We start from the raw sequence: 144,179 nt of genomic DNA on the forward strand, positions 1-144,179 counted from the left end.
GTCGTCATTATAGCTCCTAAAACTCTAATCTTATTTTGCAGACTTATCTTCCTATTCTTCCAAACAATTTTTTAACTGTGAAAAAACACCCTGAGCCGTGGCTATTCTACTTTTAACATCTTCACTGCTCCCACCATCTTTACTAATAATGCTACCAAGGTAAATGAAGCTGCCCACCCGATCAATCTTTTCATTACCCAACGTCGCCTTTTCATCTTCACTTATTCCTAGCCTTAGTGACTTTTAACAATAATTTTCAAACCTATTCTAGCACCCTGAACTCGCAAAACTTCTAAAACTTCATTCATTTTGCTCACATTTTCATCTAGGATGCTTAAATCATCAGCATAATCTAAGTCCAAGAGACTTTTTCCTCTCCATCTGATTCCGTGGTCTCCCATTGCCTTTTTTGTGCTCATTAAGACAAATTCCATCAAATAATTCATATAAAGGCGGATAGAACACAACCCTGCTTAACTCCTGGTTTAATACAAAACCAGCTGCTAACCCATTTCCTACCTTAACCGCAGCAGTGTTATTCTCGTACATAGCACTAATCATTTTAATGTATTTGTCTGGTATACTATGCAAGGATAAAATATTTACTAAAGCTCTTCTATCAACAGAATCGAACGCTTGCTCATAATCTATAAAACTGAGGACCAAAGGTGTTCGACAACTCAGGCACTTCTCAATTATTAGCCTAAGAGTGAAAATTTGGTCGACAAATTCTCTACCTTTTCTAAAACCGCGCTGTTATTCTCTTAAAACTTTGTCTACGGCATCTCTCAGTCTAAAAAGTATCATATTGCTAAGTAATTTACTACCTACAGATACCAGACTAATGCCTCGATAATTACCACACTCACTTTCGTCACCTTTCTTATAAAGTGGCTTAATTAAGGTTTTCCTAAAATTGTTAGGTACTTCCCCTTTTTCAAAAATCATATTCATAATTTTCAGTAACTTATTTCTAACCACAGAGCCAGCGTATTTAATAAACTCATTTACCACCCTATCAGCACATGGAGCCTTATTAATTTTAATCAAATCTTCCTTCACATCCAAGGTATAACAAACTTTTTCATTTTCCTCTATATCTTTTCCTGCAACTATCTCGGTTAAGTAAATTCTCAAAATGTTCGGCCCATCTCTCTTTAGTTCTTTCCTTTAGCTAGTTGTGGCCCCATTCCAATCTTTAACTGGGCCAAGTCAGGATTGACTACTCCCTCTCAATTTATTAATATGCCAGTACAATATTTTACTATTATGCCGTCTAGCTGCATCTTCCAGATCCTCGGCAATTTTATCCATGGCCTGCACTTCACACCTCCTTAGTTCATATTCTAATGCTTTCTCCACTTCCCTTACATTCCTTTTGTTTTCATATGACCTATCACTCAGATAACTCTTATACAAGTCCTATCTCCTTTTTATTAAACACAAAGCTTTTTCACTTATCTTCTTAGCTGCAGTTCTAGCTTTCTTCCCTAAGACACCTTCAGCAACTTCACAAATTAATTTTCTAAAATTATTCTCACCATCTTCCACATTACCAAATTTTAAACTCTTAAGTTTAGTATTCAACTGTTCCTGGAAACATGTGTCTTTAAACGGGAAATAATTCTCCATATACTGGTTTAGTTCTAATCTGACGAATTTTTCTGGGTTGTACATGTTGGGACCACCGTTTTTACAAACTCTTATTTCCCATATGAGGACCATTCTGTTGTGGTCTACTAGAAATTCCTATGAGTGCGCTTATCAAAAATACATGACATTTAATAATTTTGGGTGATGTTAGTAGTAATTCTAATCAATCGTCAGTGTGACGTTGATTGCTGTTGGTGTGTCTCTCATTGTTTCAAGCTGAGCTAAAAAGATTCACATTTTTCCTTTTTTTATCAGTCTGGAAGCATTATAGATACTAAATATGTAATTAGCTTGTCTGACATTATTTCCTTTTCTGCAGTGTTCATCATAACTTTCAAGATTTGACTAAGTTCCTTTTCATCATCACTTATATTAGGCTAAAATTTCTCGTGAAAATTCGAACTATCGTGAAAAAAACATAACTAGAAGAAAGCAAATGTATTACTATACACTTTCAATCTCACTGCACTTCTTACCACTGTAACTGTTCTGTGACGTCTTCTTCAGCGTTGGATACCAACGAATATCGGATCTGATATTGTATATCATAATAAACAAAAGATTATACGTTTGAAAGTGGTAAAATAAGCTGTTGCACTTCAATCAATGCATGCGTTTGAAAACCCAAACTTTTGCTTGGTCTACGCACCCTTATTTAAAGATGAAAAAAAAAATAAATATAGAAACTGTGGCTTAAAATTTGAAGTGAGTATGATTGGGCAGTTTTTGGACATGTGGCTAATCTTACCTGTAAAACTAAGAATACTTATAAGCATTAGCTTAAAGAGGAGCTAGGGAGAGGTGCTTTATCCCCTACCATTTCCAAGATTTGCAGTTATAATCTTTTGGGTGTTATCTCGGTTACTTACTTATCTGTTTGCGCTGTTGTCACTTACCTTGCACAAGCAGACAATAACCCGTTCAAAAAAGTTCTCTGCCAAATAGTTTAACATTTTGACATTTTTTTCTTATTCTGTCCTTTCACTTAACGTAGATAAATGTGAGTCTCTACCGTATAATTGTGCTACTGTTGCTCACCTTCATTAATATAATTTCACCATGCCTCCTATAAATTGCATATGGTGGCTTGATGTCTCTAATACTGACATCCTTCCGAGTTTGTGTCGGCGGACTGTCGCTAATATTAGTGAAAAAAAAAACAACAACCGAGTCTGATATGCAAAGATTACACTAAAGTCAGTAAAATACAATAGAGGCACTCTAACTAAACTTATCTCCACTTTTTGCGACTGCACTTGCAAACTCAATACTTCAGGGCTTTTCCCTATTCTTAAGAACAGTGACTTAAAGAGAGACTTCCTGGATAAGTTATTTCAAATTATGGTAAGTATTTCCTTTTTAGTCAACCATGGATAAAATATTGTTTTTGTGAGTAGTTCCGACGTTTCTGGTATAACTTCATATTAGAGATAAGCCTCGTCTTGATTGGTTTCATTCACCCTGTCAGCAGTAGGGCTAGGTTTGATCACACATCCAATCATGGCCTTCGAAAGTCTCAAATTCTGTCCAAACATAGCCGGCTATCCAAAAATAATCCATGTCTAAGAAATACAGCTGACAGGGTGAGTGCTTTCAATCAAGTATTATCTCACAATCGTATTATTCGATGTTTTTGTTGATCATGTGTTTTTCTACAACATTTTCTTATTCCTGCTCCTCTTTTATAATCCTTTGTATATGGCTTTCAAATAAATGAGCTGATTAATTTAAATGAATCCCTCCTCCTCCCAAAGTTTTTAGTATTTTCGTCGAGAAAAAAAATGTGGCATGAGCTACTAAACACTTAAACAGAATTCACGTGAAACAGTAAAACTCTCAGTAGTGCTTTGATTTCTTCTTATTTTTGAATTTGACTGAATCCTCAGCTTTTAGTGAACTTAAGTTGAGATGCTATTTATTCTCTCTTTTCTTTGTCTATTATTATTGTAATTCATTTTTAACCCGTTTTCTGTTTCCAATTGTTTCCATTTCTTACACCCAACCTGCAATCCACTGAAAATCTTTTTGTATGTATATTTTTCTGTTTTTTTTTTATTGCTACTATACCTGTGTACTCATTTACACATGGAGTTTTGAATAAATACCTTAATTAATATAACAAATACATCCCTGCCCCAAGTCTTTCCAATTGGCGTCCATAATAAAGCAGGTGTAAGCTGCTAAATGCTTGAATAGAAATGAACTGAAATATAAATAATCCCATTGGCACTTTGATTTTTGTTCTGTTTTTCAACTTTGACCGAATCCTCAACCTCTAAAATACTTAAATTGAGATTCTGTATTTTCTTTATGTATTATTCTTATAACTTGTTTTTAGCCCGTTTTCAGTTTCCAATTGATTTCAAATTTTATACACAAACTGACAGTGGTGTCAATTCCCAAAAATTAGAGGGGAAGGGAAGAGTAAATTTCTTTTACTTCACAATCTTGGGAGGGTGGGGGGGGGGTGGCAATCTTGTTGTTGTTTCTTCAATTTTCAGCGAAAGTATCAAAAAAGGAATATCCCAAATCTGGCGTGGCACATGCCCCCTGCCTCATTACAACTGACACCACTGAAAACTGTATCCGTTGAAAATACCAATTAATAAAAAAAAGAAGAAAAAACGCAGAGAAATAGACGTCCAATCTAAATAGGAATTTAATTTAAACCAAAAGCTTCATAGATTTTGTAAGTACTTAAGGAAAAAGTTCTATGTCTAAAATTTCATAAAATGAAAGTCAGAGGCAACGCTGTAGCGTTGCCTATAGTAAAGGCCATACGGCTCCAATGTTTTATTATTTATTTAATATTTTTTTCCCCAGAGGCACTTCATATGGAAGGGGTCGTCGTAGAAACTTCAAAGGGGGCTCATTCGATTGGAAATCGAGAGTTCTAGTGCCCTTTTAATAGTTGAAAGTGATTGTAGGGCAACTAGCCCCCCCCCACGCCCATCATTCCCCCAAACACATCCAATCACAATTCTGAGATAGCCATTTTGTTCAGCGTAGTTGATTTCCAAATAGAAAATATATTTTTGAGGAGGACACTCCCCCAAAACCCTCAGGGCAGGGTTTTAAGTTTTGCCCTGGGGTATATAAGGTTTGTATAGAAGGCGTTGACGTAGAAACTTCAAAACAGGCTCATTCGATTGTAAATTCAAAGGGCTAGTGCCCTTTTCAATAGTAGAAAGTGATTAGAGGGCGACTAGCCCCCCCCCCCCCCCCCACGCCCATCATTCCCCCAAACACATCCAATCAAAATTTGGAGATAGCCATTTTGTTCAGCGTAGTTGATTTTCAGATAGAAAATATGTTTTTGAGGAGGACACTCCCCCACAACCCTCAAGGCAAGGGTTTTAAGTTATACCCTTGGGTTATATGAGGCTTTTATAGAAGGCGGTGTCGTAGAAACTTCAAAAAGGCTCATTTGATTGGAAATTCAAAGGGCTAATGCCCTTTTTAATAGGCGAAAGTGATTTGAGTGCAACTAACCTCCCTCTCACACCCACCTTTTCCCCAAACACAACCAATCAAAATTTTGAGACAGCCATTTTATTAAACGTAGTGAAGTTCTGTAAATTGGGTCTTTGAGGATGACAACTCCCCCACAGCCCTCAGGGCAAGGGTTGTAAGTTATGCCCTGGGGGCATATAAGGTTTTGTATAGACAACATTGTCGTATAAACTTCAGAGGGCTCATTTGATTGGAAATTGAAAGTTCTAGTTCCCCTTTTAAGCGTCAAAAGATATTAGAAGGTCGCCAGCTTCCTCCCCCCTAAACCCTATTTTCCCAAATGCATCCAATAAAATTTTAAGATAGCTATTTTGTTAAAAATAGTTCAAAGATCATATAACAAAAACTCTAGTGGCGACACAACCCACCAGGCCCGGGAGCAGGCGTTGTCAGTTATGCCCTGGGGGTATATATGGTTCTTATGGAAGGGATGCTCATACTAACTTCAAAGAGGGATCATTTGATTGGACATTGAAAGTTCTAGTTCACTTTTTAAGAGTCAAAAGAGACTGGAGGGCACCTAGCCCCTCCCCTCCATACCCTTTTTCCTCAAACCCATCTGATAAGAACTTTGAGATAGCTTTTTTTTTTTAAATAGTTCAAAGACCATATAATGAAAACTCAGGGGTCAACACAGCCCCCCAGGGCCTGAGGGCAGGTTTTGTAAGTTATGCCCTGGGGGCATATATTGTTCGTATGAAAGGGATGCTTGTATACACTTCAGAGAGGTCTCATTTGATTGGATATTGAAAATTCGAGCTCACTTTTTAATAGTCAAAAGAGATCCGAGGGCAGCTATCCCCCAACCCATGTGATGAAAATTTTGAGATAGACATCTTGTTAAAAATAGTTCAAAGGTCGGGTGAGAAAAAATCCGGTGTCAATTGAACCCCCCAGGGCACAGGGGAAGGCGTTCTAAGTTATTTTCAAAGGGCATGTATGGTTCTTATGAAAGGGATGCTCGTATAAACTTCATAGAGGGCTCATTTGATTGGAAATTGAAAATTCTAGTTCACTTTTTAAGAGTCAAGAGAGTTAAACCAGCCCCACCCCACGCTCTTTTTTCCCAGACCCGTCCCCTACAAATTTTGAGATAGCCAGTGTTTTGGAAATTGTTCAAAAATTAGATAACAAAACACCCCCCATAGCCCGCGAGATAGGCGTTGTAAGTGTTGTTCTAAGGGCGTATATGGTTCTTATGAAAGGGATGCTCGTATAAACTTCAGAGGGGGCTCATTTGATTGGAAATTTAAAGTTCTAGTTCAATTTTTAAAAGTCAGATATGCGAGGGCAACTAGCCCCCCCCCCACACACACTTTTTCCCCAAGCCTATCGGATAAAATTTGTATAATAGCCATTTCATTAAAAATAGTTCAAAGGTCAGATAAGAGAAATTCCTATGTCGATAGAACCGGCCAGGACCCGGAGGCCGGCGTTATGAGTACTGCTCTAGGGATATATATAGTTATTATGGAAGGGATGCTCGTATAAACTTCGGAGAGGGCTCATTTGATTGAAATTTAAAGTTCTTAATTACTTTTTTACTTTTCTTTGAAAAACTTATTTTTCCGAAGGTTTTTTTTTATTAATCTCATAAAAATAATTGAAAAAACAAGGGTGACATTTAATTTTTAAAGTTTCTTTCTATTTAATATTGGACAACGAACGGTCAAATTTCAAAAAATCTAACAACATGAAAAGCCAAGACTACCACAGAGATTCCCTCTGTTTCAAGCACATTTATGCAAATGTTTAATAAGCTACAGGGTGTGTTTTGTACGGTACGTAACAATTTAGCAATGGTAAAAATTCAAAAGTTTAAATAAAAATCAGGATCCAAGACTATCCCTCTTTTTTGGGCAGATCTATACAAGTGTGTCTCGGGTCTCAAACCTGCTTCTTCGAAATAGAAATACCCGTATACCTATTCAGTCGCGAGAAAAGTGATTATTTTCACTGCTTTTCAAAATAGAATGAAAATTTGTGCAAACTAAAACCGTTGGAAGAAAATAAAAATATTCCCGTTGTAGATAGTAACAAGATTATAATACTATAATCTATCCTAGCTCTTCGTCCTAAGATTCTGTGGATTTCATTAAATTCTGCTTTTCTTCGCAAAACGTTTGAAAAATTCAGCTACCCTGTTTTACCTTTTTGGGCTGTCAGGTGTTCCTAGAATTCTCTCAAACTTCTTCTAGTTGTGTAGATCATTTGACAGATATGCAAATACAAAATCAATAGTTTTTGTGTTTTTTACTTTGAAAAAACTACGTTTCTCAGTATTTTCAAATTTTGAAAATTTTTCGAGCAAAAATGACAACCTAAAAAAAATTAGTTTGTATTATCGATGTAGAAAATGATTTCAAATGTTTCAGAAAATCAGAATTTTATACGCAAATGAATGTTTTAGTGTAGGCTGGCCGTAAACAAACGATAAACAATCTACAGCTTTTCAATACAACTTCAATACAACTCAGTACAACTTTAATACACTTTCTAAAACGGTAGGGATGAGTCACCATCTCATAGTGTAGAATATAGGTGAGACCATGAGCGCCCATAGACTGAATTTTAGGGTCGGGGGGCTTACCTGGTCTAATCGGCACTTCTAGCACTGTATAATTGAAATCTCAAGACAAAATATCATAGGCAGCGCTGTAAAATGCCTAAGTAAAGAGCGATGTAGGCACAATATATTTTTTTTTTTTAGAACAGTGCACTTCTTATTGAAAAAATGCCATAGGAACTTCAAAAGAGCTCATGGAGGGCAACCAGTTCCCACTCCCCCACGTCTACCCCAAACACAACCAATCAAAATTCCGTCATAGCCATTTTGTTCAGTGTAGTTTTAAGGTCCAGAAATTATGACTTTGAGAATGACAATCCCCCCCCCGCAACCCTCAGAGCAAGTATTGTAAGCTATGCCCTGTAGGGATATAAGGTTTTTTATAGAAAGGGTGCTCGTATAAACCTCAGAGAGGGGTATCTTTTTGTCTTTTTTAATTCCAGAGTTTGATGACACAGCAGGTTTTTCTAGTTTTTCTCACCTAAACTTGGCATTTATGCATTTAGTTATACATATGAACTTATCAATGAAGTATCTATGAATATCTTTTTGCCCTTTCTAAGTCCAGAATTGATGACAGTGAAGATAAAGGTAAACCTTGATAAAACTTGCGTTTTCAATAAAAACATATACGATAACAAAATCTAATTAAGCATCCCCCCCATACACCAATCATTTCCCCAAACACATTCAATCATAATTTTTGAGATAGCCATTTTGTTCAGTGTAATTGAAAGGTTCAGAAATTATGTCTTTGAGGATACCCCCCCCCCCATATAGCCCTTAGCTCAAGAGTTGTAAGTTGCGCCCTGGGGGCATATAAGGTTTTTATAGAAATGGTGGTCGTATAAACTCCACAGAGGGCTGATTGGATTGTTAATCTGAAGTTAGAATTTTCTTTATAAGATTCATAGTGATCCGAAGACAAATAGGCCCCCCCCCACGCAAACACATCATATTTTCCAGAAACGCATCTAATAGATATTTTAAGATGACCATTTGTTGTCGTAGAAACTTCGAAAAGGGCACAGTCGGTTGGTAATTGAAAGGTAGGGGGTTCATTGGATTGGAAATCGGAAGTTGAAGAGCCATTTTTAAGAATAAAATTTATCGGAGGGCAGCTATACACCCCCCCCCCTCTCCCACATCGTATTTTCCCCCACTGCATCCGATGGAAATTCTAAGATAGCCAATTGTTGAAAAATAGTCCAAAGATCTCACAACACAACATGTGGGGTTGACACAACCCCCCAAAGTATCGGGATAAGGGTTTTAAGCTATGCTCCAGGGGGATATGAGGTTTTTATGAAGAATGGGTCTTGTGAACTTTAGAGGAGGATCATTTAACCGGGAATGCATACTTCTAGTTTCATTTTAAGAATCAAGCGTGATGAGAGAAAATAGCCCCCCCCCCTCTCCCTGATATCCTCTTTTCCCCAAACACATTCGATCGAAATTGTGAGACAGCCATTTTGTAGCCAATAGTCCAAAGAGAATATAACAATGTATTCAGTAATCAAATATAAGACACATTTAACAACGTTGATTATAAACAAAACAGAGTGTGAGTATATGGTTTTTAAAATGGTGAGACTGTGATACTTAAAGAATGACTTACGTATTTAAGTTCGAATATTATGCGCAAGCTGTGGGGGATCTTTAACAATTCAGAAGGCACTGCGTTTATACTTTTAGTACTACAGCTACAGCTATTGTAACTATTGATACTTAGAGTATTAAGCTGAAACTTCTAGATAGTGTTTAGGGGGCGTTCCAATTAAACGAAAGATCTGTATACATGCAAGTTTTCAAAAACGCATATAATCAATATCATACGCAGCACCACTCTATGATAGCTAGACATTTTTATTGAAACATTTAAAGAAGCTAATTCGATTCATACTTAAAAGTTCTAGGATAATTTCTAAGAGTAAAAAGATATTGGAGGGCAATCAACCCGTCTCTCAAGCTGATTTATTTCCCAAACACATCTAGTCAAAATTTTTAGACAACTATTTTGTTCAGCATATGAGAACAGTCCAGCAACTATGGCTTTAGGGATATTGGGCAAGGCAAACACCCAAAATTATGCTAAACCATGGATTCTTATAGAAAAAAAACCCAAATAGATATAAAATATTTTTTTTTTCATGAAAGTGACTGTCAATAAAAACCGAGCAGAAATTCATCTAAAAAAATTTTCCCACAAAACAAACTTTTCAAAGACAGGTAAAGAGCTCCATTAAGCCAAAAATGGGCAGAAATGAAGTCAAGTGATCATCCAAGCGTAAAACTACCACAAATCACTATCGATAAATAAATAAAACTCAAAATGAACAGAAATTAGAATAAAAAGCTGAGTCAAACACGAAATGAGCACACATTAACATTAGTAGGGCTGATAAACCCCATGCCTTCTCAAGACCAGAGCATAATTTGCGCTTTACTGAAAACAAAATATTATTAAAATGTTTCTATCTTTTTACTTGAATAAGTAAAAAACTTTATTTACTCACTTTTTTTTACCCATTTTTATTTTAAGGAATAAATATCAGTAAAGGTAAATTAAACTGACAATCTACGGTCTTTTTTTTCAGTAAAGCCTAATTTATATTCTGGTCTTCAGAAGGCATGGGAGTTGTTAGCCCTAGTAATGTTGATTTTCGCTCGTTTTGAGTTTGACTTATCTATTTATTATAATTTCTGTTCGTTTTGAGTTTCATTTAGTTGTTGATAGTGATTTATGGTAGTTTTACGCTTGGAAGATTATTTGACTTTATTTCTGCCCATTTTTGACTTAATAGAGCTCTTTACTTTTCTTTGAAAACTTACTCTGTGGAAAGTTTTTTAAATTAATGCGAACATATGACACCGTCATTCAGCTAGAGGAGGGTGAGGCCCATGGGTGAGACACCTACATTGTCCCACCAAAATTGGCATTTATGCATTTAGTTATACATATAAACTTATCAATGAAGTATCTATGAATATCTTTTTGCCCTTTCTAAGTCCAGAGTTTAATGACAGTGCAGAAAAAGGTAAGCCTTGATAAAACTTGTGTTTTCAATCAAAACAAATACGATAACAAAATCTAATTAAGCATTGCGTAAAATCAAAATGGCGTAATTATAGTGTGAATGTTCAATACCTTGTAAAAAATAAACATAAAGACTTGGCTAATGCTCAGCTATTTTAGTAAGAACACAGGCTATAAAACACAGTTTTTTGTAAAATATTATTTATTATACTTTGAAATACACAAATAAATACAGATAATTTCTACAAAGGAGCTATATTTACATCAGCAACTCTTAAATAAGTGAAATGAGATTTCAGGTTATTATATAATATTTCCAAACTTAAACTAAAAAATTATATAGGGAACTACTTTTTGACTCCCCTCCTAAATTTTGAAAAATCGATATTTTTGTTTCTTCATTAAAAAAAAATCTTTACCCCTCCCTGCATTTTCATAAATTGCCGCTCCTGTTTTTAGATAGGCTACACCTCTATTTGGACAACAATAGTCTGGCACATCATTATCTTTTGAAAATAAGCTACCTTGTTTTCGATTTTCTTTTGATATCATTAACAGAACAGCAGCCCTTTTTTAAGAAAAAGTCCAAAAACTAGCTGTTAAAAAATATCTTTATTAGTTTGATGATTGATAAAACAAATCTTGTTTTCTCCAGAGCCTAAGATTAAATTATATGAACTCACTTATTTTATTTATAATGGTTGGATTATCCTTAAAATAAGCATCAAGCTAAACTCATGCCTTGAGTGAATCTAAAACTAAAACTAGAAGTCTTTAACAATGGAATTTGGCAAAAACACTTTCTGGGTGGCAGCCCTGATCATTACATACGGGTAAACCAAATAAATTGAATCACTGTACACTCAAACACAAGGATTGTTTTGTTTCCTTTTCATCTGGAATGGCTTATAAGCTACTGCTCAATTTGAGGCTTGAATTCTGCTCTTCATTTTCGCATGAAGTCTGACAAACTCCGGATTACAAACTGTAGTCGCTTCACAGTTTCGCTCATTCGATTTTTCCAGCTAAAATAAAGATTTGAAGTAAGCCTTGTGACAGTATACTTAAGAAAATATACTACCATTTGAAAAGATAAGGAATATACCTAGGCAGGGACGCACGCAAGAAGAAGGTTTTTAGGACAACGTCTCATCAATACCTGGATATCTTTTTGATTGCCCCATAGGGTCCAGTATTTTTCAGATAATTCCCTTGTTTTGTTTTGGGTTTCTTCTGAACTTTGACCCCCTTACCCCAAAAGAAATCCAGCGGATATACTGTTGTTTACTGGGTATTACATGTTCACTGATGTTTTTTGAACTCTTTATTGCGAGATAGCATGAAGAAATCTTATTTTATGCATGCTCACTAAAGGCATTTTGGGTCTCTTTATAGTGGCAAGTTATGTAGCCTCGTCTTGATTAACATCATTCATTCTGCCAGCAGCAGGGCTGGCTTTGATTGGACAGCCAATCATACCCTTTGAAATTTTAGAAGGCTGTCCAATCATGGCGGGCTGTCTAAGAATGGTCCAACTCCAAAAAGTACTGCTGACTGGATGAATGATATCAATCAAGACGAGGCTTAAGCAGTGAAAGTTGCTTCCTGACATATAGTTGAAGCTTCTCCTTATGCTTTTAATTAGATGCCACTATGCCTGCATTCTGCCAATTTAAAAAAAAAAATGTCAGTAGAATATTTTTTTTTCGTAGAGTCACAAAGGGCTTATTTATTTGTATTGCAATATTGTGCGCTATCTACTACATGTGCAGATTCACATGTAACAAAATTATTGGAGAGAAAAGGTAACTATCAACTTAGGGGAATAAAGCATTTCGTTTTTAATTAAGATTCATTAAGGTTAAAATCATGCCTATTATTACCATTCTAATCGTTAGGCCACCAGTATTACCGTTCTATGTGTTAGGGTGGCGGTAGGTAGCCCATACTTCTTAGGAGAACCAAGAATGGCTCTAGGCCAATGTTATATTCTAGCACCTATAGTCTATAACTGTCCGGAATATCTGGAAATCATAAAAACCCAATATTCCGGTGTTCCCTGTGCCTAGGAATATTGCTTCCAACCATGAAAATTATACACCTAGTCTAAACTAACCGAGTAAAGCATTAGGGAACGAATTATATTAAAAATATTTTCTTTTATATTTACAACATTGAAAAATAAAAATAAAAAATTCAGTGAAATAAAAACTTAAATACTCAGTTTATTTTTATTAGTTCATTCCAAGGTCTGTTCAAGACACATATAGTTTTCAATAAACTGCAAATGAAATTTTTATTTCGATTTTTCAATGTTGTAAATATAAAAGAAAATATTTGTAATATAATCCGTTTTCAACAGAACACAAATGACGCAATAGGCCTTTTGCTTTTACAGTTAAGTGAGAGGGAAGGGAGAAGTAGCCAAACTCTTGTTTTATTTGTTTTAAGTTTGGCTTGAATATTTAATTTAAGTTGTACTCGTATTAAGATTTATTTGTTCATTCAACATCAAAGTTTCAAAACATCAATGTGAAATATTTTCAACATCAAATTTTAAAGTTCAACATCCCCCTCAACAATCCCTGAGAGTAGTCACAAGCAGATGTGGTAGCAGTTGCAAGAGGTCACAGTCGCCGTTGCAAGTTGTCGCAGTCAGAAGTAGTCACAGTTACAGTCCCATTTGCAGCCGCAATAGTAGTAGAAGTAGTAGCCCAGAAAGTTTCAAGTTAAACCCTTCACCGTTCTTAAGATATCGCAGATACGCATTTTTGATAACTTGGATGCAGATTTTCTTTTGATTTAGCTCAACATACCCCTCAACATTTCCCAAAGTTTCGCCTCAGTATCCTTAGCCTTTTCGGGCACATCCAGGATCAACCATTCCCCCCTTTCCCTATAATAAATCCTGCATGTAAAAAATGGACAAATTGTATAATTTACATTCCTTGCCCCGAGGGCTGTGGGAGCACGGTATCCTAAGAGGCATTAGACCTTGTGAGTATTTTGAATACAAAGTTTTTTTTTAAGATTTCTATGAGTATTAAGGGGGTATCTGAAAGGGCAAGAGGGGGGGGGTTTAGTTTCCCTATGTTCCTTTTTAACATCCCTCTCAACATACCTTTTATACTTAGCCGTTCCTTAGATGCTACTGCTGAGCTATTTTTACAAACCTCCTGCTTTAAGTATGTCTTGATTTTGTTTGACATCCCTCTCAACATTTTCTAAAAGTTTTGCTTTAGTAACCTTAGCCGTTCTGGAGAAGAGAACGGCTTAAATTCCTTAGCCTGGGGGCTGTGGGGTCATTGCATCCTCGGAGGCATAGTTACTAGACCTTTTGATTGTTTTAAACAAAATAAATTGTTCAAAATTTTGATCAGTAATGAGGGAAGGGAGCATCTAGAAAGGGAAGAGGGACTGGCTGCCCTCCGATAGGTCTTCAACATCCTCTGAAATTTTCAACTTCCCTCAGATGTTCCTTAGATATTGCTGATGAGCCCCTCTGACAATCAGCACGCACAGTGTGCGAAGTTATTGGGTTCGACATCCCTCTAAAAACCTGTGGGGATACACCCAGAATCAAGCATTTCCCCTATTCTTAATAATAAATCTTGCATGTCAACAATGGGAAAATTGCATGATTTACAATCCCTGCCCCAGGGCTGTGGGGGCATGGCATCCGTGGAAGCACAGGTATTAGATCTTTTGACTAGTTCGAGCAAAATGACAATTTCAAAATTTTGGAGCAGATAGAACGCTTAAAAGGGCAAGGAGGGGGAGGGGGCACTGGTTTTCCTACAATCTCTCTTAAACATCTCCTTAACATACCTCAAAATTTTCAACTTATTGCTCTCAGCCGTTCCTTATATATTGCTGATATTCGTTTTTCACAACGAGTAAACACATAGTGTGTTTTGATTCTGTTCGGTATGCCTCTCAATATTTCCTTAAAGTTTAACCTTAATTCCCTAAGGCTTTATAGGGACCCATGATCAACCATGCACTCTTTTCCAATAAATAACCTTATATGTTAACAATGGGCAACTTGCATAACTTACAGCCCTTTCCTGGGGAGCTTGAGGGGTTGTTGTCGACCCCCTGAGTTATTAGTTATTTGTCCTTAGGTTATTTTGAACAAAATGGCAATCTCAAAATTTTGATTGGATGCATTTGGGGAGGAAAAGGGCAGGGGAGAGGCTGGTTGCCTTCTGATCACTTTTGACTGTTAAAACGAGCACTAGAACTTCGATTTCCAATCGAATGAGCCATTAAATACCCGAACACTTAAGTTTTTTTATACAAAGTACATTGAGATACACTGCGATACCTATATTACCTTACATTATATTGTATATCTTCTTAGCAATTATTAAAATATTAAATTCACTTTACTTAAAAAATTGTTCCCTTCCTTTTTTGTTTTATTGATTAATATTTTTTGCGACCTTAAGAAAAAGAAAAAGGGTTTCAGAGCAGATACTTCCAAACATCATGAACGAATGAGCACAAACATGAAATATTTCGTACGGTAGCTGCGTTTCTTATAAAATAAACAGAAGCAATAGCAACAAAAAAGGAATTCTTAAAATTTTAGCTTTATTTGAAAGATTAACAGCAATTCGAAAGAAGATATGTTTGCTGTTTCGGTTTTTTATGCACCCACGGCTTACCAAATAAAATTGGTAAGCCTATATCGTGATAGCACATTACTAGTGACCTAGTTATGTTGAGAGGACAAGCTTATCAACACCATGAAGTAAACATCGAATTTTATTTTGAAAAATTAGAGATTTCATTTATTCCTGCAGACATAATTCATTCATTTAGATTTATCTATTTTATACAAACAAAAGGCCATTCTCTAGAAACAAGTATACAAACCAAACAATTCAAGAGATTTTTTTCCATCAATCATTAATTAATTTTTGTAAGTCAATTGAGTAATTGAGTATTTACATCGAGCCAATTTGAGTAAGTCAATTCTAATGTACACTTAAGGCTAATCATAATAATTTTTATTCCATGCAAGGAAATGTAAAAAAAAATTACACAGAAAATAGATAGATTACACAAGGATGCTAGGAACTTATTTTACTTGAGAGATAGTTTCCAGAAACCTCCAATTTTTTTTTTTTTTAATCTCAAAGCTCCTAAAAATTGTATTTTTGGCCATCTTAGGAAAATTATGTTTAAAATTTTGGGGAGGCTGCTTCGTCCATTTATCCGACTTTTCTGATGAAAATACCAAAAAAGTATTTCTAGGAAGTCTAGGAGGTGCAAAAATAAATTGTTATTTACCCATCTACTATGTCTATTCATCTATGTCAAAAATTGCAAGAAACGTTTGTGATTCAACTGATGTTAAACTGAATTTTTTTTCTGATAATTTCTGAATGAAAACGAAAAAAAATATCAATTTTTCATTTTTTTTTAACATTTTCTTTATTCGTGTTCGAAAATAAAGCCATCTGAGCTTCTTGAATATTATACGTAGTACATAGGAAATGAAACAGAAATATTTTTGTTGGTCCAACCAGTGTTTTAAAGACAATTGTTGACCCTTAAGGAAATTTATGTTTCGTAAGGAAAAGGCAAAAAAAAAAATTGTATAAGTTTTAATAAAGTTCCAATGATATACAACTTAACATCTGGAAGCCTTTATCAATTGGAAAAAAGAGAGAGAGAAAAAATAGAATAAAAACGTGGCTTTACACAAAACACATTTTTTCCTCTTTTTTTTGTCCACTTTCACATTCAAAATCAAAACATTCGGACTTATTGCTATTGTTACAAGAGTTTTTTGTCTAATCATTATAAATTCACATTCTTATTAGTTATTTTACCTGTTTTCAAATATTCTCATTTCATTTTACCATGTTCAGCTGACTCTTTCTGCGTATTTTTTCCCTTCAGTGCTATTGCATTTATAAACCAAGCAAAGATTGGGCTCTTGATTAACAGTTTGAAACTTAGCGTAGATTTTAATTTTTTATTTAAATCATTTGATTAGTTGATGTGGCGAAGAAGAAGTCAGGCAGTTTTCCCAGGCTAAATAAAACCTTCTAGAAATACAAATTCTTCAAGAATGAGCATCTAGAGGGGGTCCAAGAGTATTGGACCCCCTCCCAACCAATTATTATCAAAGACAAAATTTCTAACAGCAGACATAGGAGATGCCCATTCTGTTTCTAATTTATCAATGGCTATTGTAAGATAACACCATATACAGGAGGTCCATTTTCTTTGGGGGGGGGGGACTCACCGTATTTTGGAAATTACCACTTTATTTTTGTATTTTCACCGAAAAAATCGAAAAAACCGTAAAATTGCAATACCCCACCCTTGACTTTGAAAAATATTTTTTTGTTTGTTTTTAGTGAGAAAGTCCTTGGCTCCCTTCTACATTTTCATGAATTACAGTCCCTGACCATATTTCCCATGATTCCTCAACTGAATCCAATTGTCATAATAGAAATACTAGAAAAATTAATGTGGGATAAAATATTCGGGTTTATTTTAGATTACTTGAATTTGTCTCAGTTAATTAGCAGATAAACACTAAGAACGAAACAATTAGAGCATCAATGTTGCAATTAGCATGACTATTGAGGTACCACATACACCATATGCCTACTTTTAAGAGAAAGCTTTTCGTTCTTTAAGAAAAATAACCTTTGGGATAGTCAAACCGTGCATTATGCGTGGATTAAAATAACTTCTCGTAAATTAAGGTTTATGTAAAATATATTAATTTTGTGACAAGCTTACACTTGTAATCTGCCTTAAAAGGACAAGATACTCACATTATTAGATTATTTAATTTCAGATGCATTCATCAGCCAAGCCAGAATTATGGTATTACTTATACTTTTTCTTATACAATAGTCTAAGCTTGCTTAGAAATAAGGAACGATTTCCATTTTCGATTAAAACTCTCAGAGTTTTTAATTAAAACTCTGAAAGTGACAGCTGAATCCAATAACTTCAGGCTGTATAAAATGTGTGTATTTTTGTAATTGTTTGTGGTTTTGTAATTGTTTTTATTTTAAGAATAATTTTGTATAAGAAATAATTGGTTATGGGTTATAAGATTATTGAAGTGAACATGGAGGTCAGAGATAACTTCGTCCTGGTACAATTCCTGGTAGTACAAGTACATTTACTGTTTTCAAACTTCCGTTTTTCATTATTTTACTGAATTTCGACGATTTTTTATTTCAGAAAGTTATCAACTTAAACGCTCCATTGGTTGTTAACCCAAGGGTACGAGAGTCTTTTTTGGAAGAATATATTGGTTCCCTTTAATTTTGGTTTTTTTTTTTTTTAAAGTTGACTTCATTGCTAATATCACAAGTTTATCCCTTATGAATTTTAGCACAATTATATTTCTTAAATCTTTGAAACTAAACTCGATAATGTTTTTGGCATAGCAACTGATAATACTGTCATGACAAAGCTGAATTTAAATAAAACATAAAATAAATATAAAATCGTCTCTAACGAATATTTTTTTCAACATAATGTACGCATAGGCTATGCAAAAAAATAAGAAGAGAGTTGTCATACAAAGCTCCTGTTAAAACCTAACAATACATTTCACAACGATGATTATATTTTGAATTATTTTCATAATCTCATTGGAAACTAAGATTAAGCTCTGCCCAGCTTGGACACGCACGAAAGAGATGGGGTCCCTTGCTGGATACCTAGATTTTATTTTTTAGTGCGTAGCTGGGTTGGCCTCAGCTAGATTGGCGCTGCAGTGACTTGCTAGTAGTAGCATACAATTTATTATACTTTACATTTTATTTACCTATTTTTGGAGCTCTTTTCGAGGTACCCCACCCCATCTACTATCCAGAAATAAAAAAAAATTGTTTATACCAACTGAAGCTATTCAGGATAGAAGTTGTGTTTGCATGTATGAGTTAGTTTTTTTGCACTTAGGACTAGTACATCCAATTTTGATTGATCGACTTCGAGCTTACTATAGTATTTCTCATAACGTTTTCCAGTTTTCTGTACTTTTTTCACAGTAGCCCCCCTCCACTCTCCTGAAAAAAGGTCACCCGTATGCGTCTAGCATAACTATTCGTGATATATATGTTGGTTTCATTATGATACCAGTGTATATAATTTTGAGGAGTAGCCTTCAACATCGAGGCACTTAAACATTTTTGTGCCATTTACAGCCATTCTTTTCTAACCTTCAAGGAATAAACTTTGCTTTTATGCGCGTGTCCAATCTATAATCAGCGACTGGGAACCTTTTTGGAGCAGTTTTCAAAATAGCGCATGCTCCAAGTAAACGTTATTGAGGTAATTTTAAAATAGCTTATTGAAAGCAAGATTTCTGAAACCATCCAAAGTTTAGCTCGGTCTTTAAATTGAATGAATTAAGAAAAAGAAAAAAACTTTAACGCCTTTATATTATTTTTTTAAATGACTTGCAATTTCGTTCAAAGAATTAAATACGTTCTGAATACACTAAAATATTTAAAAATAATTTCAGTGATTATTTTTTTAAAATTAAAGATAATTGAAAAAAAGGCATAAAAAGTACTTTTTCCTATTTTGGCCCCATCACACCCATTCGAAGAAAAATCAGATAATACGGAACACAGCAACAACCACTTTTATATCTACATTTTTTCAGAAGATAGGTGGGAGGGTCCTTTGGGCTGGCACTAGGTGAAAGATTGCTGAATCTCCTTGAACTTACCTCTTCCAATTTCTTTGCTCTCTCCTCCAACGCCCTTTCAATTTCTGATCTAGATGAGATTTTTTCTTCTTCGACCATTTTTCTTGTTTGATTTACTTTATGCTTTTCCAAGGCTCTGGAGAGTTCAGACTTTTCGGAGACAAGGCTTTTTCCTCTATAATAGAAAAAACAATCAATCAACAAGTTTGGTGATAGTTCCCTGCAGGATTGACAGAGGGACACTTATAGTGTTTTTCGCCTTTGCTGACATCGGAACACTCTGGGATATAAAAAGGCTTATTTTTGAAAATATGGGAACTTTTGTATTGTTTGTTGTTTTTGTTGTTTTTCACATCAACACCTTGTTCTTCTCGATTTTATGTTCTTTTTGGCGCAAAACTGTTCTTACATTTTCCTGGTTCGCATTTTTCCTATTGCTTTTTCAGAAATGGCAACCTTCTCTTTGCCTTCTTTCCTTTACTTTCTGTAAAATAGCAACCCTGCCCAAAAATTTAAATTTGAAGAAGCACGTGACTAGATCGCTATAAAACGAAAATAAGCAGCTAGCACCAGAGCCGAAAAATTTGATTTCGAGTCAAGTCAATCCACTGGTTTTCTGAAAGGACGTTAAAGTGTCATTTTTCCGCTCATTTTGAAACTTTGGTCCTAAAAGCTCTGGCAAGACTTATCCCTTTGAAAGTGCAATAAGTAAATTGTAATAACAGTACGCTAAACGCAAATGCCATACAATAAAACTTTTTTTTATTCATGTGTAGGCTATATGGTGGATTCAGTGATAAAAAGTACCAAACAGGGACAGTATTATAACAGCAGTAAAACATTTCTCGTCTGCAAAAGACTGATTTCTCATGAACATGAAATTTTTTATAGGATCCAAGGGAAGTTTTTCAAGGTCTACATCAAGCTTTCCCTTAAATTTATGATTTTTTTTTTTTTTTTTTTTACAAAATTCAGAAGATTTTCTGAAATTGGAGTGTTATAACATTTGTTCTGTGCCTAGGGGGGGGGGGGTGGAGGGTAATTTTGAAAAACACAAATGCACTTCCAAAAAAAGTTGTGACAAATATTTTGAAAGTTGTGACAATCTCCATTCACTTTCATGTTCTGGTCTACTCAACAACTTCAGATTCTACCCTATTTTTAAGAAGACAGACAGGAAACAAGAAGACTGCATTTCGTAGTGGAGACAGGCTGGTCAACACCGAGCTAGGAGTATTATAGGATAGCATAAAAACCATAAGACATATGAAAAAAACCTGTGAATTCATCTTATGAGATAAAAAGTAGGACTTAGGGGGAAGGGAGTACATTTTCCTTTACCCTTATGTACATGGCTGTTCAAACCCTGATTTGGTTTTGCTACTCTTAGAATGTGGACTTTAATTGACAGCAGTCAACTATAAGCGTTTTATTCTCCGTAATCACAGCTACTCGATCGTTTTACCCTCAAACTCTAGTACATATTTCGACCCCCTGTCACTGAGTAGAGTCAATACGAGTTTTGTTTAAGAATTTTCGAATTTTTAGCAGAGGTGGTCGTAGGATATTTCAAATAGTCCGTTCAAATTTCTTTAAAACTTCTGCCTGGCCACCAGACGATTGCCTTACTGAAGAAAAAGCAAAATTGTGATGACTGTGCTCAAGTCAACCATTGCCATCTACTGCAAGGGTCCAAACACACTCTTTTTCAAGTAACCAGGTCGTTCTTCGAATCACCTGCATGTTAAGACTTTTTAACCATGAAACGTACTTGAACTATTTATGTGTACTTGACCCAATTCAAGTTTTTAAATGAATGTTCCTTTGCGATGCATTTGCATTATTTCCAAGCAGAAAGCATATGAAATTTTTAGAGATTATTCATTTCTAAGAAATGTCAGTTAAATTCTCCTTGGATTCGTTTTTAGCTTACAACTTTTGCTTCAGATCGATATAAATCACATTGAAAAGGAGCATAGAAATTTTACAATCAAATTTTTGTGGGGTATTTTTCAATTTCTGTAATTTTTAGAAAAACGAGCATAGGCTTCAAGATTTGCTTTTTATCTGTTTTTTCGTTTAACATGATTCATATCGAACTCAAACTACCAGTCATATCTGACTACCTAGTCAATAAAACTATTAGGGAACGGTAGACGAATTGAGCCTCCGAACGGCCTGATGGCCTATTTTATCTCATAGTACTGCTAATTTCGAATATTAAAAAAAAAATACCAAAATTCGTTACTTCCGTATTTTTAATAATAGAAAAAATAAAAATAACGAAAGCTCACGTTTTGCAATTGAATAGAAGTTCTCTGTGTAGATCTCGTCGAGTATCAAAATTTGGAAGCATCGCTCGTCTTGGCAAAATTAAACCATTCTCATCGAACTGGGGACTTTTGGTATGCTCATCCATATTAATTTGAAAATCTAAATAAAATTTATCCATTAGTGTAATACTACTAACGATCTGACACAACACAAAGCAAAATGAGATTAACACAACTGTGTATGCTCTTCCTCCAACCCACTGCATTCTAAGCTCTTGTCTATGCCATTCCGATAAAGTTATCACCCTTCCTGCCCTTCCCCCAAGTAAAGAAAAAATTCTGTTTATATGCCTTTGGTCTACCAAACTATCAAGGACAACAATGGTTCTAAGAAAGAAGGTACATAAGCAGTAGTTAAACAAGCTACTTCTTTAACTGTTAAAAATACTATTATAGAGTTTCGCTTGATCCAAAATACCTTAAAGTTATTAGAAAAAAATAAAAAAAAACATGTAGCTTAGAGAGAAAAAAAACTTTTCTCTCCTTGAACTTTCTCTCCTTGTGCAACTGCTTGTCAAGGCGACAAAACAAGCATGTAGACACGCAGCTAACTCTGATTACCTAAAGAGAAAATGCCTATGCAAGACAGCAAGAGCAACGGTTTGGTCCATCACTAAACACGAATGTAGAACCGGCTTCTTGAGGATATTATCCCATAAAAGCCATCTGTTGTTCCTTCCTGCATACACATGAATAAATCCTACAGAGCCTTCCTGGCGGATAGGGCTTCAAATTAACGTTTCAGTTGCTGTGTCTTTTTTTTTTACAGGAAAAGCAGCAAGCTGGTTACTCATCCTTGCCGCAGGGCAGTTCAAGCCCAAGCACCGCCGGTATAAATATAAAATTTTGATTATTTAATTTATGATCTACTCGGGATGTCTTCGAAGTTTTTCTTTTAAGAGCAGTGGCGGTTCTAGGCCTGGGCAGCTCCGCCGGTATAAATTCCAGTGTCGAATTCTTCACCTTTTTTTTTTATCTAAGATCAGACCTGTTCTTTGGACGTTGAGTCTGAATTCGCAAAAAGAACGTTCTGTGGAATGTATGATGTATGAGTTGATTTTTTGATCACCCTTATATTACAACTAAAATAAAATATTTGATTTTTTAAATTTTATCTAGCAGAAAAATGATCTAGAAGAAAGATATCTAGAAGAAAATTTACTGCATCAAGAAATTCTAAGATTAAAAAACTAAAATTTTAATTTTAGCATTTAGAAGCAAACTTTATTCTAATTTTTCATAGGGACGGTGGGGGTTTGGCACTTTCCTAAGCATCAGATATTCCAAGAAAAAATCTCCTGAGCCTTATATTTTTACATCTCCTCTATTTTGTTTTTTTTCGAATCAACTCGCCTAACAATTTTTAAAATGATGGTATATTTTCGGGTAAGTTTTTTTTATAGGGCAATTCTCTTTGGGCTTGATAAGGATTATCAGAGGTAAGCTGCACTATTAAAGATTATTGAGTACTTTGTACAATCCTGGGCCCTGGTCACAACATAGTTTTCAGCATTTGACGATGCTCTTCTATCAACAAGAGTCAAATCCTGCACAGACAATCTCAAGCCTATTGCCTTCAACTCATTATATATTCATGCCAACAAATATTATGTTACTACGGAGAGACAACCCATAATAGGCAAATAGGCTAGGAAGATACATATATATATATATATATATATATATATATATATATATATATATATATATATATATATATATATATATATATATATATATATATATATATATATATATATATATATATATATATATATATATATATATATATATATATATATATATATATATATATATATATATATATATACCGGTAGACATTCACCGGTGAATGTCCGAAATATTTTTTTCTCCTTGGATTTAGTCAGCGTTGCCGGCCAACGTTTCTAATTTAATGCAAAGTTTGATGATTACAGATTAGATTAGATTAGGTTTGGTTAGACGAGGTTAGGTTGGTTTAGGTTAGCTTAAGTTAGGTTTTTAACCCATTTCTGATTTTTAGAACCGAATATAACCTAACCTAATCTAACTTCACCTAACCTAATCTAAACTATCATAATCTAACCTAACTTTTGAATCGAATGAAGCAGAGAAAAAGGAATTTCGAACATTCACCGGTGAATGTCGACATCATTCATACTAGCATATATATATATATATATATATATATATATATATATATATATATATATATATATATATATATATATATATATATATATATATATATATATATATATATATATATATATATATATATATATATATATATATATATATATATATATATATATATATATATATATATATATATATATATATATATATATATATATATATTATATATATATATATATTTATAATTAAAAAGACTTGCCTATCAAAAAACGAAAAAATGTGTCTTAGCTGCAACTTTCCAGATTGTGAACTGATTAGAAGAGGAATATTTCGAGTTCCATTTAAGGTATTAGTTTTTACGGAGCGGAAATTGGAAAACACTTCTTATCTTAATAAAAGTTTTGTGCTTTGATCATAGAGGCACTTTACCCTCGTCATTCACATAATGATACGGGAGCCTACTTATCATCAAGGAAGTACATTTTGAAACGCAAAACCTATTCGGCATTTCCAGGTGAACATCGTGCGAATGAAAAGCCAAAAAGTGGAGGTTAAACAGAGATTATACGATCTTTTTTGCAGGGACGGGTGAAAATGTAATAGTTTATGAACACAATTGGGCTATATATTTGCACATTAGGGGGTGAGGACGTAGGGGTAAAGCATAGCATATATTTAATACGTAACCTAACCTAACCTAGGCTTTTTTCTCCCCTAAAACCCAAAAAACTAAAGTTAAAATATAGTTCCCAAAGTGAGATACCCCTGAATACTTGTTTATACAGCATTAGATAGCGTCAGATGTTTGCTTTTGTTGAGTGGATGCATCGCGTGTTGTACAGATATTAGAACAGTACCCAGCTGATATTGACAAAATATTTGGAACTGTTAAAATGAGCTAATTATCGGTCTTAACCAAGGATATACCCAAGCGTTGAGGATGGGGTGGGTTAGTTGAGCCGGAATTTTCGATTTTATGCTAGGCCTTTTCCAAGTATCATGATCATTTTTTAGACAATATAACCCCCCTCCCCCTCAGAGGTCCCTCATATTGATCTTGAGACGTTAAACACAGAGTGGAGACGTCTTCCTTATATAATAAGTGAGGTGGACTTGCATGTTAATCTGAATGTAGTAAAATTTTGGAAGTGTTTTGCCAATTTAAAAGATAGAGCTGACGATCCTTTCTTACAATTTTTCCTAATTTTATGTTTACATTGGCGTGTCTACCCCATTCCAGTGCTGGAGCAGAGCGTCAGTTTTCTGAGTTAAAAACGATAAAGACCCCACTTCGCAATAGACTCAATCCGAAAACTGTTACTGATCTTATGCATGTCAGAAGAGCAATTCCTTACCCAAGTTCTAGGGAAATCCCGGATATCCTTGTAAGAAAAGCAAGAAAGTGGAAAAGTAAGCTCCCAAATTAACCATGCTCCCAAATTGATTATTTTTACTTCACTGTATAAGTATCTAATATGTTGTGTCTTAAATCTAGACAATAAGTAAGTTTTAAATTAAGTCCTAAACGATTATCTCTTTGAGTTGTTTAGCCATATTTTACTAAATAAAAATATAATATTTGCTTGTCTTTTTCTTCTAAGTATCCTAAATTACATCCAGATCAACGGCAAATTGAAAACAAGCCAAGGCAAACCTTGTCAGAACTTGAGAAAATGCACAATTAGCATAATATACGCGTGATTTGTTTCATTCCTCCATATTCTCGAGGATTTTTTAAGGTGAAATAAAATCAATTTAATGATTTATTTTCATTTTTCTTGCGTAAAAACAGTGTCATTCAAAATTTATGGAGAAAAAAGGCAAAATTGCACCAGAATAAACTCGATTTTTTTTTTTCTATTGCATAGTTATTTATGCTGCAAAAGCAAAAACAAAGCTCCAATTCATTAATATCTAGAAAGTGGAAGGGTGGTTTTCAAATTTTTTAATTAAGATACAAAAAGGTACCTTTTAAAATTTGGAGGGAGACTTTTTAATGAGATTACATAAAACATATTTTTCGAATTATACAGGCAACACCCCCCCCCCTTAAGTTCCACTCTTGATAATGAAATAAAGGCCTCATGCCTTGAAAAGAGACTTTTCCATCAAAAGTTACGAAAAAACTATGTTTTTAATAGCTTGGACGTTACGAAATTTTTGGTCTGGTGGCAACCCTGGCGGTATATGGTTCTTTGATTTCGTCGAGGTTTGTCACGTATATATATGTAAACGTTGTCACTTACTGACATTAGATCCCGGCTCCGAACGTTGCTCATTCAATGCATTAAAAATTAAAAGCTTCTTTTTAGTGAAGGAAGGTGTTTTGTATTTATTGTTTTTATTATTTTGTTATTGATCGGATAAGATCTTTCTGCACTCCCTGTCCACTGTTGTCTGACCAACGATTTTGTTATATTAATGTTGTCTCGAATGGACATGTATAGGTGGTAGGTCGGAGGGACATGTTAACGTCATTTCTTTGTGAAGTAGTTTAGATAAAAATTATTCTTTTTTTTTCAGTGATAAGGTGTATTATTTTTTGTTTTTTTTCCCGTTGGTATACGAGCTCTGCTCCCCACGAACGGAAAAATGTATAATTTTGTAGAATTTTATTGGTATTTTAAATAAAGAACCTTGAACCCTCTGTCAGTTATGGAATCTTGCATCTATTTATCGTCTAGTATTCGCACTCTCCAGAAGAAAACACGGTACTTATCTAGAATCCGGTACACACGCGAAACAGCCACTCGACAAAAGCAAAGATCAAATAGGCATTACCCGGTAATTCATATGAGACGCTGTATAAACAAGGGGTTTCTCACTCCGGGAAGTATATTTAAACTTTAGTTTTTGGGGTTTAGCGGGAATAAAGGTACCTAGGTTAGGTTAAGTATTTAATATATGCTATGCTTTATCCCCCACCCTAATGTGCAAATATATAGCCCGAATTTGTTCATAAACTATTATATTTTCATCTTATTTTGTTTTATTTCACTAGCATTAACGAAACTTCACTTCTCGCGTATGTACCGGATTCTAAATAAGAACCGAAAACACTATTGAATTCTGGATTTACTCTAAAATATTCTAAAATATTTTATTATATTATTCATAAATGCTGACCGCTAAACTTTACCCCCTCCCCCCTGTAACAGACAAATATACCGTCCAAGCTATTGAATTTTCAATAGCACGGCTCTTTTCCGGTTATTAATTTAACGGTAAACGATAAACAAGTGGGCGGGAAGAAAAGAGTCTAGCTATGACACAAACAAGCATTTTAGATTTTTTAAAACTGATACCGGGGTTTCTTATCCTCTCCTCCAAAATATAAGGCGTTCTAATTCCCTTCATAATTATTTTAAAATTTGTCTCTTCCTCTGAAAAGTGAGCCCCCCTCTAATTGTATGTCATCGTATGTGTCTGAAGACCGTCGTATTTTTTAAATAGCATCTCTGGAATAATAATATATATATATATATATATATATATATATATATATATATATATATATATATGTTATTTGTATGATATACCCCCTGCAGCTCAAGTTGTTCATGCATTGACGCACTGTAAACCGGTTTCTTTCGCTAGTTTCTTTCAACTTAGCGTGAGAAAAGATCAAGAGAATTGACAGAATAGATGGGAAATATATAATTTGGGCCATATATTAGCACATTAGGGGGGGGGGTAAAGTATTTGGACAGTGTTAAGTCAGAAAACAATTCTTACTTCATAGTATCAGAATAATTGTAGCTAACACATTTTGCATGCAGAACCGCTGTACTTTACCCCCACCCCCCTAATGTGCAAATATATAGCCCAAATTTGTTTCAAAAGTATTATTTTTTTATCATACTTAGGTATATTTTTATTAGGATCAACCTAACTTCACTTCTTGAAGTTAGGGGGTATATCATAGAAGTACCATATATATATATATATATATATATATATATATATATATATATATATATATATATATATATATATATATATATATATATATATATATATATATATATATATATATATGTATATGTATATCTATATATATATATATATATATATATATATATATATATATATATATATATATATATATATATATATATATATACATATATATATATATATATATATATATATATATATATATATATATATATATATATATATATATATATATATATATATATATATATATATATATATATATATATATATATATATATATATATATATATATATATATATATATATATATATATATATATATATATATATATATATATATATATATATATATATATATATATATATATATATATATATATATAATATATATATAATTATGTTAAATTATACTAAACTGTTTTTATATATAGTCTATATAGCAAAAACTGAGAATGTAAGCAGGAAAATTTTTAGCTCACCCACCCGCTCCCCAGGATAAATCTTCTTTTTGCTTGGGACTCGTATAATCTGCCGATTTTTGGTCTTTTTATAATGTTAACCTCCGGGAATTTGGGCTCCCACAAATAAATTCCTGTGAAATTATGAATAAATTACAGAAAAACTTATGTAGTAATACTTACTGTATTTTAAGTGGCTTTTTTTAAATCCAGCAAGAAACAGAGATGCAATGATTAGAATCAGATACAGTTATGACACAATCCATTCATATTTCAGGAACAGTTGCCAAAATTGGCTAATTCAAAAATGTTCGGTCTTAAATTACGCACAGCTCACTTGAAGACACTAATGAAACTGATTTGTTTCGTCTTTTTTTCAGAATAAGGCGAAATTTAAAATGTCTGAGCTAGTTCCTGATCTGCAGAGTGAATGAATGAACTTTATTTCCCACTAAAAGACATGGGGTCACTTGTGGATTAATCGAAAATAAAAACAACCGCACAGGCATATTTAATAATAATAATAATGTATTTATAACCCACTTTTATACAAAACAAGCGGATTAAATTATGCTAAAAAGGAAGAAAAATCAAATACACAGATACATAGATAACTTAAACCTTTATCACAGACAAAAACACACGGATAATATTATGGTTTGGGCCTAGGGGCACAAAGGTATGTCTTGTTAAATTAGCACTAAGCAACTCAAACGATTGAATAATATCGGTAGCACCATACTTCTCAATAATACGTGTATTACGATATGAAGTGGGAAGGTACAGTAACAATATGCAATATCTAAAGTAAGCAATATGGATCTGGCGCAAATCATTCTTATTCAATAACGAATACATTCCACTTAAAAACAAGACAGAATGGTCATGATATGTGGAATACATTACAAACAATTCGTCGTAACGAACTGTAAGTAAGGAGCGACCCGGCTCAATAGTAACCGGAACTCTAAATAACAGAATTTTGGTACCAATAGATTCATCAAAAGAATCGAATTTTTTGCTGATTTCAAATATATAAATTTCATCAAGTTTAGTCCTACCCATCAAAAGTTACGCGCCTGAGATAATTTGCCTGATTTTCGAAAAAAGAGGGAAACACCCTTTAAAAGTCATAGCACCTTAATGAAAATCACACCATCAGATTCAGCGTATTCAGAGAACCCTAATGGAGAGGTTTCAAGCTCCTATCTGCAAAAATGAGGAATTTTGTATTTTTTGCCAGAAGAAAGATCACGGATGGGTGTTTATTTGTTTGTTTGTTGTTTTTTTTTCCCGGGGGTGATCATATCGACCCAGTGGTCCTAGAATTTCACAGGAGGGCTCATTCAAGCAGAAATTATAAGTTCTAGTGTCCTTTTTAAGTGACCAAAAAAAGGAGGGCAACTAGGCCCCCTCCTACGCTCATTTTTTCCCCAAAGTTACACGATCAAAATTTTGAGATAGCCATTTTGTTCAGCATGGGCAAAAAATATATTGACTATGTCTTTGAGGATGACTTAATTCCCCACAATCCCCTCGGGAAGGGCTGCAAGTTATGAGCTTTGCCCAATGTTTTCGTATAGTATTGGTTATTGGGAAGCATACAGACGTTTTCAGGGGTGATTTTTGCTGGTAGTGGGTGGGGGGGTCAGGGGTTACGTGGAGGGATCTTTCCATGGAAGAACTTTTCATGGGGGAAGGGACATTCCTATGAAGGGGGCCCCAGATTTCCCAGGATTATTTAAAAAAACGATCAGAAATTAAATTAAAAAAAAACAATTTTTTCAACTGAAAGTAAGGAGCAACATTAAAACTCAAAACGAACAGAGATTATTACGTATATAATTGGCTTTGCCCCCTTGTCAATACCTCACTCTTTACGCTAGTTTTTTTTAGTACTTTCATACGAGCTATTTATTCTAATTAACGGCCTTTGTGATTAACGGGTCATATTCAAAGAATTGGAACCAAATTCAAACTTTAGCGTAAAGAGCGAGGTATTGACTAGGGGGCGAACCCCCTGATATACATATTAAAAATATATGAATATAGAAGTTCGTTACGGAAGTTAACTCGTAAGTTACGTATATTTATTACTAATAAAAACGTTCATAACTAAAATTAAACAACTTTCTAGAAAGCCATTTAACCAAAAAAAGTAAAATCATTATGAAAATTTCGTTTTGATTATTCATGTACGGTGAGCCAAAATCAAAACCTGCATTAATTCGAGTTTCCAGGTTTTACATGAGTAAAGCAGTATGCTCATCACGTTGCTGTTGAAGAGTCTCATTTTGAGACTTAATGAGAATTTTGGAGATTTCCATATTGATGAAAGCCGATTCAAGGTAGTCTGTTCCATCCCATTTCTAGTCTGGACCTCTTTAGACTTTAGCCATATTGTCTCTCTCTTCAACTATAATGCCAAGGTATTGAAAGCATGATACTTGCTCGACTCTTTCACCCTTATGTAGGATCTCGAGAGGTTGATCGCTGCAAACAGCCATACATTTCTTCTTTTTTGCGTTAACGTGTAGTCCCACTTTTTCGGCTCGGTCTGTTTCACGGTTAAAGAATTCTTGTAGGCTAGCCTTGTCTTCATCTAGGAGGGTTAGGTCAGCAAATTCTATATCTGACAGTTGTTTTGAGTTGCTAAGTCTCACTCCTTTGCCGTTAGCATTTCGGAGGATGAAGTCAATGACAATGATGAACAAGAGACGAGACAGCACGCATCCCTGATTAACCCCCGAAGTGATTTTGAACTTTCTTGTGTCACCAGTACTGGTACGAAAGCAGCATTCTGTTTCTTCGTACACGGCCATGATCAGATTTACTATTTTCTCTGGTAATCCATGGTGGGATAAAATCTTCTAAAGGGTTTCTCGATCGATTGAATCGAATGCTTTTTCGAAGTCTATGAATAAGATCAGCAATTTCCTCCTCCGTTCATTGCTCTCTTCTGTTTTCAGGTTTGGTCGATCTGATTGATGATTCTATTTAGCAGTATCAGAATGAACAACTTAGCAGTTACAGATGAAAGGGAGATACTTCTCCAGTTTCCACAGGACTTGGCATCTCCTTTCTTAAATAGTTTTACTATAATGCCTTTGCTCCAATCTTTGGGAACTCTTTCCGTTGCATAGACGGTTCTGAAAAGGGCGAGCCGAATTGTCGTACATATGCCCAATGAAACTTTTATCATTTCAGCAGCGATGCCATCAGCACCAGGTGGCTTGCCATTTTTCAACTTCTTGGCGGCACTTAAGATCTCAGTGGGAGAGATTGGATCTAGGGTAATGCCTAAATCAAATAATGGAACTCCTGGGATTTGGGGTGTCTGAGGCGGTCTAGGTCGATTAAGCATGTTCTCGAAATGTTTTGCCCAGCGTTCCTTAATCTGCTCTTCAGAAGTTATGAGGTTTCCTTTTACTTTCGCTCACTGGACCTTCGGCAGTTTTTGCACGCCCCACAATGTCATTCGTTATCTTGTAGACGAGTCTTGAGTCACCTTTCTTGGCAGCTTCCTCTGCTTGTTCAGCTGTGGCTTCGATGAATTTACGTTTGTCAATTCGTGTCTGCTTCTTGACTTTCTTGTGCTTCTGAAGGTACAGCACTGAGAGGCGAGCTTGGTGATCACCTTGCGCGCTATTCATCTGTCTCTTTAAGGTGGTGCCTTCAGCTATGGTCTTCCATGTTTCATCGGAAATCCATCTCTCTTTAGGTCTTTTTCGGACGCCTAGGATCTCTTTCGCAGATGCTGCATAGGCAGACGAGAGTGCCGTCCATATCGATTCAATGCTTCCTGCGTCTTTGCTGTTGTGACTTCCCAGTACTTCAAAGCGATTTTTGAGAGAGAAGCAAAACTTTCTCTTCGTTCAGCTTGTCCACATCCAATATCGTCTGAGTATGTCTCCTTCGTTTCTGTGCTCTAAGTTTGATCTGGACCTTGGCTACAACTAGTTCATGGTCTGAACCTAAGTCAGCACTTCTCATGGTACATCTAAGAGACTTCTTCTTCGAGCTTTACTGCAAAGAATATGATCGATCTGATTTTGGGTTCTGTGGTCTGGGGATGTCCAAGTCTATTTGTGAATGTTCTTATGTGGAAGTAACGTTCCATCGATCAACAGCCCGTGTTCAATAGCAAGATCGATCAATAGGGAGCCGTTTTCATTCAGGTTACCGACGCCATGTCTCCCGATAAAGCTGGGCTCATTTTCTGTGTCATCACCAACTTTGGCATTAAAGTCTCCTAGAATACACATGATATCATGCCGAGGGGCAGCTCTTATCACGTCTTTCAATGTACGGTAAAATTCATCTTTGATATCGCGGTCTGCGTCATTTGTCGGCGTATAGACTGAAACGAGTGTCATTTTCACTAGTGCGTCATTCGAACCAGTGTGATTTCCCCAAACAAACAAAAAACCAATAGACAAAAATATTGCAGAGTATTCCGCAGTTCATTTCCCGTTAAATTCTTTTGGAGCTTCTCTAATCTTTTCTGCACAATAAGATAGCCCCTTTCATTTTATGTAGGTGGAAAAAAGTTTTTTTGACTCATTTCCGGGCCCCTAGCCCCTCCCCTCACAGCAAACTGTTGATGATCTTTTTGACTGAGAATATAATCTCCGAAAGCTCCACACCACTGGACTCCCAAGATCAAACATACCCCCGTTTTTTCCACTATAGAATCTATTTATAAATGATTGACAGTTCGCATAATTTAGGGCTTTCATTCCAGGGCTCTTGGGGCCATGTCATCCTTGGATGAAATTTAATTGATATTTTCAACAATTCTGAACAAAATTACTACCTCGAACTGTTGATCAGATGTCCAAAGGAGTTGCAGAAGACCTGATACCAAAAAAGGTTCTAAGACAGAGTTGGCTGCTCTCCAATCACTTTTGAGTTTTAAAAAGGCACTAGAACTCTCAATTTCTGATTTCATGAGCATCCTTCGAAGTTTCTACGACACTGAGGGGGAGGGGGTAAGGAGTAGGCAGCAGTCTTGCTATACGGAATAAACTGCTGGCTTTAGGGTATAAATATTGGTATTTATTCTCTTGTGATAATACCTGTTACTGTTTGTTTAATAGCAGAAAAGGCGGTAATGTTTGGTCTTGGTTATTCCATCAGCCAGGAGCTTCTGGGAATCGGTTGCTAGGCCAAAATAATAAAATTGTGCCAAAAGCATTCTCTGGAAACGACACACGTAGCTGTGCAAATCAAAAAACGATACGCACGTCCGCCACTTTCCATAAGCTGCTTAAGTTTTTTTCTTTTTTTAATTTTATTTAAGTAGAATTTTGACCGAAACGTTTGTTTTGACCACAACTACTTTACTTTGACCCTATATCATGGTTGCAGCGGTAGCTGCAACCTAGTAAAGAGCGAACAACAGCCCATAGTAACCAAAAGTTAAAAAACGTGTTTAGAAAAAAACGCCATCTGACACTGATTCAGGAATGGTAACTATTATTTCCTTTCGTATTAAAAATAAAAGTCTATTGCGAAAAAAATTTATGATGACTTCGAAAAAAACCTGAAACCCCTCGAAAATGGCACCACATCAAAATGGAAAGTGTACCATTGGAATCAGCATAGTCGAAAACCATGTTCAGAGTAATTACAGTCCCCAACCTTGAGCAACAAGGAAAATCACTCTTTTGCATGGATAGCACTAATGTGTCTCTCGTTTTTTTTTTTTCCAGAACTAGCGGTTAACCAGAACATCAAAGAGAGATGCTTAATGGTTCATTCAAAAGCTTTTTCTCACATCTACGTGCTTTTCATAAAATCATAAAATCTGCAAGTGCCATATGGCACAAAAATGGCACATTCTCTGCCATTTCTCAAGGGGTGGGGCTAGCGGGCTACAAAAACATCGTAGACAGATGTTTAGTAGCTCACATAAAATATATGTCTCATATCTACGTTTTCTTCATGGATTCCACCCCCTGAAAGTGCCAAAATGGCACTAAAAATGGCACTATTGATGCCATGTCTCAAGTGGAAAAGCTACGGGCTAGTGGGCTGCTAGAACTTCTTAGAGAGATGTTTACAGGCTGATTTGAAAGCTATTGATCATATCTACATGCTTTTAATCAGTTTTGCCATCCGTATGTGCCAAAAAGCACAAAAAATGACACTTCTGGTGCCATATCTCAAGTGGAAAAGCTGGGACTAGTGGGCTACCAGTACTTTTTAGAGTGACGTTTAATGGCTCAGTTGAAAGCTATTGCTCATACCTACGTGATGTTTATCAATTCTACCATCCGTAAGTGTGATATAGCACTAAAAACAATACTTTCATGTCACTTCCTAAGTAGAAAAGCTTGGAAGCATAAAACGAAATCATCATTGTAATAATTATGGTCCAAAACCCGTAACTCGAGGCTTGCAAGAACACCTCTCGTATGTTCCTCCTCCAAGCCCCCTTAATAAGCTACGCAATTAAGGTACAAACACTAATGCATCAAATCATATTATTCGAGGCGTGGTTCTGTTGGTAAAGCGTTCGACCTCGAAATAGATTGTTTTGTGTTCAATTTCTGCTTGGGTGTTTTGTTTTTTTTTAATGTGGTTTTCTGCCTTTTATACGATCATTTTCAGATAATTTCACTGTTTTTATAAATGTGATACACTCATTTTTTAAAAGCATGTTCCAGGAAGGTATTTGGTCAAGCATTTCGATTCAAAAGGGAAGATAGGTCATCCATTTCATGGTTTGCAACGACATTCTGAGTAGATCTCAAAATTCATACCCCAACGAATGGCGTAATTTTGTCAATTTTGTCAATCCTGTGGAGAAGGGGGGCAAAGTTGGAGTCAGTTTTCCCAAATCAAGTGAAGATGACAGTATAAAACTGAAAAACTAGCCGTATAGTAATAAAAAAGGTAAAGATGTACTAAAGAAGACTGACCTGTTTCAGTGGATGCTTGAATAATGCAGGCTTATCTTGGTATTGACACCATTTTTGGAGAAACTAAATTTCAGCTGGGAGGGGGGCAAACAGGGGTCTGGAGGAACACTGAGGTCTGGGAGGGGAAGTTGCCTCCTCTGCCCCATAGTAAATTACGCCCCGGAACCCAACCCCTTGTCACTAAGTGGCTGGAGATATGTAGACATGTGGTTCTGGAACCACTCAAAGTTGTATATTAAAAGAAGGATTACTTATTGTTATACTTACTTATTCAAATTATTTACTTGCCAATTCCACCGTAATATTCTCTCCATACGTAAGATTGTGCATCCAAAGTGGAGGAAAGACAAATGAAATACTTCTATAGGAGAATTCAGGTAATTCTTCCCAAAATGTTTGAAATGAAAAAAACTTAATTTGTAATGCAATTTATCATACCTACACAAGAAATGACCTTTATTTGAAATTTACAATCACTTCTGAGTAATGAGTGGCTTTTTATTTAGGGACAGGTCAAATAAATCCCTAAGCCTAAAGGTACATTTCTGTTGCGCTACCAATGTTTTCCGCAAGTATGTCGATATACAAACCAGTCCGCTCAGTTAATCTTTTGTGTCGAAGCTACTCGCCTGGATATAATTTCTTAAACGTGACTAAATTTAATGTTTTTAAACAAAGAATTAAAGATCTATTTCTTCTTTTTTAATTTTTTTTTAAAAATAAACGACACTATGTTTTGATTTTTTTTTTCGCTCTAAACTTCCTTTTTCTTTCAATTCTTGTACGGCTTCTTAGCTCAGCTCCTTGATAAGGGTTGAGGTGTCTTATCTCCCCTAGATTGGAGGTGATTAAAGATTATATAAAACAGTTTTCAACTGAAACTAAGAACTTCCCAGCCTATCTAACATATATCAATAAAACTAATGCAAATAAATCAACTGGTGATATTTCTCTCTGTTTTTAGGACTGCAGAAAACTAGCGCTTTACTGAAAACACAAAAGCCAAGTATAAAAACAATACTACTGATTTAGGAGTCAAAAGTAAATACGTATCCTCACAACAAAAAACTAATCTATAACGCTTTTCATAGTCCTACAGGAGCTGTGGTATCAGTAGCTTTCAGTACACAATTAAAATTATCTTAAAAACTTATAAGTTTAACCTTAAAAAAAATAAGTTCAAAGTCATTACACAGCATATAAAATAATGGATTGATTTATCAGGTAACATCTTGGTCTCACCTAGTATTACTCGAAATGAAGAACATATCAACCGTAATATGAACTCTGGAAATCCAGTTATTTCTCACTATAAAACGGAGGAATTTAAGTTGTGACACAAATTATAAAGCGAGTGTGTAGTCCTAATACTAATCAGGTTCCTTAACTTCGAACTTATCTACAAAATACTCATTAAATTTCCGTTTCAGATCCCAAATGACAGTCAATCATTGAACTGAGCTCATTGTAAAAAAGTGATGCCAAATTAAACAAACAAAATAAATAAATCAAAAATATAAAAATGCTTTACTTTTATACTCTTAAAAGTGTGCTTAAAAGGTTTACTTTTACCGTACCAAAAATCCTATATTGTTTATGTTTTCAGCAAAGCGCTAGTTTTCTGTAATCCTACAAACATAGGGAATATCACCAGTTTATATATTTGCATTAGTTTTATTGATATAGGTTAGATAGGCTGTGAAGTAATAATTTTTGTTCGTTTTAAGTTTCAACTTCGCTCTTTACTTACTACTACTACTAACAACTCATCGCAGCACCAAGCCGCCTGAGGCCGACACAGCTACGCACGCTCCTCCTCCACCCCAATCTATTCAAAGCCTCCCTTTTTACACCCGCCGACGAAGTTCCCATTTTCTTTAAATCTTTCTTTATGACGTCCTGCCACCCCAGACGAGGACGACCTGCTTTCCGTTTAGCCCTAGACGGTTGACCGAAAAGAACAATCTTCGGCAATCTGTCATCCTTCATCCGCACAACACGCCCTAGCCACCTCAACCTTTCTTTCATTATAGGCCTAGAGAGCGGTATTGAACCACATTTTTCGAATAGCCTATTGTTTGAAATACGGTCAGTCAGCCGAGTACCCAAAACAATCCTTAAGCAATTTCTCTGGAAAACATCTAGCAAATCTTAAATTCGCTTTTCGGAGCGCCCATGCTTCAGAGCCATATTTGACCACTGTCATCACTGTAGCTTTTAAGATTCTAATCTTGGTTTGCAGACTTATCTTCCTATTCTTTCAGACTTTTTTTAACTGTGAAAAAACACCCTGAGCCTTGGCTATTCTATTTTTAACATCTTCACTGCTCCTACCATCTTTACTAATAATACTGCCAAGGTAAGTGAAGCTGCCCACCTGATCAATCTTTTCATTACCCAACATCACCATTTCATCTTCGCTTATTTCTAGCCTTAGTGACTTAGTCTTCCTAACATTAATTTTCAAACCAATTCTAGCACCATGAACTCGCAAAACATCTAAAAGTACATTCATTCTGCTCAAACTTTCATCTAGGATGCTTAAATCATCAGAAGAATCCAAGTCCAGGAGACTTTTTCCTCCCCATTTGATTCCGTGGTATCCCATTGTCTTTCCTGTGCTTCTTAAAAAAAAGTCCATAAAAATAATCCATACACAGGTAGATAGAACAAAGCACTGCTTATCTCATGATTTATTAAAAAAACAGCTGCTAACCTCATTTCATACCTTAACCGCAGCAGTGTTATTCTCGTACATAGCACTAATCACTTTAATGTATTTGTCTGGTATACCATACAAGGATAAAACCTTTACTAAAGCTCCTCTATCAACAGAATCGAACGCTTGCTCATAATCTATAAAACTGAGGACCAAAGGTGTTTGAAAACTTAGGCACTTCTCAATTATTAACCTAAGAGTGAAAATTTGGTCAACACATCCTCTACCTTACTTCACTCGGAAAAACTATTTTTTTAAAATTAATTAAGCTAGGAGGCATACTTAGGCCATCGCAATTCCCGAAATACATGGTATCAGCATGTTCGGAACTACCATTTCCAAAAGTCAGAGCTTGTGCACCATAATGTTTTTTACAAATCGTTATTTGACAACTTTGGCCTCCACACTACAATGGTGCATAGGCTGGGTAGTTGGGTACTTTATATCGGTTACTGCTCACTGTGTTACGCTTCCAGCAAGTCATATCGGTTACATACACCTGATCAGCACCTAATTAATCAACTTTTTAGACGGGTAAATGATACAAATTATCTTTCACTTAAATTACCTCAAAACCGAGTGTCTAAGACTAATATGAATCAACAGAACAAAGAATAGATTAAATAAAAAAAAATTCAACTAAAAGTAAGAAGCACCATTAAAACGGACAGAATTTATTCCGAATATTAAGGGGGCTGCCCCTTCATCGACCCTCGCTCTTTACGCTGAAGTCCTAAAGTTCTTTAAGAATACTTCTCATTCAAATTCAACGGCCCTTGGATTTGACCTAGCTTTCTTAAAGAATTGTGAAAAAAAGACGATTTTAGTAGGAAGCTATCATGAGCTCCGGAACGAACACCTTGTTGTCATCTACAATTGAGTCTAACGCCGAAGGGACATAATTTATTCAAGGATTATCGATCTACGAACGGGTCAATGACCCCTTTTTTCAAGATCGATTTATTTGTTGTTTTCTAGTGTATTGACTCCGGGACGAAGTTTGCAAATGCGCATTGACGGTGGGGAATTTATTGATCTAGGACAAGTGATTTTCCGAGAACTTGATTGCGTAACCGACTAGGACAAGTGAATTTCCGAGAAATTGATTGCACAATCGCTAGGGAGAGGATTTCCGAGAAATTGATTGCGTAATCGACTAGGACAAGTGGATTTCTGAGAAATTAATTACATAATCGATGGGGAATGTATTGATCTAGGACAAGAGGAGGAAAGTGGATTTCCGAGAAATTGATTGCGTAACCGACTAGGACAAGTGAATTTCCTAGAACTTGATTTACATAATCGGTGGGGAGAATGTATTGATCCAATAACGGGAAACATGATCACATGACTCCTTCTAGGCCAATCAGAGGGCCGGAAATATTAGCGGGAGAGGATTGCAGAGAATATAAGGAAAGGATTTTTGCTATAGTTTTTATTAGTCTGTGAATAGAATTCACTAAGTTTTTAGTTAGCCGTGTGATAATATGAGTGAACAAGTTGAGTTAGAAATATCCTTTTATTGCAACTGTTCTATTTGTAAAGAACATTTTCATGATTTTGAACATTCTCATATACCTACTGCATGTTTAGACAGCATAGATGTAGAGATAGATGAGAAGAATCTAGAGGAAATGAGAAGAAAACCATACGTGATATGGAGAGAAATTTATATCGATTGCAAGTAAACTCACATAAAAGAAGGTTCGATATGATAGAGAAGGAAGATCAAAAGAAGAGACCGGGAAAAGATATCTCAAAATATAGTGTAAAAGACAGCAGTGAAAACCCAATGAAAAATGTGTATAAAGCAAGATATAACTCTGAATATTATGATGAATATGTTCTAAGAGAAGAGAAAAAGTGGCCCTTTAAGAGATAACATAAGAGGTTATTCTATGGAATGGATTTTAAACAACGAAAACCGTGGTGGAAGAGTTCTCATATATCATTTAACGATAAATCTAATTATTGATATGCATAATGAGTTTTATATTGTAATCATACAATAAATTTGTTTGTACCATTTTAATTTTCTCATACTAGATATGTATAGAGTACGGATACCATCAGAGACTTCTGTGCATGAATAGTTCAGTTTGATTAGATCACTCCATAGAGTGCTATCAGTCCACAGCCAAGTTTTCTATCAAAGATAACACAAAATAATTCATTTTTCTAATCTTTATTCTTTTGAAATATCAATATTTATGATGCTTTTTAAATCAACAATATCCGATTCTATTATCTGATTATCATCATCACCATCTTCTATTATTACTATATTGCATACAGAGGGGTGGGAATACATTCAATTTCATCTTCATTTATTGATGTATCAATCAAAGAGATGGGTATGTCCTCAAATAAATCGCCGTGTACTTTTATTGATGATAAACCTGGTGCCAACCATTCGTCATACTCTATGAAAAGTCGCCCCGAAGGTCCCCTCCGTACCAGATCCTCTGACGTATACAACAGACCATCCTCCTTATAATGTACTTCAAGCAAATCGTCAGTAGCATCAATGGCTGTAGTAGTACAGAGAAGAACCTCCTCATCAACTGAGAGCTCCCACCCGAGCCATACATCCTACAAAGATTGAGAACACTATGATTAAAAATTTCTCTTAGAAATAATATTTTTCATCAGTGATAACACTTTTTCTGTTCAAACTAGCAAGTTTAGTTAGGTTAAAAATACCAAATTTTCCACTTCAGTTCAGATTTTTCTCAAAGAGATGAAAAATTTTAAATAATGTTCCAAATTTTTCATTGAAGATAGAAAAGTTCAAGTTCTCTTCTGAATTTAAACCAAATTGGAAATCACGATGAACATTTTAGATTTTAAGAAAGTGAGGAGACGAGAAAGCATAGCCTTTTCAATTTTTTCATAGAAGATAGAAAAGTTCAAGTTCTCTTCGGAATTTAAACCAAATTAAAAATCATGAAGAAAATTTTTAGATTTTAAGAAAGTAAGGAGACGAGAAAGCATAGCCTTTTCAAAAATCTGACTAAATACTAATAAAATTGATAGTGATCGATAATTGGCTAGTTCATTTCCTGTGCTTTAGAAATATTTAAAAAAGATTTTAAAATATAATTTTAGAACATTTTAGTGTGGGAGGAAGGGGGATTTCAAACACATCTTCCCACGACATAACGTGTCCTCTGAAGTCGATTCTGATGTTTTTAGCGCTCTATTTATTAACGCATTAGAAATATTTAAAAAAGCTTCTAAAGTAAAATTTTGGAAAATTTGATTTTGGGGGGAAGGGGGATTTCAAACACATATTTCCAAGACATAACGTGTCCTCTGAAGTCGATTCTGATGTTTTTAGCACTCTATCTATTAACGCTTCAGAAATATTTAAAAAAGCTTCTAAAGTAGAATTTTGGGAAATTTTGAATTTGGGGGGAAGAGAGATTTCAAAAACATCTTCCCATGACATTACGTGTCCTCTAAAGTTAATTCTGATATTTGTAGCACTATATCTATTAACACTTTAGAAATATTTAAAAAAGCTTCTAAAGTAGAATTTTGGGATTTTTTTTTATTTTCCGGAAATCTAGACCCACTGAAATTTTCCCTGAAGATTTCCTCTGAAACATCTCCACATAAAAATTAAGCTGACAGAGAAAAAGTAAGACAAATAAAAATTATTTCATATAGGAAAACTGTCATCTATGTTGAAGAAAGTGGCTCCAAATTTTGATCTGACGACTTCAGGTAAAAAGGGGTATTGAAAGGGGCTAGTTGCCCTCCATTCTTTTTGGTCACTTAAAAAGGACAAAATAACTTTTAATTTCCGTTTGAATGCATCATCTTCTGATCTTTAGATAATTAGTTCGATACTGTCACCCCTGGGAAAAACAAAAAAGGAGCTTTAGGAGGGGTCCCCCTCCCCCATTTTTCAAAATCAGGGAAATTTTCTCATGCTTATATCTTTGATGGATGACACTAAACTTGATGAACCTTATATATTTTGAATATGTAATAACTGAATTCTTTTTATTTACATATTGATATTAGAATTATATTTTTTAGAGTTTCAGTTCTACTGAGTCAAGTCAATCATTATTTACAGTTCGTTACTTCCAACTGTTTGAAAACCGAAAAGGTAAAGTATTTTTTTCTAATTTTTTTCCATAAAAAATACTATGTTAACAGAAAATGAACGTAGCTAAATGTTAAAAACTGTTTCCACAAAATCAATTTTTCAAAAAATAAAGAGCTCCATTAAACCAAAAAATGAGCAGACAAAGTCAAAACAATCTTCCCAACGTAAGCCTACTATAAATCACAATCAATAAAATGATAAAACCCAAAACGAACTGAAATTACAATTAATAACCGAGTTAAACCCAAAACAAGCAGAAATTAACACGAGTAGGGTAGACAACCCCATATGCCTTCTCATGACCAGAACATAATTTACACTTTATTGAAAAAAATACATTTTAAATGTTTTAACTTTTTTAATTATATTAAATAAAAACAAAACTATTGAGACTATAAGGAGGGGCAGTTCCCCTAAAATACAGAATAATTACTGTATGTTTTTAATTTCTATATTGATCATTTCTTACAGTTGAAAAAAGGCAGTTGTTTTTAAAACTTAGATGTTCAGAAATGGAGTCCTAAAATAATTTAAACTTAAAACGGTGTCTGATTAAAGTTTAGGCTTCTGATCTTTCTTTATTTACAAACCAGGCAAAAGAAGAGAATAATAACATTTTTTAAAATAAATGAGATATTTCGTTCAAACTTTGTTAAATTTTTATAACTTCTCTTTATATTTCCTTCAATTTGTTTAAAAATAAATTAAAATTAAATGAGACATGATGACTCATGCTAATGAGGCATCTTTTAAATAAATGATACATTTCGTTAAAAAAAAATTTCATTTTTATAACTTCCCATTATATTTCATTCAATAGTTTAAAATTAGTTAAAACTAAACGAGACATGCATTTAGCTCATAAGCAGTTAAATTATATTTTTGAGCCATAAAAAAGAAACATATAAGGATACAATTCAATCATCTCCTCCCAACAACGAATTCTTTGAGGAAATTCAGAGAAAATTTTATTACTTATTTCGGTTTTAGAGTATTATCTAGTGAAAAAGATGTTCAGGTTTACGTTTCTTCTTGAGTAACATAGATGGTTATGATCTGTTTATCCAAATTTTAGAAAACAAATGAAAAATCGGTACTGTGGGTTTTGAAATCAGGATTTACGCTATTATTCCGAAAATTTATGCAAGACACAGAAATTTCACTAAGGTTTTCAAAGAGATAATATAAAGTTGCATTGGTACTAAAAGTTATTTGTTTTCTAAAAAGTTTGACTTTGAAACTAGTTCTTTTTATGTAAATGAAATATGAGGAATTAGCCAAACTAAATTTAGAAATAGAAAGTCACAGAAAAGATTCAGTTTCCGGAAAACCAAGTCAGCTTCAATTCTTAGAAAATTAGTATCTGGCTATCATCGCTATACAAAAATTCTATCATGTCATAAAAAGGTATTTAAACTTATATTGAGACATGATGTCGCATGGTAATGAGACATCGTTTAAAATAAATGAGACATTTCGTTAAAAAAAATTTTGATTTTTATAACTTCTCATTATATTTCATTCAATTGTTTAAAATTAATTAAAACTAAACGAGACATGCATTTAGCTCATAAACAGTTGAATTATATTTTTTGAGCCGTAAAAAAGAAGCATATGAGGTGACAATTCAATCATCTCCTCTCAACAATGAAATCCTTGAGAAAATTCAAAGAAAATTCAAAGAAAATTTTATATTTATTTCGGCTTTATAGTATTATCTAGTAAAAAAGATGTTCAGGTTTACGTCTCTTCTTGAGTAACATAGATGGTTATGATCTGTTTATCCAAGTTTTAGAAAACAAATGAAAAATTGGTACTGTGGGTTAGGAAATCAGGATATACGCTATTATTCCGAAAATTTATGCGAGACACAGAAATTTCACTAAGGTTTTCAAAGAGATAATATAAAGTTGCATTGGTACTAAAAGTTATAAGTTTTCTATAAAGTTTGACTTTGAAACTAGTTCATTTTACTTAAATGAAATATGAGGAATTAGCCGAACCGAATTTAGAAATAGGAAGTCATTTGGCTATCATCGCTACACAAAAATTCTACCACGTCTTAAAAAGCTATTTAAACTTACATTGAGATATGATGTCTCATGCTAATGAGACATCTTTTAAAATAAATGAGACATTTCGTTAAGAAATTTTTTAAATTTTTATAACTTCCCATTATATTTCATTCAATAGTTTAAAATTAGTTAAAACTAAACGAGACATGCATTTAGCTCATAAGCAGTAAAATTATATTTTTGAGCCGTAAAAAAGAAACATATAAGGAGACAATTCAATCATCTCCCCCCCCCCAACAACGAATTTTTTGAGAAAATTCAGAGAAAATTCAAAGAAAATTTATCACTTATTTCGGTTTTAGAGTATTATCTAGTGAAAAAGATTTTTAAGTTATGAAATTTATACATAAAGCCGGTAAAAGTTGGGAATAAATAGGTTAGGTTGTATGACATGTTTTTCAGAAATAAAGTTCTATCTACTGTTCACGACGGATAATTAACCTATTAAATGATATTGAGAAAAATATATAATTTATGCGTGAGAGGACCCCCTCCCCCCCCCCCCTCCTCCCACGTCACCTTTTTCTAAAATCGTCTAATCAAGTGGCTCGCCCCTTAACCTAGTATAAGTTAACCTAGAAATTTTAGGTAACCTAACCTAACTATTCCCAACTTTTACCGGCTTTATGTATAAATTTCATAACTTAAAAACCTTTCCCCAGGGGCTGAAGGGGGGCTATTTTATCTCTAAAGACATAGTTATTGTGCCTTTCAACAATGCTGAAGAAAAAAATCCACCTCTAAATTGATTAGATGATTTTGGAAAAAGGTGACGTGGGAGGAGGGGGAGGGAGGGGGTCCTCTCACGCATAAATTATATTTTTTTCTCAATATCATTTAATAGGTTAATTATCCGTCGTGAACAATAGATAGAACTTTACAACCTAACTATTTCATACAACCTAACTATTTCCAACTTTTACCGGCTTTATATATAAATTTCATAACTTAAAAACCTTTCCCCAGGGGCTGAAGGGGGGCCATTTTATTTCTAAAGACATAGTTATTGTGCCTTTCAACTATGCTGAAGAAAAAATCCATCTCTAAATTGATTAGACGATTTTGGAAAAAGGTGACGTAAGAGTAGGGGTGGGGGGGAGGGAGGGGAGGGAGGGAGGGGGTCCTCTCACGCATAAATTATATTTTTTCTCAATATAATTTAATAGGTTAATTATCCGTCGTGAACAATAGATAGAACTTTATTTCTGAAAAACAAGTCATCCAATGGCGTAATGTTATTAATTTTCAATGTGATATTAGATTGCTTCTTTTTCTAAATGTCTTTTTAATGCGTTATCAGATTTGATATAACTGATTCATTGAGTGTGACTAGGCCCCCGGGGGGTAGTGACTTTTCAGAGGATTTTTTCATAGTAGGATGTACTAAAAGATCCAAAATGTATTTTAAGATTCAATTATTTGAAGTTTTCCTAGAGATCTTTCAAACCTATCTGGATGGTAGTGCTCCTAGTTCCCCCTGCATTGACACATTAATAATTGAATAAATAATAGGTAATAATCAACTATAAAATTAGCGAAAATGACAGTATAAAGGAGGAAAATCTGAAACTGTGACATTTCAGAGAAGAATTAAATATCTAAATGATGACATATGTCTATTTCTGCTCAAAAACTCTACCAAGGGGGTTAAATGATGAATGGGGGACAGTGTCTCTTCTAGATTCCTCTCCCTAATGATTTTCGTAATAATTAACCGTTATTACTGTTTATTATTAGATGTTTGACGGTTTTAACTCCATTGCAGATTGAAATAAAGATAGAAATAAAGTGATGAATACCTCAAATGAAGTCGTCGATTCTTCAATGGCTGATGTAAGTTTAAATAGCTTTTTAAGACATGATAGAATTTTTGTATAGCGATGATAGACAGATGTTAGTTTTCTAAGAATAAAAGCTGACTTGGTTTTCCGAAAATTGAATCTTTTCTGTGACTTTCTATTTCTAAATTCGGTTTGGCTAATTCCTCATATTTCATTTAAGTAAAATGAACTAGTTTCAAAATCAAACTTCTTAGAAAACAAATAACTTTTAGTACCAATGCAACTTTATATTATCTCTTTGAAAACCTTAGTGAAATTTCCGTGTCTTGCATAAATTTTCGGAATAATAGCGTAAATCCTGATTTCAAAATCCACAGTACAGATTTTTCATTTGTTTTCTAAAATTTGGAAAAATATATAATAACCTTCTATGTTACTCAAGAAGAAACGTAAACCTGAACATCTTTTTCACTAAATAATACTCTAAAACCGAAATAAGTAATAAATTTTCTTTGAATTTTCTTTGAATTTCCTCAAAAAATTCATTGTTGAGAGGAGATGATTGAATTGTCTCCTTATATGTTCCTTTTTTACGGCTCAAAAAATATAATTCTACTGTTTATGAGCTAAATGCATGTCTCGTTTAGTTTTAATTAATTTTAAACAATTGAATGAAATATAATGAGAAGTTATAAAAATTTAACAAATTTCTTAACGAAATGCCTCATTTATTTTAAACGATGTCTCATTACCATGAGACATCATGTCTCAATGTAAGTTTAAATAGCTTTTTATGACATGATAGAATTTTTGTATAGCGATAATAGCCAGATATTAATTTTCTAAGAATTGAAGCTGACTTGGTTTTCCGGAAACTGAATCTTTTCTGTGACTTTCTATTTCTAAATTCGGTTTGGCTAATTCCTCATATTTCATTTAAATAAAATGAACTAGTTTCAAAGTCAAACTTTTTAGAAAACAAATAACTTTTAGTACCAATGCAACTTTATATTATCTCTTTGAAAACCTGAGAGAAATTTCCGGGTCTCGCATAAATTTTCGGAATAATAGCGTATATCCAGATTTCATAATCCACAGTACCAATTTTTCATTTGTTTTCTAAAACTTGGAAAAATATATAATAACCTTCTATGTTGCTCAAGAAGAAACGTAAACCTGAACATCTTTTTCACTAAATAATACTCTAAAACCGAAATAAGTAATAAATTTTCTTTGAATTTTCTTTGAATTTCCTCAAAGAATTCGTTGTTGGGAGGAGATGATTGAATTGTCACCTCATATGCTTCTTTTTTACGGCTCAAAAAATATAATTTAACTGTTTATGAGCTAAATGCATGTCTCGTTTAGTTTTAATTAATTTTAAACAATTGAATGAAATATAATGGAAAGTTATAAAAATTTAACAAATTTCTTAACGAAATGTCTCATTTATATTAAACGATGTCTCATTACCATGAGTCATCATGTCTCATTTAATTTTCATTTATTTTTAAACAAATTGAAGGAAATATAAAGAGTAGTTTTAAAAATTTAAAAAAGTTTGAACGAAATATCTCATTTATTTTAAAAGATGTGTCATTGTTCTCTTCTTTTGCCCGGTTTGTCAATAAAGAAAGATCAGAAGCCTAAACTTTAATCAGACACCGTTTTAAGTTTAAATTATTTTAGGACTCCATTTCTGAACATCTAAGTTTTAAAAACAACTGCCTTTTTTCAACTGTAAGAAATGATCAATATAGAAATTAAAAACATACAGTAATTATTCTGTATTTTAGGGGAACTGCCCCTCCTTATAGTCTCAATAGTTTTGTTTTTATTTAATATAATTAAAAAAGTTAAAACATTTAAAATGTATTTTGTTTTCAGTAAAGTGTAAATTATGTTCTGGTCATGAGAAGGCATATGGGGTTGTCTACCCTACTCATGTTAATTTCTGCTTGTTTTGGGTTTAACTCGGTTATTAATTGTAATTTCAGTTCGTTTTGGGTTTTATCATTTTATTGATTGTGATTTATGGTAGGCTTACGCTTGGAAGATTATTTTCACTTTGTCTGCTCATTTTTTGGTTTAATGGAGCTCTTTATTTTTTGAAAAATTGATTTTGTGGAAACAGTTTTTAACATTTAGCTACGTTCATTTTCTGTTAACATAGTCGTTTTTATGGAAAAAAATTAGAAAAAAATACTTTACCTTTTCGGTTTTCAAACAGTTGGAAGTAACGAACTGTAAGTAATGATTGACTCGGCTCAGTAGAACCGAAACTCTAAAAAATATAATTTTAATATTCATATGTAAATAAAAAGAATTGAGTTATTATATATTCAAAATATATAAGGTTCATCAAGTTTAGTGTCATCCATCAAAGATATAAGCATGAGAAAATTTCCCCTCCTAAAGCTCCTTTTTCGTTTTCCCAGGGGTGACAGTATCGAACTAATTATCTAAAGATCAGAAGATGATGTATTCAAACGGAAATTAAAAGTTATTGTGTCCTTTTTAAGTGACCAAAAAGAAAGGAGGGCAACTAGCCCTGTCAATACCCCTTTTTACCTGAAGTCGTCAGATCAAAATTTGGAGCCACTTTCTTCAACATAGATGACAGATTTCCTATATGAAATAATTTTTATTTGTCTTACTTTTTCTCTGTCAGCTTAATTTTTATGTGGAGATGTTTCAGGGGAAATCTTCAGGGAAAATTTCAGTGGGTCTAGATTAACAGAAAATAAAAAAAAATCCCAAAATTCTACTTTAGAAGCTTTTTTAAATATTTCTAAAGCGTTAATAGATATAGTGCTACCAATATCAGAATCAACTTTAGAGGACACGTTAGGTCATGGGAAGATGTTTTTGAAATCACTCTTCCCCCCAAACTCAAAATTTCCCAAAATTCTACTTTAGAAGGTTTTTTGAATATTTCTAAAGCGTTAATAGATAGAGTGCTAAAAATATCAGAGTCGACTTTAGAGGACACGTTATGTCATGGGAAGATGTGTTTGAAATCCCCCTTCCCCCAAAAATTAAATTTTCCAAAATTCTACTTTAGAAGCTTTTTTTAAATATTTCTAATGCGTTAATAGATAGAGCGCTAAAAACATCAGAATCGACTTCAGAGGACATGTTATGTCGTGGGAAGATGTGTTTGAAATCCCCCTTCCCCCCAAACTCAAATTTTCTAAAATTCTATTTTAGAAGCTTTTTTAAATATTTCTAAGGCACAGGAAAGGATCCAGCCAATTTTCGATCACTTTCAGTTTTATTAGTATTTAGTAAAATATTTGAAAAGGCTATGCTTTCTCGTCTCCTTGCTTTCTTAAAATCTAAAAATTTTCTTCATGATTTTTAATTTGGTTTAAATTCCGAAGAGAACTTGAACTTTTCTATCTTCTATGAAAAAATTGAAAAGGCTATGCTTTCTCGTCTCCTCACTTTCTTAAAATCTAAAAATTTTCATCGTGATTTCCAATTTGGTTTAAATTCAGAAGAGAACTTGAACTTTTCTATTTCAATGAAAAATTTGGAACATTATTTAAATTTTTTCATCTCTTTGAGAAAAATTTTAACTGAAGTGGAAAATTTGGTATTTTTAACCACGCCAAACTTGATAGTTCTAGCAGAAAGTGTTATTACTAATGAAAAATAGTATTTCTAAGGGAACTATTTGATCATATTGTTATTAATTTTTTTAGAATGTATGGCTTGGTTGGGACCTCTCAGTTGATGAGGAAGCTCTTCTCTGTACTATTACAACCACTGATGTTACTGACAATTTGCTTGAAGTACATTATACGGAAGATGGTCGGTTATATACGTCGGAGGATCTGATACGGAGAGGGCCTTCGGGGCGACTTTTAACAGAGGTTGACGAATGGTTGGCTCCAAGTTTATCGTCAATACAAATACGCGACGATTTATTTGAGGACATACCCATCTCTTTGATTGATACATCAATAAATGAAGATGAAATTGAATGTATTCCCACCCCTCTGTATGCAATATAGTAATACTAGAAGATGGTGATGATGATAATCAGATAATAGAATCGGATATTGTTGATTTAAAAAGCATTGTAAATATTGATATTTCAAAAGAATAAATATTAGAATAATGAATTATTTTGTGTTATCTTTGATAGGAAACTTGGCTGTAGACTGATAGCACTCTATGGAGTGATCTAATCAAACTGAACTATTCATACACAGAAGTCTCTGATGGTATCCGTACTCTATACATATCTAGTATGAGAAAATTAAAAAAGTACAAACAAATTTATTGTATGATCAAAATATAAAACTCATTATGCATATCAATAATTAGATTTATCGTTAAATGATATATGATAACTCTTCCACCACGGTTTTCGTTGTTTAAAATCCATTCCGTAGAATAACCTCTTATGTTATCTCTTAAAGGGCTACTTTTTCTCTTCTCTTAGAACATATTCATCATAATATTCAGAGTTATATCTTGCTTTATACACATTTTTCATTGGGTTTTCACTGCTGTCTTTTACACTATATTTTGAGATATCTTTTCCCGGTCTCTTCTTTTGATCTTCCTTTTCTATCATATCAAACCTTCTTTTATGTGAGTTTACTTGCAATCGATATAAATTTCTCTCCATATCACGTATGGTTTTTCTTCTCATCACCTCTAGATTCTTCTCATCTATCTCTACATCTATGCTGTCTAAACATGCAGAATGTTCAAAATCATGAAAATGTCCTTCACAAATAGAACAGTTGCAATAAAAGGATATTTCTAACTCAACTTGTTCACTCATGTTATCACACTGTTAACTAAAAACTTAGTGAATTCTATTCACAGACTAATAAAAACTATAGCAAAAATCCTTTCCTTATATTCTCTGCAATCCTCTCCCGCTAATATTTCCGGCCCTCTGATTGGCTTAGAAGGAGTCACGTGATCATGTTTCCCGTTATCGGATCAATTCATTCTCCCCACCGATTACGCAATCAAGTTCTAGGAAATTCACTTGTCCTAGTCGATTACGCAATCAATTTCTCGGAAATCCATTTCCTCCTCTTGTCCTAGATCAATTCATTCCCCATCGATTATGTAATTAATTTCTCAGAAATCCAATTGTCCTAGTCGATTACGCAATCAATTTCTCGGAAATCCTCTCCCTAGCGATTATGCAATCAATTTGTCGGAAATTCACTTGTCCTAGTCGGTTACGCAATCAAGTTCTCGGAAATTCACTTGTCCTAGATCAATACATTCCCCACCGTCAATGTGCATGTGCAAACTTCGTCCCAGAGTCAATACACTTGAAAACAACAAATAAATTGACCTTGAAAAAAGGGGTCATTGACCCGTTCGTAGATCGATAATCCTTGAATATATTATGTCCCGTCGGCGTTAGATTCAATTGTAGATGGCAGCACATGTGTTCGTTCCGGAGCTCATGATAGCTTTCTACTGATTTTTAGCGTAAAGACCGAGGGTTCAGGAGGAGGCAGCCCCCTTTATAAACAAAATAATTTCCGTTTGTTTTAAGTTTTAATGTTACTCCTTACTTTCAGTTGAAAAAAAAATTGTTTTTATTTAATTTTTGACCGTTTTCGAATCATGCCAAGAACTCCCCTTCCTCCCCCCCCCCCCCGTATATAATTCCGTCTGGAAAGTTCCTTCGAAGATTTTCTTCTGGAAAATTCTCTCCACGGAAAATTTCTCCCCCTCCAGGAAGTTTCGCCCAAAAGATTTCCTTAGATTTTTCAATAACAAAAACTATATATGAACAATGGGCAAATTCCGTAGCTTAAGGAGCTTTTAGGTAATATACAAGTAAATATTTTAGGACTTTTTAAATTTGTCTTCAGAATTTTATAGGGTCTCCTTTTGAGTGGATCTAACTGTAGTCTCATGTCCTACTTTGGGCCACTGACCCAGTCCTGAAGATTCCCTATACCTAGTTCAGTAACTTTCCGAGATGATTTCAGGATATGTCTTAGACTTATACGCTGGTTTGTATTTACTATTGATCTGGCGGGGGAAAAAAATATCAAGGGCTGATTACAACTGCTAGTAATAACAACCTATTGCGGGACCAAGTCCCTTGTGGTGTAACACAGCAACGCACGGTCTTCCTGAACTTCCTCTACCATTCATTAACCAAACTCCAGAGCAATATCGTGATGTTTATTAGGCTACAGTTTCCTTGAAGTCATCCTGTAGCGCTATTTGTAGCCACGGTTCTGGTAGGAAAACTCGAGGAAGGTCCATCCCGACGCCCTTTTGAGGCTTTGCTGGTAGTATCTCCCTTTTGGGCAGTGGCGCAACTTCGTCAGAATCCTGGGAGGGCGGGGGGGGCAAAGTCAGAGCCAATTTTCCCAAATCAAGTGAAAATAAAAAAAACGAACCAAATAGTACCATATGGGCAAATATGTACTAAAGAAAACTGATCTGTTTCTCTGGATGCTTGAATTATGCAGGATTATTTTAGTTTTGACAAGATTTTTTGCAGAAACTAAATTTCAGCTGAGGGGGCAAACTGAGGTCTGGGGCGGGCAAACTGAGGTATGGAGGGGGTATTTGCCCCCCTCTCTCCGACCCGTAGCAAATTACACCCCTGCTCTTGGGGATAGGAACAGAGGAAATAGCATATAGCGAAGTGGAGACCCATATAACAAGACTATCTTCGCCCTTTATTATGATTAATTAAAAAACTTTTTCCACAAAATAAGTTTTTCAAAGAAAATTAAGGAACTCAATTAAACCAAAATTGAGCAAAAATAAAATCAAATAATCTACCAAGTGTGAAACTAACACAAATGACCATTGATAAATAAATGAAACCCAAAACAAGCAGAAATTACAATAAATAACCGAATCAAACTCAAAACGAGCAGAAATTAACATGAGTAGGGCTCAAAAGCCCTATACCTTCCCAATGCCAGAACATAGTTTACACTTTACTGAAAAAAATATGAATGTTTTTACTTTTATAACTTTAGTAAATCAAATAATATTAACATTTTGATTATTCAATATCAGTATATGCATATTAAACTGACAATGCACATTCATTTGTATTTTTTCAGTAAAGTGCAAATTAGTGTGAGAGGGTCGTCATCCTCAAAGACCTAATTTCCAGAACTTTCAACTACGTTAAACAAAATAGCTATCTCAAAATTTTGATTGGATATGTTTGGGGAAATGGTGGGCGTGAGAAGGGCTCTCCAATGCTCTCCAATCACTTTCAACTAATGAAACAGGCACTAGCCCTTTCAATTTCCAATCAAACGCGCCCTTTTGAAGTTTTCAATAAAAACCTTACATGCCCCCGGGGCATAACTTAAAGCCCTTGCCCTGAGGGCTGGGTGGGGAGGTGTCATTCTGAAAGACCTAATTTCCAGAACTTTCGTTAAAGAAAATTGCTATCTCAAAATTTTGATTCGATGTGTTTGGGGAAATGGTGGGCTTGAGAGGGGGGTTATTTCTCATCCAATCACTTCCGACTACTAAAAAGGGCACTAGCCGTTTCAATTCCCAATCGAGTGATTCCTTTTTGAAGTTTCTACGACACCGCTTTTTATAAAAAAAACAAAAACTTATATACCCAAAGGACATAACTTTCGACCCTTGCCCTGAGAGCTGTGGGAGGAGTGTCATTCTCAAAAAAATAATTTTCGGACTTTTTATCCACGTCAAACAAAATGGCTATCTCAAAATTTTAATTGGATGTGTTTGGGGAAATGGTTGGTGTGAGAGGGGTGTTAATTACCCTCCAATTACTTTCGACTATTAAAAAGGGCACAAGCCCTTCTAATTTCCAATCGAATGAGCTCTTTTTGAAGTTTCTGCAACATCACTAAATATAAAAACCTTATTTGCCCCCAGGGCATAACTTACAACCCTTGCTCCGAGGGCTCTGAGGGGGATACCATCTTAAAAGACCTAATTTCTAAAACTTTGAACTACGTTGAACAAAATGCTTATCTAAAAATTTTGATTGGATGTGTTTGGGGAAAAGATGGGCGTGGGAAGGGGGGTTAGTTGCCATCAAATCACTTTCGACTATTTAAAAAGGCACTAGCCCTTTGAATATCCAATCGAATGAGCCCTTTTTCAAGTTTCTACCACAAAGCTTTGAATAAAAACCTTATATGCCCTAAAGACATAACTTACAGCTCTTACCCTGAGGGCTGTGGGGGGAGTGTCGTCCTCTTAGATATAATTTCCGGACCTTTCAACTACTTTGAACAAAATGGTTATCTCAAAATTTTGATTGGATGTGTTTGGGGAAAAGTTGGGCGTAAGATTGGGGTTTAGTTGCCCTCCAATCCCTTTTGACTATTAAATATAGCACTAGCCCTTTCAATTTCCAATCGAAGGAGCCCTTTTTGAAGTTTTTACGACCAAACTTTCTATAAAAACCTTATATGCAGCCAGGGCATAACTTACAACCCTTGCTCTGAGGGCTGTGGGGTGTGTCCTCCTCAAAAACATAATTTCTATCTGGAAATAAACTACGCTGAACAAAATGACTATCACAAAATCTTGATTGGATGTGTTTGGGGAAATGGTAGGCGTGGAAGGGGTGTTAGTTGCCTTCAAATTACTTTCGACTATTAAAAATGACATAAGCCACTCCAATTTCCAAATGAATGAGCCCTTTTCGAAGTTGCTACGACAACTCCTTCGATAGAAAGTGCCCTGGTCTAAGACCAACAAACCAAAAAAAAAAAAAATAGCGCATTGTGCCCACATTGTTCTTTACTTAGGCAGCGCTATTGCGCTGGCTATGATTGCTAATTGAGTTCGAAAAATGTGCACTTTTGGACTTGGACTTAACCAAATTAGAGTCTACCAGTTTTTTCTTATTATTATTATCATTTGATAATGAGTGTTTTTCAGTTTTAATGCTGATAACTTTTGGAAATAAGAAAAGATTCAAATGATCCCTTTGACAACAGGGGTGGATCCAGTGGTTGTCTTCAGGGGCACGTGCCCCCCCACAGGTTGAAAATTACACTATATAAAGGGTCGGATGGGCAAAAAATACCCATGGGGGAGCCAAATTCTTATCAATACCAGCCAAACATTATTTCTATATCCGCCCATGGTTCACAATAAAATCCCTGAAAGTTTAAAACGTAGACTTACTTAATTTGTCTTCTGAACCATATACCACCATTTAGGAGGATAAGCTACCTGACGTCCACACGAATAGGGCTATCCTGACAGCTAATTTAGATCTATTCACCTGTTGAAAATACGGCGGAATATGTAATTCTGCTTGCAAAATAACTCCTTTTTTTCGAAATCTGGAGCGTACTCTGCTCAATCTTTACAATTGTTAAATCACTTTGAACTCGGTCGTTGAGCTTGAAGATTCTGACTAAAATTAACGCAACATATGGCTGATGTCAGCCTTAAGCTGGAGGAAATGATTATGAAATAGACCCAATAGGATCAATTAATTATTGACTTTTATCCTTAACGAAGAAACAGGTTATGACTGGCAGTGATTAAGGAAGATAACAAGGAATAGGGGTTCAATTAAGTTTAATCTGCCTAAGGTGGAAGGACTTTTTTTTTATATCTGTTGACCAAATCATCGTTAGTTATTATCAGAGCCTAGTCAAACAGCCTGATTCCAATCGAGATCCTAAGAAAGTACGGCCTCAAGTCATAGATGTACCCAAAGGAGTTTCTCCTAGCCAAATATATACCTAAGAATTCCTTTTGGGGGCGGGCCCATGTTCATCAAAGTCATGAAATTAGATCCACCGCAAATACAACAAAATTCATAAGACAATGAAGACTTCAGGAGGGGTCTCAGGCTCCCACTTTGTGTACTTACCTGCACTAGGCTCAGCCTAGAGCATTGAATTAAAATCAAGTATTTTGCAGGCATCAAGACACGGATAATTGTAGAAAAAGCCAAGACAGATAGTCCGAGTGATTGAGAGGCAAATCTGGGATAAGCCCTTTTTAGGATTGCATAAAAATGATGTCATTTCATTTGTTGATGGATAAGTCAATCTATCATCCATCCATGGGTCATTCCTAGGGCAGAACAAAGGTAGATAGTCAAAGAATTAAGGGATGAAAGATTGGATTGATTTTGGGTTGTCGCGTGACGGACAATATCCACTGGACTTGTATTGATTACTTTTTAAATAGTTTCTCAATTGTCTACCATTTATCAAAATTTTTACAATGGACACACCGACATCCCCCTCTCTCTAAAAAGCGCAAATTAACAAAAAATTAAAGAAATTATGGGCAAACTAAAAGAAAAAATTCGAGCTTTTGGGAAGAAAGAGAAGGTCTGCATATGAAATCCTCCTTATTGTGCACGTGTCTGATTTGGATGAATATGTTTAAAATTATATTAACTGGTCATTTCGTCTCAAAAATTCTATTTTGTCCCTTTCATTGCAACACTGCCCGTCACTGAACCTTATGGTTCTCCCCTAAATGATGTCCTTGGCGAACATTTTTGAGTATTTTTTTTAACGAATAACGTATTTTCTTATTGTTAAATTTTTTTTAGCAAAGTAATGTTTTTGAACAAACTCAAAAACTATTTTCCCAGCTTGTACTAGAAGATAATAATAGGAGAAAAATTTATATATTTAGGAGCTTTCGTCATGGACTGGACCTGAAAGCCCCCCACCCCTGTACATGACCTCGGTACATAATACTTATAACTGCATTACGATAAATCTAGCAAATTGATTTCTTTTATTGCATAAAGCTACCGACCATGAAACGCCGTTACATTTATTCAGACAGCAGTTTACAAAAAATCAAATTATAAATAAGTGAGTTACTCGTACTGATTACAAAGCGCTAGTTTTGGCTTGTTATTTTCAAATTCTCTGAACCGAAAATATCTTTATTTAAGGCTAATTCAACAAGGTTGACCTGTGGTTGCAACAAGAGACTGATCATATTTTGACGTAATTATTTTTTTTTATAAGAACCGCGATCACAATAAGAAATTCATTTTTAGGGGGGTTTAAGCGTGTCAGTATTTCCAGTTTAGTCGGGTCACCGGTATTTCCTGTTTAGAAAATGAATTTATGCTGTTATTTTATTTCCAAAAATTAAGTTTGAATTTCCAGGTCCAAGGGGGGATCTTTCTAAACCCCTTGCAATTCTTAAGGGGCGTGGTAAATTTTGATCTCCGACTCCCCATCTCTGCACTCAGTCTGCACAAGAAAGTCAACTGACAAGTTGTTGCTAGTCTGTCAACGATATTTGATTAGACACTAGACCACTCTGCATTTCTATTTACAATTAAAATGAAATCAAAATATCGTCTTTTTTCTTAATGTGTAGTGTTTTTCTCAGTGTCCACCGTGATTATATTTTCCTCTCATTCTTAAGTATTATATTTTGTTATTTAATTAATATTTTTTATCAAAAGTCAACCCTTGCTCCGCAGTTTATGCAGTCAAACAAACTGACTGGTTAAATTTCCCTGTATTTGTAGAACTCTGAATTACTGGCGCTTTACTGAAAACTGAGTTTGAATTTTTGCCTGAGTTGCTTGATTTTTTTTTTTAGAGAATTAAAATTGTATACTAAAATTCATTGATTTCCTGACCGATAAAAGATCATTGAGAGCCATATAAATTAGTCTTCTAGTTTCTGCAGACTACTTGAGGACGTTTTTGCTCCCAATCCAGTTTTTATGCGTCGATTTTGTGTTTTCAGTTAAGGGCTAGTTTTTACAGAGTTCTACAAATATAGGGAAATATCATGAGTCAATTTATATGAAACAGTTTTCAGATATATGTTGTAATTTGTGTACAGTTAACGTTTCAACTTTGCTTTTTACTTCCGCCTGAAAAAAAAACAACTTTTTTTTAAAACTAGCTTTGTGGTGCTCTCTGTACTTCCATCGGGAAAACTCGTTTTTATATGTTTTTATTAGTTTTTAGATAGATACAATAAAATTTACAAATAAACTTTGTCTACCTTAGGCGAAGACACTAAAGAAGTTGACGTGAATTTTCGTTAAAATAGGGCATTAAATGCATGTTTTGCTTCACACCTCTCTTGAACTTTCCCACAAAAACTATAAGTAAGGAGCAATTCGGCTCAATAGTAACCAAAACCATAAAAAAGAGAAATTTACTGTCATTAGGTACATCAAAAGAATTGGCTTTTTATGCTGATTCCAAATTTGTAATATAAATTGCTACTACTACTACTAACAAACCACCACAGCGCCAAGCCGCCTGAGGTCAACACAGCTAAGCACGCTCCTCCTCCATCCCGATCTATTCAAAGCCTCCCTCTTTACAACCTCCCAGGAAGTCCCATTCCCTTTAGATCTTTCTTTATTACATCCTCCTACTCCAACCGTGGATGACCTGCTTTCCGTTTATCCCTACACGGTTGGCTAAAAAGGACAATCTTTGGCAGTCTGTTATCCTTCATTTACAGATCATGCCATAGCCATGTCAACCTTTCCTTCATTAGAGTCCTCTAAAATTGAATTGAACAGCAGTTTCCATACAACCTACTGTTTGAAATATAGTCAGTCAGTCGGGTCCCCAAAACAATTCGTAGGCAATTTCTCTGGAAAACATCTAGCAAATCTTCATCCGCTTATCGGAGCGCATATGCTTCAGAGCCATGTTTGACCACTGTCATCACTGTAGCTTCCAAAATTCTAATCTTGATTTGCAGACTTATCTTCCTATTCTTCCAAACTTTTTTTAACTGTGAAGAAACACCCTGAACCATGGCTATTATACTTTTAACATCTTCACTGCTCCCACCGTCTTTACTAATAATTAAATTTAAAAAATAAGTTTTTTTTAACTGAAAGTAAGGAGCGACATTAAGACGAAAAGAAATTGTTCCGTATATGGAAGGGGCTGTCCCCTCCTCAATGTCTTGCTCTTTACGCTAAGGTTTGACTCTTTCTCACAACTCTATTTTTAAAACAATAAAAAACTTTAGCGTAAAGAGCAAGGCGTTGAGGAGGGGACAGCCCGTTCCATATACGGAATAATCTCTGTTCGTTTTAAGTTTTAATCTCGCTCCTTACTTTCAGTTAAAAAAAAACTTGTTTTTTTATTTAATTTCTGAACGTTTTTTTAAAATAATGCCGGGAAATCCGGCGGCCCCCGTCATAGAAATTTCCCTTCCTCCATGACAATATTCTCCATGGAAAGATCCTCCCACATAGCCTCCTCCTCTGACCTTCCTCCCCACCAGCAGAAATCCCTCCTGAAAACGTCTGCATACTTCCAAGTAACAAATACTATATGTAAACAATGGGCAAAGTTCATAACTTGGAACCCTTCTCCCTGGGGACTTTGGGGGATTAAGTCATCCTCAAAGATATATTTATTAGGTTTTCAACTATGTTGAACAAAATGGCTATCTCAAAAATTTGATCGGGTGACCTTAGGAAAAAATGAGCGTGGGAGGGGGCCTAGTTGCAATCCATTTTTTGGTCACTTAAAAAGGGCACTAGAACTTTTAATTTTCGTTCGAATGAACCCTCTTGCGATATTTTATGACCATTGGATCGATACGATCACCCCTGGGAAAAAAACAACAAAATAACAAAACAAATAAACAATCATCCGTGATCTTTCTTCTTGCAAAAAAAATGTTCAATTTCACATTTTTCAGATGGGTGCTTGAAACATCTATATTAGGGTTTTCTGGTGCGCTGAATACGATAGTTTGCTTTTCATTAAGATTTTATTACTTTTAGGAGAAGTTTCCCCCTTTTTTCAAAAATAAGGCAAGTTTTTTCAGGCTCATAACTTTTGATTACTAAGATTAAACTTGATGAAACTTTAATATTTGAAATTAGCACAAAAATCCAATTTTTTTCATGTATCTAATGGTATAAAAATTGCGTTTTTTAGAGTTTTGGTTACTATTGAGCCGGGTTGCTCCTTTCTTACAGTTTGTTACCACGAACTGTTTGATACTACCAAGGATAGTGAAGCTGTCCACCTGTTCAGTCTTTTTGGTATCCATCGTCACCTTTTCATCTTCACTTATTCCTAGCTTTAGTGACTTAATCTCCTTAACATTAAATTTTAAATCTATTCTATCACCCTAAACTCGCAAAACCTCTAAAAGTTCATTCGTTTTGCTCACAATTTCATCTAGGATGCTTAAATTATCAGCATAATCTAAGTCCAGGAGTGTTTTTCCTTCCCATTTGATTCAGTGGTATCCCATTACCTTTCCTGTGCTCTTTAAGACAAGGTCCTTCAAATTGATCCATATAAAGGGGGGGTAGACCATAACCCTGCTTAACTCCTGATTTAATACGAAACCAACTGCTAACCTCATTTCCTACCTTAACCACAGAAGTGTTAGTCTCACACATAGCACTAATTACTTTAATGTATTTGTCTGGTATCAGAGGCAGCGCAATAGCGCTGCCTAAGTAAAGAACGATGTCGGCACAATGTATTATTTTTGGTTTCTTTAGACAAGAGCACTTCGAATCGAAGGCGTTGTCGTAGAAACTTCGAAAAGGGCTCATTCGATTGGAAATTGAAAGGGCGTGTGCCCTTTTTAGTAGTCGAAAGTGATTGGAGGGCAATCAACACCCCTCTCACACCCACCATTTTCCCAAACACGTACAATAAAAATTTTGAGATAGCCATTTTGTTCAATATAGTTGAAAGGTCCAGAAATTATTTCTTTAAGGATGACAACCCCCCCCCCCCAGGGCCCTCAGGGCAACGGTTATAAGTTATGCCTTGAGGGCATATAAGGTTTTCATAGAAATCGTAGTCGTAGAAACTTCAAAAACAGCTCATTCGATTGGAAATTAAAAGGGCTAGTGCCCCTTTTAATAGTGGAAAGTGACTGAAGGGCAACAAACTCCCTTCTCACGACCAGCATTTCCCCAAACACATCCAATCAAAATTTTGAGATAGCCATTTCATTCAACGTGGTTGAAAATTCTGGAAATTAGGTCTTTGAGGATGACACCCCCCCCCCCCACAGCCCTCAGGGCAAGGGTTGTAAGTTATTGCCTGGGGCATATAAGGTTTTTATAGGAAGTGTTTTCGTAAAAACTTCAAAAAGGACTCGTTCGATCGGAATAGTCGAAGGTGATTGATGGGCAACTAACCCCCTCTCAAGCCCACTATTTACCAAACACATCCAATCAAAATTTTGAGATAGCCATTTTGTTCAACGTCTTTGAAAGGTTTGGAAATTATGTCTTTTAGAATGACAAACCCCCCACAGCCTCCAAGGCAAAGGTTGAAAGTTATGCCCTGGAGGCATAGAGGGCTTTTATAGAAAGCGTTGTCGTAAAATCTTCAAAAAGGGTTCTTTCGATTGGAAATTGAAAGGGCTAGTGCCCTTTTTATTGGTCAAACGTGATTGGAGGGCAACTAACCCCTCTCACACCCACCATTTTCCCAAACACATCCAATCAAAATTTTAAGATAGCCGTTTTGTTCAACGTAGTTGAAGATTCTGGAAATTAGGTCTTTGAGGATGACAACCCCTTCACAGCCCTCAGGGCAAGTTATGTCCTGGGGTCAGTTAAGATTTCAAGAGGGTTGGGTGTGATAAAGTTATTGAAAACCCAAATACTGTATAATGTTTTACTTTTTGCATATCTTCCTATTATTAGCCCATATTTTTCGTAAGGTCATGTGCTAAAGACTAGTAATTTTGTTTCAAGTTTTAGGAAGGTCCAAACTATACACAATAGAATAGTTCGTATTTTAGGTAATTATATTCGGTTTGAAAATAGCACGTTGAATAGCTTTACAAGTTTGAAAATTTTAAATATTTATTAGTTACGGGATTACCAGTTAGCAATTTTGTTTATCAATGTTTCAGAGGCAACGCTGTAGCGTTGCCTGTAGTAAAGGCCATACGGCTCCAATGTTTTATAATTTATTATTATTTATTTATTTTTTCCAGAGGCACTTCATATGGAAGGGGTCGTCGTAGAAGCTTCAAAGGGGGCTCATTCGATTGGAAATCGAGAGTTCTAGTGCCCTTTTTAATAGTCAAAAATAATTGGAGGGCAACTAGCCCCCCCCACGCCCATCATTCCCCCAAACACATCCAATTAAAATTTTGAAATAGCCATTTTGTTCAGCGTAGTTGATTTCCAGATAGAAAATATAGATACCTAGGTACCTCTGACGGTACCTAGCCTCATGTGTAGATTATGTAGATTTGTGGATCAGTCACTAAAGATAAGAAAGGAACTATTGTGAAGAAGATTTGTTATGGTTTGGAAAAAGAAGGCTGAAGGGAGTTTTACTTTTGTTTTCCAGTTATATTTGATGTATAGTGTATATGGCCCTGTATAAAGGCTTTTGAATACACGATTATTATTATTATTATTATTATATGTCTGACATTGTGTGTGATTATGTGAGTTAGTTTTATAGTATTATGTGTGCTTTTGTGCTGCAACTATTATGCTATTTTGTTTCTATTTGCTATGGGCTATGTTTAGTTATTGTTATATATGTTATTATCATGTGTTTTGACTATATATGCAACTGTGTTTGTTTTTGCCATGGCCCAAAGACGCTTTTCTTTTGAAATAAATATCTATCCATCTATCTATATTTTTGAGGAGGATACTCCCCCACAACCCTCAGGGCAAGGGTTTTAAGTTATGCCCTGGGGGCATATAAGGTTTTTATAGAAGACGTTGTCGTAGGAACTTCAAAACAGGCTCATTCGATTGGAAATTAAAGAGCTAGAGCCCTTTTTAATAGTCAAAAGTGATTGGAGTGTAACTAGCCCCCCTCCCACCCACGCCCCTCATTTCCCCAAACACATCCAATCAAAATTTTGTGATAGCCATTTTGTTCAGCGTCGTTGATTTGCAGATAGAAAATATATTTTTGAGGAGGAAACTCCCTCACAACCATCAGGGTAAGGGTTTTAAGTTTTACCCTGGGGGCAAACAAGGTTTTTATAGAAGGCGTTGTCATAGAAACTTAAAAACAGGCTCATTCGATTAGAAATTAAAGGGCTAGTGCCCTTTTTAATAGTTGAAAATGATTAGAGGGCAACTAGCCCCCCCCCCACACCCATCCTTCCTCGAAACACATCCAATCAAAATTTTGAGATAGCCATTTTGTTCAGCGTAGTTGATTTCAAGATAGAAATTATGTTTTTGAGAAGGATAATCCCCCCAAACCCCCCTAGGGCAAGAGTTTTAAGTTGTGCCCTTGGGGCATATAAGGTTTTTATAGAAGGCGTTGTCGTAGAAACTTCAAAACATGCTCATTCGATTGGAAATTTAAGGGCTAGTGCCCTTTTAATAGTCGAAAGTGATTGGAGTGTAAATAGCTCCCCCCCCCCCCACGCCCATCATTCCCCCAAACCCATCCAATCAAAATTTTCAGATAGCCATTTTGTTCAGCGTAGTTGATTTCCAGATAGAAAATATATTTTTGAGGAGGACACTCCCCCACAACCCTCAGGGCAAGGGTTTTAAGTTATGCCCTGGGGGCATATAAGGTTTTTATAGAAGGAGAAGTCGTAGAAACTTCAAAACATACTCATTCGATTGGAAATTAAAGGGCTAGAAAATATGTTTTTGAGGAGGACACTCCCCCAGAACCTTCAGGGCAAGGGTTTTAAGATGTGCCCTGGGGGCATACAAGGTTTTTATAGAAGGTGTTGTCGTAGAAACTTCAAAACAGGCTCATTCAATTGGAAATTCAAAGGGCTAGTGCCCTTTTTAAAAGTCGAAAGTGATTGGAGGGCAACTAGCCCACACCCCCAAGCCCATCATTCCCCCAAACACATCCAATCAAAATTTTGAGATATCCATTTTGCTCAGTGTAGTTGGTTTCCAGATAGAAAATATGTTTTTGAGAAGGACAATCGCCCACTACCCTCAGGGCAAGGGGTTGTAAGTTATGCCCTGGGGGCATATAAGGTTTTTATAGAAGGCGGTGTCGTAGAAACTTCAAAAAAGGCTCATTCGATTGGAAATTTGGAGGGCTAGTGCCCTTTGTAATAGTCGAAAGCGATTTGAGGGCAACTAACCCCTCTCTCATGCCCACCTTTTCCCCAAACACATCCAATCAAAATTTTAAGACAGCCATTTTATTAAACGTAGTTTCAAGTTCTGGAAATTAGATCTTTGAGGATTGCAACTCCCCCAAAACCCTCAGGGCAATGGTTGTAATTTAAGGATTCTCCAAATCCTTCATATTATTTTTTATGGAAGGGATGCTCGTATAAACTTTAGAGAGGGGTCATTTCATTGAAAATTGAAAGTTCTTGTTCACTTTTTAAGAGTCAAAAGAGATTGAAGGGGCAACTAGCCCCTCTCCCTCCTCCACGCCCTAAATGCATCAGATATAAATTTTGAGATACACATTTTGTTAAAGTAGTTCAAAGTTCTGATAACAAAAAACTCCGGTGTCGACACAGACCACCAGGGCCCAGGTGTAGGCGTTGTAAGTTATGCCCTGGGGGATAACTTATTAAGGGGGGTTTATAACTTATGGGATGGGGTTTTGTATGGGAAAAAAACATACGAAATCTATTATAATTATTCAATTATAAGGTTAAAATACATACTCTGTGATAGATGCAAAATTGCTTTGGCACACAAAATCCTATTAAGGTCAATTCCAAACAGTCGTGATCCCTTTGTGTCAGCAAGTGAAATAGTCTAAACCCCCTTATTGGAGCTATTTTTTCAACCCATTCATTGTTGTCAATCGCTGTCCACAAGTTATGCAAGCTGTCTATTGTTCATATATAAGGTTTTTATCAAAGAGGTAATCGTATAGACTTTGAAAAAAGCCTCATTCGATTTAAGTTGAAAGTTCTAGATCCGTTTTTTAAATTCAAGAATAATCGGACAGTAAGCACCCCCCCCCCCATGCCATAAAAACTTGAGACTTTTTGTAATCAAAAACGAACAGAAATTAATTAAAAAGATAACTTTCCGAAAAATAAGTTTTTCAAAGAAAAGTAAAGGCCATTTTAAACTTAAGCTTAGTAAGCACCCCCTTCTTTAATTGTAAAAACCTAAAGCCTTTTGCGTCATTGGTGCTTCACTGAAAACGAATTACTAGTATATTACAAATTTATTATTTTCCAGTTCTTACAGCATTGAAAATGAAAATAAAAATTATAGTGAAAAAAATAATCTTAAACTGATGGATCTTTCAACAATTAATATTATTATATATCTAATATTCAATTTTATTTTGTTTATATTTTCCAAGACTGTTCAAGACTCATATAGTTTTGCTATTTTTTTTTTAACTCTGCCATTTTTCGTAACTAATCGTGTTAGTTTGTTATGAAAACATTCTATGGCTTCCAGGCATTTCTATTTGAGCGGAAAACTGCACCTCAAACTTTGTGGAACATGCATTTTCTTGCATGAAACACCAAAATATAATAAAATGTCAAGTTTCGGAGTGTTCCACCACTCACAAGCAAGTGCCCTTGGTATTTTTGAATCCGCATGGTCAATTTAGGGGGTGGAGGGTAGGCTAATTCTCGTAGCAGCCCCATTCCGTCGTGGTATGGTTCACATTTTCAACACCTGGCGTCCGGACTATCATATAATCTACCAAGCATACAACTACCCCAAATCAGTATCAATAAATAAATGAAACCCAAAACGAACAAAAATTAAAATAAATATTAGAGTCAAACTCAAAACGAGCATAAATTAATGTGAGTAGGATTCAAAACCCCTATGCTTTCTAAAAGCCAGAATATAATTTGTATTTTACTAAAAAAATTTCAAATGAGTTTACTGAAAAAAAATGTGCATTGTCAATTTAATATACATATGCTGATATTTATTCCCTAAAATCTTAATTAATTTTTGATTTCTTAAAGTTACAAAAGTGAAAATATTTCAAAGAATTGTTTTCAGTAAAGCGCCAATGACGCAGTAGGTTTTAGGCTTCTGCAGTGAGACGATACCCCAACTCTTGTTTGTAGTTATCTTTATTCGATTCAAACTTGATTTGCATATTCAATTTCAGTTTCACCCGTTTTAAAATTTATTCATTCATTTACATTAATATATATTTTATGTTTGTTCGTAGTGATTGTTTATTTAATTTCTTTTCGTTTAAAGTTTCATTTATACATCAATAGCAGAATTTTTGTTTTCTTTCTAAATTTGACTTTCATAATAAATCAAAGTATAACTAGCTTTAAGATCTATCTATTCATTTATGTTATCACTTGTATGCTTTTTGCTTTGATTGTTTATTTAATTTCTGTTCGTTTTGGGTTTCATTTATTCTTTAATAGTAATTTCTGGTCGTTTTGAGTTTGAATTTTAACAGGTATTTTTATCTCCTGAGCTTAAGTTTAAAATGTCCTTTACTTTTCTTTGAAAAACTTATTTTTCGGAAAGTTTTTTTTAATTAATTCGAATAAGTGTTCACCGGAGGTATTTTGGGAAATTTTTAAAGCTAATTCATCGTATTACTGTTATGAGACTAGAAACGCGAATGACCATTCGCATTTCTCTCCGGAAATCTGAGCTCCGGAATAATCAACGTGCTACGTTTCTGCCTCGTTTTGCGGGACCGGGGGTGTGGAATTCCCTCGCGGATGCTATTAGACAAGCTGATAATGTAAGCCAGCTCATGAGTATATTGGAGCGTTACCTTTTGGGTTATAATTTGAATGATTAGAAATTTGAATTTGAATAATGTTTGGTATGAAAATTGTTTGGACAGATAAAGATCGCATTTTCGCGAAATTACCCAGCCAAAGCGCACGGAGTTGGCTCTATAGCCTAGCTGATACTTATTGATTTTGTCATAGTTGATTTAGTTAGAAGTATCTCTTTTTTTTTTTTTCTTAGTGGATGTTGTAAGGATCGTGGGTGATATTTCTCACTTGCGATTTCTAGAGTGTAATCCTTTCATAGTAGGAGATGCTTTTTATGTTGATTTAATTCAAATGCTGATTTTTACCCGCAAAGAGATAGTTGTTGTGTGGATGTAGAGCTTTATAATAATGGATTTGCAGCCATCGTAAACAAACCTTCGGGTTCTTGTAGATGGCTGCTGTAAATTTGTTTGTATTTTTTTGTTAAATAAATTATTTTGAATTTGAATTAGTTGAAAGGTCCGGAAATTATGTCTTTGAGGATGACACTCCCTCCACAGCCGTCAGGGCAAGGGTTGTAAGTTATGCCCTGGGGACATATAAGGTTTTTATAGAAATTGTCATCATAGAAAACTTCAAAAAGACCTTATTCGATTTGAAATTAAAAGAGCTAGTGCCCCTTTTAATAGTCAGAAGGTATCAGAGGGCAACTAACCCCCCTCTGACCCCCACCATTTCTTCGAACACATCCAATCAAAATTTTTAGATAGCTATTTGTTTAACGTAGTTGAAAGGTCCGGAAATTATGTCTTTTAGTATCACAAACCCCCCATAGCCCAGAGGGCAAAGTTTGTAAGTTATGCCATGGGGGCATATAAGGCTTTTATATAAAGTGTTGTCGTAGAAACTTCCAAAAGGGCTCATTCAATTGGTAACTCAGAGGGCTAGTGCCCTTATTAATAGTTAAAAACGACCAGAGGGAAAATGCCCCCCCCCCACGCCCATCATTTTCGAAAACACTTCCGATGAACATTTTGATATAGTCATTTTGTTGAACGTAGTTGAAGGGTCAGGAAATTATGTCTTTTAGTATGACGGCCCCCCTCCCATTAGCCCTCAAGGCTAAGGTTGTAAGGTATTCCCTGGGGGCAAATAAGGTTCTTATAGAAAGCGTTGTCGTAAAAGGGAATTGAGAGGGCTGTTGAAAATTATGTCTTTGAGGATGACAACCCCCCACCCATAGCCTTCAGGACAAGAGTCATAAGTTATGTCCTTGGAGCATATAAGATTTTATTGAAAGTTTTGTCGTAAAAGCTTCGAAAAGGACTCATTCAATTGGATATTGAGAGGACTAGTGCCTTTTTTATTAGTCGAAAGTGATCAGAGGGCCAAAGACCCCCTCCCCCATGCCCATAATTTCCCCCAAACACTTCCAATCCAAATTTTGAGATAGCCATTTTGTTGAACGTGTTTGAAAAGTTTGGAAATTATGTCTTTTAGCATGAAAACCCCCCACAACCCCCAAGGCAAAGGTTCTAAGTTATGCCCCTGGGGCATATAAGGTTTTTATAGAAAGTGTTGTCGTAGAAACTTCATAAAGGGCTCTTTCAATTGGGAATTGAGAGGGCTAGTGCCCTTATTAATAGTCAAAAGCGATTGGAGGGCGAATGCTCCCCCCACACCCATCATTTCCCCAAACACTTCCGATCAACATTTTTATATAGGCATTTTGTTGGATGTAGTTGAAGGGCAGGAAATTATGTCTTTTAGCATGAAAATCCCCTCCCCCTCCTTAGCTCTCAGGGCTAAGGTTGTAAGTTATGCCCTGGGGGCATATAAGGTTTTTATAGAAAGCTTTGTCGTAAAAACTTTAAAAAGGGCTCATTTCATTCGAAATTGAGAGGCCTATTGTCCTTTTTAATAGTCGAAGGTAATTGGATGGAGAATGACCCCCCCCCCTCCGCTCATCATTTCCCCAAACATTTCCGATCAATATTTTGATATAGCCATTTTTATTCAACATAGTTGAAAGGTCTTGAAATTATGTTTTTGAGGATGAAAATCAGCCCCCCCCCCCGTAGCCTTCAAGACAAGGGTTATAAGTTACGCCCTTGGGGCATGTAAGGTTTTATAGAAAGTTTTGTTGTAGAAGCTTCAAAAAGGGCTCATTCAATTGAAAATTGAGAGGACTAGTGCTTTTTTGTTATTTGAAAGTGATCAGAGGGCAAATGAATCGCCCCCCCCCTCCACATCCCTCATTTCCCCAAACACTTCCAATCAAAATTTTGAAATAGCTATTTTGTTCAACTTGTTTGAAAGGTTAGGAAATTATGTCTTTGAGGATAAAAAATCCCCTCAGCCCTTAGAGCAAGGGTTGTAAGCTATGACCTGGGGACATACAAGGTTTTTTACAGAAAGCATTAGCCACCCCCACTCCCCCCTCTTCTACAACCCCTCCTCTCACCAAACGCATCTGATTGAAATTATAAGATAGCAATTTTTTCAAAATAGTTCCAAATACATATAATAATGTCTCTAGGGATGAGAAAAACCCCCAGCACCCTGGGAATGGGGTTGTAAATTCTTTTATGAATTCATATAAGGTTTTTATTGAATGGGTGGTCGTATAAACATCAGATGGGGTTTGAAATCTTATTTGATTCGAAATCGGAAGTTATAGTGCCCTTTGTAAGAGTCAAAGTGATTTGAGAGCAAATAGCTCCTCTCCCATTCCATGCTCAGCATTTGCCTTAACACCTCCAACCAAAATTTGGAGATAATCATTTTGTTTATCGTAGTTGAAGGTTTCAGAAATTGTGTCTGTGAGGAATACAACACCCTCCCTACAGCTCTAAGGGAAAGCGTTGTAAGTTATTCCCTTAGGGCATATAAGTTCTTATAAAACGTGTGGTGGTATTTGCTTTGGAGGGGACTCATTGAATTGGTAATCATAAGTTCTAGTGCCCCTTTTAAGAGTCAAAGTAATCAGAGCGCAGCTACCCCCCCCCCCCTCCACACACACACACAAATACATCGTGTTTTCCTGAGATGTATCCAATAGGTATTTTGAGACAATCCTTTTATTGTAAATAGGCCAAATATTGTATGACAAGGCTTTTGAGGTTGATAAAAACCACCAGAGCCTAAGAGCGAGGGTTTAAATTATACCCGTGGGGCATTTAAGATTCTTATGGAAGAGATGGTTTTTAAGAGTCAATAGTGATGGAAGTCAAGTAGCACCCCCCCCCCCCCCACCTACCCCTCTTTTAACCAAATGTATTTTTTTTAAATTGTTCGATGACAATTTAGTTTAAAATAGTCCAAAGAACATATAACAATACCTCCAGGGTTGGCACTATCCCCCAGAGCCCTGGGGCTAGGGCTTTAAGCTATGCCCTGGGGGTATATAAGGTTTTTAGGGAATGGGTGGTAGTATTAAATTCAGATGGGTCTCGTTTGATTTTAAATTCGGAGTTATAGTGCCCTTTTTAAGAGTCAAAGTGATTTGAGAGAATCCCACCCCCACACCAAAATTTCCCATAAAAAAAATGTCCAAACAGTTTTGAGACATCAATTTTTTCAGCATTGTTGAAAGGTACAGTAATAATACGTAGCAATTGTTGTAGTAGCATAAGTAGCAGTATGCAAATAGCACCTTTTTTCAACGTCCCCTTCAACACACGATGAAATTTTTAATTTAATTAATTAAAAAAAAAAACTTTCCAAAAAATAAGTTTTTCAAAGAAAAGTAAAGGCCATTTTATACTTAAGCTAAGCAGATACAAATACCTGTTAAAACTCAAACTCAAAACGACCAGAAATTACTATTAAAGAATAAATGAAAAAAGATGTATAATGATATTAATTGCTGAAAGATCCATCAGTTCAAGAATTTATTTCACTGTAATTTTTGCTATTGAAGTATAAATGAAACTTAAACGAACAGAAATTAATTAAACAATCAACACAAACAAACATACAATGGATATTAATGTAAATAAGTAAATGAATCTTAAAAAGAGTGAAACTTAAATTGTATATGCAAATCAAGCTTGAAACGAACAAAAATCACTACAAACAAGAGTTTGTGTATCGCCTCCTTCTCTCACTCTAAAAGTCTAAAACCTACTGCGTCATTCTTTGAATGGACTTTCAATGTCCAATCAAATGAGCTTTCTCTGAAGTTTTTACGAGCATCTCTTCCATAAGAACTATATATTCCCCCAGGGCATAACTTACAACGCCTGCCCTTGGGCCCAGGGGGGCTGTGTCGACCCCGGAGTTTTTATTATATGGTCTTTGAACTATTTTTAAAAAATGGCTATCTCAATTTCGGTTTGAAAAAAAAGGCGTGGAGGAGGGGGTCTAGGTGCCATCAAATTTCTTTTGACTCTTAAAAAGTGAACTATAACTTCCAATTTTTAATCGAATGAGCCCCCTTTGAAGTTTTTTCGAGCCTTCCTTCCAAAAGCACTACATATGCTCCCAGAGCATAACTTACAACGCCTGTCCCTGGTCCCTGGGGGGTTGTGTCGACACCGGAGTTTTTTTTATATGATCTTTGAACTATTTTTAACAAAATAGATATCTCAAAATTTTATCGGATACATTTGGGAAAAAGGGCGTGGGGGGGGGCTGGTTACCCGCCAATATATTTTGATGCTTAAAAAGTGAACTAGAACTTTCAATTTTCAATCAAATGAGTCATCTCTGAATTTTATACGAGTATTCCTTCCATAAAAACCATACATGCCCCCAGGGCTTGACTTATACCCTTGCCCTGAAGAATCTGGGAGGAGTGTCCTGCTCAAATATATAATTTGCAGAACTTTGAACTGTGTTGAACAAAATGGCTATCTTAAAATTTGGATTGGATGTGTTTGGGTGAATGATGGGCGTGGAAAGGGTTTTAGTTGCCTTCCAATCGCTTTCGACTGTTAAAAAGCGCTCTAGCCATTTCAATTTCCAATCAATTGAGCCCTTTTTGAAGTTTTTACAACAAGGCTTTCTACAAATACCTTAAATGCCCCCAGGACATAACTTACAACCTTTGCCTTGAGGGCTGTGGGGGGGGGGGGGTTGTCATTCTCAAATACCTAATTTCCAGAATTTTCAACTATGTTGAATAAAATGGCTATCTCAAAATTTTGATTGGATGTGTTTGGGGAAAAGGTGGGCGTAAGAGTCGACTATTACCAATCACTTTCGACTATTAAAAAGGGCACTAGCCCTTTGAATTTCCAATCGAACGAGCCCTTTTTGAAGTTTCTATGACAAAGCTTTCTATAAAAAGCTTATATGCCCCCAGGGCATAACTTACAACCCTTGCCCTGAGGACTGTTAGGGGAATGTCCTCCTCAAAAAAATAATTTATAAATAGAAATCAACTACGTAGAACAAAATGGTTATATAACAATTTTGATTGGATGTATTTGGGGAAATGGTGAGCATGGAAAGGGTGTTAGTTACCTTCAATTCACTTTTAGCTCTTAAAAAGGGCACTAGAACTCTCGATTTCCAATTGAATGAGCCCCCTTTGAAAATTATACGACGACCCCTTCCATATGAAGTGCCTCTGAGGAATTTTTTTTCATCTGATGCATTTGGGGGAAAAGGGGTGGGGAGAGGAGGCTAGCTGCCCTCCGATCACGTTTTACTCTTTAAAAGTTGCCCTCGGATATCTCTTGACTCTTAAAAAGGGAACTAGAACTTTCAATTTCCAGTCAAATGAGCCCTCTTTGAAGTTTATACGAGCATCCCTTTCATAAGAACCATATACGCCCCCAGGACAACACTTAAACACCACCCCGGTGTTGACACCGAAGTTTTTGTTATCTAATTTTTGAACAATTTTTAAAAAAATGGTATAACCTACAACCTCTGCCCCCGGGCCCTGAGGGATTGTATCGACACCTTAGTTTTTGTTATCAGACTTTTGAACAATTTTTAACTTAATGGCTATCTCAAAATTTTTATCGAATGCATTCAGGAAAAAAGGGGCGTGGGGGGGGGGCTGGTTACCCCCCCCCCCTCCCCGTCAGCTTACAACCCTTGCCCTGAGGGCTGTGGGGGGAATGTCCTCCTCAAAAACATAATTTCTAAATGGAAATCAACTACGTAGAACAAAATGGCTCTCTAAAAATTTTGATTGGATGTGTTTGGGGAAATGGTGGGCCTGGAAGGGGTGTTAGTTGCCTTCCAATCACCTTTGACTCTCAAAAAGGGCACTAGAACTCTCGATTTCTAATTGAATGAGCCCCCTTCTGAAAATTATACGACGACCCCTTCCATATGAAGTGCCTCTGAGGGAAAAAAAAATTAATCAAACATTGAAGCCGTATGGCATTCCTTTACTATAGGCAACGCTATAGCGTTGCCTCTGATACGAGCATCCCTTCCATAGGAACCATATATGCCTCCAGGGCGCAACTTACAACGCCTGTCCCTGGGCCCTGAGGGGTTATGTTGACTCTAAAGTTCATGTTATCTAACCTTTTGACTATTTTTAACAAAATTGCTATCTTAAAATTTTTATTTGATGCATTTGGGGAAAATAGGGCATGGAAGGGGGACTAGTTAAAAAAAGGGCACCAGCCCTTTCAATTTCCAATCGAAAGAGCCCCTTTTGAATTTTCTAAGACAACGCTTTCTATAAAACCCTATATGCCCCCAGGGCATAACTTACAACCATTGCCCTGAGGGGTGTGGGGGGTTGCTATTCTCAAAGACCTGATTTCAAGAGCTTTCAACTATCTTGAATAAAACGGCTATCTCAAAATTTTGATTGCATGTGTTTGGGGAAATGGTGGGCGTGAGAGGCGGGTTAGTTGCCCTCCAATCACTTTTGACTATTAAAAAAGGCACTATTACTTTCAATTTCCAATCGAATGAGCCCTTTTTGAAGGTTGTACGACAGCGCTTCCTATAAAACCTTATATGCCCCCAGGGCATAACTTACAATCCTTGCCCTGAGGTCTTTAAGGGGTAGATTGAGAGACATGAAGATGGAGTTTTATCCTAAAAGACATAATATCCGGACCTTTCAACTACGTTGAACAAAATGCCTATCTCAAAATTTTGATTGGATGTGTTTGGGTAAATGGTGGGCTTCAGGGGGGGGGGTTAGTTGCCCTCCCATCACTCTCGATTAAAAAGGGCACTAGTCCTTTCAATTTCCAATCAAATCAGCTCCTTTTAAAGTTTTTACGACAATGCTTTCTGTAAACACGTTATATGACCCCAGGACATAACTTACAACCCTTGCGCTGAGGGCTGTGAAGGGGTTGTCATCTTCAAAGACCTAATTTCCAGAATTTTCAACTACGTTGCACAAAACGGCTATCTTAAAATTTTGATTGGATGTGTTTGGGGAAATGGTGGGCGTGAGAGGGGTTAGTCGCCCTCCAATCACGTTTGACTAATAAAAAGGGCACTAGCCCTTTCGATTTCCAATCGAAAGAGCCGTTTTTGAAGCTTTTACGACAACGCTTTCTATAAAAGCCCTATATGCCCCCAGGGCATAACTTACAACCTTTGCCTTTTAGGATGTGGGGGGGGGGGTTTGTCATCCTAAAAGACATAACTTCCAAACCTTTCAAACACGTTGAACAAAATGGCTATCTCAAAATTTCGATTGGATGTGTTTGGGAAATAGTGAGCGTGAGAGGGGGTTAGTTGCCCTTCAATCACCTTTGACTATTCCAATCGAACGAGCCCTTTTTGTAGTTTTTTACGACAACACTTCCTATAAAAACCTTATATGCCCCCAGGGCATAACTTACAACCCTTGTCCTGAGGGCTCTGGGGGGGTGTCATCCTCAAAGACCTAATTTCCAGAATTTCCAACTACGTTGAATGAAATGGCTCTCTCAAAATTTTAATTGGATGTGTTTGGGGAAATGCTGGTCGTGAGAGGGGAGTTAGATGCCCTTCAATCACTTTCGACTATTAAAAGGTGCACTAGTCCTTTGAATTTCCAATCGAATGAGTCGTTTTTGAAGTTTCTACGACAACGATTTCTATAAAAACTTTATATGCCCTCAGAGCATAACTTATAACCCTTGCCCTGAGGGCCCTGGGGGGGGGGGAGTCATTCTTAAAGACATAATTTCCGGACCTTTCAACTATATTGAACAAAATGGCTATCTCAATATTTGTATTGTATATGTTTGGGGAAATGGTGGGCGTTGGAGGGGTGTTGGTTGCCCTCCAATCACTTTCGACTATTAAAAAGGGCACAAGCCCTTTCAATTTCCAATCGAATGAGCCCTTTTCAAAGTTTCTACGACAACTCCTTCGATACGAAGTGCCCTTGTCTAAAGAAACCAAAAATAATACATTGTGTCGACATCGTTCTCTACTTAGGCAGTCCTATTGCGCTGCCTCTGATACCAGATAAATACATTAAAGTAATTAAATAATTTCTGAGACCACACTGGCTAATCATGATAAACAAAAAATCGCGAAGAAAGGAAACGAGGACAATTAACAGCCAGTGAAAAAATTGAAAAATTATGCAAATATTTCGGTCAAGACCTCCGCTTGACCGTCCTCAGTGCAGAATAAAACTGATAAAAATATAAAAACCAAACCTTAAAATGAAAACACGAAACTAAAATTGGACGACCCTTTCCTAGTAACGGTGAAAGGGTAACTGAATAAAAAACACAAGTCTAAATGGCATTTTAGAATTTCATTTTGCGTAAAGCACTTTTAAGCACTTTAAGCACTTTAAAGCACTTAAAAGTGCTTTACGCAAAATGAAATTCTGAAATGCCATTTAGACTTGTGTTTTTTATTCAGTTACCCTTTCACCGTTACTAGGAAAGGGTCGTCCAATTTTAGTTTCGTGTTTTTATTTTAAGGTTTGGTTTTTATATTTTTATAATTTTTATTCTTCACTTAGGAATGTAAATAGGATGTCTTTAACCAAAAAATTTAATAATTTTTAAATTTTTTAAATTGCTGTTAATTGTACTCGTTTCCTTTCTTCGCGATTTTTTGTTTATTAAAGTAATTAGTGCTATGTGCGAGAATAACACTGCTGTGGTTAGGGTAGGAAATAAGGTTAGCAGTTGGTTTCGTATTAAATCAGGAGTTAAGCAGGGTTGTGTTCTACCCCCCTTTATATGGATCAATATGGATCAATTGTGTCGACATCGTTCTTTACTTAGGCAGTGCTATTGCGCTGCCTCTGATACCAGACAAATACATTAAAGTAATAAGTGCTAAGTGCGAGAATAACACTGCTGTGGTTAATGTAGGAAATGAGGTTAGCAGTTAGTTTCGTATTAAATATGGAGTTAAGCAGGGTTGTGTTCTACCCCCCTTTATATGGATCAATTTGAAGGACCTTGTCTCAAAGAGCACAGGAAAGGTAATGGGATACCATGGAATCAAATGGGAAGGAAAAACACTCCTGGACTTAGATTATGCTGATAATTTAAACATCCTAGATGAAATTGTGAGCAAAATGTATGAATGAACTTTTAGAGGTTTTGCGAGTTTAGGGTGATGGAATAGATATAAAATTTAATGTTAAGGAGACTAAGTCACTAAAGCTAAGAATAAGTGAAGATGAAAAGGTGACGATGGATACCAAAAAGATTGATCAGGTGGACAGCTTCACTTACATTGGTAGTATCAAACAGTTCGTAGTAACGAACTGTAAGTAAGGAGCGACCCGGCTCAATTGTAACCAAAACTCTAAAAACCGGAATTTTGATACCATTAGATACATCAAAAGAATCGAATTTTTATGCGAATTTCAAATATTAAAGTTTCATCAAGTTTAGTCTTGGTAATCAAAAGTTATGAGCCTGAAAAAATTTGCCTTGTTTTCGAAAAAAGGGGGAATCACCCCCTGAAAGGAATAGAGATTTAATGAAAAGAACACCATCATATTCAATGCATCAGAAAACCCTGTAGAGGTTTCAAGCTCCTACCTAAAACATGTGGAATTTTATATTTTTTTGCCAGAAGAAAGATCACGGATGCTTGTTTATTTGTTTTGGTTTTTTGTTGTTTTTTTTCCCAGGGGTGATCGTATCGATCCAATGGTCGTAAAATATCGAGAGAGGGCTTGTTCAGAAATTAAATTAAAAATACAAGTTTTTTTTTAACTGAAAGTGAGGAGCGCCATTAAAACTTAACACGAACAGAGATTATTCCGTATATGGAACGGGCTGTCCCCTCCTCAACGCCTTGCTCTTTACGCTAAAGTTTTTTATTGTTTTAACAAATAGAGTTGTGAGAAAGAGTCAAACCTTAGCGTAAAGAGCAAGGCATTGAGGAGGGGACAGCCCCTTCCATATACGGAATAATTTCTGTTCGTCTTAAGTTTTAATGTCGCTCCTTACTTTCAGTTAAAAAAAAACTTTTTTTTATTTAATAATTAGTAAAGACGGTGGGAACAGTGAAGATGTTAAAATTATAATAGCCATGGCTCAGGGTGTTCTTCACAGTTAAAACAAGTTTGGAAGAATAGGAAGATAAGTCTGCAAATCAAGATTAGAATTTTGGAAGCTACAGTGATGACAGTGGTCAAACATGGCTCTGAAGCATATGCGCTCCGATAAGCGGATGAAGATTTGCTAGATTTTTTCCAGAGAAATAGCCTACGGATTGTTCTGGGTACCTGGCTGTCTGACCGTATTTCAAACAGTAGGCTGTACGAAAAGTGTGGTTCAATCCCGCTTTCTAGGGCTATAATGAGAGAAAGGTTGATCTAGGGCATGTTTTGCGGATGAAGGATGACAGATTGCACGAAGATTGTCCTTTTTAGCCAACCGTGTAGGGATAAACGGAAAGCAGGTCATCCACGGTTGGAGTAGGAGGATGTAATAAAGAAAGATCTAAAGGGAATGGGACTTCCTGGGAGGTTGTAAAGAGGGAGGCTTTGAATACATCGGGATGGAGGATGAGCTACAATGAACTTGTCTTTCACAGCCTTCGAGTCCATAAAGACCTTAGCGGCCTCAGGGAAAGACTGGGGCTTGTACAAGAATAATTTGAGTGATAGATCATATGAAAACAAAATGAACGTAAATAAAGGGGAGAAAGCATTAAAATATGAACTAAGGAGGTGTGAAGTGGAGGCCATGGATGAAATTGCCGAGGATCTGGAAGATGCAACTTGACGGCATAATGGTAATCTATTTTACTGGCGTGTTATTAAATTGAAAGGGATAAGTAAATCTGGACTTGTTTTAGTTAAAGATTAATTAAAAAAAGCTTTTTCCACAAAATAAGTTTTTCAAAGAAAAGTAAAGAACTCCATTAAACAAAAAATGAGCAAAAATAAAATAAAATAATCTACAAAACTTCAAAAAAGGCTCATTTGATTAGAAATTTAAAGGGCTAGTGCCCTTTTTAATAGTCGAAAGTGATTGGAGGGCAACTAACCCCAACTGTTAATTTCTGCTGGTTTTGAGTTTGACTCTGTTATTTATTGTAATTTCTATTCGTTTTGAGTTTCATTTATTTAACGATGCTGATTTGTGGTAGTTTCACACTTGGTAGATTATTTTATTTTATTTTTGCTCATTTTTGTTTAATGGAATTCTTTACTTTTCTTTGAAAAACTTATTTTGTGGAAAAAGTTTTTTTTAATTAATCTTTAACTAAGACAAGTCCAGATTTACTTATCCCTTTCAATTTATTAACATGCCAGTGTTACCATTATAGCTTACCATTATGCCGTCAAGCTGCATCTTCCAGATCTTCGGTAAATTTATCCATGACCTCCACTTCACACCTCCTTAGTTTATATTATAATGCTTTCTCTCCTTTATTTACGTTCATTTTGTTTTCATATGATCTATCACTCAAATAATTCTTGTACAAGCCCCCTCTCCAGTCTATTAAACATAAAGCTTTTTCACCAAAATTCTTAGTTGCGCTCCTAACTTTCATCCCTAAGACACCACCAGGAACTTCACAAATTGTTTTCCTAAAATTATTCTTCCACATTGTCAAACTTTAAACTCTCCAGTTTAGTACTAAACTTTTCCTAGAAATTTTCTCTCAAATTCTCATCCTGGAGTTTACCAACATCACTGGAGTTTAGTGACTTCCCGGGAGGTAGTTACGCTTCCAAAATTTCAGCTTTAAATTAACCCTAGACACTACTAGATGGTGACCTTTACTTTTAACATCAATAAAAACACTTCTATATACCCTCGTATCTTGTATTGATCCTCCCAGTCTTCGGTTTACAGTAACATAATCAATAAGATTTGCTGTCTTACCATCACGTGAATACCATGTTGACTAATGGGCAATTTTATGACCAAACCCCGTATTGGTTATAACTATAGTATTACCAACAAATTTGCAGTAGTCTGTAGTCGTTATTGCTTTCTTTTCCTATGCCAAATTTACCTAGGCTAGATTACCATCGACTCCTTTTCAAAATGACTTGGATATTAAAATGCTCTAATAAAAAACACCATATTTCATCCTGGGACCCTGTCTATTTGCTCCTCTAACTGTAAGCAAAATTCACTAGTATCACTAGTAAAGAGTCATTAGTATCTCGGTCAGTCGGTTCTACAGGGGCATATATTACTATAACTGATACCCTGAACTTTTAGGCATTAAATGAGCGATTAGTATTCTATTGCTAATACCTTCCCAGTCTTGTTTAGGCTTGTTGGGGGAAACGTTCCATCTGCAAAAATTTGGAATTTAGTTGATTTTTTTGCTAGAAGAAAGATCACGGATGCGTGTTTATTTGCTTTTTTTTACCCCATGAGTGATCGTATCGAACCAAACGGTCCTAGAATATTAGGGGAGGACTCTTTCTAGCGGAAATTAAAAGTTCTAGTGTCCTTTTTAAGTGATAAAAAAGATTGGAGGATAACTAGCCCCCCTTCCATGCCCCTTTTTCCCAAAAGCGTCCGATCAAAATTTTGAGATAGTTTTTATACTTTCGGTTACTATGGGCCCTGGTCCGCCATTTACTATATTACAGCCGCTGCTGCAACCGTGAATAGACCTATTTTATCTCAAATGTTTTTTTTTTACAAGGAACTGGAGGATTCCGTAGAGGGGCCTTCAGTTTCTTGAAAAGGAGAGTTGAAGTTGAAGCACTGACTTTTGGTGTCATTTGACACTGCCAAAAGTTGTCGTAGTTAGGCACAACCTAATTTAACGTCACTCAGATGGCTTCGCCTATACACGGCTTTAGAGAAACAAATGAATAGGTATCTATTTTCAAGGTTAAAGCGCCTATTTTTCAAAGATCTTTTTATTTCATGTAATCTCCCGATAAGTAGCCTAAACTTAAAACGAAGATAAACCACAAATTCATTAGTCCGTGACTTGTTGGTCTGACACAACAATGGCTTCATTAATCGATCTTTTTTCTCACTTTTTATTACATAATCCGAAGTTTGAAATATTAAATATCTTTTTGGATTTTTTAAGCTACTTTCCTGGAGTTTCGCAATCGGCATTGAAGGAGATCATAGCATGAAAATCTAATACATTGATGAATGTAGGATATATCTACGACATTGGTTTCTATGTTTACTAATAGGGAAAAAGTGGGATGATTTTGGCTAAGCTGATATCATATATAAAGTGATGACTATGGACAAATTACTTGGCAGCAGACTGCAGATAGCATTTTTTCCAGCGAGTTCCTGGTGCCTTTTCTTTTATGCCACCAGCGAAGTTTTCCTTCTTACATTGGAGTGAAAACTATGGACGTGCTAAATGGTAACAGACTGCACATAGCATGTGTTTCTGCGAGCTCCTCGCGCCTTTTCCTTCACGCCACCTGCAACGGTTTCCTAATGTTTTTTCAAGCAGTTGGCACAGGAGAAAACCGGTTGTTTAAAATGCCTTCAAATCAAAAACTTCCTTACATTCGCCTTCAGACTAGATATTTTGCAGATTATCACGAAGCTTATGGTCGAACCTAACGTTCTCTAATATAAAAAAATTAGGTATGAAACGGAGTGAAAGTTAGGACTACATCTAGGAATATTAGTGAAAAAGCTTTGTGTTTGCTAGAGAGGTCAAGGGGCTTGTACAAGAATTATCTGAGCGACACATCATATGAAAACAAAAGGAATGTAAAGAAAGTTGGGAAAGTATTAAAATATGAACTAAGAAGGCGTGAAGTGGTGGCCATGGACAAAATTGCCGAGGATCTGGAAGATGCAGCTAGACCGCATAACAGTAAAATATTGTATTGGCATGTTAATCCGGACTTGTCCCAGTTGCAGATAGGAACTGGGTCACAATTAGTGATAAGGGAAGGGTTTAAGAGAGATGGGCAGAACACTTTGAGAATATGCTAAACCGAAATAGAGCTGCAGGAAAAGTTATAGAGGAAAATGAAAGAGTTTGTGATACCTTGGATGATAGTTTCATTGATTAAAGGACCCATATGTTTTCCCACTTTTTACAAGCTAAGGCGTCTTTAGGGGAATAGTATAGTGTGTTATTATATATGTATTTAATCATGAATAAATCTTATCTTTAATCATTCAAAAATGAGACACACATTTTACAAATGAAAATCATTGGTCTTACCACCGAACTATCAGTACAAAGTTTCAACCGTGGCAATGCAATTTAGTATCAGTTTATGTACCCTGTGAACAGGCCAGGACTTACCAATAGGCCCACTAGGCCTGGGCCTAGGAGCACGCAATGCCAGGGGGCGTAAAAAATTATAACTGAGTGATTTTTTTGTTTAACAGAAACTGGACTGCTGTGATTTATCGTCAGTGCACTCCGCCGCCGCGCTGCCTACTCACAGAAAAGTTATTTTGAAACAGCACAGGAAATCCATTGCCAATTTACTGTAAGATGTCTCCCAAAAATTGCAGCTGAGAGTTCGGTATCGCCTCTCTCTTTCATTACTTTTGCTTCATCAATTGCGTTCTGTTCAGTGCTTCAGCTATTCCTAAATTTTCGGGGATTGCCCCGAAAATCTCCCAAAAACGGAGCGACAAAAACACTTGGGGAAGCGTAAAAGCTTGAAATCCACTGTGCTACGAAAAACTAATCTAGTGCTATTAAATTAATCCGGTTACTATGGGCCGTGGATGTTGTTATGTTACAAAATTTCAGCTACCGTTACAACCATGACTACGTTTAAAAGGGAAAACCGTGGAATTTCTTTCAGTGCAGATTTCAACAAGAGGCAAAGTCAATCGAACTTTACCGTTGTAATCCAGGGAATGAAAAATACCTCTTGCCGTACTATGGAGTTAAATGTGACGTTAGGCTTATTAAAGTTTCTTTTAACGTACACCTGTAAAGCTCAGTTTTTTCAATCTTTGCGATCATGACGCGAGTCTGAATTTTGAGCCTCTTCCTTTCAAGGCTTTAATTGTCAGCAAAGCCCATTCCAATAGAATTTGTTTCAAATTTCGAAGACAAGGGCTTGCCATCATGAGTGCAATTTTTCCAAAAAAACTTGCGAATTTTTTTCCAGAGGGTAAAACAATACTTTTAAGAAAGATTTTTTCTGCAAAAAACATATCGTGGTCTTGTATGAATACTCAAAAAATTCTAGTTTTTTGCATGTTGGGGGGAGGGGGGGGGAGAGAATTTCTTTTCCACTGACGAAATTCGCTTGGACACTGGGAAGTGGGTTCAATTCATAGCGAATTAAATATACACTTTGTTTATAGTTTAATATAGTGTATCTGACCGTGTTCGATTTTAAAAGAAACCCTTGTCGAAAAACGATGAATTTCTCTTTTAAACCGACATTTCCACCATGTTTTCATCAAGGGGAAAATCCCATCCATCGTTGAGTGAAAGCATTACTTACATTGAACATCCTCGAAGATTGCCATTTTTTCCAATATTTTTGTAGATTTTGAACGCCTCATTTTTATTCGCCAGAGCGCTACTATTTCTAATTTTCAACTAAAAAGAAAACCTATAGATGCCTAACACTAATTTTATTGAATCAGTTCCTTTCCTTTAGTCGCATGGAGAAAAGCTAAACCAATTAGTACTCTTTTTTCGTTTTACTTGATGTAATTTCCGTAAAAAGCCTATAAATAATAATTAATTTCTTTAAGAGAATTAATTTTAGTGAAAAAATCACTGTAATTTCGGTTAAAGATTACTTTTGCATAGTTCCAATCCGCCTGGTATTAGAAATAAAGATTTTAAAAACATATTCCTATTTTTATGCTTCTAAAAGTAGAGCCCTAAAAGAATTAAATAAAATAGTAAAGATAACCTTTTACGGTATCAATAAAGCTAAAAAACATTTCATCCCGCTCACAAAACAATTAGCTCTTCTCAACTTAACAGTATTTTTTAAGCAAATAATTTGAATTGCTATAAACAATGCTATAAACTGCTATAAACAATACTCTCGCATTTTTTTTTTTTTTTTTTGGAAATCTATACCAAATTATTAACTTTCATTAATTCCTTGATTGATTTTTCAGAACACTTTTACTAAACTGGCTAAACTTAGCTGACTTTCTTGGAAAAGTTGGATGAAGGTCTCACTTCTTTCAAAACATACAAAATGGACAAGTTCACCGGAGGGCAACGGTTTACTAGCAATATTGACTCCGTGGGAGCTCTACTTTAGTACACTTCGCTAAATCAACAACAAAACATGCTTGTGGTGTTGTACTCATTGTCTCCCAATTAAAATTCTCAAAGATTTAAAGACTGAAAGGATGCATAGCACAGTGCAACAAGGCTCAAGCGCAAGAAAAGCCTTTGGGTCTAAGATCCCCTAAAATATCCAGATTTTGCAATTCTTCTCATAGTTTCCGCCGTTTTATATTGGCTTATTTCTCCTATCTGACATTTTTTTTCTCCTATCTTTCATCATACTGCCTCATCCTTTTCAAAAACGAAAACTTATGTCTACACGTGTGATAGCAAAATCTCGTAAGAACATTTGATGAAAATAGAAGCCATCTTTTTTTTTTGGAACTAACGTTTGACTACTTGTGTCAAGAGCGTTGTCGTGATGTATATAAAATGAACATTTACTTAGGAAATCTTATTCAAACTTGTTACATACCTTTATTCCTGTTTGAAGATTGATTACAATCTATCAAATAAATAAACAAATAGATAATTTGTTGTAAGTCATTCATACTTTTTTTCAGGCCCGTGCGTGAGCATTTATTTTGGGGAGCGTTTTGCAAGGGGCTAAAAAGCAGCCAAAAACACGAGAAAATTATGGCATATTCGTAAAAATCTAGTGATTTCATCCGGAGTAGCCTACTCAAGTTATCTTAAGCTTACCCCAAAAACATTTGTAACAGGGTTCTCAGTCTCGCAACAGCCTGGGGAAAATATTCTGAAACGAAAAAAAAAATCCGAGATACTTCCACAGGCCTAACTACTACTACTTCTAAAAACTCATTGTGGCACCAAACCGCCTGCCGCCAACACAGCTTTGCACACTCCTCCTCCACTCCAATCTTTTCAAAACCTCTCTCGTTTCACCCTCCCAAAATGTTCCATTTTCCTTTCAATCCGTTCCTACGACGTCTTCCCAACCTATTTTGGGAAGACCTTCTTTTTGTTGGGCCTTAAATGGATGTCCGAAAAGAACAATCGTTTGCAATCTGTCCTCCTTTATCCACAAACCATGCCCTAGCCGTCTCAATTTTTCTCTCATTATAGCCATAGAAAGCAGGATGTGACCACATTTTCGTACATCTTACTGTTTGTAATACGGTTAGTCAAATGAGTACCCAAAACGATCCGTAGAAAATTCTTCTGGAAAATATCTAGCAAATCCTCTTTCGTGTTCCAAAACGCCCGCGTTTCAGAACCATACTTGGCTATTGCCATTACTGTAGCTTCCAATGTTCTAATCTTGGTTCGCAGTCTTACTTTCCTATTCTTTTGGACTTTTTTCAACTGTGAAACATACCCTATTCCTTGGCTATTCTACTTCTAACTTCTTCACTGCGCCCACAATCTTTGCTAATAATTAATTAAAAAAAACTTTGTCCACAAAATAAGTTTTTCAAAGAAAAGTAAAGAACTCCCTTAAACCCAAAATGAGCAAAAATAAAATCAAATAATCTACCAAAAGTGAAACTACCACAAATTAGCATTGATAAATAAATGAAACCCAAAATGAACAGAAATTACAATAAATAACCGAGTCAGACTCAAAACGAGCAGAAATTAACATAGGTTGGGCGCAAAACCCCGATGCCTTCCCAAGGCCAGAACAAAATTTGAACTTTACTGAAAAAATAGAAATAAATGTGCATTGTCAGTTTAATATACATATACTGATATTTAGTATTCAAAATGTTAAAATTGTTTGATTTATTAAAGTTATAAAAGTAAAAACATTTATATTTTTTCATTAAAGGGCAAATTTTGTTCTGGCCTAGGGAAGGCATAGGGGTTTCGCACCCAACTTATGTTAATTTCTGCTCGTTTTGAGTTTGACTCGGTTATTTATTATAATTTCTGTTCGTTTTGGGTTTCGTTTATTTATCGATGCGGATTTGTGGTAGTTTCGAGCTTGGTAGATTATTTGATTTTATTTTTGCTCATTTTTTGTTTAAAGGAGTTCTTTATTTCTCTTTGAAAAACTTATTTTGTGGAAAAAGTTTTTTTTAATTAATTTCTGTTCGTTTTATATTGACATAGTCTTTTGAACGAAAAAGAAAATAATAATTTAATCTTTTCGTTTTTTAAGACTTTATAGTTTGGCCTGCTATTTTATGCGGGAGAAAAATTTTAATCAATTTTAAACAACATACACCCTTTTAAAATCTGGACACAAATAGTAGTGTTTAATTTAGTTTCATACCTCCTCTAGTTGACCTGAAGTAGAAAACTTGATACCATTTGCAAAAAAATATGTTTACTTTCTTTGATAGCTTGGATACGCTTACGCTATTTTGATTCTGTTAAATTTTAAGAGCAGAAGTAGCCTCGAAAGTTTGAACATAATACCCTCAGTCGTTCTTGGGATACTGCTGAGATGCCTTATTGGGAATTAGTACTAACACAGTGCACTTTGATTTAATCTTAAGGCAACATTTAGTTTATAAACATAATGGGCAAATGGGAGGGTGGGCGTGGGAGGGTTCGGATTGGAAGGGGGATTAATTGCCCTCCAACTACTTTCGACTATTAAAAAGGGCATCAGTCCTTTATATTTTCAATCGAATGAGCCCTTTTCGAAGTTCCCACGGCAACTCCTTCGATACGAAGTGCCCTGGTCTAAACAACAACAATAACATAAAATTTCACTAATCACTTTCGACAGTAGGAAGGGGTAAGAAGGTACTGATTACACATAATTTATTCATGGATTATTGATCCACGAAGGGGGACTAGATTTCTGAGAAATTGATTGCATAATCGACTAGGACAAGAGGGAAACTGGATTTCTGAGAAATTGATTACATAATCTACGGTGAATTATTGATCCACGAAAGGGGAATTAAGAAACAATATGGCTGCTTTGATCCTTAGGTCTGAGAGATAAATGGTCTTTAGTGAAAGAGATAAATTAATATTCTATTTTTAAATAAGGCTTCTCTGATTATTAGGCTTACTGATAAATTCTGGAATTATTATTCTTTCGAAGCGTTAATAGTGTAGCTAGGGGAACCTAGGATACGAAGAAATTAACATGGGAAATGGTTTCCTAGCAATTTCAAATGTGACAGCGCAGGGATGCCGAAACAAAGGAACACGCAGAAATTACTTTTAGGGGATTATTTGGGCGAAACCGTTGAGACATTTTAGAAGATGATTTGGGCGAAACCGTTTGAAACATTTTAGAAGATGATTTAGGCGAAACAGTTTGAGACATTTTAGACGATGATTTAGGTGAAACTCCATGGTCGTTATAATACAAAAGTTCCATTTGGACAGTGTTGTGAGGTCCCCTACCCCAACCCCGAAGGGCCCCCCGGGCCCCAAGTCCCCAAAGTTCCCCCGGGCCCCTAAAGACCCTCCGGTCCCCCAAAGACCCCCAGAGCCCCCCTCCTCCAAAAAAAGTCCCCTGGATCCCCAAAGACCCCCCGGACTCCCAAAGGGCCCGGGCCACCCAAAGGGCCCCCTTTCCCCGGGCCCCCAAAGAGCTCCCCTTCCTGGTTTAGAGTTTTAGTTTGATATTAGCTTACAGTTTTAGCTAGTGTTATAGTTTAGTTGTAGTTCAGAGTTTAGAGTTCCAAGTTAAACTCTCAGCACTTGAATTTTAGTTAGAGTTGTATTTTATTTTAGTTCTAGTTAAGTGTTTTTGGACTTGTAGTTTAGTTTTAGCTAAATGTTATAGTTTAGAATTTTATCCTAAAGTCTTAGCTTAAAGTTTTCCGTTGCACTTTTAGTTTAGTTTAGTATTAGTTAAGAGTTTTAGTTTAGAGTTGTAGTTTCGTTTTAGTAAAGAATTTTAGTTTAGAGTGGTAGTTTAGTTTTAGTAAAGAGTTTTAGCTTAGAGTCTTAGCATAGAGTTTTATTTAGAGTTATAGTTTAGTTTAATTTTAGTTAAGAGTTTTAGTTTAGACTTTAAGGTTTTAGTTTAGAGTTTGAGTTTAGTTTAGAGTCTAGAGTGAAACTCTAGACTCTGAACTACAACTAAACTAAACTATAACTCTAACTAAAACTGTAAGCTAATATCAAACTAAAACTCTAAACTATGGAAGGGGGGCCCTTTGGGGGCCCGGAGGGAAGGGGCCCTTTGGGGGCCTGGGGGCCTTTGAGGGCCCGGGGGCCTTTGGGGACCGGGGCCCTTTGGGGCCCGAGGGCCCTTTGGGGTTGGGGTAGGGGACCTCACAACACTGCTCAAATGGAACTTGTGTATTATAACGACTACAGAGTTTCACCCAAATCATCTTCTAAAATGTCTCAAACTGTTTCGCCTAAATCATCTTCTAAAATGTCTCAAACGATTTCGCCCAAATCATCTTTTAAAATGTCTCAAACGGTTTCGCCCAAATAATCCCCTAAAAGTAATTTCTGCGTGTTCCTTTGTTTCGGCATCCCTGCGCTGTCACATTTGAAATTCCTAGGAAACCATTTCCCGCGTTAATCTTTTCATCTCATATGTGTTCCTAGCTACACTATTAAAGTTCGGATAGAATATTAATTCCAGAATTTATCACTAGGCCTAATGACCAGAGAAGCCATATTTAAAAATAGAATATTAATTTATCTCTGTCACTAAAGACCATTTATCCCTCAGACCTAAGAATCAAAGAAGCCATATTGTTTCTTAATTCCCCTTTGGTGGATCAATAACTCACCGTCGATTATGTAATCAATTTCTCAGAAATCCAGTTCCCCTCTTGTCCTAGTCGATTATGCAATCAATTTCTCAGAAATCTAGTCCCTCTTCGTGGATCAATAATCCATGAATAAAGTATGTGTAATCAGTACCTTCTTACCCCTCCCTACTGTCGAAAGTGATTAGTGATATTTTATGTTATTGTTGTTGTTTAGAGCAGGGCACTTCGTATCGAAGGAGTTGCCGTGGGAACTTCGCAAAGGGCTCATTTGATTGAAAGTAGAAAGGACTGATGCCTTTTTAATAGTCGAAAGTAGTTGGAGGACAACTAATCCCCTTCCAATCCGAACCCTCCCACGCCCACCCTCCCATTTGCCCATTATGTTTAAGAACTAAATATTGCCTTAAGATTAAATCAAAATACACTGCGATAATGCTAATTCTTAATATAGCATCTCAGTAGTATCCCAAGAACGACTGAGGGTATTATGTTCAAACTTTCGGGGCTACTTCTGCTCTTAAAATTTAACCAAATCAAAATAGCGTAAGTGTATCCAAGCTATCAAAGAAAGTAAACAGATTTTTTGGCGAATGGTATCATGTTCTCCATTTCAGATCAACTAGAGGAGGTATGAAACTAAATTAAACAGTACTACTTGTGTCCAGATTTTTAAAAGGGTGGATGTTGTTAAAAATTGATGAAATTTTTTCTCCAGCATAAAATAGCAGGCCAAACTATAGTCTTAAAAAATGAAAAGATTAAATTATTATTTTCTTTTTCGTTGAAAAGACTATGTCAATATAAAGCGAACAGAAATTAATTAAAAAAACTTTTTCCACAAAATAAGTTTTTCAAAGAAAAGTAAAGAACTCCATTAAACAAAAATGAGCAAAAATAAAATCAAATAATCTACCAAGCTTCAGCTCTTAACTATAACTATAACTAGAACTTTAGCTATATACTCTTAACTATAACTAAACTAAACTTCAGCTCTAACTAAAACTCTAAACTAAGACTCAAAGGTAAAACTCTTAACTAAAAATAAACTATACTACAACTCTAACTAAAACTCTAAGCTAAGATTCTAAGGTAAAACTCTAAATTCTTAACTAAAAGTAAACTAAACTAGAACTCTAACTAAAACTCTAAGCTAAGACTCTAAGGTAAAACTCTAAACTCTTAACTATAACTAAGCCAAACTTCAACCCTAACTTAAACTCTTAGTTAACACTTTAGGTTAAAAGTCTGAACTCTTAACTAAACTAAACTATAACTCTAACAAAAACTCTAAACGAAGACTCTAGACGCTTAACTAAACTAGACTTTATCTCTAACTAAAACTCGAAGCTAAGACTCTAAAATATACCTCTTGATTAAAACTAAGCTATAACTTTCACTAAATCTCCAAGCTAAGACTCTAAACTAAAACACTAAACTCTTAACTATAATTACACTAAACTTTGACACCAACTAAAACTCTAGTCTAAAACTCTAAGGTAAAACTCTAAACTCTTAACTAAAACTAAACTAAACTAGAATTCTAACAAAAACTCTAAGCTATGACTCTAAGCTAAAACACTAAACTCTTAACTATAACTAAACTAAACTTCAACTCTAACTAAAACTCTAAGCTAAGACTCTATGGTAAAACTCTAAACTCTTAACTATAACTAAACTAAACTAAAAATAAACTCTAACTAAACTCTAAGCTAAGACTCTAAGCTAAAACTCTAAACTCTTAACTAAAAATAAACTAAAATAGAACTTTTACTAAAACTCTAAGCTAAGACTCTAAACTCTAAACTCTTAACTATTACTAAACTAAACTTCAACTCTAACAAAAACTCTAAGCAAAAAATCTAGGCTAAAACTCTTAACTCAAACTAAACTAGAACTCTAACAAAACCTATAAGCTAAGACTCTAAGCCGAAATTCTTAAACTCTTAACTAAACTAAACTTCAACTCTAACTAAAACTTTAAGTCAAGAATCTAATGTAAAACTCTAAGCTGTTAGCTATAACTAAACTAAACTAGAACCCTAACTAAAACTCTAAGCTAAGACTCTAAGCTAAAACTCTAAGCTCTTAACTATAACTAAACTAAACTTCAACTCTAACTAAAACTCTAAGCTAAGATTCTAAGTTAAAACTCAAAACTCTTAACTATAACTAAACTTAACTTCAACTCTAACTAAACTCTAAGCTAAGACTTTAGGCTAAAACTCTAAACTATAACTAAACTAAGCTTCAACTCTAACTAAAACTCTAAGCTAAGACTATTATATGAATCTCTAAACTAGAACTATACTAACCTAGAACTCTAACAAAAACTCTAAGCTAAAACTGCAAACTATTAAAACTATAACTATACTAAACTTCAACTCTAACTAAAACTCTAAGCTAAAACTGAAAGGTAAAACTCTAAACTGTTAGCTAAAACTAAACTAAACTAGAACTCTAACTAAAACTCTAGGCTAAGAATCTAGGCTAAAACTCTCAACTCTTAACTATAACTAAACTCAACTTCAACTCTAACTAAACCTCTAAGCTAAGACTCTAAGTTAAAACTCAAAACTCTTAACTATAACTAAACTTAACTTCAACTCTAACTAAACTCTAAGCTAAGACTTTAGGCTAAAACTCTAAACTATAACTAAACTAAACTTCAACTCTAACTAAAACTCTAAGCTAAGACTCTAATCTAAAACTCTTAACTAAAAATAAACTAGAACCCTAACTAAAACTCTAAGCTAGGACTCTAAGCTAAAACACTAAACTCTTAACTATAACTAAACTAAACTTCAATTCTAACTAAAACTCTATGTTAAAACTCTAAACTCTTAACTAAAAATAAACTAAACTAGAACTCTAACAAAAACTCTAAGCTATGACTCTAAGCTAAAACACTAAACTTTTAACTATAACTAAACTAAACTTCAACTCTAGCTAAAACTCTAAGATAAGACTCTAAGATAAAACTCTAAACTCTTAACTATAACTAAAGTAAACTAAACTTCATCTCTAACTGAACTCTAAGCTAAGACTCTAGGATAAAACTCTAAACTCTTAACTAAAACTAAACTAAACTATAACTCTTACTAAAACTCTAAGCTAAGACTCAAGGCTACAACTCTAAACTCTTAACTATAAATAAACTAAACTTCAACTCTAACTAAAACTCTAATCTAAGAATCTTATATGAATCTCTTAGCTAAAACAAAACTAAACTAGAACCCTAACTAAAACTCTAAGCTAAGACTCTAAGCTAAAACTCTAAACTCTTAACTAAACTAAACTTCAACTCTAACTAAAACTTTAAGCTAAGACTCTAAGGTAAAACTCTAAACTGTTAACAAAAAAAAAACTAAACTAGAACTCTAACTAATACTCTAAGCTAAAACTCTAAACTCTTAACTATAACTCTAAGCTAAGACTCTAAGCTAAAACTCAAAAATCTTAACTATAACTAAACTTAACTTCAACTCTAACTAAACTCTAAGCTAACACTCTAGGCTAAAACTCTAAACTCTTAACTATAACTTAACTAAGCTTCAACTCTAACTAAAACTCTAAGCTAAGACTATAATCTAAAACTCTTAACTAAAACTATACTAAACTAGAACTTTGACAAAAACTCTAAGCTAAGACTCTAAGCTAAAACTCTAAACTCTTAACTATAACTAAACTAAACTTCAACTCTATCTAAAACTTTAAGCTAAGATTCAAGGCTAAAACTCTAAACTCTTAACTATAGCTAAACTAAACTTCAGCTCTAAATAAACTCTAAGCTAAGCCTCTAAGCTAAAACTCTAAACTCTTAACTATAACTAAACTAAACTTCAACTCTAAATAAACTCTAAGCTAAGCCTTTAAGCTAAAACTCTAAACTCTTAACTATAACTAAACTAAACTTAAACTCTGACTAAAACTCTAAGCTAAGACTCTAAGCTAAAACTCCAAACTCTTAACTATAACTAAACTAAACTTCAACTCTAACTAAACTCAAAGCTAAGACTCTAGGCTAAAACTCTAAACTCTTAACTAAAACTAAACTAAACTAGAACTTTAACTAAAACTCTAAACTACAACTCTAAACTCTTAGCTATAACCAAACTCAACTTCAACTCTAAGCTAAGACTCTAGGCTAAAACTCTAAGCTATAACTCTAAAGACTTAACTATAACTAAACTAAACTTCAAATCTAACTAAAACTCTAAGCTAAGACTCTAGGCTAAGACTCTAAGCTCTTAACTAAAAATAAACTAAACTATAACTCTAAATAAAACTCTAAGCCCTGACTCTAAGCTAAAACTCTAAACTGAAACTAGACTAAACTAGAACCCTAACTAAAACTCTAAGCTACGACTCTAAGCTAAAACTCTAAACTCTTAACTAAAACTAAACTAAACTAGAACTCTAACTAAGACTGTAAAGTAAAACTCTATACTCTAAATTAAACTCTTAACTACTATAAGTCTAACTAAAACTGTAAGCTAATACCAAACTGAAACTCTAAACTAAAACTCTTAACTAAAACTAAACTATAACTCTAAACTAAAACTCTTAACAAAAATTAAACTAAACTATAACTCTAACAAAAACTCTAAACTCTAAACTAAAACTCTTAAGTCTGAACTAAAACTCTTAATTAAAATTAAACTAAACTATAACTCTACCTAAAACTCTAAGCTAAGACTCTAAGCTAAATCTCTAAACTCTAAACTCTAAACTAAAACTCTTAACTAAAACTAAACTACAACACTAAACTAAAATTTTTTACTAAAACGAAACTACAACTCTAAACTAAAACTCTTAACTAATACTAAACTAAAGTAAAAGTGCAACGAAAAACTCTAAGCTAAGACTTTAGGCTAAAATTCTAAACTATAACATTTAGCTAAAACTAAACTACAAGTTCAAAAACACTTAACTAAAACTAAAATAAAATATAACTCTAACTAAAACTCTAAGTGCTGATTAAGAGTAATTTGAAACTCTAGACTCTGAACTACAACTAAACTAAACTATAACTCTAACTAAAACTTTAAGCTAATATCAAACTATACTCTAAACTAGGGAGGGGGGCTCTTTTGGGGCCCAGGGGAGGAGGCTTTTTTTTGGGGGGGGGGGGGGCTTGGGTGCCCGGGGGGAATTTGGGGGCACGGAGGCCTTTTTGGGCCCGGGGGCCTTGGGGGCACCGGGGGCCTTGGGGATGGGGGTTCGGGGGGTCTTTGAGGGCCTGGGGGGCCCTTTGGGGTTGGGGTGGGGACCTCACAAAACTGCTCAAATGGAACTTGTGTACTATAACGACAACAGAGTTTCACCCCAAATCATCTTCTAAAATGTCAAAAAATGTTTCGCCTAAATCATCTTCTAAAATGTCTCAAACGGTTTCGCCCAAATCATCTTCTAAAATGTCTCAAACTGTTTCGCCTAAATAATCCCCTAAAAGTAATTTATGCGTGTTCCTTTGTTTCGGCATCCCTGCGCTGTCACTTTTGAAATTCCTAGGAAACCATTTCCAGCGTTAATTTCTTCATCTCATAGGTGTTCCTAGCTACACTATTAAGGTATCGATAGAATATTAATTCCAGAATTTATCACTAAGCCTAATGACCAGAGAAGCCATATTTAAAAATAGAATATTAATTTATCTCAGTCACTAAAGACCATTTATCCCTCAGACCCAAAGATCAAAGAAGCCAAATTGTTTCTTAATTCCCCTTTCGTGGATCAATAATTCACCGTCGATTATGTAATCAATTTCTCAGAAATCAATTTCCCTTCTTGTCCTAGTCGATTATGCAATCAATTTCTCAGAAATCTAGTCCCCCTTCGTGGATCAATAATCCATGAATAAATTATGTGTAATCAGTACCTTCTTACCCCTCCCTACTTTTGACTGTTAAAAAGGGTACTAGCCCTTTGAATTTCAAATCGAATGAGCCCTTTTTTAATTTTCTACAAAAAAGATTTCAATAAATACCTTATATCCCCCCAGGGCATAACTTATAACCCTTGCCCTGTGGGTTGTGGGGGAGTGTCCTTCTCAAAAACATATTTTCTATCTGGAGATCAACTACACTGAACAAAATAGCTATCTCAAAATTTTTATTGGATGTGTTTGGGGGAATGATGGGCGTGGGGGGGGGGTCTAGTTGGTCTCCAATCACTTTCGACTATTATAAAGGGCATTAGCCCTTTGAATTTCCAATCCAATGGGCTTTTTATGAAGTTTCTACGACAACACCTTCTATAAAAACCTTATATGCCCCCAGGGCATAACTTAAAACCCTTGCCCTGAGGGTTGTGGGGGAGTGTCATCCTCAAAAAGCCATTTTATCTATGGAGATCAACTATACTCAAAAAAGTGACTATTTCAAAATTTTGATTGGATGTGTTTGGGGGACTGATGGGCGTGGGGGGGCTAGTTGCCCTCCAATCACTTTCGACTATTAAAAAGGGCACTGGAACTCTCGATTTCAAACCGAATGAGCCCCTTTTGAAGTTTCTAAGACGACCCCTTCCATATGAAGTGCACTGCTCTAAAGGAAAAAAATAATAAATGATACATTGTGCCAACATCGTTCTTATATGCCATCAGCGCATAACTTAAAACCCTTGCCCCGAGGGTTGTGGGGGAGAGTCCTCCTCAAAATCATATTTTTTATCCGGAAATAAACTACGCTTAACAAAATGGCTATCTCAAAATTTTGATTGGATGTGTTTGGGGGAATGATGGGCGTGGGGGAGGAGGGGGAGGGGTAGTTGCTCTCCAGTCACTTTCGACTATTAAAAAGGGCACTAGCCATTCTAATTTCCAATCGAATGAGCTCTTTTAGAAGTTTCTACGACAACTCCTTCGAAAAAAAAACATTGTGCCACATCGTTCACTCCAATTTCCAATTGAATGAGCGCTTTTCGAAGTTTCTACGACAACTTCGTCGATACGAAGTGCCCTGCTCTAAAGGGAACAATTAATAAATAATTCATTGTGCCAACATCGTTCTTATGTACCCCCAGGGTAAAACAGACACTCGTTTCTCAAAGGGTTGTGGGGGAGTATTCTCCTCTTTACTTGGTCCTCGTGTCATGGCTCGGTCTCGTGTCTTCTTACGCTTTACTTATGCAGTACGATTGTGTTACATATAATTAGTGCAACAACTTTCTATATATACCTTATATGCCCCCAGGACATAACTTACAACCCTTGCACTTAGGGCTCTGAGGGGGTTATATCCTAAAAGACCTAATTTCCAGAACGTTCAAATACGTTGAACAAAATGGATATTTCAAAATTTTGATTGGATGTGTTTTGGAAAATGTTGGGCTTGAGAGGGGCGTTAGTCCCTATCCAATCACTTCTAACTATTAAAAAAGGCACTAGCCCTGTCAATTTCCAATTGAATGAGACCTTTTGAAGTTTCTACGACAACGCTTTCAATAAAAACTTTACATGCCTCAGGGCAAAACTAACAACCCTTGCACTCAGGGCTCTGAGAGGGTTATCATCCTAAAAGACAAAATTTCCAGAACTTTCAACTACGTTGAAGAAAATAGATATCTCAAAATCTTAATTCGATGTGTTTGGCAAAATGGTGGGAGTTAGAGGGGCGTTAGTCGCTATCCAATCATTTTCAACTATTAAAAAAGTCACCAGCCCTTTCAATTTCCAATTGAATGAACCCTTTTGAAGTTTTTACGACAACGCTTTCAATAAAAACTGTATATGCCCCCAGGGCATAGCTTACAACCCTTGCCCTGAGTGCTTTGGGGGGAGGGATTGTCATCCTTAAAGACCTAATTTCCAAAACTTTCAACTACGTTGAATAAAATGGTTATCTAAAAATGTTGATTGGATGTGTTTTGGGAAAAGGTGGGCATGAGAGGGCGGTTATTTGCCCTCAAATCACTTTCGACTATTAAAAAGGGTACTATCCCTTTGAATTTCAAATCGAATGTGCCCTTTTTCAAGTTTCTACGACAAAGATTTCAATAAAAAACCTTATATACCCCTTAAAATTTTGATTCGATGTGTTTAGGTGAATGATGGGTGTGGGAGGGGACTATTCGCCCCCCAATCACTTTCGACTATTAAAAAGGGCACTAGAACTCTCGATTTCCATTCGAATAAGCCCCTTTTGAAGTTTCTATGACGACCCCTTCCATATGAAGTGCCCTGCTCTAAAGGAAAAAAAATGATACATTGTGCCAATATCGTTCTTATAATCCTTCAGGGCACAACTTAAAACCCTTGACCGAGGTTTGTGGGGGAGTGTCCTCCTCAAAAACATATTTTCTATCGGGAAATCAACTACGCTGAAAAAAATGGCTATATCAAAATTTTGATTGGATGTGTTTGGGGGAATGATTGGTGTGGGGGGGGGGGGTTAGTCTTCTAGAAGGCAACGCCTTCCATAAAAACCTTATTTGTCCCCAGGGCATAACTTAAAACCCTTGCCCTGAGGGTTGTGGGGGAGTGTCCTCCTCAAAAACATATTTTCTATCTGGAAAACAACTACGCTGAACAAAATGGCTATCTCAAAATTTTGATTGGATGTGTTTGGGGGAATGATGGGTGTGAGGAGGGGGCTAGTTTCCCTCCAATCACTTTCGACTATTAAAAAGGGCACTAGCCATTCTAATTTCTAATCGAAGGAGCCCTTTTCGAAGTTTCTACGACAACTCCTTCGATACGAAGTGCCCGGGTATGGAGGAAAAAAAACACATTGTGCCCACATCGTTCTTTACTTAGGCAGCGTTAGCGCGCTGCGTATGATACTACCCTGGTAAGAGAAGCTATCCACTTGATTGATCATCTCCTTACCCAGCATCACCTCTTCATACATTTTCATCTAGGAAGCTGAAATCATCAGCATAATCTATATCTGGGAAGTTTTGCCTTCCCATTGCGATTCCATGCTCTCCCATTGCAATTTTGGGAATGAGAATTCCCAAAAATGTCTTTCAAAATATAGGGGGTGACCCCTCCCAAGAAAAAAAACGGATCTGTTTTTGTTCTTTATCTAGTTTTTAAGTTCTACCTGCAGCTAAAACAAATTTTAGTTTTACGGTATCATTTTTCACTACCAAAACGCCTTTCCAAGGCATTTAAAGATGGTTTCTATATATAGCCTATATTTTTTTTTTTTTTTTTTTTTTTTTTTTTTTTTAAGAAAGAACAGGTGAGACACTGATGAAGCCTTCGGATACAGCCTAACCAAAGCATTTTCAAGAATTTTTTTTCGACTTACCTAGTACAGGAAGCGATAATTGACACCGATTACACCTATTCCCAAATCAAAAAGCTTTTAAATTTGAAAATCACGAATATATCACTTACAACTAATACATAGTTTACAAATATATTACTTTCCTTTTCAAAAACACGGGAGCTTTGAAGTTTGAAAGTGAAATAACGAAGTTGAAATAGCTTAACCTTAGACAATACATCCTGTCAAAATCAAGGCTAAAAGTTCTTATGTGTAATTAGCAGAAGCGTGTGAGAAGTCGAGCATGTATGATTTTGTGTTGTTTTTATTCGCCTTTAATTGCACTGATTTAGTTATAAAGGAAGCGTGCAATCATTAATCACGACTCATTTTTAATTTAATTGCAAGAATTCGCGACTCTGTTGCTTTCTTTCTGTTATGCTTGCTGATTTGATTAATTTTGTAGCAGTGGGCAGCTTAGTTTTTTTTACTATTATTATTCAAATTACTATAAATAAAACAGGTGTTAAATTTGTACCTAAAAGGTGCAAAATTGCTAACCAAAAGGCAAAGAAACGCATAAAAACAGCATGAATGAAACACGAGGAGACAATAAGTAGCGTTTCGCAAAACTGTTCAGGTATTTCTGTAACTAGAAAGTCTTCTGAAACATAAAGGTCCTTAATGCGTTGGTCATCTTGCAATACTTGAGGGGAGAGGGGGCCAATTGACCTCCCTCTCCCCTTGATTTTGTGAATATAATTTTTAGGTAATTTCCTTTAAAAAAAAAGCCACGAGATCACCTCTCTCCCTTTATTTTGAAAATACATTTTTATCCCTCTAAAGTTTTGTATACTTCAATCAAACAGTTTGTGGTAACGAACTGTCAGTAAGGAGCGACCCGGCTCAATAGTAACCGAAACTGTGAAAAACGGAATTTTGATACCAATACATACATCGAAATAATTGGATTTTCATTCTAATTTTAAATGTATAGGTTTCATCAAGTTTAGTCTTATCCATCAAAAGTTACGAGCCCGAGAAAATTTGCCTTATTTTCAACAAAAGGGGGAAGCACCCCTTAAAAGTCATAGAATCTTAATGAAAATCACACCATCAGATTCAATGTATCAGAGAACCCTACTCTAGAGGTTTCAAGCTCCTATCTCCAAAAATGTGGAATTTTTATTTTTTGCCGGAAGAAAGATTAAGGATGCTTGTTTATTTGTTTTGTTTTTCAGGGGTGATGGTATCGACCCAGTGGTCCTAGAATGTCACGAGAGGTCTCATTCGAACAGAACTTGGGAGGATATTTCCATGAGGGAAGAGAATTTTCCATGAAGAGGTGCCAGATTTCCCAGCATTATTTAAAAACAAGCAGAAATTAAACCAAAAACAAGTTTTTTCAACAGAAAGTAAGGATCAACATTAAAACTTAAGACAAACAGAAATTATTCCGTATACTAGGGGGTTCACCCCTCATCAATACCTTACTCTTTATGCTAAAGTATTTTTAGTACTTTCAAAACAGCTATTTATTCTAATAAAACGGCCTTTGTGATTCAGGGGTCATTCTTGAAGAATTGGAACAAAATTCAGACTTTAAAGTAAAGAGCGAGGTATTGACGAGGGGGCGAACTCCCTCATATATGTAACAATTTCCGTTCGTTTTAAGCTTTAATGTTGCTCCTTACTTTCAGTTGAAAAAAATTGTTTTTTTTTATTTAATATCCTATAAGAATCAACAACTAAATTTATTAATTTATTTATCCGAAATTAAACTACTACACGTGTTTCATAAAATTTAGGAAATTCAATAAGCAGACAATTTTACAAACACAAGCATGTTACATTTACATAATATCTTGAATTAAACACAGATGAATTATACTGATGGTTCGAGTGTTTAATGCAGCATTACATGGCGTCCTGTAATTAGTTTGGCCAATGACTAGAGTGCCATATAACCCTAAATTCAGTAAAAGAGGATATTTGGAACTATTCAGCCATGCAACCAAAAGTCTACCAGAAGAGTTCGAGGTGTTTTCAAAATTTCACAAAGCTAAGTTTGGAAGATAAGTTTAAGGTCTAAAGCCATGTATTCTTTCATCTTTTGAAGGAAAGTTGGCCAAGTAATGTTAAAAACGATGACCAAGGAATGTGGGCATTCATGAGTAAGACCCCCTCCCTCCCCCATCCCTATTTAGATACACCTTGATTGGTTAACCGTTTCGAAGTGACATGTCTACCTTCACGTGAAAGAGGCAAATGATGGTAAGGCTTCACACTTCAATTGACACGTAAGAGTTCTTCTGCACGGCCATTGGCCGTTTATGGTGTAAGTGCAGCAAGTATGTTCTTCGAGACCGTGGGAAGAAAAACTGTTTTCAGACATGTACAAAGAAGTTCGTTTCAAAATGGCTTCATTTTGAGGGGAAGATGCTACTTATGTTTAGTCTGTATGGGCTGAAATCCAAAAGGTTCTTCTTATTGATTGGTTCTATCTATTTTTGTTCAAACTGGTTGAAGCCCATAAAATATAGATGAAACATAGGCTTTGAAGGGACGCATATTTCCATTGCTGTCTTAGTTCATTGAAGTGATGTAGGCTAGCTGACAGATAGCAACAAGTTCGCCATTTTTTTAGTTGTGAGAGTTTGCTTGTTAATAAATACCATTTATTCATTGAAGGGATGGACACAAAACAGGTGGCAAGTGTAACGAAGACTCCAGCTTTAATCAGACCTTTTTGGTCAGAACCGGATCCGTCAAGGACTTCTTGTCAAGGGCTTCTTTAGTCACAGTTTTTGTTGGTTAGATGTCTTGGTCTTATTGTTAAGGTATGTATGTTGAAAGGCAAGCTTGGATACGTCAAAAAATTATATATAAAGCTTCATAAGTTGGCATGTGTTTTATAAGAAAAGACCACATAGATACATCTTAATCTTAGAAAGATTTTTTTTTTAATTTTCCTGTTTATAGCTTAGTGGCTGACTTTATTTCTTTCCCAAGTAAATTTCTGAACACATATCTCAGCTATAGTAATTTAGAAAGAGTGATGCTATTAAATATACATTTTTTAGAAGAGATAAAAAAAATATATATCAGATTTTTTTTTCTTTTTACTTTTATTTAGAACCCGTAGGAAGGGAAGGAAGGACCAACCCCATATGCACCGTGGTAGCCACAACCTAATGAAGTGCGAATCCCGACCCTTAACCGAACTTTAAAAAAACCTGTTTTCAAAGAAACTGGGTAGTGAAAATTTTCTCATTAATACTAGATAGAGAATATTAGGTTTTAGCCTAATAGGCATTAGGCTTTGGCTGAACAGTAGCTTTTGATTATGAAAATATATTTTTTAATTCATAAAAATATCCTGAAACAGGATGTCTAATCGAATCCTCAAATCTCATTTCATGGATACTATTTTAAAGAGCTTTGACAGGATATCAGATTCGCCAGAAAAATGTCAAATCGAAGTAAAAAGTACATCGTTGAAATTTTCGTTTGGATGTCTTCAGCCTGCCGTCTTGAAAAACAAAGACAAAGGCACTTTTTTGCATGTTTTGCAGTGATGTGTCTCCTTTTTTCGCCTCAACTAGTAGTATACTCAAAGGCCATAGAGCATGGGCGGATCCAGTATTTTTTTACGGGGAGGGCACAAAATAGGTTGATCCGATAAAAAAAAGTTTAGGGGGAGGGGCGCAAAATAGGTTGGTCCGATAAACTTGCATTAGGAGCAAGTTTAATTAACGCAAACTTGAGTTAATTAAGTAAATTACACCACTTTAGACAATGCTGGGGGGCACCCCCTTGGATCCGCCACTGCCATAGAGGGATGCTTAGTCACTCAGTTGAAGGCTATTGATATCATCAAACAAAAGTCTCATATAACACTAAAAACATGACTTTTTGGTGCCATTTCCGGAGTGAAAGGGTTAGGAAAGACGGAAAGTCTTGGGGTTGAGGTAACCATCTCTGAAAACTCCAGCTGCAGATTTACAGTCTCCTATCATGATTGCAGCGGCAGATGTAGCCTAGGAACTAGCGATTCACGGCCAAAACTAGCCTAAGTTTTAAAAATCACATTTTCAAAGAAACTGGCGGGTGAAAGTAATTTATAGCAACTGGTACAGGTCTAGACTGACTGTTCCCTCTGAGTTTATTACTATGCTAGTAGAGCATTTTAATATTATGTCGCCTGGCTTCAGCAATTTTTAATATTATGTTCCAGATTTTCAGCAATTTTATCCATTGACTCCACTTCACACCTTCTTAATTCATATAATAATTTTTGAAAAATGTTTTAAAACTGAAAAATGAACAACTGTGCTCAATTTTGAAAATTGTTTTATTATTAAAAATTTTTGTTGATTTAAATTCTAATGAGAGACCAAGATCACCGGGGAAAATACGTGAGTTGTTGGATATTATTATTATTATTATTATTTATTTTTAACCCACACTATACAGAGGTACAATACGTGGAGTATCACGGGAAAAAACACAAAAAATGCGACACAAGACAATATATAAATCAAAAATTACCAAATTACAGTGTAACACATAATAATTTAAAAGAAACGAGAGCAAAAAAAAAAAAAAATAAATAAATAAACTGAAAGGAGGCGGAAAAGAGGAAAAAAAACAAAAAAAAACTGAAAAAGTTCAAAAAAAAATAAGCCGGCATTAATATTATAATTATTGGATTTTTACTAACTCTTTAAAAATCTAAAATTGTAGAATGACCAAACAGAGAAAAACAACTAAACAAATAAAAGAAAAATAACTTAGGACTGAAAAAACCCGATAAGGTGATGGTGCGGAGAAAAACGGATACAAGCAGTATTTGAAAGTTTTCTGTGTAGTGCTTCCAGTTTTTCAGTAATATTAGGAACAAGAAATTTATTAATAATTACCCGGTTTTTGGTCCAAGGTGGAAGAAACAACAAAAATTTACAAAATCTAAAATAATTAATCCGGATTCTTTTTAACTAAGTTTTCTTCAGAAGGAGGAAAATTCCAGAAGCAAAAAGAATTGAATGGTCACAAAAAGTTGAGTAGAGCTTGGCTAACGCGAGTTTATTATATTTACCACTATTGGCAACAATCTTAGCATATCCTAATTTAATTTGCATATTAATATCTGAGACTGTGCGCTGGCGCAAGCTCGGAAGACTATTAGTAATAAAAATACCGAGCCATCGAAGAGAATCTACAAGAGGGATAGTAAAGCCACTACAGCGAAGGGAAGTACTAGAAATATTATTAAAAGAAAGAAATTTACATTTATCTACATTAAGAGACAGGCCTATGTCTGAAAAAGAAGAAGCAACACGAGAAACCATGTTAGATAAACCAGTTTTAGTACGGCTTATAAGAAGCAGATCATCAGCGTAAGCCAGGTAGGAAACATCAGAAAAACCGGAGAGATAGGTAGCCGAAATCTTTGCCAGAACTCCTGAAATACACAAATTAAAAAGGGTCGGAGATAAAACTCCACCTTGCCTTAAACCTCTTTTCAATTTAATATTAGATGCAGGCAGAGATTTCAGCCGAAGAAAAGAATTAGTGTACCAGTAACGAAGAAGCATTATAACCGACAGATTGACACCGTAACCATGAAGAGCAGAAAAAATCTGACTATGACATACACTATCCAAAGCTTTTGATAGATCTAAAGTACAAAAAAATATACTCCTTCCCTTAGAAGAATTTTCAAGGAGCAAAGATGATAATACACGATGTGCGTGTTGACAACCTACTCCGGTCTTAAATCCAAGCTGGTTATCTCTCTCAAGCATATTATTAGTCACAAAAGGTATTAAAACATGCTCAAGAACTTTACTAAAAGTGCAAGAGACAGTAATAGGTCGGTAAGAAGAGCAAATAAAAGGAGAATTTCCCTTCTTTAAAATTGAAGAGACAGTACCACACAAAAACTCTCCGGTACACTAGAAGTACAAATACACATCTGGAGAAGTAGACGTATATGGTTAATAAGGGGGGAGCCATCTAATAAAAGGTAAAATCTAGATATACCATCATTATCAATATTATCTTATTTAAGTTTCTTAATTGCTTCAATTACGGATGAAAGAGAAATAGGAACACAGAGACGCTGAGATAGAGGGGTACTAAAAATAGCAGAAAGAGAATGAGAATACAAAGAATGCACACGGTAATTAACATTAGAAAAAATAGACGAGTAATGGTCATGCCAAGCAGATGCAGGAAGACAATCACTATTTGGTACATCACTTCTAATCGACTCAGAATTAATAACTTTTCGCCATTCTCTCTTTGACACAGGAAAATCCATACCACGAATAATAACAAACTCCATAATAAACTCCATATGCACGAATAATAACAATAAACAATGGGAAAAAACGTACTATATTCATCTTTTAGGCAAAGATAATTGAAGCTAAAATGGTTCTGTTTTTACTATATGAAGTGAAACATCATAGTAAAACTCAGGAGCGTCAATGTAGAGGGGGGGGGGAGTACTTTCCCCCATAAATTTGAAACATCTTTTTGGGGGTATTTTCATTGAAAAATTCCTTTTTTGTATTCTAATCGAAAAACCAACAAATTACCCTCCCCCCGCTAGGCTTTGAATATGTTGGGCTTAGATGAATTCTCTTGGCTCCTCATTATTTGCTTGTTTCAGTGGATATTTATGAATTCCTTAACAGAGGATTTTCAATGGCCTTATGCAGCAAAAGATGTCTGAAACTAGGAAAATAAAGGAAGTGAAATTTCGTCAAAACAAAAGATTTGTTGGCATGAAAGTCAGGAAAATGATTATACATAAAATAAGTCAAATTAACCTGAAATATGATTACTGTCACCCTTTCACTAGAATGCTAGGCTTTTTCGTATACCTCTACTTCAGCCGACATTAGGTTGTGTTTGAAATTAAAGCTTACTAGTGTTTTATGCTTTTTCCGCGTTTAATTTTAAGTCTGATTATGAAAAACTGTGATTTTACGGAATTATTTGACTAGTTTCTGGAGAAGTGTGTAAGTCTTCCATGTTGTTTCAAGCACAATCATTTCTATCATTGGTTGTACCCGGGGAAAGATAATTTCAATGTCCCCTCCCAACTCAATTATAATAAAAAAAAAAAAAAGCCGAATGATGGTACTACTGTCATTTTAGCTTTTCACTTTTCCCGCGTAGCATCTTTTTTTTATTATATACTCTTACAGATGTAACTGCAGAGAGTGGCTACGGCACCTCTTCCACTCAACGACGTTATAATTTAGAAATTTCTAAAATTAAGGTCGGTTAAACTATCTTCCATTATTCACTTTTTTGTTAAAAAAAAAAAGAAAAAAAAACATAAACGAGGAATATAAAACACAAAATGACCCAAAAATGAACATATACCAGTTTCTAACCCAGATCTGTAGATACAAATTTTTATTTGACTAGCTTATTTTTAAGTGTAAAGACCAATGACATATTGCTTTTTCAAGACTTTCCAGCTCTATAGAAGCCAAGTTATTTTCTTAAATCTCGGTTTTATTTTGTGATAAGATATATCAATTATTTTCTATTTACACTCTTTTTGGGTGAAACTACGAAGTAGCCTACGTTAAACATAGAAAAAAATAAATAAAGTTCATTAAGAAAAACAGATTGGCCTCTAGCACTAATTTGTTTTTTTATTTTTAGTTGACCCAAATGTTTTAATATACAGTAGGTAATGAATTTTAGCTAATATCAAGATTTTTTTGTTCTTCATCTTGGTCACAATTTAGTTTGTCCCACAACCATTCAATTTACATTAAAAAGGAATATTTGGTTTACCCCTGAATTTTAGATATACGAAACTTGTGCAACAGTTGAGCACCCAAAACTTCCCTTTAATGAGCCTTTTTTTTTAGATTTTTTTTTGGTAATTAACTTTTATAGTTAAGTTTTTAAGGATAGAATAAATGACTCAGTGTAAACAAATGAAGAGGCCGATTTTCTTGAGCCAAAGTAATCAATCAGTCTAATTTCAGTATGTAGTTGTTTTTGAACCCAAACTAATTTATCAATCCAACATTTAGCCCTATATACTTCGGAAAAAATTGAGTCTAGGGCCAAAATGGCACTATTATACACACATTTATAAGCTATGCAAAACTATGAATGTCGTTTCATTCAACTGTTTTATCTGACTTAGTTCTTGTATTGGATTCAAGTCATCCATTATTTTTCATTTGGAAAGATATAATTGAATACTATTTATATGACTGTTTAATTTATCTCTTTCAAAAGCTATAATATTTTACAAATTAGACAGTTTAATTTTCCCTCTTGTACGGTTTTAAACGTTTTAAAGAAACAATCCCTGTGGAACCAATGGTCTTCATTTGTATTACATCCAATCCATTTTGTTGCATAATCTGAATCCGACGAATCAGAATTGGACTATTTGTTACAGGTGACATTTTGCAGATTCTACAAATATCAGTTAATGATAAGTCTAAGGCTTTTAAAATTCCTGCAGAGATTTGGGCTCGCATTGCATTCTTACTTTTCTCGTCATCTTCCAAATTTTCGATTAAATATTTTCTTCGTCTCTGAAATTTAAGTAGAGATCGTTGAGTGGGTCTTCACACTCCAAATCTATCGACTTGCAAAGAAACTCTATAAATCGAAGGCACATCGGCCTACAATTGAAACCATCTTCTTGTTTTTTGAATTTAAAGGGCAAAATTTTTAAATCGGAGTGCTTATCAAGAAAAACGTTTGAAAATTTGCCCAAATATTTGTCTTCACCCTGTAAAGCGTCAAAAAAAATGTAACTCCTGCTCAGACTATCAATGAAAATAAGCGTCCAGTGCACACCAAACTCGTTAACCAAAAAAATCGAAATTTTGGCAGGAATCAAATAACCTGGATCCTTGAGTTTTAATCAGATCTTGTCTACAATTGGTGTTCCTTGAAGAGCGAAACCATAGCCTAGATTTCTTTCCTTTATTTTTTTCATTATATAAACCGCCATAATCTGATCACATAGCCAAGCCTGTCCTATTGTTTACGCTAGTTCACCAATCGAAATGTTTGCTAAAATGTTTTCCTTCCCCCCCACTGACACTCTTCCTAAAACAAATGAATCGCTGTGACCCGAAGAATACTTTGAATAAGCGCTGCAAAAGTCTTGAAAATATTTCGACTATTCATTTTTAGACAGTACTTTTTTTGCTAATTTTATATTTCTTCTATTCAATTTTTTCAGCAGGTATGATGGACTCCGGTGGAAGACAAAGATAAAGGAACGGGTCATAATATTTGGAGCTATTTATATTTTTTTATTGTGTTTTTTCTTCCAGACCTCTTTTACAGGATCCATTTTTGGCAATTGCTTTTCCTTTTCTTCCTGTTTTTGTTGCTCAGTGTCAGAATCCGCTCGTTTTCTTGTTCTAGTAATTCAAGAGGTAGGGGGATAGATATTCATGAAAGCAATCCTGTTTGAAACAATGTGTATAGCATTTATATAACTCGTATCCACAAATTCACCAGGGTCCATGGGACTTAGCCCAACTTTGTAAACCTGTCTTTTCATTATTTTGAAATAATTTTCTACTGATGCATTTGTATGCCTAGTAAATCTACCATTTAGCATTATTGCAGTCGTTAAGGGACAGAGTTTAATAATTATTTGTTCTAGCCTATGACAAACTTTCAAACTATAATAACGGTTTAATTCCTTGTCCCTACTATTATCCTCTGAGCACTCATCATGAAAAGCAAAGAAAGATATAAAAGGATTTTCATCATCAGCGTCACAATTACCAGTAAAATCACAATCGTCTATAGTCTTGTCTTAGGAGACAGCATCTGGTTGGAACCTTAGGCTAGAAGGTTCACTTACAGATTTTAGTAGATCCAATGCTCTTGATTTTACCTTATCTGTAATATATTTTTCGGTTAAAAGTGCTCTTAAGCAGGTCCAGTATTGTTTCATTGACTCCAACGATTCTTATTGCATTATCATAGCCACTGAACGAACTATGATGTCAGTTGTCTTAGAATCTTTCTACTCAAAGAACACAAAGCCTATAAATAAATTTGATCATATGTGCCGCATATATGATTAGCTTAGTTTTTTTTTATTTATGTTGACACTTTTTTACCACATCCTAACACCAGTTCAAATACTGTATTAATGTATCTCTATTTAGTGTCTGAAGAACTGCGCACATTATTGCCCTAGAAAAATCTGTGACTATATAAGGAACAATTTTTTTTGTTCTACGGTATAGCGGACAGACAAAATCTTCTAAAATTACCGTAATGGCTCGCGTATCATGTGTATCACTTACCGTATCAAAGTAGTAAACTGGAGGAAGGCCCGGTCCTCCACCTCCTGATACTAATGAATACAAGATTTTTTTTTTATTGCTAGACCCTATTTTACGTGTTATTCCCCCCGTTGCATCCAAGTGAAGCACAAGGTCCTGGCTAATCTTTAATTTCTATATGGCCAATTCTATCTGCTTTTCTGAAAAAAGTACTGTGCAGAATGGATGCCATGCCAGTCTTTGGACCTACCCAGTCATGCTGTTTTTTTTTTGTTGGATTCATCTATACTTGTAGCCGCTTGAAATGTTTCATCTTGATTTCCAATTCCAAGAAGCGATTTAGTTGAGTTTTGAGAGACTTCAAAAGGTCTGACAGAGCCTTAAGATGGACATTTAAGCTAACGGGTAGCATGAACATTTTGTTTTCGTCATTGGATTCTAAAAATCTTTGCTGGTTTTATTGGAATTGACCATAATCATTCCCTTTGTTTTGTAGTTCCTCCTGTTTTTTCTTTCTTGCAACACCCGAGAGTTCCATTTTGACCCTCTTGGATTTATCATGACACGCTATTCCCACTTGATCTACATCAACAGTGATTGTCATGTCCGTTGTAGTTATAATCTCGTCAATAGTGCATCTAGAACTAAACCTGTATTTTGCGTTACATCGTTCAAGTTTGCATTTTGCGCTAGACTATCTAATTCTTCGTATGATTATTTTAAAAAATTATTTGACACTCTTTTTTAAAGTAATTTCTGATTAAAGAGATACAACCTTTTTTCCTTATACTTATCTTTCCAAGTTCGTTACATTCAAAAGTGTTCCTACGCTCTTCTGTCAGCACTTCTAGGACGAAACTGTTTTTTTGCAATCAGTTTTGCGCATCTGGCTTCTTCAAGCTGGTTTCGATTTGTTTTTGGGGTTTTCGGTACCTCCAAATTTAACTTGAATAGTTACTTCCGTCACTTTTTGCATATACAACATTAGAATTGTAATTGCAAAATTTTATTAAACGTGAAAGCGAATGTATTTCTTCTCAAACTTGACCCCTCCAACTTTAATGCAGCTTAAAAAACTGTTATTAGCGGTTATTAATAAAAAAAAACAATCTTAAAGAAGTAGAGTTAAATTGAAACTTTAAACAAACATTTATAATTTCTCGTCAAATCGCAATTATGTCCTCTGTTAGTAGAACAAAGGAAATGTTACAAAGTTGCAATATTTTATCTTTTAGTTAAGTTGCTGGCATATCCAAACCCAATTGAATTTTTAAACCAATTTAATAATGGGTGGTCGTCTATCCTTGGTGTAAACATGAGTGAGAAATTTATTTTTCAATACATTTTTGAAAACAGTTATCAATTAAAACAAAATTCTGAATGAAGTAAAGAGCAACATTGAAACTTTAAACAAACATTTATAATTTCTATCCTCAGTGAAAACCTATATGAGAAAATCGTATAAATGCAATATAATAACAGTTTTTGATTACGTCCAATTTATTACAATATTTAATTACAATTTAATAGTTTTGATTTCTCTAATACAAAAATTCACAAGTATATGTATAAGTTAGGGTATCGCTGATTTATGTTTGTTTATAAAAGAAAACAAGTTTTTTCAACTGAAAGTAAGGAGCAACATTAAAAATTAAAACGAACAGAAATTATTGCGTATATGATGGGTATTGTCGCTCCTCAACGCCTTGCTCCTTCCGCTAAAGTTTTTTAGTACTTGAAAAGAGCTTCTTATTCTTCTAATTAAACTACTGTTGTGTTTCAGGAGTCTCTCTTAAAGAATTGGGACAAAATTAAAACTTTAGCGTAAAGAGCGAGGTGTTGAGGAGGGGTAATACCACTCAAATACGCAATAATTTCTGTTCGTTTTAATTTTTGATGTTGCTCCTTACTTTCAGTTGAAAAAACTGGTTTTTTTTTATTTCTGATCGTTTTTTAAATAATACCAGGAAATATGGCTCCACCTACCCGGAAAAAATCACCCTACCCACGGTAATATCCTCTGGACAATTTAATCCTGGTGAAAATTTACCCTGTAAAATTAAGCTTAACATCTCCACACGTAAAATTGAGTCAGTAAAAAGAAAGTAAACCTAAAAAAGAATATCGCATAGGAATTCTGCCAAATTTCCTCTGAAAATTTCATCCTCTGTAAATTCCTTTTCCATAGAAAATTCTCCCTGCGCAAAGTCCTCCCAGGAAAAAAATTGTCCTCCCCTCACCACCCAAAAAATGTATGCATACTTCCCAAAATATTAATACTATACAAATATTATACGTAAACATTGGGCTAATTTTATAACTAAAAGACCTTTCCTCAGGGACTGTGGGGGTTCAAGTTATCTTCAAAAACATAGTTATTGGGCCTTTCAACTATGCTGAACAAAATAACAATATCAAGATTTTGATCGTACCATTTTGCGAAAAAAACTGGTGTTGTATGGGGCCTAGTCGCCCTCCAATTTTTTTGGTCACTTAAAAAGAGTAGTTAAACTTTTAATTATCGTTAGAATGAGAACTCTCCCAATGTTCTAGGCCCACTAGATCAATATGATCACCCCTGGGTAAAACAAACAAAAACAAACAAACAAACACGCGTCGGTGATCTTTCTTCTGGCATAAAGTACAAAATTCCCAATTTTTGTAGATAGGAGCTCGAAAGCTCTACACTTAGGTTCTCTAATGAACTGAATCTGATGGTGTGATTTTCGTTAAAATTCTGTGAATTTTAAGGTGTCTTTCTTTCTTTTTCTGAATATCAGACAAACTTTCTCAGGCTCATAACCTTTAGCTGTTATTACTAAAATTAATAAAGCTTATAATTTAGAATCAGCATAAAAATCAAATTATTTTGATATTTCTAGTGATATCAAAATTTCGGTTATTAGAGTTTTGGCTAGTATTAAGTAAGGTTAGCCACTGCTTGCTTAGAGTTCGTTACCACGAACTGTTTGTAAAAATTCGCATAATTTTGTCGTCTGAGACTTCCAAAACATTCTTATGGACCATAGGTGGCGGTGGCGTGGGAGGCTTGTCTCTATTTGTGTTTGGACGCTCTGCCACTCAGTCTGCATTGATTCCTACCTCTTTCTAAATCTCTATCTCTATCTAACACACTACCCTAGATTTATAATCTTTATTTTGGCATTGCTAAACTATATAGTAGTAATAAAATTTAGTATCTATTATTCTAAGATCAGAAATTTGGGCTTAAAAAACATAGCTTGCAGACCTTTGTTCACTGAGCACAGCGTAAAGTTAACGCTGATTAACTTTGAAACGCGGTTATTTTGGTTTCTTGATTAACATTGTCCAATGTTTTGTGTTACCTCCTCATCCTTCTTTTCTTCAAGGAGAATCAAATTAGGCTCATCGTGTTCACCATAGAATCTAGTCGCTTAAGTAATAAAGAAAATGTAAATATAGGTATTACAACTGGAACAATAACTTGTCACCTATCCATAAAAGAAAGGCATATATTAAAAAATAAACTAAGGAAATTGTTTATATTTCCCTATTGACTAAAAAAAAAATTCTTAGAATTCTTAAAAGCTAGCTCTTCACTGAAAATCCATAACTGACGCAACAAAATGAATTAATAGCAGTAAAATCCGGAATTATTATGGAAAATATAAAATCCTTGATTGTATGGCTCCCAAGAGTCTTTACTAGACTTGAAATAATACTAAATTTGTATATATTTACTAATCAAAACAAGTTCAACTTTTGTGGAAATCTTATTTTTTTAAAAGCTAGAATTTGGATACCAAACAGTCCATCAAAGAATTGGCGGTGTGTGCTGATTCTAAAAATAATAAAGTTCCTTAGGTTTAATGTTGCCCATCAAAAGGTGCGAGCCTAAGAAAATGTGTCTGCACTTCAAATAAGGGAGGTTACACACCCAAAAAGTTAAGGAATCTAAATGAAACACATTTTACAGGGGGGGGGACCTTTACCTTCACTTCTTTCCTTGTTATTCCAGTTTTTTTAAGAAACTCATGTATTTCTTAGAACCTATATATTTACAGAGTATATTCCCCCAGCCCCCTAATGTGCAAATATATACCCAGAATTGCATCCTTAATCTAAATATAAAATTCATTTGTATCACAAATGACCTTTACACCCATATTAGCCATATCGTGGATGTCGGGTTCATTCCAACGGAATGAACCCGAGACAATAGTCTTAGGAAGAGAGGGGTCATTCCAACGGAAAGAAAAACTTTAGAGCCCTTACTTTGGATATTTGGCAATAAACGTCACCCCTAACAATATGGGCCTAATAAAAGTTACTGGGTTGTTTAACACCGAAGAAACTGAACTGTAGCAATTTGAATTAGTAGGTGGAAACTATAGCGAGGGAATCCATAATAGGCATTGTGTAACAGCCTATGTCAAAATGTTCAGTTAAAAAACTTGTCTAGTGTCTGAAGAATCCCAAATGATTACTATTATCACTATCATGGATGGGTTTCAGACCAAAATTCAAATGTTTATTAAAAATTTTTCTCTATGAAATCTATAGATTTCATAAAACTCGAAGACAAGCCGGAACATACATAAATTTGAGATTTAAGCTATAAATAATTCAACAGATAAGAATTCATCTCTTTATCATTGCAATTATTTTGTCACAATGCTATAAAATATTTTGAAGTTCTCATAATAAAATATATTTTTACTTCTTGGACCCATAATTTAGTATATGTAATAATTGGAAAAAAGTATTACGAAGAATGTAAGGTTAAAAAGAATTCTTCAAAATTGAGTGTCAATAAACTCATTGTTCTTAAAATCTTTGCTCTAAAGTATATATGGCTAAACTAGGAAAAAAGAATACATTTACTTACTTTACAATCATCAAAAACCTTGTTTCTGGCTATTGTCAGATAATGACCAGACGAGATCAGAGTGTCTCGATGCTGAATAAAACCTACCAATGAATATTGTATCTTAATTTGTGACTCGTTTAGTTTATTCATCCCAATATATTTGTCAAAACTAATTGGTTGCTTGTTTTTTGTGCCGTCATTAAAAAACCTGGAAGTATTGATTATTTATCAATATGGTGGTAAGGAGAAAAAAAACATTAAAAGGATCATTTAAAACTCTTCTTGACGCGTATATGTTGGTATTTTCCAAGACCACACTGCCTTAAATGACGTACAAATAACAGTTCTAATAGGCATAAATCCACTTATTAGACAGTAAAAAAAACAATGACAAAAACTCGCATCCCATAAAACTCATATATCTGCTGTTGATGGTCACTGCATATATGATCAAAATATTCAGAGTTTTTTGTCATCGTTTTTAACTGTCTATTGAAAAGATACATCCTAATTGGAACTGTTGCTAGCACGATTATGTGGCTCTTATTTTTGGCTTCTCGTACAAGAAAAGCTACTGTATTCATATCATATATAATATATTCTGTGATAAAACTTTCTGAAACTCCTTAAGTCTGTTCCGAAGCGTTTGATTTCGTCAGTTAAAATATCAATATGATAGTTATCTTTTAAGTTTTGTCTTTTAAATTGCAACCTAATAAAAAGAAAACCACAGCCCATAGTAACCAAAAGTTGAAAAGCACATTAAAAAAAACAACTGCTTAATGAGACAAAATTGCCATCTGACATTGATTAATTAAAAAAACTTTTTCCACAAAATAAGTTTTTCAAAGAAAAGTAAAGAACTCTATTAAACAAAAATGAGCAAAAATAAAATCAAATAATCTACCAAGCGTGAAACTACCACAAATCCGCATCGATAAATAAATAAAACCCAAAACGAACATAAATTACAATAAATAACCGAGTCAACCTCAAAACGAGCAGAAATTAACAAAAGTTGGGCGCAAAACCCCTATGCCTTCCAAAGGCCAGAACAAAATTTGCACTTTACTGAAAAAACATAAATGTTTTTACTTTTATAACTTTAATAAATAAAATAATATTAACATTTAGATTACTAAATATCAGTATATGTATATTAAACTGACAATGCACAATCATTTGTATTTGTTTTGTTCTGGCCTTGGGAAGGCATAGGGGTTTTGCGCCCAACTTGAGCATAATACCCTCAGTCGTTCTTGGGATACTGCTGAGATGCCTTATTGGGAATTAGCATTAACACAGTCCATTTTGAATTAATCTTAAGGCAACATTTAGTTTTTAAACATAATTGGCAAATGGGAGGCTTGGCGTGGGAGAGGGATTAGTTGCCCCCTATCTCTTTCGATTATTAAAAAGGGCATCAGCCCTTTCTATTTTCAATCGAATGAGCCCTTTTCGAAGCTCCCACGACAACTCTTTTGATATTAAATGCCTGGGTCTAAACAACAACAACAACAAAAAATAATACTTTATATCCCCCTCAATCTGTACTATAAAAATGCCATGCCTTCCAATCATTTTCGACTATTAAAAAGGGGACTAGGCCTTTCAATTTCGAATTGAATGCACCCTTTTTGTTACGAAAACGCCTTCTATAAACACCTTACATGCCCCCAGCGCATAAATTAAAACCCTTACTCTAAGGTCTGTTAGGGTGGTTGTCATCCTCTAAGACCGAATTTCCAGAACTTTCAACTACGTTAAACAAAATGGATATCTCAAAATTTTGATTGGATGTGTTTGGGGAAAAGGTGGGCGTGAGAGGGGGATTAGTTGCCCTCAAATCACTTTCAACTATTAAGAAGGGTACTAGCTCTTTTGAATTTCAAATCAAATGAGCCGTTTTTCGAGTTTCTACGACAAAGATTTCAATAAAAACCTTATATGCCCCCAGGGCATAGCTTATAATCCTTGCCCTGACTTTTGTGGAGGAGTTTTCTCCTCAAAATATATTTTCTATCTAGAAATCAACTATGCTGAACAAAATGGCTATCTCAAAATTTTTATTGGATGTGTTTGGGGGAATGATGGGCGTGGTGGGGCTAGTTGCCGTCCAATCACTTTTGACTAATAAAAAGGACACTGGCCACTCCAATTTCCAATCGAATGAGCCCTTTTCGAAGTTTCTACGACAACTCCTTCGATACGAAATGCCCGGGTAAGGAGAAAAAAAACACATTGTGCCCGCATCGTTCTTTACTTAGCAGCGCTAGCGCGCTGCCTATGAATCAGCAGGAATAGTAGCTATTATTTCGGTTAATCTTAAAAGTAAAAGTTTACTGAGAAAATAAACTTTAGATGGTTTTGAAAAAGAGCCGGAAACCCTTTGAAACTGGCATCAGATCAAAATCAAAGTTGTACCATTGGAATCAGTATGGTCAAAAATCTTGTTTAGGGAAATTAAAGTCCCCCACCTTGAACAACAAAGAAAATCACTTTTTTGCATGGGTAGCATTAATGTGTCCTTTTTTGCTTTTTTTTAACCAGGGCTAGCGAATTACCAGAATAACATAAAAGAGATCATTAACCGCTCATTTGAACAGAAATGAAAATTGCTAGTTACCTTTTTAAATGAACAACAAGATTGGAGGGCAGCTAGCTTTCCCCCAAAGGCCCCGTTCTCATAAAGTAGTCCGATCAGAATTATGAGACAGCAATTTTTTCAGCATAGTTGAAAGGTTAATAACCAAACTTTTGGTGATGACCTGACACTCTATTGTCCGTGGGAAAACGGTTTTGAGTTCAGCAAATATGGTCCCACGAAATCCAATAGATTAAATTAGATTAGAAGAGTTCGTAGTTCAGTCGGTAGAGCTTGGACTTTGAATTAGGACGTCAAAGGTTAAGTCCTTAAAGGGTCTTTTTTTCAATCATGGTTTTATGCCTTGTATATGATTATGTGGATAACCTGCATTTGTTAAGGCAGACTTACTAAGCTGATTTGGCAGATTTGTTAAGGTAGAATCAGCTTACTAAGCTGATTCTAAATATATAAGTTTCATTAAGTCTAGTTCTACCCATCAAATACTATGAGCCTGAGAAAATTTGCCTGATTTTCGAAAACAGAGGGAAATACCCACTAAAAGTCAGATAATCCTAATGAAAATCACACCATTACATTCAGCGCATCAAACCATTAAACGGAAAGTAGGTCGTTCGTTATTGAGGTGGGAGGATGTCATACATAAAATGGTTAAGGGAAATGGGAACTTCCAGGAAGGGTGTAAAGAGGGAGGCTTTGAATAGATCGTGATGTAGGAGGAGCCCACGTAGCTGTTTTGGCCTCTGGCGCCTGGGTGCTGCGTTGAGGTGTTACTAGTAGTAGTAGTAGTATCAGCATAAATCTTTCCTTTTAATTTGGATCAGCATGATGGTAGGGTATACAAGTATTTGACAAATCCTCTTGTGTAATGTCCAAGAACAGTTATCACAACTGAAAAAAAAAATCTTTTTATACAATTGAATTCATATGAAAAATAGATAAAATAAAGGCAATATGGTTAAAGGAACCAGTAAGTAAGTAAGTAAACAAATTTATATTAAAGCAAGTGAGATAATTTCCGAAGCTCAAAATCATCCCAATAATCAGCCAGTCTCTTTTTATGTTTCTTTCTTTTTAAAAGAGAGCCAGTCTCTTTTGAACGACTGCTGAAACACAAAAGCCCTTGAATCAGAATAAAGGTATTTATTAAAGCACCATCATTGTTTCTGTATCAAGGGAAGGGTTGAGGAGGGAGAAACCGTCTACACATACTGCATATTCTCTATTCGTTTTAAAGACTTAAGTTTATCCGGAAGAGTAAATTCTAGCTGTTCTGGGTGTTTAATTTCTAGTGAGGTCTAGTTAATAATTTGTAAGGTATCGTCATTTCTAGGGGGACCTCTATACTCACAGCTAAATCGTGGGAAAGACTCCATTGGCAGTTTTAGTCAAATAACCAATCCAAGGGACTTCCGTTTTGGAGGAATTTGGGCAAATTGGGTACTTTAGATGTTAGCCGATATTTCACTTTCTTCTTAACAGTACACTTATCTTTTACCATTACTTACTGTATATGTGCTTTTACCGTTATCAAACAGTTCATGGTAACGAACTATAAGTAAGGAGTAACGAGACTCAATAGTAACCGAAACTTTAAAAGATGGAATTTTGATATCAATGGATATATCGAAAGAATTGGCTTATTATGCTGATTCCAAATATTCAATATTCATTTATTGTTGTGATACCCACTAAAGGCTACGAGTCAAAAAATTTTTTTTCGAATATATGAAGAAGGAAAAAATACACCCTAAAAGTGAAATAATATTAATGAAAATCACATCATAAGATTCAGCGTATCAGAGAACCCTAGCTAAGAGGTTCCAAGCTCCTGTCTGCCAAAATGTGGAATTTTGTATATATTTTTTGCCAGAAGAAGTGATCGTATGGAACCAATGGTCCTAGAACATTGCAAAAGGCCTAATTCAAACGGAAAATAAATGTTCTAGTGCCCTTTTGAGGTAACCACAAGGAATGGGGGGGGGGAGCACCTAGACCTTTTGCTTCCGACCTCCCTCCTCCAAAGTCGTCCGATCAAAAATCGGGAAAGCTATTTTTTTCAGCATAGTTCAAGAGCCCAATGATTATACTTTTGGTGATTATATAAACCTCCATTGTCGCAGGGAAAAGGGCCATACAATTATGATGATATAAGGGGAATATTATCGAACCAATTTTTCTAGAAGATTGGCTGGCATTCGGCTCATTCGAACGGAAATTAAAATTTATGGTTCTGTTTTCAAGTGACTAAAAAGATTTGGGGGTGGTAGCTAGGGGGCATCCTTTCCTCAAAAACTGAATAATTTTTGTTTGTTTTAAATTTTTGTATTGCTCCTTACTTCTGGTAGAAAAAAAAATCTGTTTTTAACTTAATACTCAATAAAGACCATATCTCGAAACTAATGTTCTTAACTATCCTAAAGAACTTATACAAGTCCTTACATGAGCGGATATAAAAAGCATTTAAAGAGAGGTTTACAAAAGCAAATTCAAATAAATAAACCTGTTTTTTCTAGAATTGATTAACGATAGGGAAGCATCCGTTTTTTGTTGGGGGGGGGGTTGTAAAAAACTTAAAACATCAAAAATATGTTATTATGGATTTTTATTAGGTTTCTACGAGTCGGATAAACATTTCAGGGAAGGGGGAGCTCACACACTGTAACCTACCCTCTTCCTTGGATACAGCCTTGGATCCAATGCATACAGGATGCAAAGCACCCTTTCTAGGTTAATATCAGTTGACGTACACAGTGGTGTCAATTCAAATGAATATAGGGTAGACGGGACAAAATGTCTCTGTCAAAACCTAGGGTGGGGGGTAAATTTGTCATTTTTAAAAATGTTCAACAAAAATACCAAATAAAATATTTTCAGTGTAAATTCCTTTTTAAAGCAAATTTCTTCTAAGAAAGTTCATAAAAAAAACAGCTCATGTTAACACTTTGCTTGTAAGTAAATGTAAATAATTTACAATTTAACTTTTTTAAGTAAAAGAAATAAATAAAACACTGTCAGCCATCCTCTCACCAATCAATTAATTGTGTATTCCATAGATGGTAAGATCAGCTAGGATATTTTGCCTATTCCCATTTCTCTGTTTTTTGCTACAGAAGAAGCAGCTGGAAATTCACTTCTGCTATTTTTGGCTGCATTCTATTATTTGTGTAAAAATACATTATGAGAATGTGCTTAAGCTGTTACACAATTATAGATAATAGGAAAACGGTTAATTAATATTTTCAATTGAGCAACATTCTTGGTTCAGTAGATTTTATGATTATAATAATTCTGATAAGGTTTTCAACTTAAATACTTAATATATTCAGGAAACATGTTTTTAAATACACTTAGTCTATTTTTTACTGCATACTATTATTTGTGTAAAAATACATTATGAAAATTGGCTTAAGTTATTATATAATTATAGATAGTGGAAAAACAGTTAATTAATGCATCCATTTGAGCAGCCTCTTAACACTATTTACTTTCTGATCAGAAGTATTTTAAAAAGGTTTTACCTATATTCAACATCTTCACACTCAAATATCTTTTCAAGACAATTGCTAATGTGGGTATCTGTAACGGTCACGGGTAACTATAGAGTTTTGAATTCCTCGCAGACCTGTGAAGTTGCTCCACAATTATAACAAGTGCGAGTATGTAGCATCATCCCTGAGAAAAAGTTTTCTGGCACCCCTTCGTCCTCCAATTTGATTATGAATTTGTGTAAGAATTCAGCACAGTCATTTTGCACGTTGATGTAAAACGGACCAATTTCTATGAAATATAAACTGATACTAAAAAAATAATCAGTTCTTGATAACGAACTTTAAGAAATGAATGGCGTGGCTAAATAGTAACCAAAACTAAAAAAAAACAAACGAATTTTGATATTAATAAGTATATGAAAAGGGACATTTTCTGATTTCCTGTCATTATTTAAAAAATACACTGACGAAATACTAGATATGCATTTTTTGTTTCTGAGTTTTAGAGTGTGAATCTTTTATCTCTTCGCTTTATTTTTTCATTATGCATAACTGTCTGCAGAATTGTGCTGTATACAGTACTCTCAATAAAGAGAATCCTACTTATAAAAGTGCTTTATAGTTTTTACTCTGTAAAAAGAAACATCATAGACAGGTTCTTGATAACGAACTGATAACTGATAACTAAAAAAATAATCAGTTCTTGATAACTACCTTTAAGAAATGAATGGCGTGGCTAAATAGTAACCAAAACTAAAAAAACAAACAAATTTTGATATTAATAAGTATATGAAAAGGGACATTTTCTGATTTCATGTCATTATTTAAAAAATACACTGACGAAATACTCGTTATGCATTTTTTTGTTTCTGAGTTTTAGAGTGGGAATCTTTTAGCTATTCGTTTTATTTTTTCATTATGCATAACTGTCTTCAGAATTGTGCTGTAGGCAGTACTCTCAATAAAGAGAATCCTAATTATAAAAGTGCTTTATATTTTTTACTCTGTAAAAAGAAACATCATAGGCTGGGATTGATCCAGGGAGACTTGGGGCACCCCCCCCCAATAGTTTTCAGGGGCTCTCGTTCTATTCTTTTTTCTTTACCATTTATAAAATCAAACTTGTAAATTGTTTGTTGGATGTCAGCTAGGAGGTTGTTATGTATTTAATTTTGAAACTAAGTGCAGTTGTATTTCATACAGACTCTAACGCTGTTTAATTGAGAAATTTTCCTTCATCGACCCTTACTTTTTCTCGCCCTTTCAGGTTTCACATGACAGCCCGCTAAGTTCAGGAAGCGGACAGAAAATCTGGACGAAATACGGAGACAAGGCCTTAGACAATTGAGTCTGAGTTACGCGGATATTTTTTTTTTACCACCATCGCCAGAGTTATTCACAAATCGTAAAGAGAAAACGCAAAGTCGCAGCTCATTAGTATTCATAAAACTGAAAAAAAGTATAAGAAATAGCAAAACTTTCAGATACAGAATTACGTTCATAATATGTCTCTATCGCATGATTTTTTATGTGAGCAGCCCACTCTGATCATGCAGTAACAGTAGGAACCCAATCAAAGTGTTCTCACTCCTTGAGTTCTATTCTCACACTAATAACAACTATAGCAATAATCATTCATAATATGCACTGCGATGATGTACTGTTAATATTTCCAACTCCCTGATTGTCCTAGAAAGAGACACTTGATCCTGTACCGATAGTGGATCAATACACTTAGAAACATTCCCTGATTGACCTTGAAAAAGACATATGATCTTGTCCCGCTAGTGGATCAATAACATTGACCTGGTAGTAGTCAGTCCTCATATTTATTTTCCACACAGTACTTACAAGGTCCCAAATTGAGCTTGAAAAAGGTACTTTTATAGTACCAAATAGTATCTTTCTTATCTGTCAATGTTGTACACTTAGCTTCGGATTCAATAATGGGTTCCTACTAGTAACTCAACTGTGCTGGCAGACACGACTACTCCTTATAGTCTCTTTCTGAGGGGCTGGTCAACCGTTAGTGTGTCTGCTGTAACTCCGGCTCGTTTCGTCTGAATTGTGGAAGCCAAAGTTACTGTTACCAAACGATTTTTTCTGTCTGTCTTTACTTCATTGAGTAAGCTGAACAGTCTTTCTGAAGCTACGTTCGAAAATGGCAAGGAAAATAAGTATTGTACAAACTTGGCTAAGTTTGGTTTCCATGGTGGTCCCTCACACCTAAAGCCAATTTTCAGTAATCCACGGCTGTCACAGTGGTCAATATCTACCAAATCATATTATTGATTTAGGACTAAAGTGAATACACCATTTAATGCATTTTTTTATGCTGATTACAAATATAATAATCATTTCTATCGGAAATGAGTTTCAGCCCCCCCCCCACCCGATATATGCCACTTCAGGTTTAGGTTAGGTATAGCCTATATCGGGGGGGGGGGGGGCTGAAATTAATTTCTATCGGAAATGCTTATTATATTCGTAATCAGCATAAAAAAAAGGCACCGAATGGTGTATTCACTTTATTCCTAACTCAATAATATGATTTGGTAGATATTGACTGTCACAGTTACTGTTTCATCACCATTGACACTATCGGAATGTTCTCGCCACTCTTTGTCAATGGGACTTCTCGACCACCCTGGCAACGAGTAGCATCTTAAATATGGGCCACGGGTGGGTGGGTGGGTGACTTAGCTTTTTTGGGTTCAATAAAACTAATTTTAATTTTTTCACTGGCTGTTAATTGTCCACGTTTTTATCCTTTCTTCGCGATTTTATATTTTATAATACACTGAAGGGTCCTGGCGGACTATATTCGTCACTTTCTGCTTACCCAATCTTACTTTATTAGTAACATTCTTATGCGGCATATTTTTCACGAATGGGATTAGCTGGTCAACAAGCAAAAATGGGAAATTGTTTTCAAAATGCTGCAATTTTCGTCTCTGTATCTTGTACTAGATCATTTGATGCAAACCCCTTCAGTTTTACAGAGCACCTGCAGACAAAATCTAATATTTGCTATATTTCTTTAAATTTGTAGTAATTTTGGATCGTTTTCAACCTACTGAGTCAGCTGGACCCACATAGTGCTAGTTCCCATCTTCTTGGTGCAAGCCGACCTCTTTGGTTAGCTTATGAATTGAAAATAATTAGTTAATTACAAACCTTGAAGGTGCTCAAATGATCAAAAACAGGAAATCAATGCAATCACTGTTGGATGGATAATGGGCAATGTTGATATAAATGGCATTATATTCCAACACGCAGCCTCAACTGCCTGGGACATCAAGGAAAATCCCTAAAAGACCACAGACAACGGCCAGGTAATAAAAAAACAAAGAATGACCACAAAGTAAAATTTTCCGGGGATTAAGTTTCCGGGAGGTTCGGTATCTTTTTTTATTCGGGAGATGGATTAAAAATTCGGTAGATATCCCGAAAAATCGGCAGAAGTGGAAACACTGCCCCTCGTATAATTAGGCAGGCCAAAACTAAGGAAACACTATCCTAGTGTTAGTCAACCGAAATAATAGTTTCAACCGAAATGAGATCAACCGAAATAATAGTTACTGTTGCTTAATTAGTGTCCGATGAAAATTTTGTTTCACTCATCAGTTTTTTTTCTAAACGTTTTTTTTTTACTTTTGGTTACTCTGAAGTGTAGTTCGCTCTTTACTAGGTTGCAGGTGCCACTGCAACCATGATTTCTTGAGACGCCATGCTAGAAAGCATGAAAAGAATACCATACAAATCTAAATGGTAAGAAATCATGAACCAGAAGTTTACAGTCTCTCTTTTAAATTTCTCTTCTGCATTTTTGCTCTCTTGTTAGGTCACTTAGCTTACCTCTTAATGTAGTGCAAAAATCATCAGGCTTAACTACACCTCCCTTGCAGTATTCTATATAAAGTTGATGTGTCCTACAAAATACACAAAGATTGCTGCAAGCCTTCAAGTGTGTTCCTCTTTTCGTCTCCATCCACTCTATGAATTTTTTGAATTGTAATAACACCTAAAAGGCAAAAATTAATTACAAGATTTTTTTATTTTACGACGTTCTCTAATATATAAAAATTAGAGATATATACACATGTAACTAGTATACGTGGTGGAATATTGCGGATGTGATTTTATACAGCATATATTTACTTCCATATTAGTCAAACGGGGAAAGAAATAATATGAACAGTACCTCAGATGCAAATAGTAATGAGAAAACTCGGAAATCCTTATAAATCTTTTCTTACGCCTTTTCTTTTATCAACTTACTTTTGTAAATATTAATTAGTTTCATAATTGTTTTAAAAATCATGTCAAACAGCTTTTGGCAGAATACTAAGAGTAAACAGTGATCAGTGCCGACTGTAAAAAAAAAGTACCTCAGATGCACATAGTAATGAGAAAACTCGGAAATCCTTATAAATCTTTTCTTAGGTCTTTTTTTTTATCAACTTACTTTTGTAAATATTAATTATCTTCATAATTGTTTTAGAAATCATGTCAAACAAATTTTGGCAGCAAACTAAGAGGAAACAGTGATCCGGACCGACTGTAAAAAAAAAAAATTAACTAAAACAATAACTTTTCATCCACTTCGTCATAAAAAAAAGTAGGTATGGAGTGACGCGGCTTAATAGCAACCGAAACTAAAAACGGGATTTTAATATTAATACATATATCAAAATGAGATATAGTCATACTATATAAAATATATGCAAATATTTACTTAACAAGAGTCATGCTTATAGAACAATAGTTTATCCTAACGCGTCGTAATCTTCATTTTTAGAGAGATCAAGTAAAAAAACTTTTTAATCTGAAAGTAAAAATCCAAAAAAAACTTAAAATGAGCAACAATCATTCTGTATACGAGGAGGGCTACCCCTTCCTCAACCATCAGTCTTCACACAACAGTCTTAAGGTTCTTGTCAAACAGTTCTCATTAAAGACTGAATTTACGAAGTTCATATAAGTGTTGATGGTCTTTATTTTTTAGCAATTGTAGGTGGGATCGAGATGTTACATGATGAATCAGTCCGTTATTTTAAATGCTGTTCAATGACTTTAAATTCATCCTTTTTATGTCAAAGTTATAAGATAATTTTAATTGTATATTGAAAGTTATTGATATCACATCTCCTGTGAGACTATAAAAAGCGGTATAGATTGGTTTATTTTTCGGAGGCTACGTACATACTTTTGATTTCTAAATAAATATTCTTGTTTTTTATCCTTGGCTTTTTTTGTAAGGGGTCAGGTTTAGGAATATGAAACTTTCAGGGAAGGGTCTACAGGCTAAAGTATGTCCTGGGAAGGAATTTTGAAGGGTTCTAGGCGTTTACCCCCGGGGAATACCCCCACAGTAAATACCCCCTCCCCGTGGAAAATAAGGCTTCCCAAATTTGAGAATTCTGTTTGACTTTAATTTTTTTATCTTTCCGTAGGGGGGAGGAATTTTGGTACTTGTGTATTATGCGCCGTACACTCAAGTTTACGCTGTGTAAAATTCGAGAACACACCAGTTTTTATGTTAGTTTCTTCATTGCTTTAGAAATAAATTTGGGCTATATATTTGCATATTAGGGGGGGGTTAAAGTATAGCGGGTTTGTATGCAAAATGTGTTTGGTACAAGTATTCTGCATTTTAGATAGATAGATAGAAAAGTGTATTTTAAAGCCAAATATACGGCTATGAAAATAGTAAAATAACATAAATGAAAGGCAAAAATAACATAAACTTTGATCAGCGATCATAATAAAATACCTAAATGAAACAGTACACTAACCTAATAATAGTGCTTAATACTTGGAAAAAAGTTCATTGAAAAAAAAACTTAACACTAGGAAAAAACGCTTAAATGAAACATCACATATACTTTATACTGGGATTTTTTTTTCATTTTTATTTTTTAGCTAACCAATCTTACAGATACCTCGCTATTCTTCTTTAATTTTTATGTGGCCATACCTAAAAATAATTTTTTTCTGACTTCAAACTGTCCAAATACTTTACCACCCCCCCCCCCTTATGTGCAAATATAAAGCCCAAATTATATATTTCCCATATATTATGTCACTTATCTTTGTGTTGTCTCATGCTAACCTGAAAAAAACTAACGAAGAAACAGGTTTGTTCTCGAGTTTTACACAGCAAAAACTTTAGCGAGTGGTGCATAATACACAAGTACCAAAATTCCTTCCCCCTACGGAAAAAAAACTTAAATAAAATTCTCAAATTTGGAAAGCCTTATTTTCCACGGGGGGTTTTCCGCAGGGGGGGGGGGTATTGCCTGGGGGTATTTTCCGGGGGAGCGAGGGGGGTATTCGCCGGGGTGGGGGGGGGGGGTGAATGCCAACCACAATTTTGAAGTACCTACCTCCACTCCTCCGTCTCGAGGATCCTGAAATTTGCCTACATGACGGGGCTATTTTGACCTCTTAAAATAGAAATTTTGAAAAAACAGCACTTAGCCTTAATTTTCAGTTATCAGTTTCTTTTTATCTGGCGTTAGTACCTAAAATTCAATTCTTGTTATTTTAGTAGAATTTTAAGTCTTATAAATGTTTTTCTTTTCAAATTTAGGATATGTTTTTTCATATCTTTAAAAACTTATAAATTGGGATTGATTAAAGTTGTAAAGGTGAAAACACTTTTGTTGTACCTCATTTAAGCAGAAGATCTATTTCGCAAGGTTTCAGTTTTATAACACGCAGATTTTTAAAGGTCATGGAACGTCAGGATCCTCTAGAAGGAGAAGGAGTGGAGGCAGGTACTTCAATATTCCTTCCAGGGGCACTCTTTAGCCTGTAGACTCAACCCTGACAGTTTCTTTTTCCTAGTCTAACCCCTTTCCAAGATAGCCAAAAGTAGCTAAAGTAGAATTTTACCGTTTTTTATTACAATTTAATGTAGAAACAACACTGCCATGATCTTTTTTATTTAAACGGAATAATTTCTGGTCGTTTTCAGTTTTAATGTTGCTCCATAGTTTCAGTTCAAAACTTATTTTTTTATATAATTTCTAATCTCTTCCATTTTATGAAAGATAAGACAACTCAAGCCTTATTAAGGAGCTGAACGATGAAGCGGTACAAGAATTGAAGGAAAAAATAAGCTTAGAGTGGAAAAAAATTAAAACACAGTCATTTCTTTTGGTAAACAAAAATTAAAGAAGAAAAATATATATTCAATTCTTTGTTTAAGAAAATTTAATTTAGTGGCACTTCAGAAAGTAGCTCCAGGCGAGTAGCTTTGAAACAAAAGGTTAACTAAGTGGACAGGTTTGCATATCGATATACTAGTGAAAAATTTTGCTAGTTCGACAGAAATGTGCCTTCAGACTTAGAGAGTTACTTAAAAAATCGAAAAGACACTCATTACTTAGAAATGAATCGAAATTTCCAAAAAATATCATTTCTCGTGTAGGTACGATAGATGGTATTATAAACTGAGTTTATTTTCATTTCCAAAATTTTGGGAATAATTACCTGAATTCTCCCACAGAAATATTTTCATACTTTGGGTGCCATGTCTAGACTAGAAAGGCCGGGAATAATGAAATGGAGGTGAAATTCCAAAACGCCTAATATTTGAATGAAATGAATCTTTTATACGTAAAGCAGCGTTTATGTAGCATGAAATTCCCAAATTCTTCAGTCCAGCTTATGGTAGAACACATTCCATGTTGTTGTTCTTTCTGTTAGTCACAAAGTCGTTATGGTAGAGATTCGTTTTAGTCAATATGTTCGTTTTAGTCAATAGTCTCTATTTTCAAGAAGTCGAAAATAAATAGCTTGAATAATGTTGTCAGTAGATTATCGAGTCACTCGGCAATAGCTTAGATTAATATTGATAATATCCAATATAATACCAGGTCAGTTTTGGTAGGAAAAAATACCAGCAAATAAGAAGTAGGTAAAGAAGTTTGATTTGGTTCCAATTCCTTTCAAATCTTGACTAAACAACAAATTTACATACAGCTGTTTTTTTTCAACTGATCCAAAAGGTCTTGCCTTAGGAACCAGGAATCTTCACAAGGTCGTTCTTAAATTATTCAAAATTTAAATTATTCAAAATTTATTACCAAAAAGCCGTTTCCTTGTTCAACCTTGGCGGTTTCCTTGTCCTCGTCCCTGTGGAATTGATAATTATTGTGACAGCTCTATGGCGTGGCAATTCAGCTATCATATCTATTTACAATTATGAAATTTGACATTTGTAGGAAACACAAGCAGATTTTGGGTTTTGGACATTGTGTCAACTGATAATTACCCAAGGCTACCCAAGGCTACAACTGAAAACATACCCGAGGCTAAGATGGATCAAATTCATTTTTAAGTTGAGTTTGACTGTTAAGAGAATCATATGAGAACAACTAGTAGAAAAAAGACCAAGCAAGGATGGTTTAATCTCAAACCTGTGCTATAAGTACATACATTACCTGGAATATATTGTATGAAATACGTTGAATAAAATACTTAGTTTATTGCATAAATTAAATATGCTCTGGGAGCATATTTCCAAGTTGTAGTTTTCACTGTTTTGCTAATAAAGCATTCTATTTTCATCATGTTTTTTTTCATTAGGTTAAATAGGTTTGGTTAGGTTAAAATAGGTTTGTTTTGGTTATGCATTTAATATATGCTATGCTTTACCCCCCCCCACCCAAAAGTCCAAATATATAGGCCAAATTTGTTTATAAAATAATATATTTTAATCATAAATTTGTTTCATTTAATTAGCATTAACAAAACTTCACTTCTCGAGTGTGTTTTATATAATAGACAAGTACTAAAAATGGTGTTATTTGACTTACTTTTTCCTTGCGAACTCAATTTTACATGTTGAGGTGTTCTGGAGACATTTCCGGAGAAATTTTTACCTGGGTAGGAACTGTCTAGAATATTTTTCCACTAGAGGGGGGAATATCCGTGAAAAAAATTCTTCATGGTGAAATTATCCATGGAAGCACTTTTCAACTGGAACGGGAGGATTCTTTTTTGGTTAGATTAAGAATTTTGTATATTATTTGATCATTAACGGCCTTAGACTCCATAATCTGGGAGGGGGGCAAGGTATGCCACAGGAGTATACAAATATAAAATACAAGCACGGCCCCCTCCCTGTCCCGACCTATAACTACCAATGCATTGGATTAAGCTAATGAGGGTACTCATTAATTAAATTATAAAAAAAATCTTAGGGGAGAAGATAGGAGTAAGGAGTACTCATTTTGCGATGAGAAGCCTGTAATGGAAGGAACTAACCAAAACCTGATTCAAGGTTAAATTTGGCTTTTTTGGGTGGTTTGCAACGTGTAATGTTTGGGCAGAATTTTATATAAATTAAAAAACGACACAATCATTCTCCTAAACATAATCATACTTTAAAGGGTTTATGTGGGAAAACAGTAACCGTGGAGTGTGGGGGAGGGATAATCGACATGAAAAACAGCGCGACTCGACCCAATAGTAATCGAAACTCTAAAAAGCAGAATTTTTATAACAATAGACCCATAAAAAAGTCAATTTTTATGCTTATTCCATATATATATAATACTCGTTAAGTTTAATATTTTTTGTTTTTCAACTTTTTCCTAAATCTTTTGGTTTTTATCTTAAGGTTCAAGTGCCATTTTTATTGAGGACTCACCTACCATGTGACAAGAGGACCAGCGGTTCAGTCTGCCTCTGGACAAGAGTGAACTATATTTACAATTCAGCTGGCCTAGATAAACAAAATGAATACTTTCATTTCTTTTCAAGAGGAAAATGGTTATCTTCTAGTTATTTTTCTTATTTTTGTCTCTTATAGGTTTTGTTTTGGAAGTGGTTGCAAACGTGCTCTACTTTACTACTGTGTTATGTTAGAGACTTTTTTTAATTTTTTAATCGGAATTCATCTTCAGAGTGCCTGATCCCAGTCAGAAAAGTAACAAATGACGTATGTTGTTAACACTGAAATAATTAAATAAAAGTTGACAAGAACTCATGTGACACCTCTGATTCGAAACAAGAAGAGCCAACTAGATTCACTTAAAAGATCAGTTAATTTGTTAGTTCTCCTTTCCCTTTTTTACACATAAATAAGTATTGGTAACTACACTATTCTAAATAAATGTTCCGTACTAAATAGTTTAGCTAGAGTGGTACTCCTTTATATATGGTTTTAGGAAAAACATAGCATAATTAATTTATTTTAAAATTGCCTGTTCTCTCACTGCCTGCTTCGATTACTAACTTGCTTTTCGTGTTTCAGGTCCTTCCTTCCAAGGGAAACTTCTATTGCTAATGAGTCTACAGATGATACGAGGGATTCAGTATCAGATGCAGGACCAGCTCTCATTGAGAAACAGAAGAAAACAGAAGGTGTTGATTTAGGGAACATTCTGAATCTCAGCTGCATAGTGAACCTTCCATTTTTCTTCCAAGAGCTCGCAGAATTTTTACTGCACAAATTTAAATGTAGAGAAAAAAGCCCGATATCTGCATCGTTTGTGTATATAATGTTGGCATAAAAATCACACTAGTGACAGAATGTACTACCTGTAAGTTGAAAAAACTAGTGAAAACTGAACTTGGCCCACCCGTGATAAAGATCAAAGATTATTTAACATCTTTTTCCGAAGAAAATCCGAAAGAATCAATTGAATATTAAACAAACGTGCATGGAGACCTCAATTTTAAGGCTACTTGGGGTGTCATGGGCTCAAGGGGAGGCCACGCAACATTTTGTGAGATTCTAGGTGTACTAGGTGTGCAAGGCATGTCACAATTTATTTTTGAAAACTGAACTTTCTGTAGGGAAAGTATGGATGGATACTTTGACAGATGTTTTACTGAAGAATGGAAAAGAATCCCTACAGCGTGCAATTCACGAAGATCGATATGTCGATGATACATACTGGACCAAAGTGGTTTGTGATGGTGGGTGGAACAAACGGAGTAAGGGGCATGATTATACAGCTAAGGGTTGTGTGGCTGTAATCATTGACGCTTACACAAAAAATTGCTACACGTGGGCATAAAAAATAAATATTGTTATATTTGTTTTCGGATGAAAAAAGAGGTAAAAACTCCGCGACAACATGTGTGTTTTATGAATTATGATGGCCCGACATAAAGTATGGAGAAGGATATTCTCATTGAAGGTGTTAGAGTGAGCGATGAAATGCATGGACTGCAGTACCGTCGTTTTATTGGAGATGGAGACTCGAGTGTTTTATACAAATTGAAACAGAACAACTCATACGGTCCTCTAATTGAAAAAAAAAGAGTGTGCAAACCATATTACGAAAAACTACACTTCATATATATATAATCTAGTGAAAATGAAGAAGGGTGCACATTCAAAATTTATAAAAAGAGAGATTATACAAAGACTTACAAAATACCTTCGTGGGGCAATAAAATAAATGCAGAATATGAGTGTACAGCCGATAATTTAAAAAGTTTGCTCCACAAAGGTCCCGATAATGTCTTTGGAAATCATATAAAGTACAATGATACTTGCCCCCAAAAAAGTCAACTGCCCAATGGCTTTATAGAGGATCTTTGGTACAACTTGCCAGCACAGGTTCTCCAGGATGTGAGACATGGGGTTGAGAACATGTGCAAGAAAGTAGATTTCCTCCTTACCGATGTAACAACAAACCTTGCCGAAAACTACATGTCAGTAGCTGCCAAGTTTTGCGGAGGCAAGCAAATTAGTAGGTCAAAGCGAGGGTCATATCATGCCCGAATTGGTGGTGCAAGCTTGTCCCACGCACTTGGTCCAAAGTGGCATGCTTATACATGGAAAAAACATTTAATCACAGTCCATCAAATATAATGAAGAAATTCTGTAGTAAAACCGCAAACCACCGAGCAAAATCCAAGCAAAATCTGATACGGTACTATAGCAATATTGGAATATTGGAGATAGATTCCAGGCCAAAAGTAAATACAATCAACAACTCTCTCTGGGTAACCCTAACTACTAACCGAGCTACAATACGCCTGATAAGAAAGAAGAGGAGCTAAAAATAGCTATGGTTACATTTGAGGAGTCCTATCTAAAGAGTAGTGAAACCGCTTTGAAAGAACTGTACGAGAGAACCAAAGGCCCATCTTCCAATGAATACTGGATATATGAAAGAAGTAATAGAATAACCAGCATGTACTTTCACAGAATAGCTACACGCAAACAATCAACTAAAACTGCACCGATTGTGAAAGATATTAGAAGTAGAGGTTGTGGTTACTGCTCAACTGTTATGCTGAAAGGTAGTCGGTTAGAACCTGTTGCTTTAAGAGCATATGAAGAAAAAATTGGCGCGGAAATTACGAAAGGTGAGCATATTGGTCTTTTGGTTCACTCGACACACTAGTTTCTTGGTACTTCATTAGACGGGATTTTGCCAGATGGGACACCAATTGAGGTTAAGACTGTCCACAATATTCCAGAAAACAAAACTATAATTGATGCAGCTCGTACGAAAGGCCTTGTCAAAGACTTCTTTCTGCAGAGTATCGGCTTAGATATTAAGCTCAAAGCCACTCACAAGTATTATAGCCAAATTCAAGGACAGCTTGAAATTTCAAATCAAGAAAACGTTGCCTACTTGTCTATAATAACGAGAAGGTTTGGGAAGTCCTTACAATTGAACGCAATAGAGAGCATTGGGCCCGAGTATTCCCAAGCCTTTTAAGCTTCTGGAAGGAAAGTCTTTTACCAGAAATAGTTGATTCGCGCCTTCTCAGGAATCTAGAGCCCAGAGAACCAATATCTATTTGAACAGCTGTGAAAACGTCGGGCTATGATAGCGGTAAGAGGCAGATTTTGAACGCAAATAACACAAACCACAAAAACAGAGACAAGAAGAATTAGCCGCTGAAGAGTTTTCGCCAATTATTTGGTCTGACTCTGAACCTGAGCCGTAGTTTTTGCTTGTATTTCTATATTTATTTTTATTACAATTTAATGGGTGACGAACATATAAATCATTTATCAGTTTATTTAATATGGTTTTGAGTCAAATTTGATGAAAAGAAAAATTCAAGGCTTATCAGATTAATGATTCTTGGTTGATTTGTTATGGTAAATACATACCCAAAGGACGCTCTGGCTTTTGATGGGTTAAGAAGACAGGCGGTCAAGGTCTTATTTGTCATAAGACCTGACTTTTCATTTTAATACTTGGACCTAATAGATTCCTTCTTTTATGTATCATTTATTTAATCATATCAATTTATGGTTATATCAAGTTTGACATTTTATATGACTTTATTTTGGGTCATTTCAGGTTATATTAAGGCTCTCTACTTTTCGTTGAATAGCTTGTTGTAAAATGTGTTGTTTTTTATTCACATTTATTGAAAGAGTTTCATTGAAGGTTAATCGTCGAAGTGCTTGTAGAGTTTTCCACTGCTGGATTGTCATTTTTTTACCAAAAATATTTGAATGCAACAAAGATTTTCAAAATTAAAAAATTTAAACATTTTGTCAAAATTTTCGATAATCCGTAGTTTTGTGCAATACCTTTTTACTAATACTTTTTGCACGGGGAGGATGGGGAGGCTTTTAATTATATGGATTGAATATTATATTTTCAGCCTGGCACTGAGGCCGTTTCGACCCTTGGCTAGTAGAAGGCAGAAAAAGGCAGGCGGTCAATGTCTTATTTGTGATAAGACCTGAATTTTCATTTTAATGCTTGGACCTTATGGGTTCCGTCTATTCATCCAAAGTAGCATCTCTTACATTTATTTTTGATTTAATTATTCATTTAATTGATATTTGTTTTATATTTCATTTATTCGATCATAGGAATTTGTGTTCATATTAAGTTTGACTTTTTATACGAATTTATTTCGGGTCATTTCAGGATATATTATGGCTCTTTACTTTTCGCTGAAAAGCTTTTTGGAAAATGTGTTTTTTCTAAGTTTTGTTATAATTATTAATTTTAATTAATATTCGTTTTATGTTCCATTTATTGTATAATAGCAATTTGTGTTAATATTAAGTTTGAATTTTTATATAATTTATTTCGGGTCGTGTAAGTTTATAGTATTGCTCTTTGATTTTAGTTTAAAAATTTATTTGTACATGTTTTTTTTTTTTAATTAGCCTAGTATTCGCATTAATTGAAAGAGTTTCATTGAGGGTGAATTGTCGAAGTGTTGGTTGAATTTTCCACTGCTGGGTTTGTCAGTTGTTTTTTGTTTTGTTTTTAATCAAAATTTAATGGAATGCAACATATTTATAAAATTATAAAAGTTTAAACATTATGTAAAAATTTCTATCATCCGTCGTTTTGTGTAATACCTGTTCACTAATATTTTTTGCATGGGGTGGATGAGGAGGAGGATTTATAATTATACGGATTGAGTATTATAATTTTCAGTCTAGCACTGAGGCCGTTTCGACCCTTAGCTAGTAGAAGTCCTTGAATATACTTTTATCTTTTTCTACTATTTATCAAAAAAATTGTTTCATGTACTGTTTTGTCAGAACTATTAGTTTTTTGTTTTTTTAATAGATGCATGACAATATGATTTATAAAAAATTCTGTTTTGTTGTATTTAGATAAAATAAAGAATTCGAAATTCGCTAAAAATTCAAACTATTGTTTCTTGACTTATTTTTCTATTGCGGTTCCCATGTTATCATTTACGTTCAGTTGTTTTGTAGCTTTCAAACGAATTAGCTAGGAAGAACGTTAAACTTTGTCTTACTACGAATCGATATAGCCAATTTTGTTCTTCTAAAGTTCGTTATTTTTTTTAATTTTGTCTTGACCCGGTCTTATTGACTGTTTGATCAATATCAATTAAGTTGACAGAAGAAAAATAATGTTTGTCCCATTTTGGGGTTTGTCAAGTCAATACACAACAACTGACTTTTTCAAAAATTAATTTAAAAGACTTTCCACGAAATAAGGTTTTTCCAAAAAACATTTAATCTATTAAACCAAAAATGAACAAAAATAGAGTCAAATAATATACCAACCATACAACTACCACAAATCAGCATAAATAAACAAATGAAACCCAAAACAAACATAAATCAAAATAAATAACAGAATCAAACTCAAAACGTGCAGAAATTAATGTGATTAGGGATCTAAACGCCTATGCTGTCTAAAAGCCAGAATATAATTTGTACTTTACTGAAAAAATTCAAACGAATTTACTGAAAAAAATGTGCATCGTCAGTTTAATATACATACGCTTATATTTATTCCTTAAAATCTTAATTAATTTTGATTTCTTAAAGTTATAAAAATGAAAATATTTAAAAGAATTTTTTTCAGTTAAGTACTGAATTTCTGAATATTCTGGCTTTTAGAAAGCATAGGGGTTTTGATTTATCTCCCTTCGTCCCTTTCTCATGCCCTGTAAGTTTCAAGCCAAAAAGAGGAGAATTTAAGGTTTTTAGAAATTCGCGTGTCCCCACTTGATGTAACCGATTTTTATTAATAATTTCTTTATCTTTATATGCTGATTAAAGGGGGCCTCCATTGGTCCTGTCTATATGCCCTGTAAGTTTAAGGCAACTGAGAAAGGTATTTTATGCAGTTTTAGGCGCTTAATATTTATACAACCAAACTTCTAAAATGTTTTGTCTCTAGTATGATCTATTTCATCCTTTTTCACAAACGCTGCAAGTTTCCGCACCATTTGAGACTGAACTAATTTTTGGGTTCATGAATTGACACAGCCAAAAATTAGTCTCGATCCGTGTAACAGTAATAATCTTATTTTTTATGTCTTTCTTTTTTTTACCTTACAGAATCGTTTTTCTTTTCGTAAAGACGATTCAGTTAAGTTTATTCAAGTTTTTATTCCCAGGCTCTTTAATAAAACTGTACGGATGCAAGTGATCTCGGGACCTGGAAGCTGAAATCCTAATCGATCCGAGGCCTGATATCCTTTTTTTCCGAAAATTTCTGAATTTTTCTTATTCAAATTATATTTTATATTTTTGTATTTTATTTTAGAGCCTTCCCCGAGAAATATTCATGCACACATCATTCTCACTAAAAAAGTTAAATCACCAACCTGATATGCCTAAATCTATATATGATGGTGGGGGTGCATAATAGAACTTATAAATTATCCGAACAAGTATGGTTTGCATATTGATTGATTCTGCATACATGACTTAATGATATTGAACCAACGGGATAAAAATTATATTGCGTCAAGAGATTTGAGTGGAGTATAATTCAGAAACATTTAAATGGAACTTCAATTTCAAATATAAAGTAAACAAGATGCTTCCACACCCTTGCTAGTTCATTAACTTCATAACTGAATGACGACCATATTTTCATTGTCAGTCTGTTGCTAATATCTGGTTTTCAATGACTGTCCTACAATTTATCATTGCTTTGATCTGCTTTCTGGAATTATTGCTTTCTGGACTAGACATTATACTAGCAAAAACATGGGACCCATAATCGCATTCAAAACTATTCCCATATGCAATGACTGCTACCGTGATAATACCGTATCCCAGATCCCCTCAAAAATATGGTTCGATATAGCCCTAGTCAAACAGTTCGTGGTAACGAACTTTAAGTAAGGAGCGACCCGGCTCAATAGTAACCAAAACTCTAAAAAACAGAGTTTTGATACCAGTAGATATATCAGACGTTGAATTGTTATGCTTATTTCAAATATGTAAGTTTAATTAAGTTTTGTCTTACACAGGGGTGATCGTCTCGAGTCATTGGTTCTAGAAAATTTTGAGAGGGATCACTCAAACGGAAATTAAAAGTTCTAGTGCCCTTTTTAAGTAACCAAAAAAATTGGAGGTGAACTAGGTCCCCTTACACGCCCCTTTAATCGGAAAACGGTCCAAACAAAATTTTGAGATAGCCATTTTCTTCAGCATAGTTGAAAGGCAGAGGCGTAGCTCCAGCATTTTTATTGAGGGGGCAAACAAGTTCCACGTCCAGAGAGTCAAGGAGCATGGGCTATATAATAGGTTTTATTCAATTTATTGGGGGGGGCAACTGCCCCCTTGCAAAGCCCAAACGACACCACAGTTGAAAGGCCAAATAACTATGCATTTGGAGATATCTGGGCCCCCCACAGCCCATGGGGAAAGGTCTTTAAGTTACCAAATTTGCCCATTATTCAATTCAATTCAATTCAATTCAATTTATTCGAATAAAAACATAACACAAACATTAATAACAATACTATTCACGTATAGTATTTGTTATTGGGAAGTTTGCATACATTTTTCAGGGGGGGGGGGTTTCTGCTGGTGGGATTTTCCACGGGTATAATTTTCCATGGGGAGGGTAGTTTCCATGCGGTAAATTTTTCAGGGGAAATTTTAAACTAGGGGAATTCGTCATAATTCCTATACGAAAATTCTTCTTAGTTATTGCTTTCTTATTGCCGACTCAATTTTACGCGTGGAGATGTTAAGGGTACTTGTCCGAGGTAAATTTTCACCAGGATTGAATTATCTAGAGAATAAATCTGTGAGCAAGAGGGATTTATCCGTGGAGATGTTGCCAGATTTCCTGGTATTACTTAAAAACAATCAGAAATTAAATAAAAAACAAGGTTTTTCAACTGAATGTAAGGAGCAACGTTAAAATTTAAAACGAACATAAATTATTACGCATATGAGGAGGGTTACTCCTCCTCAACACCTTACTCTTTACACTAAAGTTTGAATTTGTCCCAATTCTTTAATAACGACTCATGAAACACTGTTCGTTTAATTAGAACAATAAGAAGCTTTTTTTTAAAGTTCTAAAAAACTAGCGTGAAGAGCGAGGTTTTAAGGAGTAGCAACCCCCATCATATACGCAATAATTTCTTTTCGTTTTAAGTTTTAATGCTGCTCCTTACTTTCAGTTGAAAAAACTTTTTTTTAAATTTAATTTCTTATACAAAACTGTTACTTCCTTTGTTGGCTGGCATGATTTTTTGGCGCTTTTCTCATCATCTTTGGCTTCATAGCGAAAAAAAATGTATTTTGAAAAAGAATACCAGTAACTTTGTATATAACTTAGGGCTATATCTTGGCTCCTAGGGGGGAGGACGCAATAGTCACGTTAGTGACCATGGGTAATAGATCGGTGCAATGCATGTTCTTTTGTTGCTACAGTGATGGATTCAAAAGAGGCCGTGCACAATCGTGCTAATAACTAAAGCTCCCCCCCCTCAAAAAATTACCAGGGGCTTGTTCAATATTTGAGGGCCTCTTAGAGTCATACAGCTTACTCGCATTATCTCCCGATCAAGCATTTAGTCAACATACTCATAATACAATCAAGGAATAAATCACCCTAAGGGGTGAATCTATTAGTGAGCGGGTTGTAAATGGGCGTGTTTCAAATTCGCCTGGTCTGTGTCTTCAATGTTAAGAATTTAAGTAGATTAACCTTAAAAGACGCAAAATTGAGCAAACGTAAAATCGAGCAATCAAAAAGAAAGTACAAAATGGGTAGGACCGGCGTTTACCCTCTTCCCCTCACCAAAAATACTGTGACCTTGAGGTGGAGGTGGGGATAAGGAAGGGGCAGTTTTCCTCCTATATGATTAATCTCACATTATGGCTCGCAGTATTACGACTGAAAAATCGCAATAACAAAAACAGGAGTCATGGTTGTAGCTTTAGCTGCAACCACAGCCCAAAGTAACCAAAAGTAACAAAGTAAAACAAAAGCGAACCACAGCCCAAAGTAACCAAAAGTTAATAAACGCTTTTTTAAAAAAAAAAAACTTAGTGAAAGAAAATTGCTATGTAACACTGATTCAGGATCGAAGGAGTACCCTCAAAAATTTCATTGACCTTGAGGAGGAGACGGGGATAAGGAAGGGGTAGTTTTCCTCCTATACGATTATTCTCACATTATCTAAGGCCTATTGTTTTTCAATTCATAAAAACACTGTATAGGACATAACAAGCCAAAGCATAGCCATCGCCTGCTTTTTTGTAAGACAAGGATTTTGAATTTCTTAAAAAAAAACTTTATTTGGGAAATAAATTGAATTCAAGACTTTTAAACGCAGTAAGACGTATATATTATGAATAAGAGCAAAAAGGGCTTTAAAATGAGCTATAGTAAAGCAGATAAGGTTTAGTCTCAAAAAGTAGTGTCTGACCCCTTAGAATCTCCTCTGCTGTGAGTCAATTGTGATTATGCTCCGATTTTTGGTGCGTGACAGCTCATTTGAAACGTCTCATCCGTCTGATGATAGCACTACACGTTTTGAGAAGAATAGGAACCTTTTTCTCATTCTTTGACTTTATGGCTGGAATTGTAAGACTAGAACGATAAGTAAATCGCCCTGGTTAAATGAAAAAGTCACAAAGAGTTGTAGCAATGAACGAAATACTAAAGGTTATGGTAATGTTATGGTACATTGTTTTTCACTTCATAAAAATACTGTATAGGACATAATAAGCCAAAGCCAGGCCATCGCCCGCTTTTTTGTAGTTTTTTGTAAGACAAGGATTTTGAATTTCTTCAAAAAAACTCGATTTGGAAACTAAATTCATATCAAGAATTTTAACCGTGGTATGAAGTATAAATTGTGAGTCAGCGAAAAATTGACTTTGAAAGAAGCAACTAATCAATCAGATACGGTTTAGTCCCAAAAAGTAGTGTCTGACTCCTTATAATCTCCTCTGCTGTGAGTCAATTGTGATTGTTCTCCGATTTGTGGCGAGTGACAGCTCATTTGAAACGTCTCATCCGTCTGATGATATCACTACACGTCTTAAGAAGAATACGAACCTTTTTCTCATTCTTTGACCTGAAATTTTAAGACTAGGGCGATAAGAAAATCCCCCTGGTTAAATAAAAAAGTCACAAAGAGTTGTAGCAATGAATGAAATGCTAAATTTTATGGTAATGTTATGGTAAATTGTTTTTCACTTCATAAAAACACTGATAGGACATAATAAGTCAAAGCAAGGCCATCGCCCGCTTTTTTGTAATTTTTTGTAAGACAAGGATTTTGAATTTCTTAAAAAAAAACTTTATTTGGGAACTAAGGAACTAAATTGAATTCAAGACTTTTAAACGTGGTAAGACGTATATATTATGAATCAGAGAAAAATGGCCTTTGAAATGAGCTACTAGTCAAGCAGATAAGGGTTAGTCCCAAAAAGTAGTGTCTGACCCCTTAGAATCTCCTCTGCTGTGAGTCAATTGTGATTGTGCTCCGATTTGTGGCGTATGACAGCTCATTTGAAACTTCTCTTCCGTCTGATGATAACACTCCACGTTCTGACAAAAATAAGAACATTTTCCTCCTTCTTTAACCTTACGGGTAGAACTATAAGACTAGTGCAATATGAAAATCGCCCTGGTTAAATAAAAAAATCACAAGGAGTTGTAGCAATGAAGAAAATACTAAATTTTATGGTAAATTGTTTTTCACTTCATAAAAAACACTGTATAGGACATAATAAGCCAAAGCAAGGCCATCGCCCGCTTTTTTGTAATTTTTTGTAAGACAAGGATTTTGAATTTCTTAAAAAAAACTTTATTTGGGAACTAAATTGAATTCAAGACTTTTAAACGTGGTAAGACGTATATATTATGAATCAGAGAAAAATGGCCTTTGAAATGAGCTACTGAAGCAGATATGGGTTAGTCCTAAAAAGTAGTGACTGACCCCTTAGAATCTCCTCTGCTGTGAGTCAATTGTGATTGTGCTCCGATTTGTGGCGTGTGACAGCTCATTTGAAACTTCTCTTCCGTCTGATGATAGCACTCCACGTTCTGAGAAAAATAGGAACCTTTTTGTCATTCTTTGAACTTATAGATGGAATTAAAGACTAGGGCGATAAGAAACTCGCCCTGGTTAAATAAAAAAGTCACAAAGAGCTGTAGCAATGAAAGAAATATTGGATTTTATGGTAGTGCTATGGTAAATTGTTTTTCACTTCATAAAAACACTGGATAGGACATAATAAGCCAAAGAAAGGCTATCACCCGCTATTTTGTAAGACAGGGATTTTGAATTTCTTAGAAAATCTGTATTTGGGAACTAAATTGAATTCAAGAATTTTAAGCCCGGTAAGACATATATATTATAAATCAGCGAAAAAGGGGCTTTAAAATGAGCTACTAGTAAAGCAGATAAGGTTTAGTCCCAAAAAGTAGTGTCTGACCCCTTAGAATCTTCTCTGCTGTGAGTCAATTGTGTTAAAGTACTTTTAATAGTCCTTTAGGTTAAAGGAGACTAAATTTGGAAACACTGTAATCAATTTGAAAGATTGGGCGATCGGCGAGGGATGTTTACTTCAAAGTTTGGCAACACTGAACACAGGGCGATGGCAAGGGCTATGGGCGATGGGCTATTACTTCAGGCTGGTACATCTTCACTTATTCCTAGCCTTAGTGACTTAGTCTTCTTAACATTAATTTTCCAACCTATTCTAACAGCCGGAACTCGCAAAATCTCATAAAGCTCACTTAGCTTGCTCGCACTTTCATCTAGGACTCTGAAATCATCAGCATAATCTAAGTCCAGGAGACTTTTTCCTCCCTATTTGATTCTATGGTCTCCCATTACCTTTCCTGTGCTCCTTAAGACAAAGATTGAAATTGGAGATTGCATTTTCTGCCCCTTTTTAAAAATATTATGTGATGAGGGGGGGGGGGTCTTTAGAGCAATCTCGAGGGGATAAATTCCACTACACCCCACATTTTGGGATTCCTCCTCTATAGGAAGAAGTGACTTGTAAACAAGAACTGTAAAGCTTTTTCATCCTCAAGGGTGCAGGGTTACTTACTGATAGCATTTGGGCCACTTCTTATGCATTTCTGATACGTTCTAGGTTGGGCTTTTAAATTTGTCTTCATGCAACATTAAGGCATTTAATCAATTATGAAAAATTTAACCTAAAATGTTGCTTGGCAATGCCGACCTTACAGCATGTACCCAATAAGAGATATAAAGCATTGGCACCTAAAAATTTATCTGGCAAACCAACGCCCACCAAACCTTTCTCCATTTATATCCCGGAAAGACTCAAAGATGTACAACAGAATACGATCAAATGCTACTGGCGTCAACTACCAAACTTATGACTTCCAAAACACAACCACTCCAACAGTGACGAGCCCTCTTTGCCGCCTATGCCAAACCCATGACGAGACCATCAACCACGTACTTTTTGGATTCCCTGTGGCAACTCTCAACCATAAAAGAGAATGGCTAACTTTATCTGCTGTATTCAAGCCCCCTAAGCTAACCCCTAATAATGACCAACTAACACAAAGCAGACACTCTTCAATCGATGATGCCGAATTGTTCAAAGCTGTCTTTAACTGCCTGAATATAGGTGGTTTCATCAATGATTTATAAATTCTATTATTAAATAATAATAGTCTAATTTTTATATTTGATTTCCCAGGATGCCCCTGACATAATCAGACAATACGAAAAAGGTTAGGCTGCGTCTACATTCGGCATTTTCTGGAAAACTGGGCCGGGAAACTGGGAGGCAGGTAGCAGTCTACACTGGTAAGAATCGCAACAAATTCAAAAGATCGAAATGGCCGTGTGACATGCTTATGTTGGCGTTGGCCATAAATCAAGCTTCAAGTGATTCATTTTTGCTAGTTTGCTCTATCTCTTTTGTTGAAGCTAAACAGGAAGAAAATGTCAAAACTGGAAGCATGTTTTGCAAATGAGCTCTTAAACTGCAAGAAGAGATGCAGAAGAGCCTCTATACTAGGTCTATTTAGATTCTTCCCCAGTCTTATGACTGGTGGAATAATGTTCTCCAAGGAAAAAGTAAATCCGAGTTTTATAAATTTTGTAGAATGGATAAAGAAACGTTTTATTCGGTATAGTCAAAAGTTGAACAGAAAACACTAACGCAGGAAACTCAGTTGAGAACAACAATTCCCACCGACAAAAAGTTGCAGTTGCACTGTATGTGCTACCCATAAATGCAGATTATAAAACTATTGAGTCACTTTTTGGCATAGGTCGAGCCACAGTTGGCCATTGCTTCCATTTATTCATATGTTCTGCCAAAGAACTGCTTGTTCCAGAGCTGATTAAATGGCCTGCTACAACAACTGAATTCGTTAAGTTAGAATCAGAATTTAACGAGCTTTGGGGATTTCCGTTAACTGTTGGTGCCATTGATGGCTGCCACATCCCTATTCATCCTCCAGCGAAGTTTGCTACAGACTACTATAATTACAAAGGCTGGTATAGAGTAAATGTTTTGGTTGTTTCTGATGCCAAATATAATTGTTTGTATGCTAAGGCCAGTATCCCCGGTAGGTGCAGTGATGCTGGAGTTTTCAAAAGGACAAATCTTCATGAAAAAGCAGCCCAAAACAGACTTTTTCCCAGCCTATCTCGAAAAATTTATGGTGTAAATATACCGCTACACTTTTTGAGTGATGGGGTATTTCGACTTGGGTCCTGGATGTTGAAGCTATATAACCAATCGATCAATAATCCAAAGCAAGTCTATTTTAACTAAAGGTATGCTGTTAATAATTTTTGTCCTCAACACTACATAATATAGCATTGGTAATATTAACCATTTCGTGTTAGTCCAAAAAACAGTTTGTTTTATCCATACTATATCACAATTCCAAAATTCTATGTACAGTATGTAAACAGTATTTCTACAACGGTAATTCTACGTAAACAGTATGTATCATACTGTTGTAAAATTGAGAACAAAGGATTTCGACTTGATAACTCCTCTGCAATGGCCATGTGAGTTTGAACTTAAGGTCCTTTTTTTCTGTAGGTCATCAAATTTGTCCTTCCAAATATCAATTAGTGAGAAAGTCTCTTCATTTGACGATTTGGAAGAGTTTTTAGAAGCCTCTTTGTCTTTTTTGGTGAATCCCATGGCTTCTTTTCCAAATTTAGTGCTTACTAGAGTTGTTGTTGTTGTTTGTTTGTAGCACTCCTGGGCAAGCTGCCCCTTGTGCACGTCTCCATGATTTCATCAGAGCCTTTAGGGATGAAAGGTATTCCACGTCAAAATTCGGCTGTCCAGCGGTTGTTCTGTCATGACCGTGGTTAAAATAATTTAAAAAACCAATCTGGCTTTTTTCAATGTGTTTTGGGAGGGTTTTTGAATAATGTCAAGGCAAAAAAAAAAAAAAAAAAAACAAAAAACCAATGTCAGGCTGCATGCAACTCTGTCCAATGGTGTCAAAAATCAGCCTCCATATTTACAATTCAATCACAAGTGGCTGACATGTCAATTTAAACTAATAAGCTTGTCTTGCAATATATATAAATACTCATACATATAGCTTGCATCACACTAATTTACCTGAGCAGTATTAACATAGTATTCAATAATATTAATACATACATTTGTTAATACAAATTACAGCACTAAGTGTAGTTTAGTATCTTCAATAAAACGGCCTAGTACTTCCACAGATTTTTTCCTAGCCCATGGTGGTGCCTGTGCATGGCCCAGGATACTTCTGAGCGTGAATGCACCAAAATACTTTAGGCACGCTTTTTTTAGTGGCAATCTCTGTGTCTCATACTTTTTACAATACATTAAAATATGTCTAACATCCTCTTCTACATTGCAGACCTCACATAATGGGGAGTCTACTGACTTCCATTTAAATAATACACTCTTAATTCGAGCATGGCCTGTTCTGAGCCTGAATATACTGATAGCCAGGTGTCTGACTGGGTGGCATAGATCAGGAGGTGGGGTACCATAATCATTCAACTCAAGGATCTGGTTCTGAGAACCTTTGACCAAAAACCTCTTTCTCCTTCTCCTTTAACAACTTATCATAATACTACTACAACTACTAACAACTCATCGCAGCACCAAGCCACCTGAGGCCAACACAGCTACGCACGCTCCTCCTCCACCCCAATCTATTCAAAGCCTCCCTTTTTACACCCGCCCACGAAGTTCCCATTCCTTTAAATCTTTACTTATGACGTCCTCCCAAGCCAGAAAGGGACGAACTGCTTTCCGTTTAGCCCTAGATGGTTGGCCGAAAATAAAAATCTTTGGCAATCTGTCATCCTACATCCACACAACGTACCCTAGCCACTTCAACCTTTCTTTCACTAAAGCCCTAGATACCGGTATTGAACCACATTTTTCGTATAGCCTAATGTTTGAAATATGGTCAGTCAGCCGGGTACCAAGAACAATCTTTAAGCAATTTCTCTGGAAAACATCTAGTAAATCTTCATCCGCTTTTCAGAGCGTTCATGCTTCAGAGCCACATTTGACCACTGTCATCACTGTAGCTTCTAATATTCTAATCTTGGTTTGCAGACTTATCTTCCTATTCTTCCAGACTTTTTTTAACTGTGAAAAAGCACCCTGAACCTTGGCTATTCTATTTTTAACATCTTCACTGCTCCCAACATCTTTACTAATAATACTACCAAGGTAAGTGAAGCTGCCCACCTGATCAATCCTTTTATCCCCAAACGTCACATTTTCATCTCCACTTATTACTAGCCTTAGTGACTTAGTCTTCCTAACATTAATTTTCAAACCAATACTAGCACCCTGAACTCAAAAAATCTCTAAAACTCCATTCAATTTGCTCAAACTTTCTTATAGGATGCATAAATCATCAGTATAATCTAAGTCCAGGAGACATTTTCTTACCAATTTGAGTCAATGGTCTCTCATTACCATTCCTGTGATCCTTAAGACAAAGTCACTTAAAATGAGCCACACGAATTTAGATAGAGCACAATTTTGATTAACAAACGATTCAGCAAGAAACAATCTGATTACTTCACTTACTACCTTAAATAACTCAATTATATTATCGCGCATAACACTAATTACTTTGGTGTACTTTTTTGGTTTACTATACAAGGATAAAACCTTTACTAAAGCTCCTCTTTCAACAGAATCGAATGCTTGCTCATAATCTATAAAACTGAGGACCAAAGGTGT

At 35.1% G+C, this 144,179-nt stretch overlaps 1 protein-coding gene across 5 annotated transcripts; it reads right to left on the minus strand.

Moving 5' to 3' along the window:
• Positions 1–10,965: 10,965 nt before the first annotated feature.
• LOC148944615 (protein FAM107B) lies at positions 10,966–97,161 on the minus strand. Of its 5 annotated transcripts, none has more exons than XM_089100049.1 (4): positions 82,364–82,467; positions 21,765–21,903; positions 19,492–19,645; positions 10,966–11,794 (listed from the first exon to the last, which is right to left on the minus strand). In XM_089100049.1, the coding sequence occupies exons 1-4, from the start codon at positions 82,422–82,424 to the stop codon at positions 11,690–11,692; spliced, it is 459 nt and encodes a 152-aa protein (XP_088956175.1). In that variant the 5' UTR covers positions 82,425–82,467; the 3' UTR covers positions 10,966–11,689. The 5 variants fall into 5 exon arrangements, with proteins under 5 accessions (XP_088956175.1, XP_088956179.1, XP_088956177.1 ...); XM_089100053.1 differs by lacking the exon at positions 82,364–82,467 and adding an exon at positions 97,037–97,161 and having other exon boundaries at positions 10,967–11,794; XM_089100051.1 differs by lacking the exon at positions 82,364–82,467 and adding an exon at positions 28,544–28,698 and having other exon boundaries at positions 10,967–11,794.
• Between the last annotated feature and the right edge of the window lie 47,018 nt (positions 97,162–144,179).

This window comes from Artemia sp. Qi Xiang Cuo, chromosome 14 (genome assembly GCF_049724085.1).
Source record: "Artemia sp. Qi Xiang Cuo chromosome 14, ASM4972408v1, whole genome shotgun sequence".
Taxonomy (NCBI): domain Eukaryota; kingdom Metazoa; phylum Arthropoda; class Branchiopoda; order Anostraca; family Artemiidae; genus Artemia; species Artemia sp. Qi Xiang Cuo.

What these genes read in the sequence shown, in the direction of transcription:
- LOC148944615 (XM_089100049.1), bottom strand. Translation starts at nt 82,424, where the DNA reads ATGAGGCGTTCAAAATCTACAAAAATATTGGAAAAAATGGCAATCTTC. An exon ending in CTTCTATTCAATTGCAAAAC is followed by an intron (nt 19,646 to 21,764) that starts GTGAGCTTTCGT and finishes TTTCTATTATAG; the next exon opens with AGGAAAAAGCCTTGTCTCCG. An exon ending in GAGCAAAGAAATTGGAAGAG is followed by an intron (nt 11,795 to 19,491) that starts GTAAGTTCAAGG and finishes TCTTTATTTTAG; the next exon opens with CTGGAAAAATCGAATGAGCG.